The sequence below is a fragment of the Aythya fuligula genome, chromosome Z, assembly GCF_009819795.1.
Source record: "Aythya fuligula isolate bAytFul2 chromosome Z, bAytFul2.pri, whole genome shotgun sequence".
Classification (NCBI taxonomy): domain Eukaryota; kingdom Metazoa; phylum Chordata; class Aves; order Anseriformes; family Anatidae; genus Aythya; species Aythya fuligula.
In genome coordinates this window covers 674,481-818,120 of record NC_045593.1, presented here as the reverse complement: position 1 = coordinate 818,120, position 143,640 = coordinate 674,481, and the positions used below count along the sequence as shown (strand labels likewise).

At 43.6% G+C, this 143,640-nt stretch overlaps 2 protein-coding genes across 4 annotated transcripts; one reads left to right on the top strand and one right to left on the bottom strand.

The window, feature by feature from the left end:
* Window positions 1–28,325: 28,325 nt before the first annotated feature.
* Window positions 28,326–42,858, bottom strand: TXNL1 (thioredoxin like 1). The gene is made up of 8 exons (XM_032205854.1): window positions 42,723–42,858; window positions 41,653–41,749; window positions 40,499–40,672; window positions 37,572–37,694; window positions 37,135–37,204; window positions 36,426–36,598; window positions 35,182–35,286; window positions 28,326–28,581 (listed from the first exon to the last, which is right to left on the bottom strand). Exons 1-8 carry the CDS (start codon window positions 42,818–42,820, stop codon window positions 28,552–28,554), a joined length of 870 nt encoding a protein of 289 aa, XP_032061745.1. The 5' UTR covers window positions 42,821–42,858; the 3' UTR covers window positions 28,326–28,551.
* Window positions 42,859–44,037: 1,179 nt separating this feature from the next.
* WDR7 (WD repeat domain 7) lies at window positions 44,038–142,875 on the top strand. 3 transcript variants are annotated; one of them, XM_032205379.1, is made up of 28 exons: window positions 44,038–44,082; window positions 47,731–47,902; window positions 49,123–49,229; window positions 51,269–51,347; window positions 51,830–52,004; window positions 53,621–53,697; window positions 55,098–55,217; window positions 55,411–55,556; window positions 56,016–56,118; window positions 57,146–57,284; window positions 57,784–58,032; window positions 58,177–58,397; window positions 59,602–59,797; window positions 60,473–60,687; window positions 62,213–62,982; window positions 63,503–63,594; window positions 66,845–66,934; window positions 68,796–68,914; window positions 70,731–70,854; window positions 80,276–80,389; window positions 93,568–93,789; window positions 103,727–103,913; window positions 112,721–112,838; window positions 113,594–113,743; window positions 114,082–114,164; window positions 118,912–119,011; window positions 137,682–137,786; window positions 140,380–142,875. In XM_032205379.1, the coding sequence occupies exons 2-28, from the start codon at window positions 47,744–47,746 to the stop codon at window positions 140,581–140,583; spliced, it is 4,464 nt and encodes a 1,487-aa protein (XP_032061270.1). In that variant the 5' UTR covers window positions 44,038–44,082; window positions 47,731–47,743; the 3' UTR covers window positions 140,584–142,875. The 3 variants fall into 3 exon arrangements, with proteins under 3 accessions (XP_032061270.1, XP_032061269.1, XP_032061271.1); XM_032205378.1 differs by lacking the exon at window positions 44,038–44,082 and having other exon boundaries at window positions 51,839–52,004; XM_032205380.1 differs by lacking the exons at window positions 44,038–44,082; window positions 66,845–66,934.
* Window positions 142,876–143,640: the final 765 nt, after the last annotated feature.

Sequence of the window (143,640 nt, the reverse complement as noted above, 5' to 3'; positions counted from 1 at the left end):
TGCCTTTCCCCTCCAAACAGGAGAGAGAGCCCGTGTGGGAGGGAAGGGGCTTGTTCTACTCTGCGGGTGGCTTAGGGAGTGGGGTTCCTGGTTTTGGGGAGGATATCAACCTGCGTGGGTGTGCGTGGAGGGGGTCCATGAGGGCAGTGCCTCTCTCTTTGGCTTTGCAGAAGCAGAAGTGGCCACCCCACAGCCAAAAGGCTGGGGATGCGGGGATGGGGGGCACCAAGCCCTCCTGTTCTACACCGCACACCAATTTGGAAGCAAATATTTTGCCAACAACATCACCAAACCAAAAGCATTTTGCAAGCCTGAAACCTCCTGGCATGACCTGCCTGGGCGAGCGCTCCTTGCAGGCGTGGGGGGACTGGGGACACTGGAGGGGACTGGGGGGCACTGGGCTGGCTGCTGGGTGCTCTACCAAGGGCTCTGCCTCTTCGCTGTTCACTTCGAGCAGATATAGACACCGAGACCACGTCTCTGCATGGGCGTTGGGAGAGGTTGTCTTTCGACAGACAAAGAGAAGCAAAAAAGAAACGCAGGAAAAATCCAGTTACGTCTTGCCAAAGCAGCGAGGCAGGCCAGTTCTAGTGCTTTTTTTAGCCGTTTTGTGACTGAAGGAACTTCCAAGAAAAGAAAGAAGAAAAAAAAAAAAAAAGAAAAAAAAAAAGAAACAGCTTTCTGATTGAGATTATCAGTAAGTGAAAACGGCTTAAGGGCAAAGGGTGCAGCCTCCAAGGATTTTGAAAGGTTGGGGGGCAAGGTTTAAATATAAACCTAGATAACTCTAAAGATAAAAATAAAAAATTGGGAAGAAAAAAAAATTTAAAAAAAGGTTTAAAATGACAAAAATGCAGAGCGAGAAACCCTAACCAGCAGAGACGGTGCCCACCCTCCCGGGAGCCGGAGCTGGCCCCGCAGCCTCACCTGGGGCCGGGCGGGAGGCGGCCGCTCGCCCCCCAGGCACGCAGGGGAGGGAGCTTTGGCCCTCCGGGACTGGAATGAAATATATGACAGATGGTTCAAAAAAAAAAAAAAAGCAATTATCAAAGGGGAAGATTTTGGAACATATCCTTTGAAATAAAAATTTGTTTAGCATTTTTAGCAGCTGAAATAATTTTCAGAACATCTGATGAGAGATTTAAGTGCTTCATTTCCTCCTCTCACTCGCCAAGCCATCCGTTTGAAGATTGTCTGTGGCACATCTAGTTCTCTGTTTTATTGCTATTGGTATTTTTCATTGGATAATGGTAGAATTAGAGATCAATGGAGGAGAGGTATGAACCACAATATTCCTGGCCGTTTGAATGTGCGGATGCTTTTGAAATGCTCCGCGGCTTTGCAGAAGATGGAAGATGGAAGGAAAGTATTCTGTGATTCTTTAAATACAACTACATGAAAGTATGTCTTATTACAGCTCTCCTTTCTTCCCCACCTTCCTCTGTTCTTCCTCAGAAAAAAAAAAAAAAAAAAAGGAAAAGAAAAAGAAAAAATGGAGGGAAAAAAAAAAAAAAGACAGCAAAGGGAATTAGCTATCCACCTCATCCACCTTGTCCATTATCCTCAGTAATTGCTGGATCACTGGAAAAATTAATAAGATCGCATACCTAAAGGTGAGAGTGAGGAAGCACTCCTACATTACAGGCACAGAGTGCTGCTGCCCAGCAATGCAATTGCAATACAACTTCTCTTTGAGCTCTAGGAAGTGATCTTCACTAAAAGACTAGAGAAGAAAAACTTCATTATCTAAATACTAAGGATGGAGCAGTTAAAAATGTGCGATTTCTCTCTAGCTCGAGTGTGCTAATTTTCAGTTTCAAAATTTCCAGTCCTTTTCTTCCCGGCCTCCCGTTTGAGTCACAGCCACGCTGACACTGCTGTCTTCCCACCCCGGCACTTACCCAGCTGAATGCGAAGCCACACAAATTCCCCAGATCTGCTTGCAACTGCCACTCACGATGATTAATGGTTGGAGATCAGTGCAATAAGCGTCTTTGTGTTCACAAGATGGTTCTTAAGAAGAGTGGGAATTTTAGACTGAATGCTTGCTAGTTTTTAAGGACTAAGATGAAAAGAAGTGGGGCAAGTTTCTGTATGGCGCACTCGCCCAGCGCTGATTTTCAGCATTTTCTGAAATCGGGACTAATTGCTAAATTGTCCTGGTGTTTGAAAACTGCTCAGAAATATTCTGAGCTGCAAGGGGAATTTGGATTGCAAAGAGTGAACTGTGGAGGAGTGTGGCCTCAAATAGGCTCCGACAAAGCAGCTCCTGAGTCATCAGGAGGGGCTGCAGCCCACCCACATATTGACCCGCTGGCAGGGGTCAATCTGCCGCAGCACCTGGATTCACAGGGCAGGTAACAGCCAGGATATCCACAGCCAAGCCATAGCCTTGTGAGGGGATGCCCAGCTCTCCTGGGCAGCGAGCCCCTGCACTAAGGGCCAGCGGGATGTCGGTGGGGACATCGGTGACACTCCCTATTCACTGCCATGAGACTTGGAAAAGAGGATAACAAACTCACGACTTTGCAGGAATACCGTGAGGGAATCACGGAGCCTTGGTGAGCACGAGTGCCACATCTGTGCAACATGTTGCACAAACTGGGTCTTGTACCGAGGGGGCAGAGGTGCTGTGGGTGCTCAGCATCCTCAGGGCTGAGCGCAGCCAGTCCTGGTGGCATCGCTCGTGGTGACCCTCAGCAGGAACCACACCGAGGTGTCCCCTCTCCCAGCTACAGCACAGCAGGAGGAGTTTGTCCCCCATCATGAGAAAACCATCAGAAAAAGGGTGCTGCCACAAAAAAATAACCCCCTTTTTCCCCTCTGATTTCCATTAGCTGGTCAGCAGGAGCCCAGCATCTGTACAGCCCAGAAAAGTCAAAGTCCTGGCCACCGAGCTGCCTGCTATGATGCTGGAGCTGCCATGGGCCACCGTGTAGGTGCTGGGGATCCAGTGACTTTCTTGGGGAAAAACTCCATGGTTTCGGTGCGACTTCCCAGGTCTGGGACTTCTTTTTTTTTTTTCATTTTGTCAGGACTCTGATGTAGGCAAATCTGCGGCTTCCTGAGACTGAGATAAACTAAAATAAACATGATTTAATCAAGGAGACTCAGTCATGAAAGATGAGTGTGAAGGGGGGCCGTGCTTGGAAGTACACTAAATCTTTATGGATTTTGCTGTGTAGCTACGGGGGGACCAAAACATGCAGAGATGTGAATCACTCCAGAGGCATGAGGTTCTCATTTAAAGTTTTCATGCCTGTCATCTTTCCCTTTTAATTTTTCATTTTACTCTTTTTTTTTTTTCTTTTTTTTTTTTTTTCCCCTGCAATAAAGAGTGGAGTGACTGTCTTCATCTATTTCAATCATAGATTTTTCTGATTAGACCCCCAAGGAAAATGAAAAATGCATTGGGCATCTAAGTGTGACTCCCGCTCCTCCGAGCAGCGCCGCAGCTGCGTGCGTTCAGCGGGCGCTGCGGCAGAAAGCAGGGCAGCTGAGGGAAATGCTGGGTGGGAGCCTGCCAGTCCTTTGTGGGACTTTCCTGGGAAGCTTCAACACTCAGAATCGGGTTTCTTTTTAAGCTGGCAGTGCTGGTAAATGGAGGAAGGGAAGCGCGTTCCCTGAGCTGGCAGCAGGCCGTGCGTGCAGGCTGCACGCACCTCAGCACCAAGCCTGGCAGGAGCCTCGGGAGGGTGCTCATGGCCTGGGGTTCCCTGACAGCAGCTGCACTCCTCCAGAGCCCCCAGACACAGCAAACCTCACACAGAGAAACCTCGGTGTTTCCTGGGCTGTCTGCAGGGGATGGAGTGGGGCAACACCTCCCCGATGAGCTTTGGAGCCTTTTTTCTTACACACACCGCTGGTTCCTTCTCTACTTCCCTTGCGTATTTGGTATTGCGGGCATCAGGGAGGTGTCTGCTTCTAACCCAGAACAAATCCAGCCCGAATCTCACTCAGAAGGCTTCACCCCGACACATTTGGTATCCCCCAGTGGGGGCAGCCGGCATCCCAGACACAGGGGGATGCCATCAACAGCACGGGTGTGCAAGGAACGGGCGGTCCTCCCCATGCAGGAGGAAGGGTCCTGCTGGAAACTGGGCTGAAAGCTGTTCTCTGATGCTGGGCCTCTCACCAGCGCAGAGTACATTATGCTAAAAAAGTAGAACGGTCTGTGAAGAAAATTCATTGAGTTGAGCCAATATCAGTGATTTGGGATACGTGAATCCAAGGAGATGAAGCATGTTTAATGTAATTACACATCCACTTCTTGTGATGTACGACCATGTGAAGCATTACTAATCCCCAAACAGATACCTGCAGGGAGGACTATCAGGAACAGCTGTTTGGACAACAAGAAATGAACCACATGAACCCCCGCTTCTGCAGCCTTTCAGCAGAGACGCTCTGGAGTCAGAGCTTGTCCGGCAAGAGCAAGATTTACAAGGAATTAAACAGTGCTCCGTAAGAAAGTACATTAGTTTCTTATATAAATCACACTGCCAACTCATTTATTATTGTAATAACCTTCAGCATTTCCATTATTGGAGAGGACTTCTCCTGAAATGAAAAATGACTTTCCTAACTGAGCGCGGGGAGCTCGCCGTCATACTCGTTTTGGCTTCCTATCTCAGATGGCAAGAAAGGAAGACATAAACCCTTACGCCCAAAGAGTGCTATTGATTGCAAACTAATGCGTTGTGTGAGTTTATTGTGTGTTTGGGAATTGTTAATAAATAAGAGAGATAATAATGCGAGCAGTATCTCTCCTCCTGGCTTACTCAAGAAAGCTCCTACTCGGTAGCTGCCGCGGACGGTCGAGCTAGCAGCACGGTTGTTTGTTTACACACAGACCATTTAATTACAAGAACCTATGAGCTCTTTACCATCATATTACAGCACTTTAAAAACCTATATTTTATTTATACCTCGTTTCCAGTTTATTACACTTAGTATCAAATATTCACTTAAGTGAATAATTGGAATTACTTTTGTGATTTTTTTTTAGCACCGCAGATAGATGACGGAATTACCTGCAGCCGCTTCCCGCGTGCTAACAGGTGCCAGAAGGATTGACGGGGCTGCTGGAAGCGTTCCTGCCAGGCGTTTGTCAAAGCACGGAGCGAAACCTCTCTATCACTAATGGCTGGCAACAAACAAGTGGTTTTGCCCAACAACGTAGCAGTGCACACCCAGCTGAATGCCTGGGTCGAAGCACTGCCCTATTTTCTGGGACTTGACCCTCGGTGTGACTGCTGCCTCGTCCCGTGAGAGGCAGAGAAGAAGAGCAAAATATTTGTCTGTACATTTACCCACAAATGTACCAGGGCTACTGAGTGGCACTGTGGTACAGGAGGGCACAGGAGGCAGGCAGCAGGTTCTGCCCTGCACCATGAGCACGGTGAGGTGCGGTGATGCCGTCACCCAGCTATGTCATTCTGCTTCTGGATGCGTGCGCTAGACTTGCTTCGTATTCACAGCTGGCAAAAAGCAAGTCTTGCTGCTGGGCTGAAGTCTCCCGTGGGTGAAGGCACAGCCTTTTGATCATTGCTTGCATTATTAAAATGATTTTGGAGGATATGAACCAAAGAAATTGAGCTAGTGGCTCTCTGAAATAATGAAAGCCATGGAGCCGAGATGGCACATCGCTCATCCAGGATGGAGAACACTTCCCCATGGCTGGAAAGAGCTTCTGATGGCAGGACTTTCTGCAGGGATTCGTCAGTACCCAGGCCTGTTCCAAATGCAGCAGCACACTTGATCACCAGCATGAACCTGTGCCCCCAACTGGCCGTGCTACTGGCCCCTCCACCACAGCCAGGCAGCGGGAGGAAGCCACAGCGGGGCATGGGGCAGAGCCAGAGGGCAAAACCCGAGGGGCAAAAGCAAGGATTTGCTGCTCCCTGGGGCGCTGCCACCTCCTGGTGGGGCACACAGCCCTAACACTGTCACCGTGCCCACCTGAGGCTGCGCTCCATCACTGCCAATACACCATGGAAACTTGGTGTTGTGCTCTGCCCGGGCCCTGCGCACGGAGGCAATACCATTTTCCTGCTGGTATTGCCCGTGCGCACTCTAAGCGGCAGATATAGGTCAGGGAGCCATTAGACCGGATAGAAATCAGAACTGAGATTGGTTTTCAGGACAGTCTGATCAGTTCAGATGAAAACAAAATCTAGCCACGTTTGTATAAACAACTCAGATGTAATCATTTTTAAACTATTGGCCAATGTACATGCTGCCATGTGTGTCCTGCTTTCAGGAATTAATGTCTTTCACTCGTAAGCCACCTACTGCTGTTTACTTTATTAATGACATTCTGGTCATCTCTCCTGAGGGCAGTAAATGAAAGCTAAATTTGGCTCACTGTCTTCATTTCGATGATTTAGTCTATCAGGCGCTGACTTTTTATAAAGCTGCGCTAAATGTGGACAAATAGAAAGAGAATTATTGTTTATGGCTAATGAGCAGTCATGTGGCAGTGGCTCTGTTTCGCTGCAGAAATTAAGGGAATTTTCCACTGCCGTCCGTGGCTGAGGGCGCTCGGTCACGGCCGCCGGTGAGCGCCCCGCAGATGTTGCCCAGCACCCAGAGCCACCCATCGCGGCCACTCGGGGAGGCTGGATAGTTTCACTCGGAGCGAGAACGAACGAGTCTCCCTAAGAGAAACCAGATTGACATCAGCTACACGGGTCACCGCTGGAGTAGGCGTGATAATAGATTTCTTAAGCTATACATTTTCCCCGGTCCTTTAGATGTTCGATAACGCGTGGACCACCCAAGTTAATTTAATGCAAATGGAATTTAACAGATTCCTTCTGTGCGTCTTCTAAACATCTCAAGCTTCTTGCAGGGCATACGTCTAACAAGGAACAAGGGGTTTTGCTAGCTCAATACTTTACAGACAGGGTTGAAATATGCAGGAAAAGAGGGTTATTTACCCCAGGCCCCTCACAGGTCAGATTTTCCTAGCGGTGGGACCTTGCAGCCCCCTTCTCTCCACTGGTGGCACCAGCTTCCACCAGCTTTTTAGCATCAGCAAGCAGAAAACCCACACACTCGTTCAGATCATGCAGACAGCGCTTAGTGACACATTTCTGACTGCGGAGGATGTTTCTCAGCAGCATGAAATTCCAGCCAGTTCCAGACACACCAAAAAAGCGTTGATCGGAGCCCTCTACAGCCCAGCTGGGGGCTTGGCCACCGGCTCCTTCCAGCCTCCCACCGAGCCCCTGCCTTTTGCACATTCTTGAACCAGGTCTCTGCAGTTCAGATTTATAAATTGTGGCTCGATCCTTCCTTCCCCTCCCGACTTCTTCACCATGGCCACAGTGCTCCCGCAGCACAGCCGGCTGCTTGCTGCCGCAGGTGGCTCCTGTGGAGGTCTGGGCTGCAACCTTTGGGCTCTTTTGATGCTGCAAATGCTCTGGTTTTTAACATCGATACCCAGATCGTTTTGCAAAGGGTGTGCTGGTCCAGCTGCTTCGTCTTGTTTTCAGGCAGGTGTCGCATCGTGCCTGGAGTTGGGGAAGCACCCAGAAACCCCGTCCGCAAGCGGCAGCACGCAAACGGCAGCCACATTTCTGCTCTGCACAACAGAAACAAACTTGACTCACCAGACCAAACATTTCAGCTCAAATAATGATTCCCATTAAAGAAATGACAACCCTCCCTTATAATGCGTAGTGTATAAAGAAAGGCATTTATAGCACGGAAAACTAATTGGTTTAGGAATCAAATCTGAAAAATGCAACATCTTCATACAGCAGTGGGAGCGCAAACACTCCTATTTTAATGAGCTTCCTCTAAAGGAGGCTAATGTGTAATATTTCTCTGTATGAGTTTGCATTAGAAATCTGCTGAGATGGGAATACTCATTACCTGCTACTATCTGAGCTTTGCACAAAAATATTGGCTGCTCCTGAGTAACCTGACGTGATTATCAATGGTTTGGGGAAGGCAGCACGTGACCGAGGCCCGAAACAACCATCGCGACGTGCAGGTGTGCAGCGAAATTTCTGCAAAGATGCAACGACTTCTTGGAAATTATGCACGACGAATATTAAGCGAATCTGGGAAATTCAGTCCTGGTGGCTCCGATCGGATCAGCCCCATCTCTCCTAATGACTCTCATTTATCCTGTCACAATCACGTTTCTCTCATTATTTCTGTCCAGCTCGGGGTGCAGGCTGGGGCTGAGCCCCTCGGCTGGGCACCCAGGCTGGGGTAGGTGGGTGCCAGCACTCTGCCCTGCTGGTCCTGTGGCCACGGCGGATGGAATTGGAGCTTCCAGGTGCTCCAAGGGCTGCCGTGCTCTGTGCAGTGTGTGCGAGAGGCAGGACAGAGCACAAATTTACATGCGGGAACAGATTTCATTAGGGATCGTGCCTACAGGTTATTTGCTCTTATCTTTCCTTGTAGAAAACCCCGTGAAGCCAATTTAGACGGTGCTATGCTGACCTTTGAAAAGCATAACTGTAATGCTCCCTAAATTATATCTTTACAGCTGTATTCTATTATTGCAGCCATGTTCCAAGGTGACGGGATCCGGGAACTTGCAGCATTTCCCCCTGCCCGTGTTTCGCCAAGCACCAGCATCCCTCCTCTTGCTGGCTTGGAGTCACACCAGAGAAGGGTTTTTCCCTATTTGTGGGGTTTTATTTTATTTTTCTGTGGGGCTGCCAGGCCATTTGAGTAGCTCAGATTGGCAATGTCAGATGCCCTGCTGAGAAATGATCAGCTGATTTCTATGCCCAACAGCTCTTTTCAAGTTGATGAATTTTTGAATTCCATTTCTGAAGGCCAACTTCCCAGCCATAAAACCCGGTCACCCAGCGCATGCAAATGAAACAGTTTGAGGATGTGAGCACAAAGAGCCCCGCTCTAATTTAGACGTTCATTGCACACAGAAAACATGTTTAAAAAAAAGAGAAAGGAACCTTGAACATTTCTGATGGCCACTTAAGTGTCATTCATTGACAAATAGTCAAACAATAAGCGCAAGCTCCTGTTCTTTGGAGGCCGTCGACCAGGATGAGGAAAGCCTCAAAGCCTCAGCCAGGTAGGATTAATAACCTTTCATGGGGATCGCATGTATTTCTGCAAACAAAATTGCAAAACTTTTTCTCAGTTCTTCACCTTATCTTCAAAAGCTGTAGCCAGAACCATTAATGAACACGCTCCCATGCTTATTAGAGTTTTGTTGTTTGTTTGCGTTCAGCTAAAATAAATCTGAAGAAAGGCTTGCCAGATGCTTTTTTAAAGACAGTGGTAGAAAGAAAAAAAAAAAAAAAAACACGTCGGCATGGGTGTTTTGGAAAGAATTTTATTTGCATTCTTCAGTTTATTTTTGTTTCTGGCTTGCTTTTGCAAATTTTTGAAGCCATGGAGAAATCTGACTTCTATGGGGCTGGTTCTCCAGCAGGCAACAGGTTGCTGGGAGGTGCGGGACACTTCGGGCTCCCCGTTTCACCACGAGAGCTATTAACAAACCATAAAAATGGTGCGTTTGTAAAAATGCTCGATCTGCCAGAGGTGCCAGGAGGTGGCCCAAGGAGCCGCTCATTTCGGGGGCTGCCCCTGTGCCCCCTCCTCCCCCAGCCCGGGGAGACGTGCTGGCAGATGCAGCGCTCGGAGGGCTCTCGGAAAGGTCAGGAGCATACATTAAGCCTGCCTCCTGGCACCTCGGCATCTGCCGGGGTCTGCTGCGGCAGGTAACCTCGGGCAAAACGGACCCGCAGCGCCCGGGGACAGACGGCAGCGCCCGCCTCGTGGGCAGGGGGAAGCCTGCGCGGTCCTGGGTGGGTGCTGGGAGAGTTGGGACAGCGCTGACAGCACCCGGGGGCTGGATATTGGGCTCCATCCAGCTGCGGTGGGGCTGACGGGGAGAGGAAACCAACGCAGGGCGAGAACAGGCTGCGTGCGGAGGGGCACGATGGCAGCCTTGGAAGAGGAAAGCGTTCATTTAGTGATACGTGGGAGCCCCAGATGCTGCCGCCAGCCCTCACTGTGCGGCCTCGCTGAATCCACTCAGGTTGCACGGGTTAAGGGAGAGCAGAATTTGGCCAGTGGCTGAAGGAGATAAGCCATATGTCTACGCGCTCCTGAAGGTGGAACAGAAATAATTACGTGATGCTCCAGCTGATAAGAAACCTAATACATTAGCACCAGAAACGACGGTTTTTCACAATATTTATGCTTTCAATAAAACGCGACGCGAGGAAACGGATATTACATTGAAGTTTTTGTTCCGTAGAGGGGAACACAAAGAAATGGCCATCGCAGCATCCGCCAGCTCCTGGGAGGCGGCACCGGGATGGGGACGGGGCCACCACCCGAAACCCGGCCTGTGGTGGGCGACCTGGGAGCAGGACGAGGACGTGAGCCCCAGTGCCGTGTGGGGTCCCCATCTCCCTTCCCGACCACACGAGCCCCCCAAGCTTCCCACAACGAGTGGCCGTGGGCCGAGGGGGCCGTGGCAAGGCCAGGCCATGGGCCCCGGGGGCTGCTGGTGCTCGGGGCGCCGCGCCAGCCGTCGCCAGCTCTACGTGTTTGCATTCCTTCTGCTTAATATTTCTGTAATCTTCTCTGGCATCATACACTAGTAATTTTTCTCCTCCTACTTCACACTTTTGATAAGCCTTCTGGTCCCACAGCAGATGCATTGTGAATCTTCTCCTTCTAAGTATCTTGCATATGTTTCATTAAAAGTGTTTGTTTCTTCGATCAGCTTGAAGTTCTGATGGGGAAAAAAAAAAAATAACTTTTAGGACTTGGCTTGGCAGCACGCGGCCCCAAGACGATTAGTGGCGCCTGGGCACGGGCGGTCCCTCGGGGTCCCTGTGTCACCAAGCCGCCCGCCCGTCCCCCCGCCAGGCTACGGCGTGCTCGGGCACCCAAGACAGAAATTGTCCCCCCGATTATCTCAGGCAAGGTGCAACATAAAGGCAGGAGAGGGTGAGGACGCTCTCCCGAGCACCCCGCAGCAGAGGGAGGCCAGGTGCCCACGATTTTGGCAGCACCCCGTGGCTTGCAGGGTGCCCCACGCTCCCGCTGGGCTGGGGGGGCCGTCACGGCGCTCCGGGCACCGCGCAGCGCCAGCGAAATCCCCGGCTGGATTACCCGTTCAGCGCACGCATTTTGATGGAGTCACTCCTAACACAGCTGCCATTCATAAAATACCTAAGCCTGTACTTTTATTCCTGTTGGAAAACATATTTAGCTGCAGTTCCTACAAGTGTGCGGCTGTTAAAAATAACAGAGTATCCTGCAAGCCCTAACACATATGGTATTTTAACTTCTACTCAATCAAGAGAGACTACCCTGAATTATCTATCGCTTTTAGAAAAGCAGCTTTTCACCTTATTTCAGTCCACGCGAGCCTCGGCAGAGGCAGCTCCACGCCTCTGTAAGCAGCCATGCAAGCAAGCGGTTATCTCTGGAAAGGGTGGCAGCCAGGCAAGGACCCTAGATGCTGGGACCCCTGGGATCCAGGACCCCAGGACCCCACACTGTCCCTGAGCCACCCCAGAGCCATATGATGCCCTCCCTCGCACTCCCGTGCTCCGCTCCCTCCCCAGCAGCCCGTGGCTGCCCCAAAATTTGACTCCCGCCAGCCCTCACCTGGGCTGGCAGGCAGCGAGGCGTCAGGAGGAGGCGGCTGTGCCCTTGGCAGTCCATCACCGCGGCTGCGGCGGGGAGGAACAGCTGCTCCGTGCTGCTCACGCTGTCCTGGAGGCCGCCGAGCAATTTGGGCGTGATGGATGGGCTCTGAGCTGAGTCCCGAGCCCTGCCGCGAAGCCAGACCCCCCCACGGCCCGTCCCGGAGCAGACCCCACAGCGGATAGCACGGGATGCCCTGAAACAGGAGAGGAGCGCCTGTGCTCTGGGGCTTTTCCCCTCGCTGAACCCATTTGGCATCAGCCTCATCCAGAGCTGCCCCAGCCCTGTCCCAGCAGCGCTGAGCATCCCTGGCGTGATGCTGCTGGCGTTTGTCTGGACACAGCACAGAAACCCCACTACGTACCTGCCTCACTTGCATTAGGAAGGCCCAAAGCTTAAATTTAACAGCTTCAGTGTTCCACTCACACTAACCCAGTCACACCCCTGGCCATGAGACACAATCCTCTACAGAAGCAAGGCCTTCGTTTGGGTAGCACTTTGCTGCCATCCTTGTTTTTTGGCTGCCTCGTTCCCCAGGTGGTGCAGCCCCAGGTGCAGTGTGCGGGGTCAGGGCTGCCCCCACAGCAGCCCCGTTCCCCCCGGCCACCCATCTGTGTGCCCAAGTGGTGCTGCCACCAAACGGGAACCCCAAATAGCCCCGGAGAAGGCAGGGGAGAGCAGTTTGTGGTGTGGCGACCAGCTCAGAGAGAGCCCTTCTTGTCGTTGAAAGTCATCTTGCCCCCAACTGTCTGCAAGTTTTGCCTTCAATTTTTCTGATGTCTTTCGTGAAAAATGATGTTTTCTTACCCATCACAGAAGATATTTTCCCCGGCAGGTATGCTGTCGAACATGTTGCATTCACAACATGACACAAAGTCTAAAAAATCACAGAGAGACTAATTACTGGAGGAAAATTACACCAAAAGACCAATTTCCTCATGATGGAACTGACAGCCCTGCGCCCGGCTCCCCAGCCGCTCCGGGCAGCTGGCCTGCAGGATCTGTTACACCCTGCTGCACGGCACGGCACGGCACGGCACGGCACGGCACGGCACAGCCAGGAAGCACCACGGTGCAGGAGCTGGGCCCCCAGCCCCAGGAGCTGTGGCTTTGCTCCCTCGCCCCCCTCTGCACAGTTTGCTTCATTTTCCTTTCCTTTTGCTGCCTTTTGCTTTTTTAAGGCCAGCGATGGCAAAGGAATGGGGGAACGCATGCAAGCACCTGTCCCACTTCTCTCTTCCTGCAGCACTGTAGGGTCCTGCTCGTCCTGTCCCCAAACTCCGTGGTTCCCAGCAGGCCAAACCCGTTCACATATCGGTGGTTGAGGGAAGTGTTAGGATTTGAGATGGCATAAAACTGGCATAAAACTAGCCAGGGGCTCGCTACACAGCTCTTCTAAATCAACCTAAAAGAAATAAACACTCCAGACAAAACCTACCATACCTCTTTTCTTTCTGCATTCCATGTTTCTTATCAGAAAGTAATGCTAACTCTTATGCAGAAACGCAATTAAATTAATGCTGTAATAGTTTCAAATACAGTCAAATAATCCCTCAACTGGAAGAGTTTATGTAAGATGCAAAATGCCCCAAAGATCATTTCTATGAAAGCTGAGATATGCCTGATGAATTAGTTCATAATATTTACCTAGATTGTGTACAATAAATGTAATGTAAATCATTTATATCCATATACTTCTAATTTAGTCGCAATCAGAAAATAATGCAATATGAATTCACATAAAAACAATTCTGTACAGGAAAATTAAAATGGTTGAGCATATTGTTTTATATGAAATATTGAGCTATGTAATCATATTTCTTAAATGCTTTAAGCAGACTTCAGCAGGAAAACCATATTGGTTCCCTTTGGAGCTCCTTTATATGTGTATAAAAGCTTTAATTTCATACGGTCATAAATGGGTAGAATTTGACGAAAATGCTGTCAACATTTTTCTCCCTTTTCCATCAACATTAGAATGCAATAAACAGATATTTGGAAACGCATGGCACCTCAAGCTTTGTTTCCTGAATGTTAAGTTATTCAGAGGCTATTTTCACTCATTTATTAAATGTAATTATTAAAAGCTATTGAAGATCCCCCCCACCTCCACAAAAATAATAATAATAATAACAGCAAGGTGCCTGCTGTGCTGCTGCAGCCTAGGTTTTGAAGCTGCACGTGCACACGGGCTTTGCTTTTGCGCTCACCTAGTCACGGAGAGCTGAACTAGAAGCTTCCTACACAACACCGAGCCTGGGAATGAGAGCAAAGCCCAAGGACTTGGTGCCTGGGGCTTGGTGGGTTTGTTAAAAAAGCTTTTCTGTGGGATCTGAGCTCGCTGGGCGCAGCACGGAGGTGTTTTGGGGGACAGCGACCTCCCGCACGGCACCCAGGGGCCCCGGGCTGCCACCCGCCGCCGTGTGCCTCAGAGCTGACCCCAGGTGCAAGAGCTTTGGAAAATCTGGGGCCTTGAAGGTATTCTGAGGGAATTCAGGGGCATTTGGGGAGTTCAGGGACAGGGGCAGCTGCTGCCGTGCTTGTAACCAGAATCACTGATGGCCTGATGCCAAGTGGGGAGACTGCAGGGGGGACCTTGGGGTCCCCAGGCACCCAGTGCCAGTGCCCCCGTGTTCACTGCAGCAGCTTCTGCAGTGGGTGTGCAAGGCAAAGCAGGGAGACAACTGAAGGCTCCGGGCAGATTTTCCTGCGTTCCTGGTAATGTGGTGCTTTAGGGGGGGAGAAGGGAGCTGGTGTCATTGTTACAGCGTGCGCCGTGTGCCAAGCTGCCAGGATACTGCCAAAGATAACTGAGTCTTTAAGATGTCTATTAAAAGCTGCTGGTATGATGCAAAAGAACTGGCCCTGCGCAGAGGTAGAAAGTAATTATGCAATTATTATGTAAAATATGCACGCTTACTTTCAAGGAATGATGCATGGCCTGAAAATGACATCTCGATTTCTTCCCGTGCTGGAGTACACTGGAGATGTCTCACTTTCCAGGCTCTCCAGAGCTGGGGCTGGCTTTTTCCACAGAAAACCAGAGCCAGGAGGACTTGTCAGAGGAAACAAAATGAAAATTCTTAGAGAGATCAAATAAATTTTTAATCAACCTGGGTGTCTGTGTGAAGTGCATGCAGCTGATCCAAAATGTGTGCACGTGCACACATACGAAAGATGAACTTAAAAAATAGCAGCTCCGTATTTAAAGAATAATAAAATAAAATAAAATAAAATAAAATAAAATAAAATAAAATAAAATAAAATAAAATAAAATAAAATAAAATAAAATAAAATAAAATAAAATAAAATAAAATAAAATAAAATAAAATAAAATAAAGCATTGTGACTGATGCAGTGAGGGAACCTCTTGCCATTTACCCCTCTCCATGACATCGCTGACCCCTCACGTCCAGGCCATGAAGGATTCCCAGGCACTGCACCCAACCCAGACCGGTCCGTGGCACAACACACTGGAAATACCCACTGAGCCTTCACTGGGAGCTTCCCAAGGCACTGCTCCTTATTTTAGGCTGCAAGTAACTTATTGCTGGAGAGTGACGGATGTAGTTCAGCACACTGCACTAACTGGGGTTGCACAGACAAATGCACATAAAATAAAAGCGTGAATGAAGTGTGTTTCACGGGGGTGATAGCACAGATTATTTACAGGTGCAAGCAAGGTCTAACTCTTCAGAGAAACCACTGATAAAATACCTATTTTAGATCTCCAAATAGATCTTGCTAGCCCTGAAAATAGTCCACAATTGTATCCCACAGTTATGAATCCCCATTTTTCTTTGATTTAGCACCATTCCCTTCAGGAAAAAATTCCCCACGTTAAAGCACTTTGGAAAATATTCCACACATGTGCCCACATAATTATTTTTCCCCTCTCCGGTCCCTCCTCATTCATCCGCTCAGCTTTCCTCACCTCACAGGGTTATGTGCTTTCCTCTTTCAAGTATCCCTTTGAAATCGATTTGACCAAAAAGCCGACAGCGTTTAAGCACATAATGAGGGAAGGGTTGGCGAGGGAGCGCTGGTGGAGATAGCTGCCCAGGTCACAGCACGCAGGGTGCTGTGCACAAGGCAGGCAGAGACACCTCAGAGCACTGCGAGCAGGGCAGGACACGAGGAGTTTTGGTGTCCCGAGGAGTTTTGGTGTCCCACGGTTGCACAGGGGTGGCCATGGTCTACTCAGCCCCTTCAGCCCCCATCGCACCCGCACGTTGTAAACTACCCCTTTTAAAGAACACCCTTATTTGTTTTCCCTCCCTTGCAGACCACTTTTTAGTCTCTAGGCTGCCTTTTTTGCTAGGTCATGCACCACTTCTCAGCCCTAGGTTATTGGGCCATGAGTGGGACTGTGCTGCACTCATTTTTGACCTTTTCTGGCTCAAAAAACAGCCAGAGAAGTTGGACTTCCATAAACATCAGCTCTGCACAACCCATGGCTGGGCTTACTTGATACCTGTGTCACCATGCAGAGCTTTGGACTTATGAAGATATAAAGAAAAAAAAAAGACACAGCAAAAGTTAAAAAATGAGAACGCATAAATTAATATTTTATGAAAGTTCACTTCAGGAAAAAAAAAAAAAAAAAAAGCATTTTCCCAGTGACTGGCATACTTATTATCTCTCTGTTTCATTGCCTGAGAGCATGGAGTGGAGAGGCAGTGCTCTTGGTGAGTAAAATACATGTTACAAAGGTTAGGAAAAGTCACTGAGCAATTGTTATTGTCTAATTTTTTGTCAAGATGCTGAAAGTTGAAAATTTCACCTCGTGCTAATAATACAGTATTAGTTACACATGACTGCTTTGCTGGAGTTAAACCAACATGACTCCTGCTCGCTCAGAATGAAATGTCTCTGGCGGACGGCTATTTAGGAGACAAAAGCCTTCATAATTTGCAATATAGGTCAGGGCTTCGTATGACAGGAGCCTTAACACAGACCAAGCACAATTTCAAACTCTGAGCATTTGCAGAACATGCCATGGGAATACCTGCGGTGAGTGGAAAACTGAGGGAATTTGGGGGCTGTAGGAGTGGCTCCCAAAGAATTCCTGCTTGCAAGCAAACTGCATCCAAGCAGCAGACTGATTTTACGGCGTGCAGATACTCATCAGGCACAGCCCAGCACAGCTCAGCTGGCCCCAGGTCAGTTGTTTTGATAATCTGGGGGTTCACGAGTGAAAATCCACTGCTGAGAGCTGCCCTCGTTGGCACTGCTTTGGGGGGAGAGGGCCCTGGGCTGGGTGCTGCATCTCTGCCCCATGCACGCTGACTCCAGCCACCGCCTGCTTTCACCCCGCTCACCAGCCACCAGAGTTTGCATCCGGCACAACTTTAAAAACACATTTGCTCATCATTAGCCCCGCTATTCCACGTGGAATCCCATGAGTTACAGCTGCTGCTGCAAAATTAAGATGTACGCAGGGAAATCACTCACAAAGCCCGTATCTGTTGCATCTGGAAGTTCTGGAGTGTTGATTAGTTAAAGATGCAATTAGGAGATAGCCTTAAAGGCGAAAACTCCAAGCGGCGACTTTTGCTAAGGCTTCTCCTGTTGGTGTTATCACACAAAACGTCAAATGCTGTGAGTCCAAACAGGAAATTTATCTTAAAGAAAGAGGTTTCGAGACTTACGCTGAAGATATGACTTCTTCAGAACATTTCTTCACCAATTAGATAATAATGAAATACAAATTAATTATTCTCACAAAGCATTTCACTTAGGCAAAAGCACGCATTTTTGAGGAATGTTAACATCTCGTTCATTAATTACACAGCTTGGAAGCACGCAGTTTGGTCTCATTTTTACACTATTGCTTCTAGACTCTATACATTAGCTCTGATCTCAAAAGAAAGCACTCATTTCCACCAGCAACATGTCAGTAATGCAAATAACATGTTGGCAAAGCTAGGCCAATGGGGACTGAAAACTGGAAATCCAATCTGAGCACTGCGAGGTGATCCAGAGCCAGCAGCCGTAGCGGGAACAGATCTGCTAATTCACCGGCACAGGAAAGCCCTGAATCAAGTGTGCAGCCTCCAGGGTCGGGGGGCTGCTGACATGCTCCAAGTTAAGCTCATGTTTAAATTCTTCCTTGGAAAATCCTGAAGTCGTAACGTCAGTCTCTGCTGCTAAGTAGAGTTCCTCAGGTTGTCAAAAGCCTCTTTGATCTTCCTGGGGGCTGATTTCGCCATTCCAGGTCAACCAAACATGCTAAATAATTGATTTTTAATTTTTATTTTATTTTTTAATAAACAACAAAACAGAAAGGCATTTTTTTTTATTTTTTTTTTCCAGGAGTGTTTGCTGAGTGGGGTTTGGTAACCACATAACCATGGTCCATCCTGTGCCTGTCTTCAAAGCACCAACCCAAGACACAACATATAGGCAAGGGGCAGGCAACATGACCACATAATAATTAAGAGCATCCACAAAATTTAATTTTTTGTCTGGAGAGGAATTCCTCCTTTGCAAAATTTTGCTTTGTGCCCAATCAGAAAAATCCAAATGCTAAGAACATTTATGCCATGGAAACTCTGATTTCAGTTTGAAAATAGCAAACTGACCTTATGGAGATGAAACACTTTGACAACTATACATTATCTCAAACATTACCAATAAAATGCAACCCCAAAAGCAATTGTAAAGTGAATTTTGCATTGTTTGTGAATCCTTTTGAAATTCTTCAATTGGAAATTTCGTGAAAACTGCAATGTTCCTATAAACCATTTCAGTTTCAACAAAAGAATATTTTCCAATGAAAAAAATGTTCAAATGATTTCTTTTCTGCCAGCTTTAACTGTTCTCACTTGTTGAAGAAAGCTCTGGGAATTTCTAGGGGATAATTGTTTTAACCATTCAGCCTCACGACTCGTTATCATGAGTTCTTCATCTAGAGGAAAATCTCTGTTAACATGAGGAGTCACCGGGAACTCTCAGGTGCTTCGAGCTTTGGAAAAATCAAGCTGTTTGATTGAATTTCTGAATATAGCTTTTTTGTTCTGCCTCCTATTCTGAAAGCAGAATTATATTAAATTATATCCTATGGTAATTGATTGTTTACGAATGATATTGGAAGCGGATTGACTATCTAAAGCATGACATTTGAAGTCACATCTCTAGTTCATTCCAAAGTAACGAAGAATTGCTCTACCCCGACATATTTACGGCACCAAACGGAGGAGTCGCTTATGTGCCGGGTGATTGTCACTGCTCTTCCCCATGTCCCATGTCCCATGTCCCATGTCCCATGTCCTATGTTTGCGCCGCCTGGTTACACTTCTTCTTCAGCTGTGTCGCAGGCCAGGGGGCAGGGGCAGCTTTGTTCTGGGCCAAAAGTAGCTGAACTCAACCAACATAGCCCTGGAAGGCAAGGACAGGGTTTCTGATGGCACTGAACAGCTTGAATCGAGCCTGGTAGTGGTGGAGTCACCATCCCTGGAGGTCTTTAAAAGACGTTTATATGTAGAGCTTAGGGATATGGTTTAGTGGGGACTGCTAGCGTTAGGTCAGAGGTTGGACTCGATGATCTTGAGGTCTCTTCCAACCTAGAAAAATTCTTTGATTCTGTGATTCTGTGATTCTGTGCTGTAAGAATAACAGAGGCATTTTGGACCACCATGGGCTCACGCCATGGGTCTCCTGCCTTGCAAAACGAGCCCCTGCTCCCCATTTCCACCCTGCTCTGCTCCCATCCTGCCCCATGCCCCCCCTGCCCTGTGTCCCCCCTGCCCCGTGCCCGCTCTGGGTGCCCCGGCAGCAGGCGGCGCCTGGGCGGGCACGCAGGCTCGATCGCAGCGCCCGGCACGCACGTGGATGTGACGAGTTTGATGAAGTGCTAGATTAGGGCTTTTAAAATAATTGTGATAAATGATAGCATCTGCATGCACTAATTTCCCTCAAGATGTGTTAGATTAATTTTATGAAATTAACGTCCAGAATAGCAAACATTAGCCATTTGTGTGACCAAGGCTTGGAATCAGTTTGAGCTCTCTCAGCTTTGCATGTGCTTTCGAGCATTTTAAACACAGGGAACAGCACAGATTTCAGGGGGAAGAGAGGAAGGAGCCTGACCCCGGCCTTCTGAATCAGGAAGTTCATGGAAACCGGCTGCGTGGGCTCGCCAGTGTCCATCAGAGCTGACCTGAGCATCTCACCGAGGTGCCCAGACCTGAGCCGAGTCCTGACATCGGCTGGGTCAGTGCCACAGCAAGGGCTGGCATGGCTTGCACCCGGCTCCTACCCACCATGCCACAGAAACATGTGAAACAGAGCCCAGGGCTTGGCATTAGTGTTTTATAACGTTATTCTGGTGTCCTAGCACACTTCATGTTGTATGCCATGGTGCTCGTGCTGTGGGGTGAGGCAGCTTTATTCAGCCCTGAGTCCCGCTAGCAGTCCTCGGAGCCGCACGGGCCTGACCCGTGCTGTCCAACACCATGTGTGTGACTTATTCCCAGCAAAGACACAGCTGAAGGGGATGGCACGCTCTCAGGTCACTTTTCTGTTAACAGCCTGCGGGGAATGACGATTTTCACTGTCCAGAGAGGTGCGAGTGCCGCCGTGCCCTGCTCCTCCTCTCCCTCAGGGGCCGCAGCAGATCCCCGCCGCCACCCCGCTGGCGGGGGTGTCTGAACGCGCTCCGTCTCCTCATCTGGCTCACCGAGCTCCGTCGCAAGGAACGAAATGTCTGTGAGATACGAGCATCTGGAAGAAAAATGCTGAGCTGAAACCCAGCCCAGAGGAAATGGAAGTTGGAAGAAATATGGTAACACTTAGCAGAGCAAGCCAAGACCATGACTCTCTCCTCCACTGAGGGAATCCGCGCTGCCGCTGCCAAGAGCGGGGCACCACGGCCGGCCCTGCTGCTGGGCCTGGCCTGCCCGCTGCTGGGGAGCCCCAACCGGGCTGTGCCGGGAGCCCAGAGCCCACCGGACCCCTGCCGAGCCACTGGCATGGCCGGAGCGGGGCTGTCGGGCAGCTCACGGGGTGTCCGAGGGCTCCCTGTGGTCCTGTCTCCAGACCCCACAGGATCCCTGCAGGGGCTGTTGAGCAGGCACCAGCAGGGCTTTCTGCTACGCCCATGGAAAACCGGAGAGCCTTCCAGCAGGAGGGAAAATAAGTTTTTGTTTGGTTTGGTTTGTTTCAGTGAAGAATGCAAAATTAAGCCTTTTGTGCCCCTGCACCAGCACTGTGCTGTGAGAGCCGTGCTGCCGGCTTTACGGGCCCACTTGGTGCCACTCGGTGCCCTCCAGCGAGTTTCTTTACCACCAAGCTTACACGACACCTCAGGAACCACGGAGAAAGGAAACACAGAGGAAAGAGTGAAAAAAAAAAATAATCAGAAAAGACACATTCACACGGCGAGACATAAATCCACCTCAGCTGTGCCTGCGACAGCACCCTTACCTCTGGAGGAACAGCGCTGCAGCAGGGAGGAGGCACGCAGCCCTCTCCCTTTCACTGCGAAGGGAAACCAGCTGGGAAGAATAACTTCGGTTTCAAAACATTTGTGTTTTCTTCCCCGACTGTTTTATGTACTTCATTGTGCATCTGAAGATGAAACAGATCTGAACCACCAGCGTTCAAAGATAACACTAACTCTGCTTATCAGTGTCTGATAGCAATTACCAGTGCAGGCAGTGCATTGGGTGCATTCGGTTTTATTTATAATTCTATCTTTTTTCTGTGACTTGGCCATAGTATTTTATATATATAAATGTATGCACTCAGAGATATGTATTTATTTAGATGTGTACACACACATTACTCTCACACCTATGTGAGCACATTATTGAAACTGCACCACGACTGCTGTCAGCTCTTGCTTCAGCTCCTGGTTGTGATCCGAGGCCCTGACCCTACCAAAACCGTACCTGCGTGGCCCTAGCAGCTGCAGGTCGTAGTTTCAGCAGAGCTCTGTGCCGAGGAGCGTTTGCCAGTTAGGGTTGTGTTTTATCTGCTGCATCAGCACTGCGCAATACTCTGCTCTGAGCAAACTAGTGCACATGGACCAAAGTAATTTTCAGTTTGCTAATTGTGAGGAAAAGCAAACTGACTTGTGGCAGAAGAACTTGGGAACTTGGGCTTGGGAATGGAAAGCAGCAGTAAAAATCTGGGTGTGCTGAGTTTGAGGCTTTTTTGGCTGGCTGCAGCTCAGAACACACCACGTAGGTGCCACCACAACCCCGCTGAATGCGCTGTGTCTGGAAGCCCCTGCCAGGGGATCAGAGCTGGGTAACAGCTCGTGGTAACAGCAAGAACGTGGTGCAGCAAGCTGCTGGAACGGGATCCAGCCAGGGCCTGGTGGCAAAATTGGTGTGTAGTTTCATAATATGAAAGGCCAGTTTGCACAAAGCGCCAGTGCAGCCTCTGCCAGTGTCCATTTGCCTCACGGCCCTGCCAGGAGGCACTGTTTTTCCCCCCACACCCTCCCCAGCAGCAGACAACGTCCGTGTGGCCAGCCTAAATCCACTCGGGCAGTTACAGATCCGAGTCAGAAAAAACAATTAGACAATCTGTCAGAGCGCCTAATAGAGACGCACAGTTCAGTTACCTCTGAAATTCATTGGAATTAATTGGAAATAACAAAGACATGCAGGATCGTACACGTTCACCTTTTACCCTGACACACCACTTCCTCTCTCTTTCAGTTCTCTGAGGGGAAAGGAAATTTCCTGGGTAAAACGTCGCTGCTAAGTGCAGCTGAGAGGAAGCAGCATGGTAGCAGAGCCAGAGCTATCCAGCCCCAACACCCGCACTGGCTTTGCAGGGCGGCGTTTCCCAAGGCTTCAGTAGAGGCACCTCGGCCAGCCTGCACCTCCCACCGCTTTTACACCAGCACGGAAAGCGTCTCTGCAATTCCCCCATCCTAAAACTCGGTCCTTTTTCTGTCAGAACAGCAATGTCAGCTCCTTCTGTACGCTGAGAGCATTGGCAATATTCGAAATGAAAAATAACACCGCCCAGGTGTAGAAGGTTGTTGATGCCATCAGCTCGGTGCCTGGTGTACGCCATCCATTCCGCTCCCATTAGCAGCTAGATCTCAGCATACATTTACGAGCATTTTGATTCTGTCTCTGCATTGGTTTCAATTAGGAGCTTTTCTGCATGTGATACACCAAGGGAAAAACAACACTTAGAGTTAGAACTTAGGTACTCCCGGAGACAAATATGATTAATGGGATAATCTTGTAGATTACAATAGTTAGAGGCAGTTCCTGCCATTTCCCACTCTCCAAGGACTGGTTCTACTCACATCCAATACAAACAGCTGCAGATTCCTCAGTACCATTAGTATCCAGTGTAGGACTGTGTCTGACATTTTAAAACTCCTATAATATGCATCTTCTATAATTGTCTATTGTCTAGACCGAGTTTTACAAATTTAATCTTAAACAGTGTTATTTCTTGATTGAGGGGGTTTTTGTGGAGCTAGTTGTGTGTGTGCTTGCCTCTGCAAAAACACAGCCGTGCACACACCCACAGCAGGTAATACCCTTCAGTTAATCACACCCTAATTAAACAATGATCAGGTCTTATTGAATAACCTTGTTGTTGCTGAGAAGAGGTGTATCTGGTCGATAAGAGAAGCAATGGCTCCTGATTTTCATCTGAATTCCTGTTCAAGCAGAAGGCTTCAAACACTCAGCAGGGGGCACCTTCTAAACTTTGGGGGCAAGTTTCTTAAAAAGTACAACCAGACACCCCAGGAAGGATTAATTGGGATAGCTTCAGTTGGCTTAAAACTTAGGTTTCTAACAAATTAAATACAGACAAAAACCTCTACAGAAAATTAAATACAATTAAATACAGAAAAACCTCTGTGTAAACACCAGCATACAGGTTATCGGCACCAGGCTTTGCAGTCAGCAGCAAAGCAGCACACACTGGTTTCAGAGGTTTGCTTCCCATCACAACCAGCACTGTGTGGGCAAGTTCTGTGCGGTGGGTTTGGGAAACCACCACGGGAGGTGGGGAAAAGACAGAAACGAGTGTGAAACGCAACACAAGAAGAGGCAAATTGCACAGCAGATTTCACACTTGCAAAGTTTTGGGACACACACGAGTCAGATTGCATACTTTAAGGTACCTTAATTAATTGAACTGGTCACTAAACCTTCACAATGGTGCTGTTACACCTGGAAATGGGAAGCGAGCCAGGCACAGGATGCTCAGCTGGCCTCCCAGCCCCTGCTGGCCCCTGCTTTGCACAGAAGCACAGAGTATGTAATTTTTCTTTCTGAGTGCTAATTTTGAGTCTTTTCAACTTTTTTTTTTTTTGTTCTGTATTTGATCAGCTTGCATAAATTACTTATTGCTGTTTACTGTAGCTTGCTTTTAATTATATGTGCAAGGAGAATCTTCATCTGGAGCTAGGCAAGGGACACGCTGTCCCCTGGAAGCACCCACCTGCCCGTTTCTGCCCCTCTAATCAGGGCAATTTTAGCTTCTTGGGACACCAAAGGAGGAGCAGGAGAGGTTGGGGCTTTCTTGATTTCCATGCAGCTAACCCAGTTCCCCTGCCAACGCTGGGGGAGTCGCTGTTTAAGATTTCACCTGAGGTTGCTCATCTGCACATCGTTTTCTGGTGCTCACCCTCACTTGATTTGCGATTGATATACATATATATATTTTTTATTTTTCCTCTGTTGTGTTACAGGACAAACGTGACAGGGTTGCCTGCACCGAGGGGAGGCCGCTGCAGCCCTTCTCCATCAGGGGGGAGCAGGAGCCCTTCCCTGCGGGCCCGGCACAGGGCAGAGGGGCTCCGACCCCCCCTCGCCCCTCACGGCCCCGGGACCCGCAGCAACAGGCGGCCGGGCACAGCCACCGAGCGACGGCCCCGCGCCACATGGCCGGGCAGCGGGCGGCCCCTGCTGGGCACAAGGGGAAGGGAAGGGAAAGGAATGGAAAGGGAAAGGGAAGGGAAGGGCCCGAGCTGCTCGCTCCGGCCAGGAGAGGCCGAGACCGGGCAGGAGGGGGCGGCCGCCGGCACCCGGACACGGGGCGGCCACGCCGAGACACGAGGGAGACAGGGGGTGGGGGGAGAGGAGACCGCGGGCAGGGGGAAAGGGGGGTCGAGCAGGGGAAAAAAAGGAAAAGGGGAAAAAAAAAGGAAAGGGGGAAAAAAAGGAGAAGGGAAAAAAGGAAAGGGAAAAAAAGGAAAAGGAGACAAAAGAAAAAGGAGAAAAAAGAAAAAGAAAAAAAAGGAAAAGGAAAAAAAGGGAAAATAAAAAAAAAAGGAAAAGGGGAAAAAAGGAAAAGGGGAAAAAAGGAAAAGGGGAAAAAAGGAAAAGGGGAAAAAAGGAAAAGGGGAAAAAAGGAAAAGGGGAAAAAAGGAAAAGGGGAAAAAGGAAAAGGGGAAAAAGGAAAAGGGGAAAAAGGGAAAAGGGGAAAAAGGGAAAAGGGGAAAAGGAAAAGGGGGAAAAGGAAAAGGGGGAAAAGGAAAAGGGGGAAAAGGAAAAGGGGAAAAAAAGAGAAAAAAAAAAAGAAAAGGAGAAAAAAGAAAAAGTAAAAAAAAAAATGAAAAAGGAGAAAAAAGGAAAAGGAAAAAAAAAAAAAAGGAAAAGAAAAAAAAGGAAAAGAAGAAAAAAAAAAAAAGAAAATTAAGGTAATATCAGAAGCAAGTGAGACAGGAATATAGCTAAAGCAAGTTGGCTCTGTTTTATTAAATAAATAAATAAGTAAAAGAGCAGCTGAAGCAGGCCCGCCACCTGCGCAGGCTCAGAGCAGCTCCCCAGCAGGGGTTGTAAAGCTGGCCCTGGCAGCGCTGACCGGTGGGTCAGAGCTAAGCCTGAGGTCATCGCTGATAAAAGCATCCAGATAAAAAAGCTGCAGAAGAAAAGTAAACAAGGACAAAGCGGGGAGGCCTCTGGGCTGCCTGGTGTCAGGGCACTCCAGCAGGATCCTCCTTCAGGCAGCCCAAACCAGAGCCAGCTGTACCCATGGAGCAGGGCGGCGTGCAGAAAGCAGACCTGAAACAGCAGACAGGAGCCTCTGCAGTTTTATTTCTTTATTAATCCCAGCAATACCCTCACATTCCTCCTCACCACATCGAGGGGACACAAAGTCGTGTCTCCTATTGCCTAGAAAACGTTACAAGAGCCTTCAACTAAACGTGAACATGAGAGGAGAGAAGCAACACTTCCCTCAGCACGACGTTGCGCGGGGATCAGGCAGATTAACGATGTACCTCCTTGACCACAAGCACTTCTGAAAGGCTTTAGCTTCTCACCATTATTACTTTTTATGCTTTCCCCGTTAATTTAGAAGCCAAATGATACTGAGAGGTTAGTCTTTTAATAACTTGAACTCTTATCAGAAGTAGAAACATTGAGGCCTATAAACGTGAGCATAAACAGCTTCCCTAGTGCTGTGCTTGCTCTCTCTAGCAGCCTTCAGATCAAGTCCGGCAGCTTTCTGGTAATGCGTGCTCATTAATCTCAACACACAAGTATAATAAAGGATAAGACAAGACAAGCCTACATCAAAGGCTCCCAGTGTACAGTATCTGCTGGCAATTCAGCCCCCCCAGCGATGCTCCAAGCCCTGCTGAGGAGCTCCAGCCCCGTATCCCGGCCACAACCCCCCCTCAGGAAGCTCTCAGCCAGTTGACCTGTAGGACCTTACCTGTTGGTCCTTACCTGTAGGGTCTTTTGGTGCTCAGCACAGCTACAGCTGAATGAGCTGCCCGGGACCAGCTTCCCAGCCCTGGAGGAAGCAGGGGAAGGTCCCACCTAAAGCATTTTTAACAGCTGCACTAGGACTTCTGCTGTAAAATACACACCCACCCACAAATCTTTACCAAAGTCAGTATTTCAGTGGAAGTTCACCAGATCAGGCTTTGCTAGAAGCATCGACCGAGGGCTGGGCTGGCTGTAGGGGGCCAAGGAGACCGGCGTGCTGCAAAGCTACACCACAGATCACTCATCCATCAAAGCGATGAAGGTTTGTGCACACACCACCTACCTCGGTAAGATTTGGAGCAATACAGCAGCTTGTTTCACCCCCCCACCCCAAAGGAACACAGTCTTAAGGTACAGGAAGCAGCAGCAGAGGGAGCCAACTTAACCTAAAGACAGGGAACAGTGGCAATCCCTCCCTCAGGTTAGCTACAGATTCCTATTAATTAGTACCACCTTTGCATGATTTGAAGAGCAAACACTATGGGTTCCCTTGCTCCTGATTCAAGCTCCTTTTGCAGCATCCTGCCCCCTCTTCCAGTAAGTGAAACACTGAACAGTTACCTCTGAACATTTATTTCATCTATTTACATGGTATCATTGTGGAAGGAATGCACCATGCAACCACCGAAATCACAGAAGAGTCGCATAAACAATAGAAATTGGACTAATCTCTTACAAAGATGAGAATCACTAGGTTATCAAATCTCTCAGGTATAAATATTATGAGGTAAGCAATACTTAAGATGAGGCACTTAAACAATAACCCAAAAGGTAATTAGTGTACAAAACTATAAACAGGAACAGTTACTCATATTGCCCTCAATTATATTTTTAAATGATTTTATACTCTATGTACAGTGTGTTACATGCCTTACATCCTCCACTAAAGCAAAACATTACGGAAGTATGAAAGAAACCAAGTCATCGTCACATGCTGTTAAATATAATGCAGGTAGCTGAGGATCCTGGACTACGTAGCAATATAGATTTTAAAAAAAAAAAAGTGCCTCACAAGGAATGTTTTTCTATACAATCCCAATTTTCTGTTCGGAGAAAATATCTATGCTAACAGAAAGTTAACTTGGTATTAACATATAAATCTCCCAAGCCAGAAAAGAACCACCCTACTGTGTTCAAGGAAGGAATGCCAATTAGGACAGGATTTAAGCTTTAGTGGGATTTATGGTAATTAGAAATGTAACAAATTTAACTTTACAAAGAAATTAATTATGCCAATTAAAACACTTAGCATGTTTGACTGGGAATTTATACAGTATTATATGTATACGGTGCTGATCAATGCCCGATTTATTAAAATTACTTAAGGCCTGCTTCCAAGAAAATGTACTAAAGTGGTACAGGAATTCCAATTAAGATGCAAAATTGATATTTGCAATAAACATTTCCTTATCAAGACCCAGAGACGGGAAAAATGCCCAATAAAAGCAATAAGAAATTCATGTTCAGGTGGGGTGCACAAGTGTTTTTATCCCTGTAACTGCACAGCTTGTGAGAGTCTGCCTGTGAAACAAGGTCGGTATTTTCTAATATTAAAAAATAAAACAAAACAACAATTTCAAAACACTCGAGAATTCTGTGCCAAACAGCTTGTACCAGCATGCCATTTGTGACAAATCTGCGAGTTTTGATCCTATGCTTGTTTGAGGCGGGGAGGGAAATGGAAGTTTTCAAAATGGGTGAAGTTATTCCTGTCTGAGAAATACCTGCATTTGGTGCAAACAGGGATCCAAAGTCCCTTCAGTCTTGTAACAGATAGCTCTGGATTTTTCTTTTTAGATAGCTGTGAACAAGCCATCTATGTTTTACTTATATTTAACATTTTGAACTCTCTAAACAAGTGTAAGCTACATTATGTCTTCTGTTTCTAAAGATAAGCCAGTCCAGTTTTTAGGTTTAAAATGGAACAAAGGAAGAGCCACAGTTACCAGAATGACAAAATTAAACTTGGCAAAAGTAATGAATTTTATTTACAAATACATGTATGAGGATTACAACAGAAACACACTAGTGAAACTCCATCTCAACAAAAGCAATGATTTATTGGTAATGGCATTAAATGAAACAGATTGACAGTCTCTGGCTATGGTCAAGCAATTATCCAGGAGTAGTAGATAAAAGTGAAGATCTCGTTTGATTGCAATAAGGCTTTCCAGTGTCTCGCATCCTAGTGGCTCTCTCCTTTTTTGCCAACTACCTGATAAGAGAAAACAACAGAAAGAAACAATTAGCATTTAACCAAAGACATGTCCCCATTTTTTTTTTAAATTAGCATCAAAATAAATGCAACATTTTCAACTAAATTAGTGCATTTAAGCATGCGTTGTAGCACTTGCAGAAGCTATGGATCCCTCTAAAGAACTAAGAGGGACGCAAGACACAAGAAACTTATCTTTAGTATTAATACAAATAGCAAAACACCAGTCTCACTTGAGAAGAGTTAGAAGACAGTAACTGCAACATTAAACCACGTTTAACAATGTTATATACCAAGCATTCAACCTTAATATGCTATATAAAGTAATACAGCAAAAAGAGAACCACTGGGTGTTCCCATGATAAGTTTGTTCATTTCCCTTGGTGTGCACTTCACTGAGAACATTTACCTTATAATGCAGTTCAAACCTGAGGAGAAATCTGGATGTCATCTGATTTTCAGTCTGTCAAAACATTATTCCTTACCAGGGCAACTTCTACTCTCCAATTCTGCAAACTCCACCAGGAATCAGAGTCATCTCAGTACTTCTCATTTCAGAAAAGATTACCGCTGCCACCAGACTTTGGCAGCCAACAGCAAGTGCAAGACCAGCACTCTACATACTGCCATGCAAGCTTACAGGTCGCACAGTTCATAACAGAAGGGTGTTCAGTCCCCTTCGTTAAAATAACTGAATGCAAGATCCAGAGAGCAGAAAACAATGTGATTCTGGGCACTTTTCTGAAAAGATTCAGATTAGTTCCAGTGCTCTTGCAGACCCTAGAAAACACCCATTTATAAGTCAAACAAAATTAAAAGATAATAAATCTTAAAAAGTTTGGGCTTAACAACTGCAAGAGAGCATGGGCAAGGCAACAATCCCCAACTCGTTTCCATCTAACCAAAGCAGCACTTACAGACCTGACATAGTTTTGTCAGGATGAGCATTTTGAGGATCTCCATTAATGGAATATAGAATTTCCAATTACTAACACTGAAAACCAAGGAGTTAAAACCTTTTCTGTACTCTGACTCATATAGCAAATATGTTAATGATTAATTACCTCTGCAGTCAGGTGACAATACACCACATGGGATTCAATAGAGAAATACAGAGCTGTGGGACATGACCCATGGCAAACCAAAACCAATATACCCACAGCTCTGAACTGGAGAATTCTCATGGACTCATGGAAATTCTCTCTGATCCTGCCCCTCCACTTCTTGGAGGAAGATTTTTTTGGGGGGAGGTAAACTATTCTTTTGGTGAGCTGAGTTGTAACCATCACAAGGTAGCTGAGATCTACAAAAAGCCCTTTTAAAGGCCCCTTTCATCTCCAAGGAACCTTTGACCAGGAACATATCACCAAGCTGTAAATTCAACTTAATGATTAAGGAAAATTCCACTTGACAACATGAGGAAAAAAAAAGGAAAGAAAAAAAATCAGAAAACCAGTCACTAACATTAAGATCCAATTAATCAAGTTAAAAAAAAGTTAAACTGGTCATGAAGCAGTATTTATTCTTTGTGTTTCCAAGACAAACTGTGTTTAGACACAGATTAAGCAAAGAAGAAAAAAAGAGAGAAAAAGAAAAAATGCAGTTGAAAGATTAAAGATTAGATGTTAGCAAGTGTGTAACTCCAACGAAAAATATTGCTGTACCAGTCTGAAGTTGAAATTGACAACTCGCCCATGTGTATTATCTGTGAAAATTAATCATGCTGATATGGAGATTTTGTCATCACAGCTCAAAGAAACCCATCTTCTGACCACCCCACTCTACCTTCCCAAGAAGAAAAAGGACATAGGAACTTAAATCAAGCAATCACCATTATTCTTTTATCCATAACGGATCCATTTCCCTTCCATTGATAGAAGGAGTGGCCATCTAGTGCACTTTAAGATACTGCTTACAGCCTGAAATTCCCATGTAATAAGAGAACGTTTTGAAGGAGGCTTTTCTGATACCGTTTTTGTAACCACAGCCTGACAGCAACAAAAAAAACATCCTCTATGGCTCATTACAAACAGTACAACGGGAAACTATCACTGAGCCTTGCGGAGCAGAAGTGGGCATTTTTGTGTGCGTGGTTTTGTTTTCAGTTCATAAAGAAGAGGTCAGACAACTGATGTGTTGCTGTTGGAGTACCCTGATGAGGCCACCTTTGTACAAACACTCACCAGCTCCTGTGTCTGCCTTCAGGAGGTTCCCTAGAGCCAAGTGGGGGACAGTAACGGGTACTTGGCAGCCCCTGCTGGCTTGCACACTACTTAATGAAGGGTCACACCAAAGAACAATAGATTGTACTAAGATTAAAAAGCCAAGTCTTGCTACAGCATTTCACAAACTACATTTCAAACAGCTTTCACAAAATGCAATACAGGCTGAAGAATGAGTTACAGAAAAAAAAAATTAAAAGTATCACATGTTATGCTTTAAAAATGTCAAGTTTGGGATAAAAAGAACAGAAACTTTGAAAGACTGAAAGAGAAGTGCTTAAAATAAGATTTGGATGGAGGAAAAAAAGAAAAAGATGAGTTGATGCGTCAGAAGGTAGAGAAGGCTGTTCCTGATTGCAGAAGGCGCAGAGATGGCTCTTGCATCAGTGCTGAGATTGTGGAAAGGGTGAAAGAGATGCTAGATGAGCAGAGGGAGCAAGGAAGGGAGTAGTGCCACACCACATCAATCTTATTATTACTTTTTAATTTCTTCTGCATTTTTAGTTCTTTAGAAATGGGAAGTTAAGCTGAAAAACAAACAAACAAAATGTTACAAGGAAAACAGCAGCAACAGAGAGCAAATAAGTAGTTCCAGAACGCCTTGGTTCAGGAGGGGGCCAAAAAAAATCCCACCACCTGTCCACATTCCCCAGCCTCAAAACTGAGGAGCAATCTTTTATTTCTTAGTACCAGAAGTGAACAAGAACTATATTGACATTAAGTTGCACCATCTTAAAAAAAGAGTTTACAAGTTCACCACCTGATTCACACGAATCTACCTAAGACTAAGCCATCAATCACGAGTTACAAAAGCACAGCACCTACACCTTTACCCAACACTTCAGCTGTCTGTCCCATGAATTAGCTTGACTGAGAAGCAAATTTGGAAGCAAGCTTCACACGTAAGCTACTACATCTCAAATGAAATCTCAAATCAAGTCTCTACCACAGTAGCTTGCATAGCTTAAATGAAGCCTTAAATCAGACCACATGTGGCCAAGAGCAGCAGTAATTCTAGTGTTAAGGACAGTTCTTTTAACAAAGGCATACCTTTAAGGCATGCTTTTCAAAAACTACTTCTCAATGTTAGATGTGCATGGGAAGGGGATATTTACCACAAATCTTTTGCTGTTTGGGCGCCCTTAATTTAAGCAGGGCAACGAATCTCAGCTCTCTCCCCTCTCTTCCCTGTGCTTAACCCAGTTAAGATCTACATTTTTTCCCCCCTTATGTTCCCCTTTCCTGTCACGCCAGACTTCCCTCCTCCCCAGAGGTTAAAAGGAGCAGGATACACACAATATACCACAGCAAGTTGGAAATACCTTTTTTATAATCCAACTTTATTCACCAAATGCTAACTACACGTATGTCAAAACTAACTTAAGGCCGAGATCCCTACTGAAGGGCCTGCTTAACTTCACCTGCTTCGTACTCCTCGGCACTGCTTCTCAGAGTAGGTGAGCTGCAGGTTTGCATTTGGCAGTGTAAGTTCTGGAAACAATACCTCATTTATATTAAACACAAACTATCTTGCTGATCAAGAAGAGGTGATTTTTCCTGCAGCCCTGCTGGTGTTAGCAGAGCACCGCAAGCAAACACAAGTTTTCCTTGGCTGTCTGAAGGACAGGGGTGCTTCAGTTATGCATCTTAATAACTGTGTGCCGAGCAACGAGCTGCTACAGCTGAGCATTCATCCACATCCCACCGCAACTGGGTATCAAAATACATCTGCCTGATCCTCTGCAGAAGTCATTGAAACCAGTGTTTTGTTTTAGATTTTGAAATTGAACACATCTACAATCATCTGAGCAGCAACGTGATGAATCATAAAACCCCTAACTGGAATCACACTCATGCCTGCTTTTTAATTGCAGCCCTTCAGATAACATTTTACTAATTCTTACAAACGCTTCTCAGAAATATAGGGAAAAAAGCATTCCCCCATCTCATTAATCATGCTGCAATACTACTTCTATCATGAAGAGAAATATCAACAGAACAGGCAGGCTGAGAGAAGGAAGTCAGATAGTTGAGAGCAGTGAGGAGTAGGGTGGGTAACTACTGAAGGAGATGAAAAGAAAAATAAGGTTTCCCAGTTAATCTACATGCCTGAATATAATTAATGCCCAACACTATATTAAGGTTTCATAGCTGACAGGATCAGTGGAAGAGAGGAAACAAAAGTTAGAATTCCTAAGAGCTCTGTAACTCTGACAGACTACACATCCCATTTAGCATGATAAAATATTTTAACAGCCTAATATTAAAACTACATGTTCAGGAAGCAAAATAGGACTGAGAGGATTAGCTACCTCACAAGCTAACAAAGCAAGCTCTTCTACTCATGGTAGTTCTGACCAGCTCCTTAACGTCCTGATGTTACCAGGGATCAGTACCACACCTGTAAGGTGTGAGGTAGATCCACCTCTTATGGGTTTGTGCTCCCCTCCCCTTCCAGTTAAACATAAGTCACAAATCACATTCCCTGAGAGTGCAAACATTCACCGGTGAACTTCAATGAAAACAAAATTTTAACTAACACAGTATTTGCCAGGCTATATAGCAGCTTCCAAGCACCTACACTGCATCTAGAGCAGAGAGAGACTGACAAATCCCCTCTAAGTACAGTGCACAGAGGAGACCCACACTACTTTAAACTTCTTTATGGGGTTGGGCGTGTACTTAGAATCATAAACCAGCCCAGGCTGGAAGGGACCTCGTGAGATCACCAGCTTCAAGCCTTCACGGGAAAAGCGTGCTTAGATGAAATTATCTAGCACCTTGTCCAATTGCATCTTCAAAACCTCCAGTACGGGGGTTTCCACCACACCCCTGGAACAGTTGTTCCAGGGATTAATTGGTCTCACTTTAAAAAAAAAATCTTGTATCAAGACAAAACCTCTCCCAGAGCAGCTTGTATCCTCAATGTATCATCAGTTACCAAAAAAAAACAAAATACTATCTGAACATTCAGATGGTCAGGTTTAAAGAGTGCATTTGTTTGAAAACAAACTCTCAGTACTTTAGAAAGCAAAACTAATTTACAGAGTTTACAGAGAAATGAAACTGAGACTATTATCAGATACCGAAAATATCAGTGTTGAGTGCTATCCTATCCTCTTCCCCAAAATACCAGAGAAGTAAGGCAGATAACTCATGTTATATTAAATAGTAATGACAATTCATTGCAGGTAGTGTCCTATTATCGTAAGTAGTTGGAAAAAAAAAAAAGCTGTACAAAAAACCCTCAACCATGTAAGCAGATTTTAAATAAAGCAACCTATTTCTAGTATTGGATGAACCAGAAGTGCTCCATTAGAAACATCTCAATTAGGTATCCAGTTAATTTTAGTATATTAGAGCATCTTTTTCAATGACTTTACATTTCAGTGAAAGACAGCAGAACCTGTTAACTGATTAACTTTATTATTTGCAAAGTTATTAAGTTTTAAATGTAAAAGTTAAGATCATTTTTAACATAAAAACTCAAAGTATACGAAGTACGACAACCATTAGCATTTTTAGCCTTCTTGAGTTATAGGCAGTTTGTATAATAAATTCCGTGGTGCTTTCAATGTTATTGGTCACCTGGACAGAAGTCCGTAGGAAGGGTTACAACAGCAAATGTCTTCCTAAACAAGCTAAGTTTTAAAGCAGTTTACTTTAAAAAGATATTAAATTTTGAAGAAAAAACGTAAGTAGCTTTAAGGTTTCAATACTTTCAAACCCATTTCACATTCTCAAAAAAAAAATCAAACCAATTGAGAATGCCTTATTGCTCAGCACTCGTGGGTCTAAAGTCACACTGTAACAAGTTGTTCACTTCTTCCTTTAGTTTTAAAAAGAGCAGGTATGTTTAATGTAATGGCCACTTTGTGACCAAAATCTTTTTTGGATCTGAATTTTACATAACATTGCCCACTGGATAAAATCTACGAAGTCCTTCACCAAAGCAGAAGTCCAATCAGTCACAAGGAGACTCCATTTCATACACAGGCTTGCTTCTCTACTTCCTGAACACCATCAGAATGCAAGTTTCTAAATCAAGGTATAAAACTCACAGCTGTTAAGAAACACTGCCTATAGCACACGTAATTTGAAAGTCCCTTGTGTTTTAAATAGTTGGTGTATACATTCTTACCCATATTTGTGTTGTGGGTTTTTTTTTGGTTGTTGTTTGCTTTTACAGAGCTGATGAACAAGAATTTATAGGTAGAACCAAAGATCAGCATCTGTAAGATAAATCTACGTTTTGTTTGGGAGGCCAAATCTACCTTAAGTCGTGGAATTATAACAACAACCAAGTGCATTTGTTCAGTCAACCTGTTTTTGAGAACATTCAGAACATTCATAAGTGCTTTTAAGAAAGAAGACTCACTCGCTTGAAGTCATTCATATTTGTTGCTTGGACTGGAGTTCCAATAAACGTGAAGTATGTAATTCTTGTTGTCTCTTCATCACCATGATTGGATTGGACAAACAACTAAAAAAAATCCCAAGAGACAAGAGCTAAGGTAAACAGTCCATCCCTGAATTAATACATAAAATGTTAGCCTCCCAAGATTTTTGAACCACCCCAGTAAATGCTTTTTCCCATTATAAAGGCCTTGTTACCCTCTAGAGAGGCTACTGTCCTCTTATTTCAAATGATGACTATATAAAATGCTATTATTTTCCCAGCAGTTTGTTTAAAAACCCATGGAGCTTGGATATTTCTTGCTTCCTCTTCCAATCTGAGACCACACTCAGCAACTGAAATGCACTGCAATATTCAATCAACTATGAGACCATAACTTGCAAACATAGAACTCAGACCATGAAAAGCATTTCCTTGGAACAGAATTCAGGGGTTACGTTAGATGAGCAGTTCAATGCAATATTGCAGGAAATGGGGCTAATGCAGACCCAGGGTAATAATGTCAAGAAGAATGCAATTCCAGCATCAGCTTTGTCATGGTGGATATTGCACTAAAACCCATATTTAAAATGGGAGAGGAAGAACTGCACCTGCATTTAAGAGTCACAAAAAGCTTACGTGGAATTCGTGGAAAGTCTCTTATAGCAAGAGGGTTAGAGAGCTCATTAAAAGACAAAGGTGATTTGATTACAGCATTTAAGAACACTTAAGAGGACCGGGTATTGGGTTTTAAGTATCAAGCACTTCACTTGATACTTACAAGTCTGTCATTTTTGCAATCAGGCTACTGATAAACTGGATTTCTTACCTTCTAAACTCCCCAAACAAAGACAAGATGCCTTTCAAGAAGGTGTGTTAGTAATGGAATTAGGTGATCTTCATGGTCCCTTCCATTCTAACTCCCCTGCCATGGGCAGGGACAACTCCCACTAGAAGGTTTTTCTTTCTAATATCAAAATCTTCCCTTTTTTCAATCTCTCATGAAGAGATGAAAATGAACCTCATCACACATATGAAGTCAGAGACATCACATGCATACAGCCTTGCCTGACCTTAAATTTCAGAAATCCTTTGAGCATTAACCTATAGTATGCAATCAGTGGAGAGCAACTAAGAACACCTGCGGTCAAATCAACAAACATCACAGTGCTTGAGAAGTCTAAGTTCTCAGGCTGCACAAAGCTCAGAGCAGAAGCTTTACTTACAGTTACACTGTTAACATTCTGAAATTTAACATAGCGAAGCTGGATAATGCCATCTTCTTTAATATCATCTGGTGTTAGCTCCAGGGCTTGAGTTGGTTCACTTCTCTCTGCCTCTTCAAAATCCATAGATCGAGGAAGGTTGATAAAGATTTTTATATACTTTGGACCTTGTCCTGTGTTAAGATATGGAATTGGGATTCAGTTCCTTATACATGTTCTCAAAATGCTACCAAAAAAGCCCTTGCTTATCACAGCATCTAGGTACAGCTCAAGTTGCACTACTTTCCTACATTTCAGTGACAGAATTCCATACGAGAAATCCAATGAAATGTCTAAAAATAATTGGGTTTGGGTGATGTCATACCTGAGTATTTTCTGTAATTGTATAACATAAATCAATTAGCATAAAAATTAAAATATGCCGTTCACTAGCTCTTACGTTTAATTCTTGAATAGAATGTCGGTTCTCCTTACAGCATGTCAAATACAGTCAATATTTATATTTGTGTCATACCAATGCACAACAACAGCATAATATTACTGTGAGATCAATCTGTTATGTTATTTATTTACACCAAATTTACTGAAGCTGCTATGGGAGTCACAGAAGGCAAGAGGTTCTAGGGACAAGCATCATTTTTTGAAATTTAAGCTAAACACAGGTAAAGCTTTGATTCTAAGGATATGATTAAACAGACATTTCACTCACCATTATCTGGCCCCTGAAGTTTCATAGAATAAAGTTTGACCGGTTGACTAAAAGCTACAGTAATAAGCAGCTGTGGAGGAGAAAGTTGTTGTTAAATACTGTTTTCTTCATCCTTCTAAACAAACATAGCACAACAATTAACTAGAAGTCTGAGCTTGTAACTTAAAACCAAGTATTTACATTCTCTATATTCCACACTTGCACTAGTCTGCCACTAGTCATCAGTAAATGTCAGTCTGCTTGGAGTTTCCCCCACAAATGGATAGAAAACAAAATGCTACAATGATCTCTGTATACCAATTTTGCTTCCATCCACCTACCGTATCCCACTCTTCCTTATACCACTATAGTGATATCAAGCAATCAAGATCTTTAAAAAATGCTTAAAGACCAGGCATCACTGAAAGCATCTCACTTAAGAAAAATATTTACTGTACCTGCTCATCGCAGTCTGATTCCAAATAGGTAGAGTCTTTACGTAAACAATTATCAAATCCATGCTCATCGCTTTCATTAAGACATTCACAGCCGGCTTTATTGATAAATGGCATTAAATCCATCTGAAAGGAAAGAGAAAAGCATTACTGAGCGCATTAAATCTGCCGTGAACTTATCTGAGATTAGCAGACGCTGGAATGAATGAAATTCCCCATTCAACACATTAAGAAACAGAACACAGAAAACCTCAGGGCTTTTTTTTTTTTTTAAACAAAAAAGATAAAATTAAAAATGCTGTAGTACTCAGATGTATCCCATTCAGAATTCAGTGTTTTCCCACTCAAAGTACCACCCCCCAGCACACAAGTTTACCATATTGAGAATAAGCTATTGGGCACAAGGAGAATTTTTCAGATACATTTTTGATTAACTTCACCTGGCTACAAATACACTGACCTTAGACCGGAGCTATGATTAAGCTAGCAGATAAAACAGAAATGGCTTTCCCATCCAAAATAGTTCTCCCTTCTGCATAAACTAAACTAACCTAAGTGCAACTGAAGCACAGTAAGCCACTTTTTAAATATATATATAAAAATCAAGTATTTTGTTACCTTAAGGCCTGAAGACACAGTATCAACATCTCATACCACAACAGTACGAATTTGAGATCACAATCAGCACACAGTCAGAGAAAACTGCAGACAAAACCTATAGGAACTTTTGGCATGGCAACCTGAAATACCTTTCTTAGAGACATATGAGGTCCCAAAGAGTAACATACACTCGTGAAAAAAATGACTGCGTGTTACTAGGCAGGCTTTAGCTTCATGATATAAACGAAATTCGAGCACAGGCTGCTGAGAGAACACAAATCACTGCTGGCCACTTCTCCTAACTATGCTAGTCCAAACAAAATAAACAAATAATGCACCTGCCTGCCCTTCCCCTTCCAGGCCCCCTCTGCCTGCCTGCAACATCCAAACAAAGACCCAGCCTGCATCCTCCATGCTCAGCAGACACAAGGTAAGAAAGGAGGCATGCAGCTGTGCAAGAGAAGGATGCATTCCTGGAGCAGCTGGCAGTCCTGTTTGGGTCAACTATATTCTAAAACTGCATTCCAGCCTACTGCTAATAAGTCGAACAGAATTCCTGCTTGGCTCATATAGTCCTGAATGCACTCAGGGTCTTACCCCCATGAAGTAAGATCTCCTAACAAGATTAACTTTTAATAGAAGGTGCCATCTCCATCTCAAAACAAATATAACTTTGGAGATGCACGCTAACCTCACATATTTGCTCTTGCTACTTGAATGATTTTCAGTGTGTCTTGGGCTGCAATCTAACAAGCTGAACCTTTGTCCTGTGACATTCCAGTACCTCTACGCAGGATTTCACAGTAATTATAGATGTGAGTGTTCACATATAAAATGAAGTGCCATGCATACTGTGCAACAGCTAACAAGTAGCTGAACTGCTAGAAATTCAAGTGACCTGTGCCCTTGAAGTTTCTTAAATGAGAAACATTTAGCTGGATTTGCAACCTCCTCACATGCCTGATAGGATATGGCTAGCTATGAATTTCAAATAGTTACCCTCCAAAGAAACCTGGCTTTGCATTTGACATCATTTTGACTTCTACAGATACTCATCACAGCTAAGTTTAGCGTATTTTGAGCATATTAGATTTGCTAATGCAAAGTAATGTGCACGCTACAGCAGTAGCACATAACTAAGTCACATGTCACAGTTCAGCGCAGTGGTGTATTGTATTTCACCTAACTGGGTTCATACTCCTGGCAGAACAATAGACAACCTCGTTTAAGGAGTAACCCTACACCAAGGATTGCTTGGAGAACACCACCTAAGATGACAGCTCTAGGAAAGTGTTTTGTCACATTAGAGTTCTCATTTACATGTGTTTGGTAGTACAGCTGTCAGATCGGCTTGTGATTTGAAACACAATTGCTTAAGGTAACAGGAAAACACGCCGAACACGGTGGAAATAATTTCCTGAGAGCATCGAGTATTTCTAAGGGGGTGGTTCTGTTATTGAGCGATTTTGATTTTTCTAGAAGACACATACAAATCACGCAGTGATAAAATCAAAAATACAGATTTTTAAATTATTAGGAAAATAAGTTTCTCCTTGTGTTATTTAAATGTCAGGTTTAAAAAACTATTTAGGTTAAGAATATATATTTACAAGTGTTGACTTTTCTCTTTTAACTTGTGATTTACTTAGTTTACATTATCCATGAAAGCTGATCAGTGATTACTGCAGTTGTACTTGGTACCCCTACAGAAGCAAAATGGTATTCATTAAGCATTAAAAGGAAAGTTCCTCCAGCAAAGGGTTTTAGTTTGTTTTTTAAAGAGATAAGAAAGAAGACTTAAGAAATGGAGGTGCACGAGGAAGAAAAAAGAAAAGGCAATCCATAAACAACAAATCCACCTAGCAACACATGAATAACAGTATTTCTTAAGGACCAGCTAGAGTAATTCTTCAAAGTTTTTGACAGCTATGTCTAATGATGTATTTTTTCCACGGAAGACTTTACACTTGGAAAAGCGTTTTGGGAAAACAGATTGTGATGTCAGAGAAGGGGTAAGAAAAAGAACACACAGTTGTAGTAAAGTCTTCATAAAACGTGAAATTCATTATTTTAATCACTAAGGGCTATGCTTAGAGATTTTTCTTGAAACATTTTCCAATTCTGTGACATGCACATATTTAGTAAGTACAGTTAATTTTTTGAATTTTGTCTGAAAAAGGAAACCCAGATGGGTGATCTTTCTAAAGCTACGGGAAGCCTGTAGTTTTGCCTGAAGTAGCATTGTTTGACAAGAATATGTTTAGAAAGGAACACATTTTCAACAGGTTCAAGTTGTGCAAGCGTTAGAAAGAGACTTAAGAGATGCATACATATCCTTTTGGAATATCTGTATCTTCATTGTTTCCAGGATCATTCTCCAGGTGCTGCTTAATTTTTTCTTCTAAACCTACAGCATCTGCTCCTTGATATTGGTCGATTCGCACTTTGTTTCGAAAAAACAGAAACGTCGGTGTTGCTGATATATTATTGGTAGCAGCTGTTCCCTAGAATGCATAAATTAGTTACAAGTGTTATCTAACAGACCATTACCAATATCAGACAGAAGTGTTGTTTTCACCTAGATGACAACATACACAACATATTGATCAAGATACATTAGCCCCCCCAAAATCACAAACAGTATTTGCTATTTTACAAACATCTCCAACTTGAACAACCATTTCAAATTCATTTAAGTTCTTCAGATCCTCCTAATCCCTCATACATTTGGGTGGTTATTGAATAGATTTCATGTTGTCAGTAGATTTGTTGGTATGCTATGAAAGTCATACTATTTGCTTGCTCTCGAAGGCAGAAGCCTGCTTCATTTACCCCTTCACAAGCATTCTTTACACTTGTATTTCTTCCCTTTCCCAAGACATTTTCATGCACACCCTGGAAGTTGCCACTCTAGAAGATGATTTCTACCTGTATGTATGTTATGCACCCATAGCAGCTTCCCCAAAGCTTTCCATAATTAAGTGTAATTTGCAAAGCATTGATATGTCTTCATTCATCTGTCCCACTTTCATTTGCAGCAACCCAAGAAATTTCCTTTCAACACACCCTTGTTAGTTTTTGTTAACGACCCTTAAGTCAATCAACAGCTCATCACCCATTTCTTATATTCCTCATTTTATTCAGTAATTATTGCAGAAGTTGTTTGGAAAGACTTGCTCTTCCTAATTCATACTGGTGTTCTCTCATTTTAAACTGTATTATTTAAGTAGCACAGGCAGCAGAAACTGTTAAACCACTTGTACAACACTTGAATGAAAGGTAACAAAGTGGCAGTTGCAAGAATACATTTTGAAATAAAAGTATGGTTCATTCACTTTTCTGTGCATAAGTTACTTGTTATTTACCAAACACAAGAATGGATACTCTTACTATACCATTTGAACAGCTTTCCTTAAAGTTTCTCATTTACTCTACTTAATCTTCTTTTTCTCTCGCTAAAGAAAAAGAGTTGTTGAATACCAACCTGGCACTGATGCACATCCACTTCCAAAAAAGTTGCCTGGGGATATTTGTTACTCAGCGCATTGAATGCTGGGGCTATCCTTAAACAAGGGCCACATCTGTAAAAACAAAAAAATCAATGATTATTGTTTTGCTTTGTTTTTAAGATACCTGCCCCACGCAGACTTAGCGCATTCACGTTCTTACTACATCCTTGGTTCACGTTAAAATAACCTTCCTACCTGGCTGACAGATGGCGAACAATCCTGGTGATACAATTAAGAATGACATTTAGAAACACATCACGAAGTGTTAATTCCCACTTCCTCAGACAGTTTCAATGTCACATGATTAGCTGCACCTATTAATTAAAATGAACTTCATATTTTCCATCTAATCTGTTTAGCTCCAGCACCTTTTGCTGCAGAGTAAAATACTCTGAAGTAAAGGGACTTTTGTGGGCGCAAAGACTTAACTGCTTCTCCTGATGCAGTGAAACATGCTCTTAATAGAAAGTTAGTACTAGCGATTCCTGTTACCAGCTGTGAAGAATGTCTTCAGTGAAGTCTGTGTGGGACTTGAAATATTTGACAGTAACAGTATATTAAACCCTTAGCAGGAATCACAGGATTGTTACCGTGATAAACTTCATTGACTGTAACTGCAGCCAGTTATCACCAACGTAGCTCTATGGGCTTGGCTGAAAACACATATTTGTTAATGATAATACATTTGTTAACGATAATACATACACGAAACGCACAAGCACAGCTACCCTGACAAAGCAATGTTCTTACAGCACGCGAAGCTGTGGAAGGAGCAATTAAAAAGCAAAGCAGGGGAAGACTCCCACAGCAGCGTATCAACATATATCCGAAGCAGAGCCCCGCGGTGTCGGTGTGACTCTGCAGACACACGCGGGGCGCTGAGGCAGCACTGACGGGACCGGTGTCGCGCTGAGGGCCGCCCCGTGAGGCGCCGCGGGGCCGTGAGGAGGCCGCGGGGCGCCGGCAGCGCGGAGCGGGCGGGCTCGCCAGGCGGCCGGTGAGCCGGGCAGCCTCCTTCCCTCCCCCCCGGCCGCCCCGCACTCACCCCCGCATGGTGAACTTGACGACGGCGAGGCGGGAGCCGGCGGCGCTGAGCTCGGGCTGGAACTCGGCGTCGTTGCCGATCGCCTTCACGCCCCCCATGGCGGGCGGCGGCCCCGGACCGCGATCTGCAGCGTCACGGCGCGCCCGGCATGCACCGCGCGCACCGCGCACGCGCGGCACGCCCCGTCCCAGCCCGGCCCGCCGGGAGGGGCCGCCGCCATTTTAGCTTGGGGCAGGCGCGAAGCGGGGGCGGCCATCTTGGTTTGGGGCAGAGCTGAGGGAGCCCAGTGCCCCAGACGGGTTATACAGCGCCGGGGGCACATACACAGCCCTCCGCCCCGAGGGGCTGCACCCATGGGTGCCAGCACCTGTGGGACCCACCCGCCAGCATGTGTGGAGCAGGAGGGCACCACAACCCACTGCTCCCCATCCTCATGGTTGTGCCTGGTGCGCTCATCCTGCTGCTGGGCACTTACACACGTTGTAACCCCCTGTCAGCTACCTACACACGTTGAGATCCACCTAAGCTGTCTCATTCATGTGTGTTGGTGAAAAAAAAGTCACGTTTAAAGTCACAAAATAAACACATTCACCATTTTCATTAGTCCCTTAAGAAAGCTTAGTACTATCTGTTACTCAAAGTGCATTCCTGAGCCTTTTACAATAGCTAGAGTAAACCAATCACATATTTTTTCTTGTTTTCTGGTTTAATGTTGTGATATAATGTGGCATGACTTTAACCAACACTGCCCTCAGGAATGTATTATTACCGGACACCTGGGGAACCGTCACTCTCCCAGCTGAAAATAATTCCTGCTGTGAGCAGGCCGCTGCTCCAGACCCGGCCCCGCTTGCCAGGCGGATGTGATTTTCATATCTCTATGGAGATAGATCGGTGATCTCAGTATTACTTTTCCAATTAAAATATGCAGTATTAGGGTTTGTTCAAATGTTTATATGCCACAGTTGATCTGAAATTGGTTACTAACTCAGCAGCACTCAGAACTCAGAGCTGCTTTGCCTTTACCCATCGGTTACAGGGATCCGGGGGCGTGGAACATCCCGACCCCACGTCCCCAAACACCACACAGGGAAACAATTTGCGAGCTGATTTCACTCTTTTCATTCCTTCTGGATAAAAATAAGCGTTCTCTCTTATTTCAGCCGCAGAGATAACCGTTTATTTGTTCATTATCGGTGCCAGCCGGCCCGGCCGTGCCGAGGGGCGGCGCCGCGCGGTGCCCGCCCCCCCCCGCCCTGTGTCCTGCCGTCAGGCGCCGCTTTGCGACAGCCGCGCCGGGCCGGGCCCGCTCCCCCCGCGGCGCCGGGCAGGGGAGAGGAGAGGAGGGCAGGGAGGGCAGGTGAGTGGGGGAGCCGGCACCGCTCCGCCATGTGAGGTGCTTTAAAGCCCCTTTCCTAGCCCTTCTGCCCGGCCGGGCGGCTCCGTGTGCGTCCCGCTGGGTTTGGCTGTGAGCTGGGGGCATGGGGGGGTCTGGCGGTGATAATATTTTAGTTGGGGTTCCTGCGGTGCGCCCCAGAGGGGCAGCGGGGGGCACAGGGGGGGCGGGAGGGGGGCGGGCGCCTGCCGCACTGCGGGCGGCACCGGGGTGACACGGGCCCGTCACCCCCCTCAGCACCTCGCCACCGAGGTGCCCCTTGGCAGCTGCCTTATTTCTTTCTAATCTTGAAGTGGGCACGGTTAATGATCACAGCGAATGCACCTGACGGCTTAATTAGCCGGCCGCTGTCCTGCCTTGTGTGTTTGTTCGTGTGTGCATGCGTGTCTTTGAGCATGGATAAACCTCAGGCGTCGCTCCCCAGGTTTAATGTTTGGTGCTTGCCCCATGCGAGCTGGAATAATAATGGTTTGTTAGGTGTCAAACTTGACAAACTCAGCAGGCAGATCTTTTTACAGTATTTTGTGTCATCCAACATTTCTTGGACCAAAAAAGAGGGAGTCATTTACTGGAAAAGTATTAGCCTTTAAACAGTGCTCTGAGACTTGTCTGATGGCTTCGCAAAGAGGAAATTGTGCTCTGAGCAGCGTGGTGGCCTCCGTGATGACACAGATGACCGGCCGGGAGGATGAGGAAGAGCAGTGGGCGAGGAAGAGCAGTGGGCGAGGAAGAGCAGTGGGTGTTACCTCGGCTGGAGCCAGCCTCTGACACTGAGTCCCGAGGAGTTCCCGTGCGCTCTGCTGGGCAGACAGCGAAGCGAAACGAAAGCCTCCTTGGGGAGGAGAGGTTGATAACCAGAGGTTGTGCACTGCGGGGACAGGACGCCGTCCTGGGCAGCTGCTGGCCCATCTTGTGCAGGGCTTGGGAGCACGGCACCTCCCGAGGGGCCTTCCACCCTCAGTGCGCTGTGGGCTTGTTGGATTGCTGCTAGGTTAAGAGAGCAGAAATACTTGCATTTGATCCCCTTATAGTGAGTCCCAACTAATTCCCAAAGCTGCTGAGCACTCCTGACAGACCTGAAACAAGCGAGATTTTAACTAGCACCTGTCACTGACCCTTTGTGTTTAATAACAGAACGGTTTGTTTATTTACTTAGAAGTGTGAATGTGTAAATATTTGGTTCCAACAGGGAAACATTTCTGTAACTGGGTAAAGCACTGGATTTTCCTCTCCCCACCTCAGCATCCTTTTTATATATATATATACATATAATATTAGGCGTAAAAATCGCTGTTCACTTGAAAATATGCAACCCATTTCGAAGGTTTGTGCTGATGTCATGGATGGCAGCCAGCCCTGTGCTCGCTGGTGACAAATCTGAAAAAGAACAGAATTCAAATTGCGCTGAAAATACAGGAAAATGACATTAACACGTGGTAAACATCGATAGGGAAAGGAATGATTAATTCTTACCCTTTCTCATTGCTTTGTTTGAACGTCAGCACGGGTGGGTTTATTTAAAAGCAGATGTTCATTTGTGCCGAGGCTGGGCGCGGGTGACAGGTCGCTCACCAGCTGTACAGCTTCCTACCATTAAATTACTTCTGTTTGGGTGTTGCTTGTTCTGTAAAACCCTTATCATGGACGCTCTCTCTTAGTTCTGGAGTCTTAGGAGGTTCAGCGACAGCTCTGGCTTCTCAGGGCTGAAAGTTGTGGGAAAGCTTGCAGAAGGTGCAAGTAAAATGAAGTTTCAGAAGCAGCTTGCGTGCGGATGGAGGGAGGGTTGGGGGGTTTTCTGCCTGTCTTTTGGGGTCACGTAGAAGGATAAAAGTAGATGCCAAGGCTGGACAGGCAGAAACGCCAACCAGTTTGGAGAACACTGGGGTTGGTTTCCCAGCGTGAATTGTGGCACAAAGCAATAACCTGAGTTAAGTAATAATTGCTTGCTTCCCATATCCCCACATCTCTGTATTTATTGTGTCTTTGGCAGAGGTAGTTTGAAAGTGAAGCCAGGTTAACTCACAGAGGATTTTATGGGCATGCACGATAACACGAGATCGTTCTGGTTTTGTATGGTTGGGGACCTCGCTGCGTGCTTTGGGACCGTCTGTCAATGGGCACGGTGCTTATTCGCTGCTGTAGGTTGTCATCACTGATGTAAAAAAAAAAAAGATGCATCGATTGTTGACAGACGTAAGCGAGGCTGGGTTTTTGCCGGGCTGTGTTTGGCGTTGGGTGATGCCAGAGAGCTGCTCGTCTGCCTGGTCCGAGCCCTGCAGCCGTAGAAATGAGCCCCTGGTGCTTCCTGAAAATGAAGTTCCTGTTGAAGGCTTTGCGATACCATAGTAAAAAACTGGAAGGAAAGAGGTAGCTTTGCTTTCTGCTCTTTCTCCCCAAGGGGTTGGTGTTAAATGCTCTGAGAATTATTTTTCCTCTCTTCTCTACAAGTTTGGAAATGTGGGTATGTGTAAGCCTGTAAAAAGTGTCCTGCTGGTAATGTTTGCAGTGCTTGCTCTCGTGTTTGTCTGCATGGAAAGGATAAAATCTGTTAGGTGACTTCTTCATTGCTTGCTACTTTTGACTGTTACGTGATGTTAGGCAGCCGTGCACCTTTCAGTAAGGGCGCTGTACCCTTTGCATCTTTCAGGATTATTGTACGGTTCCATATTGTCAGCACCCAGGCTGGGAACAATTGATTCAGCATTGCATAACAATTAACACTGTGCTTACGGGCGGCTTTTACAACTACTAATTTCAAGGTAGCTTCCAGTGTGCCATAATAGAGAGTGGGCTTGATTGGTGGTCTGTAGTTATATTTATTTATTAATTAATGGCTCTTAAGTAGCTTTTAATACCCGTAGTGCGATTGGATGCAGCGTACAAGTACGTGATGCTTTTTCCATGGGCATTACCAGGTTCCATTCCTCTGGCTGCAGGGATTGGTTGCACTTGAAATGCAGGCAGCATTTGTCGAAATTAGTGTAAAACTATGTTCTTGAAGAAATTTCAACTTGATGCTTACGTAGATGAGATGCAGCATTAGTTTGTGTTGGACTCCACATTCTTGAAATAGGTCTTGTGCATGCCTGATGCCTGGGTCCTACCAATGATGAGTGAAGGTAACTTTAATCCCACCAGTTTCATTCATTAAATTCGTGCCAGGCTCTTCTGACAGAGGAGCAGGTTTGGAAAGTGCACGGTGAGCCAGAGGAAGCTGCAGAGCCTATTTTTGACAACAGGTCCTTGGGTTTGCAAATGAGGAGCTCTGCTGGTCAGGCCCACGATGGGTGCTGCAGCCTCAGGACTTGAGGCATGCGCTACTTCAAAATGTTGTAAAAAGGGTGATTTGGGGCAAAACTATTCACGTACGTTGGGAAATGCTGAAATGTTGAAAAGTATCTTTGGCAAGTATCTTCTTTTGTAAGAAAGCAAACTAGTGAGGTGTAACGGCAGCCCATTCCCCTGGGTTTTTCAAGTTTTGGTATGTTATTCCATCCCTACGTGAAGGTGAGCACCTTCCCCAGGGAGGGAAGAGATAACTGGGTGCCAGGTGAAGAGGGGGCGTACCTGCTGCTAAGTGCTATTGATCATTTTGATTGATTGACTTGGCAGGTGTGAGAGCAAAATGGCAGGGAACAGCCTGGTGCTGCCCATTGTGCTGTGGGGGCGGAAGGCTCCCACCCACTGCATATCAACGCTGCTGCTAATGGATGACGTCTCCATGATCGTCACGGGCTGCCACGATGGACAGATATGTCTCTGGGACCTCTCTCTGGATTTAGAGGTAAGCCTCTGCATAATTTTTAATTTTCCATGTGCTTTAAGTGTGTATCTTTGTTCCCAAAATGATTTTGTCTTCAGTATTACAGGGCAGTATCCATTCTGCTCTTCAGCTCTTGTTATACTCCATTCATTTTTCCTTTCTTCCTCCCTTCATAAGATGAGGCCTGGATGTGACATCATGCCCCCAGTAGTGAATATTTCAGGTCAGAAAGAGGCATTTTTGCTCTCATACTCCATTGCTGCTCCTGCAGTAACTTTTAAAAATAATTATCTCCCCTTTTCTGGAGCTACTCTAAACTTACCATTGCTTTCAAGTGTAGCTGCTTCACATTGTGTTGTAGAAACTGATTTCAGAGACCAGAGAGCTGTACTTAGAGAGCTCTTTAAGGCTATTTTGAATAAAAGAACTGCTGATTTCCTTGAAAACGGAATGAGGAAAAAACGCTCGTAGCAGAGATAAAGATTGATTGTTTATTGATTGATGATTGATTGATAGTTATACACAGAACTATGGTATCATGGCAGTGGCTGCTCTGGAGTTGAAATCTGCAAGTGTCTCTTTTGAATAGAATTCAGTAAATTGCCCCAGTACAGGAGTATGAAAATCCTAGAATGCATTAGAGAAGTAACTATTTCTCATAAAAATACAGCATGCTTCAGGCAGAAGTTAGGTTGGATACCTAACAATCTCAATATCTGAGTTACCCCCAGAAAATATCTTTACGTCTAATGTATTAAAAAAAAACAAACAACAGGAGAAGGCAAAAATTTCTTTCTAGGATGGACAAAGGACTTTTTTTTTCATTTTTCATCTGTGAATGGACTGTATATAAACTTATTTATGAATGTAGAGGGTTGTGAAGTTGCTTGACTGGGGGGGAGAAACACTTTTTGCAGTACAGCACCGTTTTTTCTTTTGACTCAGGCCAAAGTCCGTCTGTGATCTAAAATTGTTGCTGGCCTGAGTTCTATGCAAAGTGCATTTTTTCACAAATCGACATTGCAGTGCTAGGTAGAAACTGTCTTTTCACATAATATAACAGCACTCTATGCAAACTTGAGATGATGTCCACAGCTGTGCTAATAAAATGTGTTTGTATGTTAACATGTTTATATAATGTAAAAGAGAAATCTGGCATATGTGCATTCAAGTTAAGTAAAGTGCCTTTGTTATTTCGCAGTAACTATGTGGTACCTCACGTTTTATTTCCCTGATTCTAGATTAATCCCCGAGCTCTGCTGTTTGGTCACACAGCCTCAGTTACGTGTTTATCGAAGGCCTCTGCTTCCAGTGAAAAGCAGTACGTAGTGAGCGCGTCGGAGAGCGGGTGAGTTTTCGGGGCATTTATTACCGTGTGGGGCTGTTAAATAATGGAGGCTGAGGGTAGGGGAGAGCTCGGGTTGCTTCCACCTACTTCTTTGCATTCTAACCTCTTTATCAAGCAGTTCTGCTGCAGCTGGATGCTGTTGCTTGTACGTCTGCAGTGGTTTCCACACCTGCTCCTGAGCTTTTCCCCAGGTGGCTGAGCAGCGAGCACTGTGGAAGCTCCCTGCTTGTTCCCACAGCTCCTCAAGGCCAGGCAGCTCCTTATCAAAGCTGGCCGGGAGCCTGGGCAGCCGAATCCCCGCAAGCAGGGAGGATGCAGGCACTGTACCCTTGTGTATCTGCAGTCGTGTTCTGGCTGACCGTGTGCCAGCCCAGGCCTAGGCGCCAGCAAGCAGTGTCTAGGAAGCAGGCCATGGTTTTGTTCCTCTTACAGAGTGACTCTTTTTTTCTTGCCATAATTTGAGCCTAGTTTAGGTTCAGGCAGCTGAAGTAATTAGTCTTGTCAGCAGGAGTCTAGAACAGCTTTTGAGTTTCTAAGAAGAGTGTGAGCACTTCAGTTCCAAATGAGTAGCCGTCCTCTGTGGGCTTGCATTGAATAGGATGGGATCATCTTTCACTTGTCTTAGTGCAAAGCATCTCATTACTGCTGATTTTAGCATCTTCTTGAGCCTTACCAGCACAGGGTAATACTACACACACGTTATTCCTTCTTAAACCAGTATAAACTTGAGCACTTAGATTTGGTGTGCATGTATAATTTTCTATTTTCTTTAGAAGTATGCCCTTGTGCTTTGCTTTTTCAACATTTGCTTTGAAAAGCTCAATTTTCTAATTCAGCTGTCTTTAATTAGGCAAAATATCTGACCTGAAAGTATTTCCAGAGATAATCCTTACAGGGCATGTATCTGTTACTGAGAGTTGCTGTTTCATTCATGTGTGGAACTTAGGGTTTGAATGGCAGACTGCTGGTATGCAAAACCAGCTATAAAAGGAAAAAGAAGTGTTGGAGTCTGTTCTTGTATTTGCTTTGTTTTTAAGGGCTGGTTACCAGAAGGTAAGGTTAATTTGATCAACTGTGGCTGAGTAAGAAATTTCTTAGCCTCTGCCTATATAAATGCAGTTGGAGAGATAGAAGTCAGTTGGTATCCAAACAAACCCAATAAGTTTATTTGACAAAGTCAGGGAACGATGTATTTAAACAACCTTTTAACCTGGACTTTGTGAACAGAGTGTCTCAAAACCTAGTGTTTCTGCCTTGCAGTGATTTCAGTACCAAGTAGTCTTTTCATTTTGGTTTTAAAACCAAAAAAGTTTTCGATGTTTAATGATACATCCAAAGCAAAGGGGAAAAAAGATGAGGCAGCAGCTGACAGATTCTGTTTTGATTAAATTTTAATCTAAAACTTTGAAAGTGAAAATATTGGGGGAAAGTACAGTAAAAAGTGGGAAATGGTTCCTTACCCCTCTGAAATCTGAATTCATTCATAGCGGTATCTGTAATATTTTCTTATAAGGCAAGTCAGGAAAATATCTACTGATAGTATTTATAATTGGTTGTTCCGTGACCTCATGAAGAGTACCAGGTGATGCTGCCAGCTCCGGCGAGCCTGGAACCTCTGAAAAACCACCAGCGTTCACTGCCATGTGATGAAGTTCTGTTTTTCTGTAATATGCTTTTCTTCCTTGCTGATGTGGAAAAGGCAAGCTAATCTTTGGACACCTTAGGGGATGCAGCAGATGTATTTAATTATTTGAAATAGTGGGGAGAGAAATGAGAAATTCTCAGTTAAATGCTTGCATTTACTTAATATATTGATTGCTTATGATGTATTTTTTCATTTTGCTCATTTCCCTTTGTTTTTAACAGGCTGTGTAGTTTCAACTAGAATCAACTCAAGTAGATTTTGAGTTTCCTTTACCTAAATACAACTCACATAATCAACAATAAATGTTTCAGATTCTCCCAGTGTAAATAATTTTTTACTCCTTGGAAGACTGAAATGTTTTGGATGTGGCTGTAATTTGTCTTTTGTGTTTTAGGGAGATGTGTCTGTGGGATGTGAATGATGGGAGATGCATAGAGTTTACGAAGCTGGCCTGCACACACACTGGCATACAGGTTGGTGCTCTGGGTATGCTTCAGAGCTCCTGCTCTCTGTTGTGCAGCAGGGATAACTACAGATCAGTTATTAAAACGAGGTGTGGAAAGTTATGCAGTATCATCAAATGCCCTAGAGCTGGACATAAGTGCTTTAATTCAGCTTTTGGGGGAAAAAATAATTAGATATCCTGGAAAGAATGGAGGAATAGGGTAAAACAGAAGTACTGCTGGGGGAGGTGGGAGAAGGAGGATGACCTCAGCAGGCAGGGCTGTTACAGGCTCCTGTCTGCCTCCAGAGCTGGCAGAGCCGTCCAAGGGTTGCCTCAGGCAGATAACAGCAGCTGGGGGCCTCAGCAAAAGCTCTGCTCATCAGAGCCCAGGAGCAATTTTTAATATATAGCCAGTAGAATGTATCTCTGGAATTCCAGTCTCGATTAAAAACGAAGCAGTCGATGTCTGACATGGAGTGTAACTTCTGTGCTGTGTTAATACCCGTTTAGTTCTATCAGTTCACAGTCGGGACTCAGCGCGAAGGGAGACTGTTATGCCACGGCCATTATCCAGAAATTCTTGTTGTGGATGCTACCAGCCTTGAAGTTCTTTATTCTTTGGTATCAAAGATATCTCCCGACTGGATCAGCTCCATGACTATCATTAAATCCAATCGAACACAAGGTAAATATTTTTGTTGCTTTTATTACGGCTTTACCTCCCTGTAAGGTAATATTATTTTCAACTTCTCAAAAAAGCAATGCATACATAGTTATATCTAGTCCCTGAAAGTGTGCAGGGAGGAGACTCGTTGTGGTTTTGGTATCCTTTCTATTCCTGTTTTAGCCAGAGCTAAAACTCCCACGGGATACATTTTAGTGCTTTCTCACGAGTAAAACCTAAAATGAGCAGCCGGGTAGTGAAACTGGCTACAACAGGTTCCAGGCTCACCTGGTAAGTAATTCAGTTCTGTTATCTTCAGTGTCTGCGTGTGCTGAAATCCGAAGGACAAGGAGCATTCCTACAGGAAGAGGCCTTTTTCTTCTGGAATAAAAGCACATTCCGCTAGAGTGATAACTTGTTTTCTCTTTGAGAATTGAAAAAGGGTTTTGGAGAACGCTGTGATAGCAAGAGCCTGGAAACTGGCACGAGGCTAAAGGAAGAGGTGCAAGCACTCTAGATGCTAAGGCTGTCATTTGCATTACTAATGTGATGTGTGGCATACATCGAGATCATTTGGCACGCCGGGAATTGTGATTTTGACAAGATATATACATACCGCGAATATTCCTTGTGATTAGTAGCTTGACGAGAAGTGCTGTCATAACATTTTCAAAGCTATTATTGCAGGAGATGTGTTTAGGAAAAGTGCTGATTACAGTACACAATAAAAAAAAAACGAAGACTGCAGAGAGAGGAACTTGTAAAAGTAATGCCAGGCAATTTAGTGTAGAAGTATGTGGGCAGACAGAATGTATAGCAGTGGATTAGCTAATGTGGTTTGAAGCAGTACCTGTCCACACATCTGTTTCGCTGGTAGTTTGTGCTCAGATGCCAGGCTTTAAATTTTTGGCAGCTGTGGAGATGTGCCTCATTCAGCTGCTTCTGTTGGTGAAGCTGTTGATTTCTGAGAGTTTGAGGAACACTAAGAAAGAAGATTGTGAAGGAAAGAGACTTACCTTCAATTAGGGCTGACAGCAGTTGTGAACTGTTCCCAAAGGGCTGCTGTGGGAACGCTGAATTGCTGTCTCCACAACATCTGAGTTGCTGGAACAATGGGAAGCGACCTCTGGTTTTAAGTTCCCTGCTACTGCATTTAATTTCACTCTGTGTTTTGTAATCATTTTAATCGTGTTTGTGTTTTTGTAATCAAGAAGTTATCCCTTGGCCTGGGGATTTTTGTCCTTCAGCAGAATTGCCTGGGAAAAACAGGAATTTCTAGAAAGTGCCTAGCAATAGGCGTGGGTTGTGTGTGGGGGGGTTGATTTGTGTTGAGGGGGGTTGGTGTGCGTGGTTAATGAATGGAATGGATTCATTTTTCAGAGACACTGCTGGGGAACCCCCAGGCAAGCTGCTTGCGCAGCGTACAGCTAGCATACATTTCCCATTAAGCTTCAGCAGCTTCACAGGCTGGCGTGGGCAAACAGCTAGGCGTAAGCAAGAGGCTTTCCTCCTGCAAGAGAAGCATCTTGCTTTTGGAGACAGTGATGAGACAACCCCTCGTCTCAGACATACTCAGATATGCAAAAGTGTGTACCAAAATGAAGACATTCTTGTCAGCCTATTTTTTTTCTCCCCAGAGGATACTGTTGTAGCAGTTTCGGTGACTGGCATCCTGAAAGTATGGATAATAACCTCTGAAGTGAGTCGCATGCAGGTGAGCAAAGGCTTCTGAATTAGTGACATTTCCCAAAAATCTTAAAGGACGTACCACCCTCAACTGTTAACTCCCAGATTTTTTTTCGTTAAGTCCTGCTCTGATGAAGAGAGAACATCTGTTAATCCTTTTTCCTGGTCTTCCAGCTACCTGGAATACTATGGGCTTTGTTAAAAACAAAGCACTACCAACAGAAATCCTAATGCAGATGATGTTCTTTGTTTGATACCTACAGAACTTATTTCAAAATAAACGCAGCAATTAATTTCTACAATTCTGTTTTTTATTCTTACCGTTCAATGGTTTGTGTTAATAATATGCAAATATTTTGGTCTATTCAGTTTTAGTTTTTCTTCTTTGAAAGTCCTGTTCTTTCCTGAAATTGTCTTGTACAGTGAAGAACAGGAAAGTAAGAAACTCGTAGCTAAACAGGAGCACGGTCTGTTTGGGGTGGTGGGAGCCCTGCAAGAATGAAATGTGAGCTGAATGTGCTTAGTTTCAGCTGGCTGTCCAGAAGAAAGGTAATCCACCGAGAGTGACGGTGCTAAATAGGCACCACTAATCTGTCCAGCTGGGGAATTTGTTAGACTTAAGTGACAAAAGAGGATGCCACGTGCTCTTGCAGATCTCCTTATGAGGAATAATAGAATAAGAAATGTGACAGGGGTTTGGTTTTTCCATAGAAGTTGGCCATCTGGCACCTTAAGAAATCACAGTTCCTTTTCCATCACGTTTTCTGTCGTGTTCTAAGGTCAGTTTGAGCAAGGAAAAAAAAATCAGCTGGGCGTTTCCTTGTTACCTGATTTCCATACACGTTTGCCTGGGTAGAGACTGCCAGTTTCAGGTGCTGGGTGCGTTTTCATCCGGACAGGCTATCAGAAACTGCCCTCAACATAACCAAAAGTTACGCTGTCATGTGCACTGAGGGTGGTCAATGCCCAGCAGCGATGGGGTAGCCCCTCTGATGCCCTAGCTCAGCAAAGGGTGCAGGGCTGGAGGGGTGAGGTCCAGTGCTGCCTGCTGGTGCTAGGTGGGATCTCAGGAAAGTGTGGTCAGCGGTGGCTGAACCTTCACCTCTAACCCAGTCTGTGGCTGCGGACATGAGGGACATGAGCTTGTTGACATGAGGAAGGAAACAGCCTTGTGTGCTCAGCAGTTCAGCTCTCTGCCTGCTGCTCAGTACTCACACCCGATGGGGCTGTGCACATGTGCTCTCCAAATAAAACTTACAGCCTCCTGGTGGTGTCATTTTTGGCTGTTTCTACAAGCCAGTTTCTCATCATTTCTTTAGCTCTCTTCTGAACAGATACGTTACTCTCATATCTGTGACAGTCTGCAGGCTTTTTAAATAAAATGGAGATAATTTAATGTAATTACTTTGCCTGTTTATTTTTTTTCAGGATACCACACCGATATTTGAAGAGGAGTCAAAACCTATTTATTGTCAGAACTGTCAAAGCATCTCTTTCTGCTCATTTACCCAGCGGTCGTTGTTGGTGGTGTGCTCCAAGTACTGGAGGGTAAGGAAAGCTGAACAAACGCTCGCTTATTCTCACCGTAGCACCTCGTGTAATTAAATTGCCAGTAAGACATTCAGATCAAGATGTCCTAAATCCTTTCAATATGTGTGTGTGGAAACTGCAATTAGCTGCTGCCTGGGCATTTTAATCTGCAATTGGTTGATGACTGATAGACTTTTCTGTTTCTTTTCAGGTTTTTGATGCTGGAGATTATTCCCTTTTATGCTCGCTCCCTAGTGAAAATGAACAGACCTGGACTGGTGGCGACTTTGTGTCGGCTGATAAAGTCATTGTGTGGACAGAAGATGGACAAAGTTTCATATATAAATTACCACCCAGGTACTCAATGAAATGCTCTGATTCCTTATTTTTTTTTTTAAGATTAAAGCATGAGACATTTTGAATGGTTTGAATGGTTTTCTTTTTACATCTTTTAGTTTGTGATATGCAAACATTTCTTTGTTCTGGGTGGAGATGCAGTTTTATCATATAGAGCCTCCAGTATTCTCACATAAGTCAGACAAGAAATACTTTCTGACCTCCATGTGCCATCACAGCACAAAGAAGCACGCAGATCTACGTGGTGGTCTGTTGGAGGAATACTTGAGTTTGGTGTGGTTTGGTCCTGAAGCCAAATGTTTTGAACTTGGAAACTCTGAACTCTGAAAATGCAGTGTTTAAGGGCTTGGATACTGTTTTTGCTTAAGAATCTAGCATATTATTTAGTTAGCTATTGATAGAGTGATCACTGTAGTCATACAATACATTTTATTCCTTTTTTTTTGTCCTTAAACCCAGCTGTCTACCAGCTAGTGATTCGTTTCGCAGTGATGTGGGGAAAGCTGTAGAAAATCTAAATCCTCCTTTATTATACAGCGTATTGGACAGAGCAGATAAACAGGTAAAAACACGTTTCTTTGGGGTTTTCATTTATGGTCAGTATTTCTCCTTGAGAGAGTTTAAATATGCATACTTCATGACATTTTCTTCTCTTTCTAAGTAGACCTTCAGAATGTCCTCTTTAGCTGGAGAACATAGACGTTTGGAAGAAAAACAGATGTAATTTCCCTGCTATTTTGTTTCTTTGTTTTGGTTCTTGTTGGTTTTCAAATAAATGCAGAGATTAGTCTATGGTCAAGTGAATCTTCAGTTCTTGTAAGCTAACAGTTTATCATTCATCAGTGCTGGAGCAGAAGTCAAGTCGTGATGTGCATGATGATTAGGCAGTCACTGAGCAAGGGCTTTGAGAGTCACAACTTTGAGTTTGCAAGCTTAGATTTTTGCAAAGTAAAGAAAAGCCAATTCTGGCTAAAATGCTCATTTAACTATACTTGTTTTTATGTTATTTATGAACTGTATCTGCTATAAACTAATACATTTTGTGACTGTTGTGCGATGCACCTAGTCATGTGTACTACTAGGTTTAAATAGTTGTCTCATTTACAAATGCTGTTAATGTAAGACTATTGTATGGATCCCTTTTTAATCGCAACCATTTAATCTGTTGCCAAATTTGGGCATTTAAACATGTATAGATTTGATCTAGTGTGTTATTTGTTAACATTATAACATCCTTTTCTCTTATGGCCACATTCCTTATCAAGCAGTGTATCTCCAGCTTATCGTTACAGTTGAAATGTTAACAATTTTAGAATATGCATATATATAGAGATGTATATAAAACATATATATGCATATTTTTCCCCTAAAACTGTTACTTTTTCATAATTAACCACAGTGTCTTCTAATTCGTATGGCTGTATTTATTCTTCCTTCTATAAAAAAAAAGATAAAGCATAGAATAGCCGTCTTTTGTTCTACTTTCAAAATGTACAGCAGTTTATGTGGGAAAAATAAATATTCAGATTCGTGCATGGTTTGCATATGTCTGAAGTTGTTCTAATTTATTTTATTTTATTTTTTACCAGTTACTTATATGTCCCCCAGTTACTCGATTCTTCTGCAGACGTAGGGAGTTGTCCTATAAGCTGCTAATCCAAGGAGACTCTTCAGGAAGACTGTCTATTTGGAGTATGCCTGAAAATCTTGAACAAGATAGTGCAGAAGGTATTACAGTTATGTCTTCTTGCTAGGTCTTTTTATGGATATCTCTATTTTGTTACAGCTTTTGTTGCTGGATAAAGCACTGCTGCTTTTCCTATAAATCCAGGAAGCTTTTTTTGGTGTACTTTTTTTCTTTTCATTGCTTCTCTTAAGAGTTGCAGTTACTTAAGATTTTGATCACATATTAAAAAGTTAAATTTACTCTGAACACTTTTCAGGTATTAAGTTTTAATGGCCTTTTTTTCCAAACACCAGCAATGGTCATTGTTGCCTGCCTACATAACTTCCTTTTGTTGCTTAAATCATATACTTTTCCAGTTCTCTCCCATGTATTGTTTCTGTGTGTTGCTGCAGCTTCCCTCAGGTCAGTGAATCGATCTCCAATATTTTTTACATGGTGTTGTAGCACAGTGTATTTTAACTTTGAAATCTTCCAAGAAAAGCATTCCTATTTTGGTCCATGAATAGTTTTCTTTTTTCTTTTTCCTTTTTTTCTAAACAGGACTGCAAACAACAACTTCAATATCCCTGCAGGAAGCTTTTGATAAACTTACGCCTCGCCCAGCTGGGATTATAGACCAACTAAGCTTAATACCCAACTTCAATGAACCACTTAAAGTTACGGCCAGTGTGTATATCCCAGCACATGGGCGTTTGGTCTGCGGTCGGGAGGACGGAAGCATTGTTATTGTGCCAGCGACACAAACTGCTATAGTTCAGCTTTTGCAAGGAGAGCATATGCTTCGGAGAGGTATGCTAATAAGCTTTTGAAAAGCACAGCTGGATTGCAGTGTGTGCGATCTAATTTATTAATTGTTCTATCAAAAATTAATTATTTTTTTTCTCTTTTTCATCCTTCCCCACCCCGTACCCTCGACCTTTCCCAATTCCTCAGGCTGGCCACCTCACCGGACTCTCAGAGGCCATCGAAACAAAATTACATGCTTACTGTATCCTCATCAGGTTTCTTCTCGTTATGATCAAAGGTATTTGATCTCAGGTGGTGTGGATTTCTCAGTCATCATGTGGGATATATTTTCTGGAGAGATGAAACATATCTTCTGTGTGCATGGTGGAGAAATTACACAGCTTCTAGTTCCACCAGAAAACTGTAGTGTAAGTTTTAACTAATATGTACTGATAACTTGTCTTACACTTCCCATGAAAGCTATGGCAGCTGTTCCCCACCAGTTGGCCCATAAGCCCATAGGTTTTGAATGTGTTGTTTTTGTTTTTGTTTTTTTTTTTGTTTGTTTTTTGATAAATTGAATGAACAGAAATAATTTAATGTGTAATATGACACAAGTTTATTTGAGAACCATGGGTTCTCCTTTTTTGCTCAACACAGTTTCCTTGCCTTTTGTTTCCTTTTTTTTCCCTTCCCTTGTTCCCTTTTTCTTTAACGTTCTGCTTTTTTTTTTTTTTATCCTCATTTTCATATTTCTTTTTCCTGAGCCTGTTTCCTGTACCTCTGCACTGCTTAGCTCTGCTGAGACACTAACCTTCCTTGGATGTCACCTTTGAAAACATCTGTGACTTAGCATGTTAATCTAAACCATGTGTAGATGTGAAATTTTTAATTTAAACTGAAGTATTAGCATATAATCCAAGTCTAAGGAGAGCCAGAAGAAAATGTAAAGCTATGAAACCTATTTGAAGAGTAGTTCTTTGAATAACTTCACCTGTAGCAGTGTTTCTATTAGTGTATGTGCAGGGACATGCCTATTCTGGATTATAAATCAAAATGCCTCTAGTCTCTTTTTTCTTTTACTAAGAAATATGCATCAGTATTAGCTAAAATATTTTGGCCTTTAGCATTAAAAAAAAAATAAAAGTGACAGGGTTGAGAGTAAATAGTCTGTATTTTATTGGCTGGTGAAGTATTATTTTTATGATTCTTTTGAACCCTACACAATTACTTCAGATTTTAAACATTTGAAAAACATGTTGGTAGAAAATAGTTTCCTTTTTCTGGAAAGGTTGAGAAATTTCTGGCCATGACCATGAAGTGACATTATTGGTTCAGTGCATAACATTTTGCCGAGGTAACGATATTGCGTGGTTATGCTCAGAAGGCAGGATGTTCTCGTACCTGTTTGCTCTTTTTGACCTGCAGGTAGTTGGATTCAAGAGAATTTCTGCAAATGAAATCTGTTCCCAGTGATAACAGCAAGTTTTGCCATAGATCTATGTGCCTGCGTTTGCTTATAAAATAGGTTGTTGATCATTATACTTCAGCCAGTGAAGAAGAGATTTTTAAAACTGTCTACCTTACCTGCCTTATGAATAATCTTTATCTATTTATTTTTTCATTTTTAAGGCAAGAGTCCAGCACTGCGTTTGCTCTGTTGCCAGCGATCACTCGGTAGGTCTTCTGAGTCTGCGGGAGAAAAAATGCATCATGCTGGCATCCCGTCACCTCTTCCCTATTCAAGTAATAAAATGGAGGCCTTCTGATGACTACCTGGTAGTGGGATGTTCAGATGGCTCTGTGTACGTCTGGCAAATGGATACTGGTAAGTTTTAGTTCAGACATTGTTTGATCAAAATTTTTAATAATACTCAGTAATCTGGGCAAGGTGCATCTGAGACTCATTAATTTTTTTCACACATTTTTATTTAGAAATCTAGCTCTCCCCATGTTCCCCAAATTTGTAGATCAAATACTAAAACATTTATTTAGAATAACTCACTTGTTTTTGGAGGAGTATAGCTTCCTTTGGCTTTTTCTCCCTCCATATCTTTCCTACTTACCTTTACAGAGAACAGTTAAGATGTTAGCTGCACGTGTAGCGTCCTCTTAGTTTATTAGCATTCATGCTTCCTCAGCAGTTTTCTTGAAAGCTTGGAGTAGAAATGCAGCACCTTATATCTCCAATAGTTTCTTCATCTGCAAAGTAAAGAATAATCCTAAGTTTTATTGTCTGTCTGGTTTGTGTTTCCCTTCCTTTTGTTTTTAAAGGGGCTAATGCTCTGTTTAGAAGACAGTAAGAATGAGCCCTAAGACTTCAGTCTCATGGAAACTCAGGAAAAATCCATTCCTTTGGAAATTAGATTTCTAAAAATAGCTGTTAAAGCTTTACCCATTGCATCCTGAGGTGTAAATTATTTTTGCATGTTGTTGTACTTAAAATGTTCTGCACGTTCTGAATTGTTCCTGCTTAAACTAATGCTTTCCAAAACGTTTGAAGGTGCACTGGACAGGTGTGTGATGGGAATAACAGCAGTAGAAATCCTGAATGCCTGTGATGAGGCAGTTCCAGCAGCTGTGGACTCCCTCAGTCATCCCGCTGTCAACCTGAAGCAGGCCATGACTCGGCGGAGCCTGGCTGCTCTGAAAAACGTGGCACATCAAAAACTGCAGACTCTTGCCACTAACCTGCTAGCTTCTGAGGCATCCGACAAAGTAAGTTCTGCTCTAGCTTGTCTGTTTCTAATGCAGTATCCAAGCAATTTATTTTCGTATGTCATTCAGTAAAATATAGCAAGTCTTCGTCACTGTAACTGAAAGGATCTTATCCAAACCACCCTGAAATTTTAATAGGAAGGCATAAACTAACTTTAGGTGTCCTTGGGTAAGCCCTGGAAGACAAGGAGCACAAACTGAAATGGGAAATTTCAGTCTGAACATAAGAAGACTTCTCTTTACTGCAAGGGCAGCAGAGCACTGGAACTGGCTGCATGGGGTGAGGCTCTGGAGTGTCCGTCCTTGGAGGTGCTGAAAGCTGGCCTGGGCACGGTCCTGTTTTTGCAAAGGGTTGGAGCACTTCAGCCTCAGCTGTTCCATGGTTCTGTGAACCTGCTGGTCACCTCTTATAACTGTAATGCTTCTTTTGCATTTCCTATAGAGATGTGGCTTGCAAAAGACATTAAAATATCTTTCTTTAAACCTGTTACTGCCATTCTGAGATTGCAAATATATTGATCAACATTAAAAACAAAACAAAACGTGACATTTTCTATGTCAGTATGTGCTTAATGCATTAATACCAAGATGTCTGTTAAGAACAAACAATTTTTATGTTCAGGTGTGTACGTTGGTACTTCTCTGAAGGAAGATTTTTTGTATTGCATGTGAGAGGGTGATTGAGGTATTGAGAGAGAGAAGAAAGAATATCCTGACAATAAAGAAATAGTTTCATGTTCTCAGATTGCTGTCATATCTAGGTTTTTATTATCTCAACTTTATTTATGCTAGGGATTAAAATCTGTAGATATGAGACTGGTGTTAAGTTTCATTTGTGACCGCATTAAATCCTTTAGCAGGGGTAATTTTTGCCCAGTCACTAAGAGAAAACAATTACGCATGCAGAAGCAAACCCAAGAAGCTAAAGGTTGATGAAGAAGTAATCATATTATGAAAAATGTGTGCTGAAAGAACTGCTTGTGTTTGCAAACACGAGCTTGTGTGTGTTTATTTGCTTGTTTCTTTCTTTTGTTTTTCTCTTGATAAATGCAGGCTTCTGATGTTCTGGCAGTCTGGCTTCTGACCAGCAGAGAGCAGCAGAGATCTGCTTCGAGCTCTTTTTTTTTTTTTTTTTTTTTTTTTTTAAACCTTCCTGCATCCTATTCTGTTTGGAAAAGAGTGGTCCCTTGCACAGGATATTCTTTGGAACGCTGTCACCTTGTTTTTCTGAGTATCTGAGTGCCCAGGCTTGTGCACCAGTATTCATACCGAATCCTCCAAGTGTCAGTGTTACAGCATTAACGTATATTAGGTCTGCAATACTTGATCACAGCTCTGAAATTCCCGATCTTATGAGAATGTCAGTGAAGCATCTTAGAATGATTTTCATGTTTCGTACCCTGCGAGTTTTCAAACTTTGTTCACACAGAGCTTCCTCAATTTGTGAATTAAATCCAAGAGAAGTATAAAGACGGTTATCCAGTTAAAATTTTGAAATACCTTTTATTTTCTTTTATTTTTGTAGGGGAACTTACCTAAATATTCGCATAACTCCCTGATGGTTCAAGCTATAAAGACTAACTTAACAGATCCAGATATACACGTGCTCTTCTTCGATGTGGAGGCCCTGATTATTCAGCTGCTGACCGAAGAGGCCTCGAGACCCAACAGCGCACTCATTTCTCCGGAGAATTTGCAGAAGGCATCTGGTGGTTCTGACAAAGGAGGCTCCTTTTTGACTGGCAAACGAGCGGCCGTCCTTTTCCAGCAGGTCAAGGAGACGATCAAAGAGAATATCAAAGAGCATCTCCTCGACGACGAGGATGAGGATGAAGAATCGATAAGGCAGAGAAGAGAAGATGGTGACCCGGAATATCGCTCTAGCAAATCTAAACCATTAACTTTATTAGAGTACAATCTAACCATGGATACAGCAAAGCTTTTTATGTCGTGTCTTCATGCCTGGGGCTTGAATTCTGTTCTAGATGAGCTTTGCCTTGATCGCCTGGGGATGCTTAAGCCGCACTGTTCCGTGTCCTTTGGCCTCCTGTCCAGAGGTGGCCACATGTCTCTGATGCTCCCCGGTTACAACCAGTCTGTAGGTAAACCATCCTACGAGGGCGTGGAGCTGGGAAGGAAGATGTCCATTACAGAAGGACTGGGAAAGGGGACGTACGGAGTGTCGCGTGCAGTCACCACTCAGCACCTCCTGTCTGTCATCTCGCTGGCAAACACGCTGATGAGCATGACGAATGCAACTTTCATTGGAGACCACATGAAGAAAGGCCCGACCAGGTAGGGAGAGCACTCCCTTTAACTCACAGCAACTTGCTTTCAGAGTCTCTACTTTGATACAGTGCTTTATTTTGCCAGCCTTTTGGTATTATGGCAGCCTTTGGTTCCCAGATGATCAGAGTGCATTTCTTCTTGTCATGACTAAAGCATTTTTTGTGCCAAAGTAACTTTATTGCTTTTAATTGAGTTATATAACTTACAAACTTAATCTGATGTGGAGTTAGAGTAACGTTTGTGCCAGTAGGAATGAGAGGCCAGTTTTGTCCTCTTTGAGTTTTAGTTTTAAATAGATTAAAGAGTAGGTCAAATTCTGAACAGATCAAAACATACAGACAAACTTTTAATCACCAAGGAGTAAGCTAGGACCTGTAAATGAGATGCATCATGCTTTACAGGATTGTCTTTCAAAGTTTGTTTAGTCAAACTGTCTTAGCAAATAATCCTCCCCTCCCTCTTTTTTTTTTTTTTTTTTCTCCTCCCTTGTCTTCCTTCCTCTCCCCTTCATGCATGTTATGTTTAGGCCGCCTCGGCCTGGCACTCCAGAGATGACAAAAGTGAAGGCACCTCCTTCGATGGCAGCAAGTCACGCAGCTCAAGGACAAATTAAGCAAGGTAAAAATGACTTTTCTTCGAAACAATTTGATATGTCATTTCAGCTCCTGACACTGAAGTTCTCACCTTACTCTCATGTGATTAACCATACTGCTAGCTTCTACATGGGAGGAAGAAGGTTGATGTATGATGTTGAAGGGTCCTTTAGTAGTCTGCATTTTCTCTTTCATAAGTACAGTGGCTAGGTTTAAGACGTAGAAGAACATGTGATATGGAAAGACGGCTCACACCCGATGAGAATTGAATTTTGCACTGGAGCAGAGCAGTGAGCAGAGCTTCCTCCAGGTGGTGGGAGCACACAGAAGCTGTCCTGCGAGGGATGGAGGAGGAGGAGGCAGCTCCTCCCTGCTTGCTCTCTAAATTACAGAGCTGCTGTTCCATGCAGCAAATGAGTCTGCCAAAAATCAAGTTCGATGTGTGTAACATCACGGTGGGGCCACTTTTGTCTTAGTGCCCAGCTCAGGAGCAGGTGCCCGTTTGAAAGAGCAGTGTGGCAGCTGGGGAAGCCAGAGCTCCCCACACCACCTCCTGCAGGCTGGGCAGGGGGCACGAAGCCTGCACCAGCGGGCAGGGTTGGTGGGTGGGGGGCACGTCCGAGTGTGAGCTTGGTCGTGTGTGCCTCCTGCCTGATGAAACAAAGAGGGAACGTGTACATCACTGCTCTTATCACCACTCCTCAGAGGTTTTCTGGGTGTAAGGCTGGAATATGTGCATATAGATAGAATGTAGGGCAGAAGAGCAGTGTTTTGTGTTTTATTTTTCACTAATTTATAAAGAAAATATCTTTCGGACTCATTTGAAACTTTCTTCCTTAATTAAAAATAAATAAATAAAAATAAACCCTTAACTGTTATAGCTAACTATTAAAACTTTGTCTTTTCAAGCTACATGAATACGGAGAAACTTACACTTTGTGAAATGGTTGCATTTTGCAGAATACAAATGCTCTTTCATTGTGATATTTTATGGATATTTATCTTTAATATTTTGAATATCCTTCACGTACATCCTTACTTATATCTTTAAACCATGGAAGTGCTCTTGTGCTAGAAAGCTGGTAAGCACAACAGGTAACTTCATCCATCAACTCTGTGACTTTCATCATTCACATCCAAAAAGGAGGAAAATTTGTATCCCAGGAGGAAACATCAGCAACACGTGTGTGTATTCTTTTGCTAATTTATTTTTGGTGATCTGTGTTTGGAAAGGGGAAGTCAGTTTCAGGAGTGATGAACATAGAGCTTTTCTTTTCACGATCAAATTTGCTGCATAAATAGAGAAGCAACAGTCAATAACAAAAAGTAGAAATAAGAATAAAATTCACGTAGAGCTGTTTCAACATGTGGACTTTTTTCCCCAGCTGCTTGCTTTTTCTTTGAAAGATCTGTATTTGAGAGGTCAGGATTTACTGAAGATGGTGTCAGTATGGCAAATTCAATGCCAGACAAACTATTTCGCACAGAGGATCTGTTTTTTGTTTTTAAGGTACAGTTACACTGGGGTTATCCTTTCCCAAGTGAAAATTATGCAATTTTTCTTAGAACTAGCTTTGCTGATCATGGTGATCAGTTACCAATAGGGAATGAAAAACAATTGATAAAATTAAATTCTCTGCATCGTCAAAAATATAGAAAAATACTCTTGTTCCTAAAATTTTATTTTCGTGGGTTTTTTTTTGTTGGTTTGTTTTGTTTTTCCTATGTTTGGTGGCATGTCTTGCATGCTCCTGGGGAGAGCTGAGTTTTTGTTTGAATGGCACCCTTAGGTCATAAGTTTACCTTTGCCTCCCGCTGTGTGCTACCTACAGCATCTCACCACTCATAAATTACGAGTGCTTATTCTTAAAAAATCAATTAGTACAGATACAATTAATGCGTGTTATGACATGCTAGATCTCCATCTCTTTGACCTGTATTTGTCCCGAGATCAGCAGCGCTCCGTGCTCCGCAGCTCTGGGGCCAGCTGCTTCCATCGCAGTGATTGTTATAATTACTGACACTTGCAGGGGGAGGATGACAACGGCAAAAGAGGTCAGAAAGGAAAACTTCAAAGGCTTGAGTTTTGTTTTAAGAAAGCAACAACAAAAAGCAGCGGTGTGCTTTTCCTTACGCCGACTAGCTGCTTTCATGCAGCTACAGAAGTCCCTTTTGTCGCGCGCTGGTGGCGGTGTCCCCGTGCACGTGCCATCGGGCTGCGTTCGTGTGGAAGGGACGGACAAAGTAGCTTGGATGCAGATGTCCCGCAGCGACAAAAGAAGTTCACTGCATGAAAAGCAAACAGCCCATTCAGGAGACAATGCTTAATATGTTCAGGAGCCTGAACCCATTGTCGTTCTGCAACGGAATAAAAGTGGGGGATTAATTTGCAGATGCTTGTGCATGACATATGGTAATTTCTCTATAGGAAGGAAGTGTCAGAGAGTGACCTGTAAATCCCCGCCTCGACCTCTGGTTGTGGCATGTGTATGCCATAAGGTCTGCGCAGCTTTTCATGTGATAATGTTAAGTAATGAGCATTAGTGGAAGTCTAATGTTTAGAACTGCTTTTAAATTGCGTTTGCACCGAGAAATTACGCAGCTCACAACATGAATACGTCACAGCTCTGGCTTTGAGGACGTGCTTGACCTGTGCTCTTTTGTGTTTGCTTCCCTGTAGTCTTACGCAGCGTGGTTTATATGCTGCTGCTTTATGTTCGTAGTCCTTTCTTTTGTTCAGGTTTAAACTTCTCTGAATGGACACGTTTCAAATGGAACTACATTCAAACTAGCCAGCAGTGATACATCCTATGGCATTTTAGTAGAACAGGTGGGACAGCCCAGGTTTAAAAGGGGCTATTTTGAAATTATTTTTTTTAATCTGTAGTCCAAATTCCAAATCTATCTAGAGATGGGGAAAAACAAGAACAAAAGTGAAACTCCTGGTTTTAGACTCCTAGTCAACCGTTATGCCAAACCAAATCCCAGCTTTCTAAGGACATACTTGGATTTATTTTTTTTTTTACTTACAGGTACTTTCTTTTCAAAACACACAAGTTTATGTTAGTGTATCTGTGTTTCTCTGCGGTTGCATGTCTTCCTCTCACTGACATTGCACTTCTTGTACAGCCTAGAGAGTTTTTTTAAGTTGAGTATTATCACCGTTTCCTCCAGTTTTGTTTGTCATTCTTCAGTGATACTAATCTGTTTTCCAGAAGCTGCTATCCTCACTCTCCTATTTTTTTCTCTTTCTTTCTTCTTCTTTCCTCTGCAAGTTGCTCCTGCTGTTTCTGCTAGCACTGAAGCTGGTCACTCTGGCTCTGACACTGCTCCTACTTTACATACCTGTTTCTTAGTAAATGAAGGTATTCTTTCCTCATTTTTTCTATCTATTTGTCTTTTGCTTTCAACTAATGTCCTTTATCATTGTTACGACACGACTTCAGTTTGGTCTGTGTAGATACTTTTCTTTGTGAGATACAGAGGCAGTGGGTTTATTTCCATGTTCTTTGCCATTAATGCTGGCAGAGGGTGAGGAGATCTGGTTTGTCTGTCCTGGGCTTCCTTTCTGTTCAGTTCTCAACCGCTGTATCAAAGGTTGCATTTCAGATCTTGTTTTGCTGTTGCCTTTGGAGGAAAAAGCCTAAGACCCTTTTTAAGTAGGGAAAATAGAAATGCCTTTTCCCACTGCTGAGGTATGAATGAAAGAAGCTGCACTCCGTGTGGTTTGTATTCTGTTTGGGTGACATTTCCCATCTCCCTTGTGGACGTAGCTGCTGCTGCTTGGTGCAAAGGTTCAGCCCTGTCTGGAGCCTTGAAGGGTCCCTTCTGGTACGAGCACCTGGCACTTGTCTGCTTTGGGGACGAGCGAGCAACAGCATTTTGTAGTTCACGTTGCAAACTAAAAGGCTGAAAAAATGTCACGGTCCTTTTAAAAGGAAAGAGAAACAAAATCATTGCAAGTCACTTACATTTTGGTTTATGAAAACAGAAACGATTTAGTTAAACTACTTGGGGTTTGCGTTTGTTGGTCTGTTTCTTCTAATAAACGTTTATCTACATCGTGAAGAATGCCTTCCTGACCCAAAGATTGGTACAAAAAGCAAACAAACAATCAGAAAACAGAAACCAAACAGAAACCAACCCCTTGTATCACTGCTTAAGCCTTTGTTTTAATGCCTTTTATTGCCAAGCCATAAATTTGTGCTTTCACGCAGGAGTTTCAAGTATGAAATGATTTCTTGTAGCGTCATGAAGAGCTTTATTCGTTAAAACATTTAGGTTTTTATGTTCGCAATTGCTGACAAATTAAAAATATAGATCTATGTGCTTGCCTGAAGTACTTCTCAGGTTTATCAAGTCAATGTAGAGCAGAATGCTACGAGATTTCTTTGTGTAAAGTACATCACAAGCATTTTTATGATCCGTGTCATTTGAGCTTGATATGCTCACCCGTACATTTTATAACTACGTAATGTCACAGCTTTATAGTAGGAGTGTACTTGAAGTAAGCTCGTTCAAGTAAGGTTTAGATGGGAAGATGAGGAGGGCAGACAAACGCGTGCTTTTATGCGTTTGCATACCTTTTAAAATGGGCCAGAAAAGTCTATAATCTTTCAAATGGTAACTCATGCGCGTAGTGTTTTGTAACTGGATTATATAACTGAATTAAAGTTGCATGTAGGACGTTGTGTAAAATAATGGCAATTATTGTTTGAACAGATCACTTAAATTAGTCTTGTGCTCAGCGCTCATGCTGAGAGCATTTTGTGTGCAGTGTGTGTGTTGGGCATACTCTGAAGGTTGCAAGCTGACAATCCAAGCCTGTGACCGGGCAGTGATACTCCTCTGAAGTCTTTTTGCGAGGGGATGGGAAGAAAGAGGGATATTTGTCTCAAACCAGTCCCAATTAAGCACAATCTCCTGATGGCATGGAGCTCTGAGCAGCTCTTGGGCGCACAGTCGGTCCCGGAGGAGCTCCTCGTGTCCCCGCCTGGCGCAGGGGGCACGTGCGGTGCCTGGGGGTCCGGCTGCAGAAGGGAGAAATCTCTCATTCTGCTGCAAAATTGGTTCTTTTTATTTGTTTCCCTTCTTTCTCCCACCTTCTCCTGAAGACTTAACGTGTACCAGGCCAGTGGCCGATGTGAATTTACTTTCTTGCATTTTATACGTGGTGTCTGCCTGGTGTTACTGCCTTCACCTCGCCGTCCCGCTGTGTCTTCCCAGGGTGGAGCCAGCTGGCCGCTATGCACTGCGTGATGCTCCCCGACCTGCTGGGGCTGGACAAGTTCCGACCTCCTCTCCTGGAGATGCTGGCCCGCCGCTGGCAGGACCGCTGCCTGGAGGTGACTTCTCTAGTTTGGGGCTGGGGATAGCTGCTCTTCCTGCCTCTAGTCAGTGCTCAGTTCTGAAAGTCCAAACTTGTGCGTGCTCAAATATCAGTCCACCTTTTAAAATCTTACTTTCGAGGGGCTTGGTTGGCCCAGGCAGGTCCCAGCACCCTGCTGCTGCCACTGCCCTGCTGACAGCAGGGACCTGTGAGTACCCTGCTGGCCACTGGGCGTCATCCTGCTGCTGCTGGAAAGGGCAGGGTGGCCAGATTTATGGGAGTAGAGGTTTACAGAGCAGAGATTTATGAGAGTAAACCACCAGAAAACCCACTGGAAAGGCTCAGTCACCCAGCACCAGGAGCTCCGTGCGCTGCCAGGGGCACCTGGGGAGGAAGGAGTGGGGGATTTGCTAGGAAGAGCAGCAGAAACGACCCATATCTTGCAAACAAAATTAAGTATTTGAACCTTTAGTTACTTTTTTATTTATGCAAACAGAATGTAGCTGTGCACAACTCTTACGTGTTGTTGTCTTTTATTAAGCACATTTCTCCTCGATATAAAAAGTTACCGATTCCTTTCAACACAAGATCCTGGAGTTGTTTATTGCAGATTCAGGAGCACAGTTTTCCAGCTAACCTGTCAAAATGGTGAAAAAGCGATCGTCTATGTTTTTGTAGCTTCTGTGTGGCATATGGTAGAAACACGTGCTGTACAAATTTTTTTTAAAAGAAATTACTGGATTAAAAATTTCTAGGATTCCATTATGAATCTCGTTGGGATCAAAAAACTATTTTTTTTTTCCAAGAGACTGCTGAGTTGCCTTATTTTTGGAGCGTGTATACAGTAGTAAGTAAGTGGTTTGTCACCCAACTATTTGATAAATGACTAGCGGGCCTTAACGCTACACCTATGCTGTTCTGGCAAAAATTTTGTTGACTGTGCAGCTTTCAAAGAAGGAAAGGAGGAACGGAGCTGGATTAGGGGCTGTAGGTCTTCAGCAGCCATGTGACTGAATTGGGAATATGGTTTCTGCTACCTGGGTGCCTGTTCTTTTACTAGGTAGGGTGTACTTTGAGATGGTTTCCCAAGAGGTAATTAGTTTGAAGCTAATTAGAATTTGAAGCCCAGTTACTGGATAGCCTCAGGTGTCAAGTTAGCGTATTGCTATTCCCTGCTTGCCCACAGTTTTCTGTTTTACCTTGATCAAGTCACTTAACTTCCTTGTGTTTAAAAGCCTTTAGACCAGAAAGTCAGGTATTTATAAATGCAGTGAAATCCTCAGGTAGAACACATGAGATTTTGATGGGGGACAAATTGTACATGACAGTATTTTGTATTTCTTGGTGTAAAAAGCTGGAATTTTAATTTTAGAAAACTTTTTTTTATATTTATTCACCTGTGGTTTCGTTGTTCAGTCTTCCATGCTACACAGAAGATATGTGTATCCCATTTGAAAAACTGGTTTTAAGTGATTTTTATCTTCTATATTCCAACATCCACCCATGATATTTAGAAAAAATACTGATTCATTGTGTACCTTGGAATTCTGGTGGACATTTTTGGAAATGTTTTAGAGAAGGGTGAGCACAAATTCCTCCTAGAAACCTAGAATTTTGGTGGTTATTTTGCTTCTGTATTTAAGTAGGAGTGGGGAAAAATGTGGGTTTTCTGGAAGCTTAGTTCAGTTTTCTATTCTATATGTGTTGTGTTTGTTTGTTTTTTTTTTTTTCTTTAAGTGATGTTTTTTGTTGTTCTGGCTAAATTATACTGAAAGCATCTTGATAAATATTTGATGTTTGAGTTTGTGTGATTTTTCCGGTTGGTTTTATAGGTAAGAGAAGCTGCCCAGGCCTTATTGTTAGCAGAACTGAGAAGAATCGAGCAGGCAGGTCGGAAAGAGACAATTGATGCGTGGGCTCCGTATTTGCCACAGTACATTGACAGTGTTATATCACGTAAGTAACCCTGTCTTTAATCTGAAAACAAGTGGTTGCTAGATAAAGGCAAAAAAAAAAAAAAAAAAAAAAAAAAGGAATTTCATAAACAAATTGATGAACGCTACTACAAAAAATGCATTTGGGCTATATATAACAGTTTCGGGAAATTTTCAAAGTGATTTCACAATCGTGAAATTGCTCAACGATCCCTAGTGATGATCAGGTAACTAGAACATTTCAGGACGTGTCACTGGGAATGGAGTGCCCTCTGCAAAGGCAATCCATGCTGCTGAGGGGCTAGGCTGCAGCTCGTAGGTTTCAGGGAAGAAATCTGCTATGAAAAGGGCTGAAAAAATTACAAGGTACTGGTGGTAAAACACAGACTGTTTTTTTTTTTTTTTTTTTTTCAAGGAGTCTATAATAAAATCATAGAAATGGCTATAAAGGGATCCTTTGGTATCCCCAAAGTATCGAAGGATGCTGAAAGGAGCTAATGCAGGAAATGTCCATCAGCATCTGCTTGGCGTCTGACGTGCCTCCAGCCCAGCTGGGTGTTCAGAAACATTGATTACCAAGCGCTGCAAGGAGACATCGGGTAGAGATGGTAGAACAGTTATCGAGGATTCATTAGGCAGTAATTTATGGTGATGGTTAATCAGGTGAGCATGAGATTACAGTGCTTCCTTTGGTACTGAAACATAGAGAACTTCATAAAAGTCTAAAACTGAAAGTTAATGGGCTTTAAGAAGCTCAAGCTGGTTTTGCAAAGTGTGTGTAGTGCGCAGAAGCAACAGAGATGTGTCTTGCAATGATCTGCCAAGATGTCTTAAATCGTCCCAGAAGTATATCAATAATGAGAGCTGTTCCTTTTTCATCTCTCTTGCAATTTGTAAAAATGCAAGAGAATTTAAAATGAAATTTGTTAATTTTAAAAAACAGCCATTTCATGCAGGCCTCTGCATTTTCTTTTTTTGGTAACTGGCTGTTCCCGCTAACCTTCTGACTTAGTGTAGATTATATATGCTATTACCTATTCTTTCGGATCATTACTTCAATTACTTCAATTATTTAATGTGGTTTTAAGAGAAAAGAGAGTTTTTCATAGCAATTGTTTTCTAACATCTTCATGTCCTCGTTTCTTTTTCTAATTAGTTGATTGGGTGTTACCTGAACAAATCAAATGCATTAAAGTAATACAAATTAAAAATCTTAAAACTGTCAGGTGAAACAGTTTGTAGTTTTGTGTGATTATGGACCTAACTGGGTTTCTCTTAAAAATCAGCCGATCCCTTTTGATGAAATGCTGTCCATTAAAGCATTGCACTTGTAAGTGGAATGAGACAGGGAATTTCTCTTAAATACTTTGCTTGCAACCTGTGAAAATCGCTTGCATTTCTGAATGATTGGCCTTATTTGGAACAGTTGGTTGATGGGCAGTGAAGGGTTTTAATGGAATTTAGCATTATCAAGGGCACATAAGTCTTCTGTGTGCCTTGAGCCACTACATGCAAATATGTATTTACCAAAACATTAGGCTTCTGACTGTGCACGTATGTCTCGAGTTAATACTGTGATATGCAATATAATCTTCCTTCTCAAAATAAAATCAATCGTTACTGACCACTGTTTAAACTGCTATGTTTTTCTCCAGAACTGCTATTTTCATTTTATTTGTTGATAATAAAGCAGAGATCGTCCAGGCTCTAAGAATCTATTCTTGGAAGATGCGTCAGCGTCATAAGATACTCCCTTCAGTTATCTGCCTAGGAACTTGCCTTTATAGAACAATGACACAATATAAAGATACAAAGAGATATAAACACACCCGCCATACATAACAAAGCAGTAAAAAATTATAGTTTAATGGATGAGAATGTTTGCTTTTAAGTAGTAGGCATTCATTTTTCTGAAGATGTGATTCTTTCTCCGCTGAAGAATGTTGTTTCTATTCAGGGAAGGATCTCTATTAAATACCAATTGATTTTTGAGAGATGTGTAATAATCTTATTAAATCTAAATTGAATGCATAAATTACATGGAACACACTGTTTTCAGGTGATGTTCAGAATTTGCTGGTGAGGCTAAGCTGTTGTTAATTACAGCCTTTAGCCATGTAGCGGTTGCCTTATTACAGGGATGTTGTTGCGCAGTTAGGCGTGCAGCCAGGCAGCGAGTAAGAAGTGTTGTATGGACATGCCAGAGAGCCTCGATCCCTGCTGCCAGATATTTGTGCCATTCGGTACGTTAGGGTTTATTTTCTAATTGATCCTTTTCTGAGGTCAGTTGTACTCAGTTCATAGAATACAGCTCTAGTTGCCCTTCAGTCTTGGGGGTAGCTGCTATAGCAACTGTTGATGATTTCTCATTTCTTTCCTCTGGGGTAATGCTGAGCGACCTTGTTGGGTGCAAGGTTATGGGCATGACTGTGTTGTTGAAGTGTATGGAAACTACTTCGAAATGCCTGCTTGCTTAGCCAGCGGACTGGTTCCAAAAAAGGACCTTCTGTTTAAGGTACTTGAAAACAACTGGTAATTCATACTAATTCCAATCCTCGTGCCATTTCTGGTACTCCTCCTTACTTAAACACTTCCATTTGAAAGTGTGAGAAGAGTGTGCAGCCCTATTTTGCATGTGCATCAGCTGGGAGCGTAATACTTTGTTCTGCCTCTCGTGCCTGTGTTCAGGCCACAGGTAAGGCATTTGATTTTGTGTAGCTGTTTAATAGCTAGGGGCTGACTGGTTTAAAAAAACTCCAGTGTTTTGTATGTATTCAGTTCAAGTATGCATACAGCAGTACTTGGGATTTTACTAATTACTAAATTAGGATAAGCTTATCTATCAGAACCAACAAGAAGGTTTTAAAGCAGGGAAAAAATAGAGAAATCAGCCGAGGAGTATGGCTGAATGAAAGACTTGAATGTAAATGTTCAATATTGTTAAAGCACTGATATTGAAAAGCTGTAAAACAGATGATGAGTAGCAAATTGGAATTCATTTATTTTATATTAGCAGTGTTGAAAACTATGTAACTTGAACCAAGTTTGTGCTTCTCCTGAATGGCAGGGCAGAGATGGCATTTAATAGTGTTATTGTCTGCGAGAGCATACACAAAGATGCTGACATCCTGAAGAGGAATAATAATTGTGGTATCAGAAAGGAGAAATGAAATAATTAAGGAACTAAAAAGCTTGCTCTTGCGGGTAGCGAGTGAAGTATACAGATGTGTCCTTAGTTCTAATATAGGACTTGCTAAAAGAGAATACGTTTTTAAAAAAGGTCTGGGGAGGACTTGAAGGGGATAAAAATAATTTAAATGGCCAAAATGGTTGCAGTGGATTTCTGAAAAGCATAGTTTTATGCTAGAAAGGCAAGCAGTAGAAATATGATAGATCAAGAAATACCACTTTGTTTCTTTCATCATCCTCTTCTCCCTAACTCCCCTCTTAATAAAGGAGCATAAAATATTATCAGCATATTTGAGCCTAGCACATCTCACTGCTTTACAATAATTCTTATATTCATTTTATTTTTACATTCTAATATTGCTTTTTTTTTGGACATGGCAGGTTCCTTTTTAATTGAAACAAATGCTAATTACTAATAGAAGCTTGCTGCTGATATGATACTTAGTCATCTGCGCTTAATTGACTCTTGAATGTCTCCAGTGTGTGGTACTAGCAAACAGAGATGAAATCTTTTCCCCATTTGTATATTCAGCGCACAGATCCAATAACAGTTTGGAACATGACCTTACTCAGCAAGATCAAGCCAACTCTCGTGTCTCCCAGCTTTTTGATGAAATGTGTTTGGGAACTTGAAAGGCAAATTTGCACTGGATTATCTTTAAATAATCTTTTAACTAATGCAAGAGAGAGTATTGTGAACAATAGAGGTTCAGATTGTAGAACTTTTGTTCCAGTCACACTGCCAGCTACTTCAACGAAAAAGTACGTGCTCGGCTGGTTTTATTCCTATACCTGCTTTTGCATTTTGATGAACACAGAAAAATGGGAGCTGCTACCCCAGTGCATATTGAATATGGCATCTTAGGAAACAGTTTATTCAAAATTAATGTTTCTTTAATACAGTGTTTGTTGTTTTTTTTGTTTGTTTGTTTTTTTTGCAATGTATAGTAATGTTTGCTGAAACAATAACTAAGGCTTCATAATCAGTAACATATTTGTAATTCTTTTCTTATGTTCTCAAGGCTTCATTTTTCTATCCCTGCTCAGTAGTTACACAATAAAAATGCAAGGTTTTTTTTCTAACGCTGTGTTTTTAATCAGTTTGCATAGATTTATGCATGCAATTTGTATCTGATGTTCGCTAACAACCTGATGATCAGCTGAAAGTCTTAGGATCGAGTATGATTAAGGTCTCTGTACCTCTGTTGTGATTTTATTCTGCAGTTTTTCATCTCACAGGTGTATTACTCTAAGAAGACTTCTTCTTGTTTTGCTTTACATCTGTCAGATTGTCTCATTTTCCATTAGTTTTTATAAGTTTGTTTACCAGTTAATACTTTAACAGCTCTACCCTGTACAATAATTGATTCTTCTTAAAATGCTACATTTTTTTTTATCCTCTAAATCACTTGTTTGATATGAATAGTCTTTAAAATGACATAGGAGACTTGATGGAGTAATAACATGTTCCTGTAGATCTATTACAGTCATTATAGCGCTGGAAAGTGCATTTAGTAGTTCTAAAGCTTTTTCACTTTTAAGCTCCGCCAGAATATGTTAATTTGAAGACTCTGCCGCATCCTATGTTGCCTTCTGCAGCAGTGTTTGAATCATTTAAATACATGCTGAGGCATGGCAGAGGATGGAGGGGGTCTTAGTCGTGCTCCTGTATCCATGTTAAAGGCAATAATTGCATCTGTAATGAAGATTTGGGGGAGTAGCTGACTATACAATTTCATGAAGTCTTCTTGTGGAAAAAAAGAAATTGCCTATTTCCCAAAAGAAATTGCCTATTTTTCACGAAAATAAGCCTTGTACTAGTAAGGTGGTGACACAGAAGACTCTGTGCATGGTGTCCTCTATTCATATTTCTTCTTTCCCAGCTCCATCTTGGGTTGAAACATGACATTGGTGGTCTAAACGTACGCAGATATCTCACAGTCAGTGCAAGCATACAAATACAAATTAGAGAAGAGAAAGTTGGTTTTGTGGGGAACGGGACAGGACAGGACACTGAAGCAAGCAAGCCTTAAAATCTGTTATTTCCTGCTGCATCTAGTTATTTATTCATTTGGCAGTGGTGAACCATCAGATGAGGAATGGGAAGTCTTGGATTAGAGATCAGTATCTACTGATCTTTGACCACTGCCTGTTAAACATATTGCAAACAGTGAGGATGCCCTGCTGAATGTCAAATAACACCTCAGGTTTGTATACACGTTGACACCAAACACAGAGCTGAAACCTGCAAGTGGTAGAGTTGTGGGAGTCACTGGGGGATGCTGTTTGTACACAGGCGACTGCAGCAGGCTGTGGTGCACCCACTTAGACGATATCCGTGACCTGTTTTACTTTTTAATTCTCTCTTTTTTGAGAGTGTTAACTTAACACCTGGCATGATTAGCATGTTTGGCAAGTAATTAATTCAGAATTTTTATCCATCTGTAGCGTACTACAAATTGTAATTAAATAATTTGGGTACTGAGATTGTGAGTGAGCAAGAAGCTGCTAAGGTGGCAGGAAGGAAATGTGCTGAATGCCTGTTTAAAGGAAAGACAAGGAAAGTCAAGACCTGGAAATAGGCCTGGTCTGTAAGTGCCACCTGTGTGTTTCCTGCTCGTTTTGTGTTGTTCTCATTCTGTGGTTTCTTCACACAGGGTTGTAGGTCCCTCTTAACAGGGAGATCGGTCAGCCTTTGGGAAAAAAAAATACTCATTGTAGAAATAAAACGGGGAAAGGCATGTCAGACAGCATACACTTATTATTTACTGCATACTCCAGCTGTTGGGGTGAGTCTCAATACAAATCTATAATCCAGAGGTGCTGTGTTTGATTTGGGCCTTTGCACCCAAAATTGGCACGTCAGCTCATCAACCCCAAATCCGATGTTAACAGATGTGTAGGCAGTGCCAAGAATTACAAGTATTGGAGGTGGTTTAGCCGTGGGTGTTTTCCAGGCTCCCACACGAACAGCTCAGCGTCCGAAGCCTTGTTCATGCTCTGTCTGCTGAGGCTGTCCTGCAGCCGTAAAGGTTTGCCGTGGCCTCGCCTGCTCCTTTTCCCAGTGTGAGCTTCTTTCTCATTAGTCCATGGAGGTTTTGCACGAGGAAGGTTTCCAGGTAGAGCTCAAAAGGGGAAAATTTCATCCTCCTTTACTTTTACTAACGTTAAGAGTAAGGACTGTCTTCCACGTACAATGGGTTCTGCAAAGGGACTGTTTAAGGGATTTCTTTGCTGAGCATCCTGGTCGTGCTTTGCTCTTTGTTTTTGTGGAGCCCACTGTAACACACCAAGCACCGAAGCAGCCATTTCATGGGCTTCATGCACTGGAGCCCCCGAAATCTTCTGGCAGCGGGGAGACGGATGGATTTTTAACTATGTGATGGTGCTGCAGATAGGAAAATGGTTGCTGTGTCTTTAATGGAAAGCAAAAGGTTATCTTGCCGTGGCCTTTGTGTGCCTGCGCTGATGTGGTGGAGGCAGCAGACAGGCGGTGTGTGCGGAGGGGCCGGCAGCGGGCCGGGATCGATGGGAGCGGTGTGAAGGGAATTAATGCGAGGCAGGCAGGCTGTCTGTCAGCGGGGCTGCGGGGCAGCGCTGGGCACTCGCTGCAGAAATCCGTTTTCAATAAATCCCGTCTAGAAATTAAGTATAGACGCTCGTGTAGCTTCCCGTATTGCTACAGCCCCGCTCACCCAGGTAGGTGCTTGTAGCAAACGGGTGTTCCTTGGAAAGGGGAAATCCTAAATAACGCAGCGGCGTGAAATTAGAGAGAAAAATTTCTTTAAACTGCTCCAAATAATAATCCATGTTATCCCTGGAAAACAAAACAAACATGGGAAGTCTATAAGAACAAATACTGCGTCCGTTTTTATTAGTATATTTCTGGTAGATATATATCTCTGTTAGGAATTTTTATTTAAAGCCAGATTAATTGAGTAAAACTTAATTAAACTTCCATTGATTTAAGTGGGAGTTCTCGTTGAGTAAGGATACTTTGATGGGGCCCCAAAGACTTGGCTATTTATACATCTGGATGGTCATTCTACTCGCGCAGGGTTTGACTTAACGGAGCACAAAGAATTAAATGCAGTGGATTTGCACTGCAACGTTTCGCTATATTAAATGAGCGGTTTTATGATGCTGTAGGAAAGAGTTGGGCGTTTCTAAATGGTGTAAGTTTCTAACATGAGTGAATCTTGCCTAATTTTCCAGCGTTTCCCAGTATGTCAATTGGCGTATTTTTAATACCTTCCATTTTTATGACCTTTTTACTTCTAAAACCTGTTTCTAAGACAATTTTGGTAATTTTTGGTGAATTATGTAGAAGGCATTTGTGTCCAAGAAGACGTGTTCCTTCTTACTAGATTTTCTTTGAAAGGAAGCAATAATTTATTGCCTGTTTAATCTTTGCAACTGTTATTTTTCTCCCCTTTTGTTTTCATCCGTTCATTGTTTTTTGGGGAGTGTTTACTTAATCAGAACGATTGTGCTTAACGTTTTATTTTAATGGTATATAATTGTAATAGACTTCTAACTTTTCATATGCTGAGCCTGGAACCAACTCAAGCAGAAGCACTTCTTCCCTTCCACTGTATTGTCACTAGTCTGGCTAAGCACTCTGGCAGGATGTAGCACATCTAATAGTAAAGTTCAGCCTCTCTTCAGTAACTCAGGGACAGAAAGCAGTGAAAGAAGTGATGTAGTAACTCAAAAAATCAAAGGCTTTGAGTTTTGACCCAGCCTAAACTTACCTTTTAGGGACAGCTGGACCCTTGGCTCCTACTGACTGGAGTATTTAAGCACAGAAAATGCACCCTCTGAGATGAAAGCTCATCAGTGGAGGCGTCACACTGCAGTTTTCAAAAGGCATGGCAACTCTGTACCCTTCTCTGTGTGTGGAAGGAAATCAAAGAATTTTAGACTATGGAGGTGATATTTAGGAAGCAGCTGTATGCTTGCCGTGGCTGCGGAGATTACTGGCTCCTCGTGCCAGCTTCTTACTGATGCTGGTAAGGACCACGCTGGGTGATGCCCAGGAGCTGTAACAGCTGCAGTGTGCATTAAACTCCGTTTTTAAAGGTGTCCCGAGTAAGGTTCATGTGCAATTTGTAATTGCATGTGGTCTCTGCGCAGTCCTGCCAGCATGCTTAATGAAGTGCGAGGCTATTGATTGGCAGCGCGTCCCAGCCTGGCTTTACAGTTGTTGTCGCTGCTTTTATGTGCGTCGACATAATGAGAAGGACGGCTGGAAAGTTACTAAAAGGTACTGGTTTCTCCATAAAGAGGTAATGTCAGAATAAAAGTTGGAACAGGAATTGCTGTTCATCTTCCCAAAGGCAAAGTCATCTCCTGAGACTTCACCTCTTGCTGAAGTTTGGTTGGTGCTGACAAAGGGCCGTGGTCCTTTTTTAAATGGGGACTTAATGCCTCTGTAGCTGGCAAACCTAACGCCACAATCAGCAGAGCAGCAATCTCTTCATAGAATAAGATTTTTGATAGTGTAGGCTGACAGAAAGGGTGTCGCGGGAGGAAAGCAATCTTATCAGGGCTTCTTGTCAGGCTGCTCTTTGCGCTTTCCTAAAGCTCTTTGGGAAGACTATTTGTGAGGCTGTACTTTTTCACCCCTAGCAAAACGCTTCTTTTGATAATGCCTTGATTGAATCGTGGTAAGGGCTGTAAGGGACTAATTAAAGATTATAGCCAGGCAGCCTACAAAGCAGCGAGTTCGAGCTTGAACCACGTGCTGCTGGTACATGGCACGATTTGGTGTCTGTAATGTAGTTTCCAGCAGCAATTAAGTGCTGCATCACAGCCAAAATGATGTGGAAGGACTCAAACGAGTGAGCGTAGTCTGCAGGTGGTGTGGAAGCAGCCCTGCGGCGAGAGATGAGCATCAAGGGGAGAGGGAAGAGGAGTCCTGCTGGAACTCCTCCCTTATTTGGCAAAGTATCTTGGGTTTTTGGCGAAAGATTTCAGTGTGTCTGTGTGTCTGATATTTTTAATTGTGCTAGAAGATGCTGTAAAAAGAAGAAAAGAGGAGAGATTTACCTTGTGGAAAAGGCTTTTAAGGGGTAGGTTTGTGAAAACTGCACAGAGCGCTAAGGGAAGGCAGAACCTGGTTGCCCTTTGCTTTACCTACGTTTCATAGCATTACCTTGAGTCAGCAGGTAATGTTTTTGTTTTTTCCTAATGGAAGGGTGTTATCTACCCCAATCACTGACTTCTGTGGCTGTTTGCTGTTATTTTTTCAGCTGGAGTAACCACGGAAGCCATTCAAACCGCTACGGCAAGCCCAGATGCGTTGGGAACAGAGGCAAAAGTTCAAGAAGAGGAGCATGATCTGGTTGATGACGACATCACAGCAGGTGAGCACGGCCACGATGAATATTTTTTGACATACTAGATACCGTGCAGAAGGGATGCAACGCTTTGTGCAATTTTTCCTTACTTTTCATGAGAAAATGGAGTACATGCTATTAGAAATGCAATGAAGTTATTCAAAAGGAAAAAATGCAGAGCTCTAGGCAAAAACAAAATACCTGCTTAACTGTAGCTACTGTAGTATTAACGTGTTGCTACTGCAAAATGTTCTCTGTATTTCAGTGTACTTGGGGGTTTTTAGTCTGCTTGCAACTGACACATTTAGCTTGTTCCTGCAGAATAAAGGTTGGTTCTTCACAGTTATCCCTCAAACGATTTACCTTGGTGAAAAATCTGATGCAAGGGTGCTACCACCATAGTCTGCTTCATCGAACTGAGGTTTTCAGCACCAAAGCGTTGTTAGTTTGTCACGCGTGGTTCAGTTCTAGAACTACCAATACAGCTTTTGCCATTGTTGGAGTTCATTATAACCCGGCAGATAGAGTTGCGAGCTGTGATCCCTCAGGGCATATTCCGAAATGACAGACCACACGAAAATATGCATTTAATTATAAGCGGGTTATCTTTTGATTTGGTTTTTCACGCTTATTTATGCGGTGCCATAAGGAAAATATCTGTGTGCTCAATATCAATCTCCTCAGCATCTGAATGACTCCAGCACGTATTTTAGCATAGCATACTGCAGATTATAGAGCACAAAAGCTATCTTTTTTGACTGAGCTTTTTATAGATTTTTGTGAAAGTCTGAAAGAAAACTATTTATTTCTATTGACCAGAAGACAGTTAGTATGACAGATCGAGTTTTGGGTCAAGTCTCTGGTTGAAGGTGACTGAGACAAGATTCCTGCTGGTGGAAGAACAAACTGCTTGGAACAGAGAGTATTAACACGAGCTATTTGTAAAAAGCTAACAGGAAATAGTCAAAGGGGAGGGAGAATGCTGGGGGTGCCTTAAGTGGCTGGGGGAAGGTGCAGGATTCATCAGGAAACAACAGGGAATAGAGGCTGAAAAAAATGGAAATAAAAAAATGGGGGAAAAAAAAAAGAAAAAATAGAAATTAATGAATAGGCTCCAGGTAGGCTGGAACACAGATCTTCCCAGGACATCCATTACATCAGTGTTTCTTTCAGAAACATAGCAGGAAAGAGAATGCAAGCAGGATGCTTTAATGGAGTAACTTCCAAGTGATGTGCATTTTCTTCCTACGCTCTAGACTCTTTAAGTTCTGAGCTTTTCAGAAAGCTGTCTACTATGTTGCTTGAATCTGGAGCTAGTAACTGTTTCTTTACAGAGAAAATACTATTGTTAAAAGGAATCGAGCTTTAAAAGCTATATCCCAAGATGAAATTTTAGTCAACAATTGAATACAACTGTTAGTGTTTGAAGAATATTTAAAAAAAAAAAAAAAGTTATAATTCAGATAATTTAAGCTTCACTTAGTTATCTTAAAATATGATGCAGCTTCTCTCTGTAGTGGTCCTCTTAAGGCTAATATTTATTGATTTGACTGCACAGAGTAATACTAGTGTGCAGTGGTCAACAGGATTTTTTTTTCAGTTCGAACTGGGATTTACCAAATGCCTTCGTTTGCCCAAAATCATTTTTTAAAAGGCTCGTTTTCACATCAGTACTTATATATTATACTGATATATTCTGATAATTCTAGCAGCTGCGGTGGTGTGCATGCAGACAGTTATATAGCAAATAAAAGCTGGGTTTTATACTGATAACGTTCATCAGCTTGAAAGTTTAATCTTTCAAATCTTTTCCTTCAATATTTCTAAATCTATTTTCTTGTGTAACGATTAGTACTTTTAGCAATAATTATCCGCTAACTTGTGAAATCGGAAGCAAGAAATATTGCTGGATTAAGCCATATTCTGAAGTGAAAACGGCTCTCAAATCAGCAACAATATTTGTCTGTATTATCTTAATGATTCAGCAATGAATCACTGTGATTTTTTGATTTATCTTTTATCTGAACGCACCATCACTGCTGTTGAAATGCAGCAGTACATGCAGTGTATTTGCAGAAATTTCCAGCGTTTTCCCATATTTCTAGTAACACTTATTTTACCCCCAAAATCTAGATATTCTGATGTTCGTGGCATCTAACTACTTTAAGTATTTTTAATTTCTAGGTGAAGCATTATTTTTCGCTATAGAGTATGACAATTTTTTAATTTGAAGGCGTCCACTGTAATGAAAGAAAAATATTTCACCTGCTTTTTTTTTGTTTTGCTGTTGTTGTTTTTTCTTATTGTTACTTTTATTGCTGTATTGAGTTTCTGGGCTGCTCTGGTGGTTTCTCTGCCTTCTCTCCCCTCCTGTTGGACTGGACGTGGAAGCAGCAGCGCCAGGTGCCGCCGCCCAGTGCTTCCCTCCCCTCAGCAGCCAGGCTTCCACTGCAAATTTGGTGTGAAGTGGAGGTGCACAACAAATGCAACCATCTGCCATCCCCAGCAAACAAGCCAGTGGCCCACTGTTCAGCACAATGAGGGTGCCAAAAGAGTCAGTCTCCGGATAAAGTTCCTGCTGGGCTGCTTTTAAGTAGGTTAGACCAAACCTGAGCACCTTCTACAAACCCTGTCACATACGTTTTTGCATCTCCAAAGCCCACCACAGAGAGATCAAAGAAGCTTTTAATTTGTGTTTAATAACTCACTGGAAACCCATCCACCATATCCTGCGCTGACTATTGTGTAAAACACCAGAAAAATTAGATTTTATCAGCTAAAACAAACCTCGTCCCTTTCAGATGCTAATTAAGAAAATAGAGAAAACACACACGCATCTCCCTCATTTGATCTTTTCTGTTGCAAATAAAATGTGCAGATAGGAGTTAGTTAACATGTGGGTGCTAATTTTTAATGGAGTTTTTGTGTGTACGAACAGGAATTTTGAAGCACCTTGAGAAACGTGCTTGATGGATAATTGGAGAAAAAGTTAATCAAGAATCTAGTTCCCTCCGGTTTGTCATTAGATGCCTACAAGAAAGCATGAAACTGTAGGTAAAATACTCTTTAAAAGAGCACTTTATTTAATTGTAGGGAAGGTAGCTCATGGAGAAGCAGAGGGTTTTTCAGCAGAGCTGCACGTCTTTGAAAAGACGTGGGCATCTGCCACTGAAGCAGATGTCACCAGTAAACGCCACTGGGAAATCTGTTCCCTGCGAGGGGGCTACGGGCTGGACATCTGTCGGAATGGCAGATGTCAGAGCTGGGGCAGCGCTGCGTCTGCTCCCTGAGTGCTAGCCCAGGAGAACTGCTCCGTTCGGGCTTTCGGGGCTGGTTCCTCGTTGTTGGAAGAAGCGTGCAGCAGGGTATTTAGAAAGATAACTTCATTTAATTGGGAATACTTCTTGGTGTCTGTCTTTATCTGATGCACAACTTTACGCTAAGCATCACACAGTGTAACTAACTAGCATCAGTCCTTGTGCATCTTTTTTTTTTTTTTTTTTTTTTTTGTGAAATCGGGAAGCATTCAGCATCACCGTGTGCATTATACATCAGCACTTCGTAAAAATCAATCTGGGGCTCGTCTGAAATCTTTTGTCTGTTCCGGTGGCAGATGTCTTCTTCCAGCTCTGTGCAGTCTCCCTTTGTGCTGTCGTTACTTCGGAAAACATTATTAACTTGGGGAAAGTTAGCTCTCAGTGTCTTAGTCAAACATTTATACCTTCATTGTGTTCTTCTGACTGCTCATCTTCTCTCAGTGGTGGTAGGTAGAAATGCTTCAACTTGATGCTTTCGCTAATTTAAGTAAAGATTTAGGAGAGATTGTTACAGTCAAAAGAAAAAAATATTTAGAATAATCTGTTCAGACGTAGAAATGGGGTTTTAAGGAGGCAGAGGTCACAAAAGCAAGCATTGTGCTGACACCCAGCGATGAGCAGGTCAGGCTCAGGCTTCCCTTGATCCACCTGGGGAAGTTTCAGCCTGGTTGCACGTGTGGAGCATTACAGTGCTGGCAAGGTTTAGCTGTCTTGGGGCAAGCTAGTTACAATCGTGGACCAGATGCTTCAAGAAGCTGTTTTGGTGTTAAGGTGTGTAGTGTCCATCGCTCCTAGCAGCGTTTACCCGTGTAAATGAACCGCGTGCCTGTGGAGGACTGCTCCTGGGAGTGCAGCCTTCAGGACCCTAGGAATCAGGAATTTCCCCGTGGGCATTACTGTCCAAGAAGCTTGTGCTGGTTACTATATGAGTCATTTATTTGATGACCAAGATACCGTTAAATAGAGTATGCTACTGCTTGAACGTTTCCCTTAGTCGTGGAAGCCGGTTCTGGCTGGGATTTGGAAAGCCTGGTGGTGTTTGAATTTAAGTTCACTGGGCTGTGTATCCTGATGTCACTGCCTACAGTTCTGTGCAACAAGTACGTTGGTTTTGGTCTGTAATCCTGTAAGCTAACTGCAGAATTTATGTATGAGAGGTCGTGTGAGAGAGAGGTCATGAAGACCTCCAGGGACGGGGACCCTGGGCAGCCTGTGCAACACCTCACAACCCTTCCAGTAAAGAAATTTCTCCTAATACCCAGCATAAACCTCCCCTGGTGCAACTCAAGGCCATTTCCCTTTGTCTTATCGCTTGGTGCTTGGGAGAAGAGCCTGATCCCCACCTCTCTACAGCCTCCTTTAAGGTAACTGTACAGTACGGTAAGGTCTCCCCTGAGCCTTCTCCCCAAACTGAACAAGCCCAGCTCCCTCAGCTGCTCCCCTTAAGACTTGTTCTCCAGACCCTTCACAGCTTCGTTGCCCTTCCAGAGGCCCCCACGTCATCACTTTAAAACGCACTTGCTCTGTGTACTGCTGATGTGATTTTAATGCTGTATCGCCTCCTCTGACCTATTTTCCTCCTCGAAATAACAGGGTTTGTCTCAGCTCTAAGTAATAATGGTGGAGTTTAAAACAAAACAACAAAAAAAAAAAAAAAAAAAAAAAAGAGAGAAAATAATTCTCTGGGCTATCACAGAAGTAGCTACAGGCATCCAGTAGCACAGCAACCTACCCGCTGGGCAGAGTGCTGGCCAGCAAACATCACCTGTAAGTCTGCGTGGTGTGCCGGGGTGGGATCCCACACGTCCCCACAAATCCCCTCTCCTTCACCTTCCTGCCCCAGGACGGCTTTGTCTGCTCACCTGGATGGGGTGAGTGCCCGTTGCCTCTCCCTTGCCCATCTTTCTTGCACATGGATGCCCTGGCTCTCTCCCCAAAAAACCCTCCAGGCCCCTCTCATTTCTTCATGCTCGCTCCTCTCCACCAGCCATGCACGAGTGGCAGTGTTTTTAGGAGCTTTTAAGTTCAGAAGACCCGTTCCTGCTGGTGCTGTCTGATCTCCTTTTATTCCAAACAAAACGATTTTTCATGAAGGTGGAGACCTGAAACCTATAGCAGGTTTTTTGGAACATTTTTATAGTTGCTGTTCTTAAAGCATTTTTACGCGCTTCTTCTGGACAGATAATTGTTCAAACTAGTAATTCAAAATCTATGTAGCATATGAAAAACCTGACAAATTTTAAAAAACAAACAAAGCCTAAATGTCGTAACAATCACTTGTTGTATTGGAAATGGCTTGTTTTCACATTACAGCTCCCCAAACCAGAGCTATCTGAAATTGTTCAGAAATAAAGCGTAACGTAAGCCATGCTGAATTTTGCTGAGATCACTGTTTCAGTAGTACTTTGTATATTCAAAAGCTTTAATTTCACCTGCTTAAGCAAGAGAGAAAAAGAGTGGAGTTCCTACTTTTCGTTCTTTTACCAGTCTGTGCACTTGGATAAATAAATAGATGATCTAAGATTCAATAGGCCAATTGCAGCATATAATAGCTATTCAGAGGCAATTAAACTGCCTTTTTTCATGCCGGCATGCGAGCGTGCCCTTTCCCAACCTTCAACTTGATTTGTGGTGATTCAAAATTAACTTAAAAGTCTTGTTTGCTGACAGCTTAAAGCTTAATTGACTGAAAGCCAAATAGAGCGCGTTGTGCGCTCAGCCCTCGCGCGCGCCGCCAGGCAGCAGCCGGGGCCGTGCACGCGGGCTCGTGCCTGCTGCGGGGGGCACGGGGCTGCTGGGGGCTGCTGGGGGCTGCTGGGGGTCTGCTGGTTGTCCTGGCCTGCTGTGCAGGTAGGAATGGGAAGAGGAGAGCGATGCCTTCCTGCTCGCACTGATGGCAACGCATCCAAAGGTGAATTCTGTGGTTCCAAGCACCAGTGTGATGGAGCATTGCTCTAACCACCCTGCTGACAAACGCAACGAATAAGGAGTAAAATGGGCATCACCCATAGGGGCAGAGGCGGATCTGAAAGGTGGCTGGGTGCCTTTAGCATCGTAGCAAGAACCACCTGGTGGGCAGGGGGTGTACGGTCCAGATACAGCCCTGAAAAGTGCGTCCTCAGCCCATCTGTGTTATCTTGGGGGCAGAATGCACGGCGAATTGCAGCCGCTATCCCAGCCCTAACCCTCTTATGCTGCCAAAAGCCTTCCATTCCCTTCATATTTATGTATCTATAATAGTTTCTGTAGAGAAAAGGCTTGTTTTAGTTTGGGAGTGGTGATGCCCACCACGACTCGTTGTTCCTCTGCCATGCTTACTGGGGCAGGTTTGCTGCCCTCACAGCCGAACATCGTCCCCAACATGGGGACTGATGCCAAGCATCACAGGAGGGGCCTCCAAAAATAAACACAACGGTGTTTTTTTGTGGTTCAGAGTGATCGGCAAGTATGCATTCGATACATCTTCAGGATGTATTAAATCATTTCAAATTAAATAATGTCCTTAAGCACTGGGAGGGTGTTTTGATCTGTCAAAATCAGAAAGATCTTAAAAGCAAAGTACCTGAAATTGCCAGAGGTGATATAAGTGCATCAGGAAAACATAATGGCTTACGTGCTTTCTCCTGTAAATTCTGAAAGTTCTGTTCACATGAAAGTCAAATTTTAGTGCGTGAAAGATAAAGAACATGGATTCTGATATTGCTCTATTTCTTATTGATTTCTTGGCAAATCATGGCTATCTAATTTTTTCTGCTTTCCTATTGATTTCCAATGGGAACAACATCTTTTTCATAAAGCATCAGGAAAAGTTGCCATTCAGTTCCAAAATGGCCATGATGTAAAATAGTTTTATGTTCCTTTCAATAAAATCATCATCGCGCTTCAGCACATGAAGCCCGGATCTCTATCGGCTTTATTGAAGCTTTACCTATGGCCAGGCTGATCTGAAATTCAGGAATGGATTTCCTTAATTGACTCTCATTAACAGCTTCTTGAAATTTTTTTTTTTTTTTTTTTGGGGGGAGGGATAATTTCCACCAGACCGATGGGCTCGTACAAAATGTGCTGTTCTGCATAAGGGCAGTGCTTTGTGCAGCCACCCCTCAGTCCCTTGCAGTTCAGCAGGATTCTCTTCTGTGCTCTGCCCTTCCTTTTCTCGCTGAATATTTCACCGTGCTGCAGCTGCAGGAGCACAAAATGGGTGAGGATGCCTCTCCTCGCACGGCTAAGAGCAGAGGAAAAGAGTCAAAGACAAAATGGATTCTCTGCTCTTCAGAGGGGGGAGTACAGGACACGGCTCGCTCAGTGTCAGCAGCTCTTATTGAAAGCACAGAGTTCAAGCATCAAAACTTTCCTTCTTACTAGCGACATTAAAGTCATCCTGATCAAAATCTTGAGAAGGTATCGCGGGCATTTAACTGCTTTTATTTCTGACTCGTTTATTTAGATAGCAGCGCAGAGGGATACGGATTTCTGGAAAGCGCAGCACAAATCTGCATTTAAAACTGGAAGTAATGAGGTCAGGGTCCAATTAATACTTCATAACTTACATTGGTGGGTTTCGGCTGTGAGATGAAACAACCCAGCGTTGCTCTGGTAAATTTATTCCCGAGTTATTAAATACTTCAGGCTATGTGGCGTTCAGTGGAATTAAATTAGTTGGAGATAATGATTGTTTGTTGAGCTTGTTGCTGAAAACACATGCACGCCGAAGAGTTGGGCTAATTGGTTTCCTTGCTTTTTGAAAGGAAATAAAACATCTTCAGCATGCAGCTCCCAAAGCACTGATGAGAAAAGGAAAGGTAAATGCTGGGAGATAATAGCTTAACTCGATGCCTGTATAGCCAAAAAATGCACTTTTGAATTGTTTTCTTTGCTGTCAGATGGTAAGTTTTGGTTTTTGGTTTTGTGAGTCCAGTTAGAAAGGGCCTGACTACAGCAACTCCAGTAGTTGCTGTTAAACTGGGAACAAACTGATTTAATTTCCTATAGCCTTGCTTTAAAGTGATAACCGGCACTCCAGTCAATGTTTCCTACAGCAAAAAAAAGAAGAGAGACCAAAGAAAACTGTATAGCTGTATGAAAGTAATTAATAAATACCGTATATCACTAACCTTAATGTGAATGCACGAAGCACGCTGGCACTTGGGCGATGCTGTTCGGCTTTTCCAAGGTACGAAACATTTTGGGTAAATTCAAAGGGTATGAGTAAATAGAAAAATGACCATCTTGCACCATCTTGCACGCTTTCCTTTTGGTTTCTTGCAAGATAAGGTCGAGTAAATTAAACGCTCATCTGTGCAATTTGTCGGGCAGGCTTTGGGCGTGCAATAGGCTTACCCGCCGTGGGTAGTGGTGTAAGAGTTGGGTTTTTTGGCGACGCTGGTGTTTGCAGGTGTGCTGGACAAGGGAGAGCATTGTTCAGGTGCGCTGTAAGCACCCCCAAGTGCTAATGAGCAGGCGGCACCGCGCTGGTGCTTAGCGGACACCGAACAAATTCAGGCGTTGAGCTTTTTAGGAAGAATGAATGATGGCTAATGATTATTTAATGACAGATCTCTGGACTGAAAGGCACTTAGCACTCAAAGTGTACTGCAAAGCCTATTTCTCAAAGCTTCCGACAGGTTTATTTGGTCTCACCTTGAGTAGAGCAGTGCTGTATTGATTTCATTGGGGTGGATTTAAACACACTATTGGCTTAAAATAGCACCACCTATGCAGAAGAAAATCAGCGCCTTAACCCTTACGGCTGCCAGCAGCTGCTGGGGAGTGTTTGGGTTGTAGGCTAAGAGATTCCTGGCAGGTTTGCTTATTCTAAATGCTGTCATTTTTAATTAACATATACGTTGCAAATTTTCAACGTTTGTTATCCATACAGGCCGTGTGGATAAAGCCCAGGGATTTACAAGGGGGCTCTGACCCCAGGATACCTGACCAGAGGTGGGCAGTGGAGTCAGAGCCCTGGGATTTTACATCAGATCTTAAATGAAAGACTGAAAAAAAAAGTCATTTTTAATTCAAATTTCGTAAACCTTTTTTTCTTTTGGGTGGCTGCAAGTCTCTTCTTAAAAATAAAGAAAATTTCTATGCTTACCTAATCAAGGTTATGTACTATGAGAGGTTTTATCATTCTGTTCTCCTTCTTTCTCGGGTGCTGCAGCTGGCTAGCTGCATCAAACCATGTTACTGGCACCACAAAGGGAATATGTTATCAAAAAGCAAACCTGAGTAATGTCCTGGCTTTAATAATACAAAGCTATGTGACTTTACCGATATTCAATTATTAAGCTTGTCTGTTGGAAGATGCCCCCTGAAATATTAGAAAAATGAAGTTTAAACACTCCCGGTTTTTAGGGTAGTGACAATGCCCCCTTATTTCAAATATTTTCCTGCAGACGTGAGAAGAAAATGCCAAGACAGGCGTTATCAGCTAAATCAGCACAGCCTGCCAGTGGGGGGGACCCCTTTTGGGGAGGGGAATCTTAAAAAAGAAAAAGGGAAAAGTGATTCAGGAGCAATTCAAGAGCTTTCTGAGTAAGCTACTGTGGGAATCCATGTTTGGTTCCCCATCGCATGTATTTCCTGGAATAGTATTGGGAAGACAGCGCAATGACGATTAGCAAAGCGCTCAATAACCCTAGGAGACAAGCACCTGGAGGCAGCAATCACAGCCAGCCTCGTTACCTTGCCCCTGCCTTGCGCCCTGCCTTGCGCTGAACTGGCACGGATCGACTGCCACGGTGGCGGTCACGTTGCAGATACCTGTAATTGTAAGGCAGGGGAACAAAGGGGAGTCCCGCAAGGTGAGGGTTTTGTCCGCACTCGGGTACGTTCCATAAATACCTTGAGGATCGTGGAATGGCTTCGGGTGGCAAGAGGTAAGGGGCACGGCGTTAGGAAGGTGAAAAATCATGTAAAAATACTGCTAATAAATATGGATTATTGTAGCTCTGGAAGGCTCTTCTGTAATGGTCTGTTACGGAGCAGCTCTCCGCAGCTCCCGTGCAGACAGCGGGACCGGCACAGCACCCGCTGGCACCCAGCTCCCGCAGATCCGCCCTCGGCCCTCATTCAGACCCATTGATCCCCATTCCGCTTAGATCCGAGGAACTTAATTTGTCTTCTAATCCTTTTATTGTAAGCCAGGGTAAAATTAATTTCACCCAGGAACTGTGCAAAGCCAATTAGCGTGATCTTCGGAGTTATTTGGTAAAGTGCTCCAAACTGTTAAATTTCCCCTGACCTCGTGGCTGCACTCTCTGACTGCTTTTTCCATGAGGCAATCAATAGCTCGCCGCCTCTTCAACAATTTAAACTTCGGAAACGCCTTACCTGGATTTTAAACCCTTTAGCAAGATGCTTTGTGCTCTCTCCCTCTGAGCAGGTGGGGAGGTTTAAGCCTCAAAACCCAGCACGTTTTGAAATGTTCAACGTGGTCGTTTCACCTGGAGGAGACCCGGAGAAGCAAACCCACGCTAGGTTTCTCTATTTTTGCTATTTTTACAACCAAAATGTCGAGCGTTTTTGTCCTCTCGCCAGCGTAGCCTCTGTTTTCCACACAGAGCTATTTGGGGTTATTAATTTTCTCCCTGTGATAGGGTGATCAACCGTCCTGTCAAGAAAATGGATCTCTGTGTCACCCGTTAGCATGATTAAATGGAGGCACGTCGCGGGGAGAAAATACCAAATTTTCATGAGACAAATGAAAGTGTAGAAAGGACTACTTTTACAGACATTATTTCATTTGAAAATCTCCCCAATGGCTGTCAGTTTATTTGTAGGAAATCGTTGCAATTAATTGTACGCTTCCGCTAGTCATTCAGGGAAAAAAAAAGTAAAAAATATTTGTGGGATTTTCCTTTTATTTTAAATTTCCTTTGGAGGTTTCGGGGAGGGATGTTGTTGGGAGGGGACTGTGTTGGTTTTTTGTTTGTTGGTTTGGCTTTGGTTTTAGTTTTTTTTTGTTGTTGTTTTGAGGTAGCAAATGCTACCCTGCAGCAGCGAGCAGGGTAAAGAGCATCCTATGCCAATGAAACACTTGAGGACTGTTTCACAGCTAATTTTGGCTCATATTTGTTGTTGGCTTAGCAGAGTTACCTTGCAGCAGCTGCCCCCACCTTTGTGGTTTGAAGAGGACGCGGGGAAGCTGCGTCGAAGCAGGCCCAGCATTTGCAGGATGCCACGGGGATGTCCCGCAGGGTTAATGTCCTCCTGCCACGACCCAAGGCGAGGGCAGGGGAGTGCCCCCGTGCTTTAATTTCCTCCTGGAAGCAGCACATGTGCTCGCTCTTCCCTTCTTCCCCGCCTCGGAGCCGTGGCCGTGGCGGCAGCGCCGGGGTCAGCGCCGTGCCTATTGATCAGCATCCCGCGGTCCTGCTCCAGCATCTGCTCCGCTGCCCGCGCCGCCGCAGCACGGCCCCGCAGAAATCCATAACCGGAGCTGTGCTCATCCAAGCAGGGCCAGAAACTAAATGAAACGGTCTGAAACCATCTTGGATCAGGAGCTCGCACTGATTCGTCTTGCTGCGAGGCGTCACGGCGGGCACCTGGGCATCGCTGGGGGCACCGTGTCCGCAGGTGGCCGCCCGGAGAGGTGGCTGCCGAACAATTAGAACTGTTACACCTCGCGCTTCGTCTCCTGCGGCCCCTTTTCATCCTCCTTCCTCTGAAGGCAGTTGCTATTGATTTATTTTTTTTCCTTTTTTCCCCCTCTCCCTCCCATTGTTAAGCTTTCCGTTGTTTCCCAGCTCCCCTTTGGCTGGCACGTTGCTGCCGCGGTGCCTGAACGGGGATGCCCTTCCCGTGCTGCTTCCCAAATGTGGCCAGTTCTTCTCGTACGTCGTGTGTCGTGTCCTACCCAGCCGTGTGAACGTGGTTTGCACAGGCAGACACACTAATTCGCCCTTCGTTAATCTACAAGCCCGCCAAGTCGCGCTCCGTGCCGGGCGCTGCCTTCTGACTCCTCAGCAAAGATTGAACAGCCGAGCGCTGCAAGGAGGATTAAGACTTCATTATTTTCGGAGCGTATATGGTGAGGCATTTCTGGGATAGCGTGAATTAGTAATCAGCTGAAAGGGAACTCCACTTGTCAGACGAAAGGAATAATGCACTGCAATCCAGCGCATTGCTCCCAAGATTTTGTTTCTTTATTCAGAAAAAAAAAAAAACCTTCATCTAGCTATTCTAATACAGCCTTGACATTTTTAATTTCACTAACAATGTAGAATGTATAGTTTTAAATAGTATACGTTTTATGAGGTTTTTCCACCATTTAGGAGAAAGAACATTCATTAAAATACAAAACGCAACATTCAGTGTACAAAAATACTACTTCAGTTTAATGGCATATACTGGTACATTAAAATCCAGTAAGCATTGGAATATGATGGTGTACCCTAGCACAAAAAGGATGCTTTTTTGTAATAGAAGTGTATTTAAAAAATCCATCCCATAAAGCAAATAAAAAGATTGCCAGTCTCCAAAATTCAACGTTAACAAGAAGCAAACCACATAGCACCTCTCACAAAGGCAGGTAGACAGAATTCCCTGTGTTTTGTTTCATTTTGTTCTCCAGAGGAACAAATAAAGCTCTCTGAAATGTTTTTGTTGTTCTTTTTTCAGTGAGATGTTGGTGGTTTTTGAAGGGTGGCTGGCTTTGAGGCTGGCCATCGCAAACGCTGGCATTTAGACTTCTATGATGTAGGTTTTGGGAAGTAAAATGGCATCATCTCTAGAGGCTGCAAAGCCTGGGAAGGGAAGTAGCAGTCCTGAAGGCGTGCTTTAAGTTAAATGGAAACCTCTTTTCTTTTCTCTGGGAAGCACGATGTTGGGAGTGTGAAGAGCAGCCCTGCTATTTATTTTCCTCATCCTTGCTGCTTTTCATTGTAGGTTGCCTGTCCGGTCTCCCGCAGATGAAGAAAATCTCGACCTCTTACGAAGAGCGCAGGAAGCAAGCTACTGCCATCGTCCTGCTGGGGGTGATCGGGGCGGAATTTGGAGCTGAAATTGAGCCCCCCAAACTCCTGACTCGGCCACGTAGCTCTAGTCAAATTCCCGAGGGATTTGGTTTAACCAGCGGCGGATCAAATTATTCCCTGGCGAGGCATACGTGTGAGTATCCTGGGTGCGCCTTTCCCTTCTTCTGGTGTTTTGAGGAGAGGGTGGCTCGTTATAACTTAATCATATGTTTCAGTACGAACCAAGTCATTAAAAATCCCCTTTCAGAGGACAAAATAGAGTAAAAATTTTGAACACACAAATAAGCAGAGTCACAATAAGAGGTGGCTAAGAAATGGGTGCGGGTACAGGGAGCAGAGGTGTGCTGGAGGGGGCAGCGAGTGCATTCCCTCTTCTGCTGGCTGATCCTCGTGGTCAGCACTTGGTAGCTCCTGGTTGTAGTGGAGCTGTTCCTTCTGGAACTGAGCGCTGGCTCACACACCACACGTACTTTTGGGAAGTGGATCAACAGGCATCAATGGGAAAACAAAAACAGCCTTGGCGAGGCCAAAAAAAAAAAAAAGGAGAGGGGAAGGGGGGCAAGATGTCTGGTTTAAAAGTCAGAAACTGATGAATTTAATGGAAAATGCTATATAAAATGTTACCTTCTGGTCCTGTGTGAAATGTAGTCCTGCAGTGCTACTGTAATTATCCTCGCAACAAGCGGTAAGCATGATCTTATGCTATTAGGTGGTTACATATCCGTGTGTTGGCTATTTCATGTTAGCATCGCAAAATCTAATGGCAGCAGCTGCAGCTTCGGTGCCATGGATTCCTGCAAGTATTTTGGCGAGGTTCCCAAGTCTTCTGGTGTGTTTTTGTTGTATGTGGAGCCTGGCAAAAGTCCCTTCTGTTATCTCTGTGAGATCTCACTGCAGCACTACAGGCTCATTGTCAGTATTGCTTGAAGAAAAGTCAGCTGTGTGCTTAGCTATGAAATAATCCCAGGGCAGAGGATTCCTCCTCCTGCCCTGGTGCAGTCCTCACCTGATGCCCAAGTGAAAAACACAAATTATAGAAAATGAGCGTGTTGTCTGAGCTCAGAGCTATTCACAACTTCTTTCTCCCAGTGTTTTTGTTTATCTATTTGCTTGCTAGTTTTGTCACATTAGGCTTAGCAGCGCTGTAAGCTCCAGCTTTGAACTCCTATTAATCATCATCTCAGAAACCCTGCACGACTGGCTGGCTGACTGGTAGGCTGAAATTCAGTCTTTAACGCAGGTGAAGCTTGACAGGCTAAAATACTGTAAATTTAGATCCAGGCCATGAAGTAATATCTGAAATGGATGGAAAGCCAGAAGAAGATCAGAACATTGTTGCCTGTGACGGTTTGGATTGTGAAAGGCGAGCACTCTGCTGTTTGCTACGGAGACCCCCTTCACATCCAAGCCAAGTACTCCAGGCTGAGGGTATCACTCACATCTTCCCTGTAGGAGAATTCTTTGCACAAGAGAGTTGTTGCAACCCCGAAGAAGTAAAGATTAATTTGAGGAAAAAATACAGGACATGATGGGCTATACTTCTGGCTGATGATAGCGTTGTCCATAAACTTGATGATCTCCATCCCATTTTACATGCAACCCTTACTGTTATAGTGCTCGAGGAGCTTCAACTGGAAAATTCGTGAGGTCTCCTGTGGGCCTGACTCCCAGCCCACCTGCACAAGGGCCTCTCAGAAGGGGACGCAGGAGGCAAAGGCTTAAGGAAAAGGGAGGTGTCGCTTATCAGATAATGCTGTTCTCAGGATGGGTTTTATTTTTAAGCATACTGCTTAAAAATCCTTTCTAGTCCTTACTCCGTGTATGTAACAGTGCAGAAGGAATTATAACACTGAGCGGTTGTTCAAAAATTAAACGTTTCTTGGAACAAATAAAAGCAAAGCTACACGCATGCACTAGGACTTGCAGTTATTTGTTGATTTGCCTTATTATGACTTTAAGGCACCACCGATTCAGATGATTCCCCTCCTCTGCTGTGGGCTGACTTCATTAAGATGTGGTCATCCTTCAGTCTGTTTCGTTATCACGTACTGAAACCGAGCGGGCCATCCGAAGCTATCAGAGAAATGGCACGTGGCCTAAAAGCACCCTAATTTCTATTTCTAAAGAACTTACCAAAATGAATTACTTCTTCATTTACACCGATAACGCGTGCACGTTTTTTGCAGCCTAAGTTGCAGACGTTGTGATTTCCTCTATTTCGGAAAATAATAATTGTGACGATGCCTTTTTGAGGGAGCGGAACTCTGAAATCCATACAGTGACCTTGCCTGACATCCCGCATTAATCTCTGCTGACCTTACAAGTAGTTCATGAGATATTTAATTATAAAATGCCACCCAAAGAATTTCTCATTACAGATGCACCGCATTGCACTTAAACTGCAGCTAATGCTGTGTTTATAAAGTTAATGGGCTGATAAATCTGAATGACTCCTCTGTCCTGAATATGAAAATCCTTGATTCTGTGGTTAATGCGGTGTATTTTTCAAAGCATCTGCCGTCAGTGTAGTTATTAATGATAAGCATTTTGCCCTTTAACTCAGTCAGTGTCATATGTGACAGCACGTTCACGGCGTTGAGTTATTTATATTGTTTTTTGCAGGCTGTGTGTTCACGCTGCCTTCCTTCCAAAGCGAATTTTCAGGTTTCTGTGCTATAATCCACGGCAGTCTCTCCAGTTTTACTAATTTCCTTAATCCGGAGCCAGCCAGCAGTTAGGTTCCTAGCTCAGCCTCGTGAAACCATTTTTTATTTTTTAATTATCTTCTCCCCAGTTCCTGGCAGCTGACTTTCCGCCTGTTAGGCGGGAGAAGCAAGTGGAAATTCTTGATGGAAATAGAAATACGCGTCTCTATAATTGTACAGGGCCACGCTATCTGTTGTAAGGGTGGTTTTTTGTTGTAGGGCCATGTTGGTAAAACTTTACATGTTTGAGCAGAAACCTTTACACTGTTTAGCTGTGTCTCTGGAAGCTTTCAGCCAAACAATGAAGCCATTTGCCTAGCGTGAAGAAAAGATTTTTATTTTTCAAGTAAGTGCAGTTTTGCTTCCCACTGCGAGGCAGATACAGGAATGACTGGAGTTCTGAATATAAAATCCTGCGGTGTGATGCAGTTTTAAAATGCTTAATACATTCATACCACATATCTTGGGGGTACTTCTCCCTCGCTGTGTGAGAACTTCAGTCCCAGAGCAGTTCTCTCCTTGGGCTGGAGCGTGCAGAGGACACATATGTTGCCTCCAAAGCTCTGTTGTACAGAGTTTTGCTGATACGTTTGCAAGCTCGGAATTTTGCATTCTGTTGGAGGCTGTGCAGCCCTCGGTAGTAATCAGAAATCCTCTGCCCACACCTCTGTGCTTCGCTGTGGGGGCTTCATCCCCGCCAGCCTGTCCCTCCTCATCTCATGCCTCTCAACTCTCCGCACGCTGCTTGAATGGAAAGAGCTAGAGATTTACTGCATAAAAACTACAAAATGGGAAAGATTTTGTGCCTTATCAAGGAAGCAAATAGCAGTTTTCTTCTTTGGCAGGCTAGCTGGTGGTGCCACCGCTTCTTCAGATGGCCAGGTAATTCCCCCCGTAAGCTCGTCTTCTCGGTTCTCTGAAGCATTCAGGTGTTGGACATGAAGGTTAGTGTTAGTTATGTTTAATTAGACAGAATTTGATTGGAAAACGCCTTCTAAAATGACTTCATCGCTTACAAGAAGAGTAAAAGCCTTAAGTTTAGTTCGAAGAACCACGTGGCAACTGCTACACGAGCTCTGTAACTCCACGTTGCAGGGCAGGGGGTTGAAATCTCTGGGGTGTCACGGTGTCCTGCTGGGCATCTCCTCGTGCCCCTGGGGGGGACGTGGCTCCCAGCAGACCCGTGGTGAGGCCACGTCGCTCCCCAGCGGCTCTTTGCCTGTGGCAGAGCGGGCGGCAGCAATTAGCGCAGACGAGCGGCCGCTCAGGATCGTCCCTCGCAGCAGCAATAAATCAGCTGAGCACCTGAACAGCAGCCTTTCAGGGCAAATTAACCAAAGTGGCTCAGTGACTTAATTTAAGAACAAACCCAACAACAACAAGAGAAAGCCCACAACGTGGTGATTAAAGCAAATCACTGATTTTTTTGCTCGTTGTGAGCGATTGCTACCAGCGCGTGCCATGTTGCTGGCTGTGTTTTTATGTCATTTATTCAGGAGGATGCTCAGGTCTGCACGATCCCGTGGTTGGTGGCACTGTGCTGATCCTTTTGGATCTGTGTTTCAATCAACACGCTCTGAAATTCATTACAGATCCAAGGTGTGCTGTGGTTTGCTTTTGTTTTCCCTCAGGTTGTTGTGATTAGATCAGTGGCTCGAGCAAAATTTTGTCCCTGAAGGGAAAAAAAAAAAATGGAAAAATGGTGGTTTATAAAAATCTATACCTTAGCCTTAGAGATAATATTTAGAAAAAATAGTCAATCCGTATGGCAGAAAACAGTCAATCTTTGTGGCAGATATTATGCCCTCATTTAAATCTGTTGGTGTTTCTTTGTTATTGACTTGAACAACAAAATCCAATCTGAAAAATTAAATTTTCCTTTTTACCCAAATCCTGTAAGGGACGAATGATCCGAATTCAGTATTTTTAATCAGAGGTTTCTTTTTGCATGCGTAAAGGATGCAGAAAGCCCCTGGCTGCAGCCCCTGTCTCGCGGGGGGAGCCCCAAAGCTTTGCAGTTCTGGTTTTGCTGTGTTTTTTTTGTGGCTGATACCTGCTTTTAAATTGTGGTTACGTTCAGAGATGGTCTTTGGCACAGCAGATTTGTTCTGAAATATTGCAGTGGGCTTTCCCAACCAGCAAACAATAACATGCACGTTCGGTTACGTTATCTCCACGCAGTTTTACCAAGTTAAAATCTGTGTGCTTTGTACATCAGGTGGGAAAACCAAAGTCACACGAGCCTTTTGCTGTTCGGTGTCTGTATTAAGTAGTGCCCGCATGTTGTCAATCAATAGTGTGAATGCTTAAAAAGAGCACTTCAAAATAACTTTATGAACTGTTGCTTAATAAGCTGTGACGAGTCAATAAATCAGCCTGTGCTTGCCCTTGTAACGAGTGAGATGAAGGGAAACTCAGAAACTAATTTAATTCATCATACAAATTAACATTATTCCTTCATTAGGCTTGCAGATGCCAAGCCAAGCATCCTTGCTTTAAAAGCAAAGGAGAATTTGGAGTTTCAGCCTCTCACAGAGCTGTGTGCCAGAGTGATCCCAAGCCTAGCAGGGCTGGGGGCATCCCACCATCAGTGTCCCACGGTCAGCGTCCCACCTTACAACACCCACGGGTATAACACATCGCTGCAGGTAGGGTATGTGCATATAGAGGGCACCGGTGGTGCAGTTGGGGTCCCCAACTCGTACAGGCTGTGGCATGGACATCACTTACTTCACTGGCATCGTGCATCTTCCACCGGTGTGTTCAGATTGAAATAAATAGCGTTTATTTCTAATGGTGTTATGCAGTCAACAGGAATGAAAATAACAAGCTTCACGCACGGTTATCAGCCAAGTCATGGTGGCTTTCTCCTTCCTGCTAGATTATAAACAAATGTTGGATTAAAACGATAGTTCACTCTTTCTAGAGCACCGAAATATAATTTCGTAGTTAGAGGAAGAAAGCATTTAAGCCAGCATAGTTGGGTTCTCTCCATAAATTGAAACAAGTCTGATCTAAAACTCATTTACTGTCTTGGAACAGAATTGATCTTGCTTTCACATTTGATTCCCCCACTGCAGATTTTGAGAGGAAGAAAAATGGCATTGTTAGGTCAGTTTAACTAGGCCATAGTTAGACAGAAAGGACCGGGAAACCGGCTATTACAAACATTTTTCTTCTTTTTGCCTTTGTCTTCCTTCCTAAGGATTTATGTAAAATCTTGGAGGGTTTTAATACAACTTCGGGGCAGTGTTCGTGTGGCCCCACTTACACGAATTCCTCACGGTCTGTTCACGTGCTGTAAAAGGCAGCACAGAGCAGCCTGTTTAATAGAAATGCTGTGAATTTACTACACCTAGAAATGGTGGTTCTGACCTATTAAACCTCGAAATTTTCAGAATTTACATAGATAATTAAAGCAGAAGAAATATTCCCATTACGATTCAATAATATTTCTGATGTTTTTAGGTCTTCAGAGTGAATGATACTTACTTTTGGATCAGATAAATGACTGAGGAACAAAAAAAAAACACATAATTTTTTCTTTTATTGTAGTGAAAAAGATCTTAACTGTCCAATAAAGCACCAAGGTGTATACGTGCTGCAGAAACAGCATTCAGCAAGGAAACATTTAATTCTCAAAATCCTGAGAGGTGGTTATAAATTTCCAGGCAAATTTTGCTTCCTCTGGATCGCTGACCAAGGGCAGGAGGCCGGCTTGGGCATATTATATTTTAAATTATATTATATTTTATTTTAAAGGCCCATTTTTGCTAATTCCAAGTTTTGCTCTATTATCAGATAATGTGAGCCTCAACCAACGATTCGAATCTCCTGACACAAGACGCAAGGATTGCCCTTCTGTAGTTGTCTTTCAAAACCGTGTGAGCTCCTGAGCAGATATGATAGAGGGGGCTGTACCTGAGCCCTCGGAAGAGCGAAGCCCGAAGTATGACAAGTGTGAGCTGGCCAGCGAGCCACGGGAGTGTTAATTGTTTCCTTTCCCTCTGAAAGGGCTCGGGCTGAGCGAGCTGGGAGCTATTGATTTACTGTACAGTAAATGTCCTATTGTTCTCTGCCTGTCAGCCTGGCAGGTGGGTGCAGCTTGGGCCTTAACTGCAAAATTTGACTTCGTCGGGAATATTGAGGATTAATTTTGAGCCCTTGCACGGCGCCTGAACCAGCACGGGGCGAGCAGGAAAGCAGTCCTCGTGCGAGCGGGAGCTGCAGATAGAAATCTCGCAGGTATCTTGTCTCATCTCCGGTACAAAATGGCTGCAGCACCAGGCAGGCTTTTTTAAACTCTCTCTCTTCTACGTGGGCATCCTCTTGGCAGCGTGGTGTAAAATGAGAGCTGTGCCCAGCATAGCTGCACGTCTGCAGATGGGAATTGGTGCAGGGTTGTAGTGGCATCGTTCGGTCTGACCTGTAAGAGTTGGGGATGGTTTCCCTCCAGTCTCTTTGTTTTTCTCCTTTCATACAGCAGCAATACAAATGGAATTGTAAATTATTTTTTTTCCTCTGAATAAAATGCAGTCTGCATTATTGACATGCACGGGAGCTGCCTAGCTTCTTAATAAGCTGTAAACCATGCTTGTGAAAAGAGATTTTAAAAAAACAACACCAAATATTCATGTCAGTTCTGAAATTGCCGTAGAAGCTGGGGCCGTTGCACCTGTTGCAAGGACAGAACGTAAATGATTTGAAGAGATCGTCAGCAAAAAGAAAGTCTCTTCTAGCATAAATTCAGTCGAGAAAATGAAATGCATCAGAATTACATTTAAGGCAAAAAAAGATGCTGGAAATGAGCTCTGTAAAAATTAGGAAATTTGATGCTAAATGTGATCAAAACATTTATTTATTTATTTATTTATTTTAAGTTTTCATAATTTTAACTTCAGAAATAATCTTCAAATGGTGCAACTAGCTATATTTTAATTTAGGCCAGAAAACATTCTCTGGTTTACACCTGTCCGAAAGATGGCACAAGCTACGCGATAGAAGTTCCCTGCTCTAGGAGTAGGAAGGGACCGAGGGATATGGATGTTTAACCCAGGTACCCAAACTTGTTTCTCTCTTTCTGCTGGCATTTCACACAGGTGTATGTCAAACCAGGGAGAAAACCTCATCCAGAGAAGGTGACAATTTCTTAATTTCTTGTAGAAAAACTGTGTCCACCGAGAGGGGAAGAGAAGGAAGACTGAAGAATTAGTTAGAGCCATGATTCTTCACTTTCATTTTTTTTTTTATGTAAAATCAGAAAAGATTCAAAACAGGTTAAGCCATATTTTCGGAGTCCATCATTTTTATTTAGTTGGAACTAGATCTTGTGGCAGATTATGAGAATGGGAATCAGAGTTATCAGTGTCTTGTTCGTGCCTGCGCTATTGATTTTCCTGAGCAAATTATTTAATTTTTTTTAAATCTATCTGCAAAATGAGGATAACAATGCTGACGGATGTAATATGTTTAAAGCTCTTGAGATCCAGCAAGGAAAGGCATGTTAGAAATTCAAACGGGTGCGTGCATTCAGAACGACTGGGTAGGCTTCAGCGTTCAGGTCACGTTTCCATTAACAAAAATGGCATAGGCAGGTAAGACTCAACCCTTTATTTTTGTGTTTGGGTAAATGGAAAAGTGGACAGACTCCGAAGGACAGCACTGCTTTCTGGAGGAGATAGCTCCATGTGTGCTGCCTTACGGGAGGGATGCTCCCAGTGAGGACACGTGGGAGGAGATCCAGAGCATGGGCAGATCTGCTTTCCGTAGCCTACATTTTGAAAGCACTTAGTAATTAGGTCCACAACGTCATCCCCTGATAGCTGGGGGAGCTCCAGTCTGGTTCTGGTCCCCATGCGGACCTCCAGTCGCTCCCTGGTGCCCCCCAGCACGTCCCCACTCTGCCCCAGGCAGGGGCTGGTCCCACACTGGTGGCAGCGCTGGTGGCAGCGGTGGTGGCAGTGGTGGTGTCCCCTGCCTCGGGTGGGCAGCAGAGGGGCCCCGCGAGGAGCCCCCATCAGCAGGGCCTTTCCCGGGCTAATTACCTCTTTACTGCGCTGACTCTAATGTGACATGTTTATTGCCTTAACTAACAACTCATTAGCTTAGTTGATGTTTTTGTCAATATTAATTCGTTCATTTAAGCCGAGTCAAAGCTTAAACAAAGATGTCCAGGCTGAGAAACGGGCAGCAGAATGACTTTTGTTTAGTTCATCTTTTTCCTTAGCTCAATTTACACCAGGTAGGTGTCAGCAGGAGCGGCGCTGGGAGCATCCCTGCGAGCAAGGCCGGCGTATTTCATCGCAGCAACGTCTGAGTAGTCACGCTTTTTAATAAGATTCTTGTATTTGAGACATAAAATTCACACAAATTAAAGCTTCGTGGCCTGCCACGCTCCTTAAGAAGAAACTTCCAGTTGGTTTGTTACTCACACAGCACGGCTCGGTGTGAATTTATGAGTGCAGCCTGTCTGCCGCCGGCTCCCCTGGAAGCCTAAAATGACAGGCGGCGTATTTAATAAAACAAGAAACTCGCGGAAGACGGTTCTGAAAACTCAAGAAAAACCTGTTAAAATCAATAGGTTATCTTTACTGCAATAGCCAGCTAAATGAATGTTATTAAGAGGTAACAAATAATTATGGAGAGATAATGATAAATTACCTTTATCTGGGAGCGTTGCTGTAGTGTTCCCTTGCATTTATATATAAGCAATTACTTTTATTTTAATGAAAAACTAATCTATCGGATGAAATTATACAGCACGCTTGCTGAGTTGGCAGAACCTGGAGGAGAATTTGGATTTGTTGGCCTAGTTTGGGGCGTCGTTTCTCTCGCCTTCTCTCTCGGCTGTATTTCTCTCTAAAAAAAAAAAAAAAAAAAAAAAAGATACTGCGGGAGGAAGGGTGAGTTAATCAAGATGGAAACCAGGAATGTGGTGCAATCGTAGAAAAAGGGATGGGCTCATTTCACTCCACTGCCTAAATAAAGCATCACCCATGCATCTAACGCTGAGGAGCTTTCCGTAGGAAGTGTGTTTGGCCAGGGAGGAAAATCCCTGCTGTAAAATCGGCTCTCTGCTTCCCAGAGCGCCCGTGCCTGGGAGCTGGTGCTGCCCGGGCCGCTGAGTGGGGGTCAAGAATGAAGAGTAAATTATCAAATATTATAATATTGAAGCATTTCAATCATGCTTTCAATTTGAATTAAAAAGAAATCTCAGTTTTGTTGCTGTCTAGCCGTCAGATTGTCCGCACCTCACAGGAGCGCGTGGAGGGAAGCTAGCCGCGGCAAGCAGTCCAACACAGCAGAGCCAGGCCAATTCCCCAGCTCCCTCTCACTGTGCCCGTTCTCTCCCGTTCTGCTGGGCAGGCAAGGCGCTGACGTTCCTGCTGCTGCAGCCGCCGAGCCCCAAGCTGCCCGCGCACAGCACCATCCGCAGAACTGCCATCGACCTGATCGGCCGCGGCTTTACCGTCTGGGAGCCCTACATGGACGTCTCCGCCGTGCTCATGGGTCTGCTGGAGCTCTGCGCCGACGCCGAGAAGCAGCTCGCTAAGTAGGTACCTCCTTAATTCACTTCCCAAACCCGTGCGCCGTGCTGACTGGCAGATCCTGCTTCTAGAGTCGGTTCAAGTACAAGTAGCTGGAGGTGTTTGGTAGGCGTTCCTTGGGCCACAGGGCACGAATCCTCCGGTCACATCAGCAGTAACTTCGAGAAAACAAGTGAGTGAAGGCACATCCATATCTAAAATATGTTTGTCCATTTTTTTAATATATTTTTACCCTTTTCTAACCATCAAAGTAACCTTTTCAGAAGGTATTTTGCACCAGCGTGTCTCAACACATGGATTTTTGTCCCATGGCTTCATGAGCCATCCTATCCGAATATGAACTGGTTTGGAAAGCACACTGTGGGAGAGGAGGTTGGGTGGTCAGTAACACGCTGTTAATGGCATCAAGGCAACTTGCAGATTTAAGGACTGCTAACAAATCACGAACTCAATAGACCACAGCCTGTCTCTTGGGCCAGAGGACAACTTATTCAAGTGTCCCAAATAAAGATTTATGTAGAACGCTGTCTCATATGTGTTCTGGTCTCCTCGAAATAAATCCTTTCAGTTCAGTATTTGTAGCTGGGTCTGTAAAGGAAGGGGGGTGTGAATTTCATCGTGACGTCTGACACTTCAGCCTAAAACACATGGTAAAGATGTGATGCTGTTCAGATGATGTTTCCTGTGCATGGAACTCGAGGTGCACATATGTTCAGTAACTTAAAAATAGCTGTAACTGCAAAAACTTCAGCTCTGTCTGTGCAGCACCGGAATAATGTGTCTGTAAGGCTCATCAGCTGGATCTGCTCCCTAAATGTTTAAAAAAAATGTATTAGACATAATATGATAGGCTGGTGAATTAGAGTGAAATAAGAATCAGCTCTCTAAATTTGAGGATAGGATTGTGATTTTTCCTGCCCTGTTTAATGTGTGTTAAATCACAGAAAATTATTGCCTTTACTTGTAGGGTGGCAAACAGATTTCCATTGTCTCAGGGCCAAGCAAATAAAACTCGCAATGCCAGAGCTACCGCAGTTAAAGGACTCACTTCAGTCTTCCATGAGTGGTATGGTGTAGTAATTGTTCTAAAATTAGTACGGGATTTGAAAGATCATCTTCACTTCAGGGCTGCCCCGCGGACAGTTTGCCACCTGCCGGGGTGTGCGTCCAGCTCCCTGCCCTTGTAGCGTGCAGCGTGTCGCCGGTCGAGGCAAACCGTGCAGCTCTTTTTCCTATTGTTATTTTCAGTTCAGGTCTTCTGCTCGCTTCATTTATCACAGACGAGACTCTGCACTTGCTGGTGCCATATCCTATCAATCACAGCATCGGATAATTATGGCTAAATGCCTAGGTGAAGTCATTAAGATGACTTGCATAATAAAGGTAGCGTCTTACACATTTTCTATTAAGATCATGGACTTTTAGTGTTTGTTTTTTAATGTATGTGACTTTACATGAGTTGAGTAGCATTTCTGTTGAATATCCTCAGACTTTATGAGGGATAAACTGGGGGACCAGATTCTCACACAAATAGTCTTTGCTCGCACTGTTAATCTGATTAATGGCAGCAGAGCTATTTGCACAGTAAAGGGTTTTGCAGTATAGTCTTTATTTTTATTATTGTTTGCTGTAAAATCGACCGTCTTCTTTGAAGAAGAATAAATCTGAATAAATTTTTATTTAGTTCTTATCAAAACAGCAAACCACGCAGGTATGCAAAAGGGAAGGCTCTGATTTGTCTGGAGAGATAGAGTGAAAAGAAAGTAAGCAGCAACCACGGCAGGCTGTTTACATGAAGCTAAAGGATGCTGCTATGCTTTATGGGCTTTCAAAGCTGTTTCAGGCTTTCTGCTTTTAATGTAAAACCTTGAAAAATATTAGTGGGTGTACATTAGCGCTGTTGAGACAAAACTCTCATTTGTCAGTACGGTTATTGCACAGGAATGAATTAATCCCTAGCTACAGCACAGAAAACGTAGCTCCTGCTCTAGGTGGAGCATTGCCCTCAGCAGATCCAAACTTCCTATTTATTTGGTTGTTGGTATGAATTAAATCATAGTATCAGACTTCGGCAGGCATCTATTTGGAAAATAACTCTTACTAAAAATATTTAAATAATCTAATGAATAATTTTCATCACGCAGAATAAGAAATCATTAACGGTTTTTCCAACAGAAACTTAAAATATTTTTGCTTCTTAAGTTTGTATTCTTTGACTGCGGTAATTTCATAACTCCAATGTCTAAAAATTCGAGTTCTGGATTTTGCCTGATGGGATGTTTCCCTGCAGGACACAAAGCCAACTCTTCAGCTTTGCGAATCGTGGTGCTGCTGTTGATCTCAGCACAGCTTTCCCAGTTTGCTCCCATTGCAAATCTTTGTGTCTGGCACCCCGAGCGTTGTGTGAATACTCGCTTTTATTTATTTTTTTAACATATTTCATGTTTAATTTTTATTTTATGTAGCTTATTCTACATAACATTTTAATTAGTGGTATTCCTTAAGCGTTAATTAGTAAACCACTCATTAGTTAATAAACCACTCATTAATGGGGAAGCAATTTCATTCCTGTAGGAAGACTTCATGGCTGCACTGTAAAATTTTATTTGCAAGGTTTTTGCTCAGGAAGAAAAAAAAATCTTTTGTCTAAAATTGCAGAGGTCATCGTAATTGATTATTTAGGTATTAATTTTACCGTATTGCCTTTCTCAAAACGTGGAGGTTCCTTTTTCGGTCGGTGCTTTGCCTTGTGGCACTGCTGCTCTCTGTCGAGCTGCTGGATCCATCCTGAAGCGTGGGGGAGAAGGAATCGTACGTCAGGGGGAAGGAAACGTCTGCTTTCAGCTGCAGTAGGCCTCCCAGCACTCAGGGAATATCGACAGGGACGGGTAATTGTGTGGGCAGCGTAAGGAGGGTACTCGGTTATCATCCAGATATTCTTCTTTACAGCATTGCTGGAGTAAAATTGGTTTTGGTACTAAAAATATTCTGAACAATTATGTGTCTCTTCCGAGCCTATTGTTTGGTAAATCACAGCAAATGCTGTTCTGTGGCGAAACTGGTGTGTCCTTGTGATTAGAAGCACCTGAACACCTCACAGTAATGTTCATAAATAAAACTAGAAAGGCACGTTTTTAGATAATTTTGCTTTTGTCAAGGTGTTTTTTGCTGGTAGTAATACCTTCAAACAGCACGAGCACTTGTAGAAGCCCTGCCATTAACCTTGGTATTGAGAACGTAGCTCTGAGAACCGCTGTGCTAGGAACTGGATCTTATGAATGAGGTTATTAATGGTTATTAGCGAAGGCACGTGTGTTTTACGTGCTGTGTGCAGTGAAGGGCTGCCAGGTTTGTCTCAACACCACGTGTGTGTCCTGACATCGTGCGTGGACGTGCTGGTTCCTGGCTTTCTGTTTGTGTTGCAGCAGGTCCAGTATTAGCGATTCTTCATAACGGTGTGCATTTCCTCGGGCTCTAAGGAATGAGCGATCGCTGTGTGTTGGGGGGTTAATGGAGAAATATGTACAAACTGGGTGGAGGTTGTTATTTGTCTGGACCTCGATTATTTCTCGTAGCCTGACAGAGCAGCCCAGGCGCTTCACCTTCCCGAAGCAGCTCGTGCGCCCCATTGTATTTAAATGTGGGCTCGCACAAACCCAGGGAATACAGTTCTTCAGCAAGTAATTTTCATCCCGCTATTACATCCTTAGCTGTCATAAAGATTAGTACGGCTCTCTGTACCCAGAGCACTGAATAAATGAATGTATCAGCATGTAGCCTTGAGGAGCCCGATGCAATTTTCATCATGATAAATTGCATAATAAGCGAGAAAGTGTTTGCTTATTAATCCATAACAAGATTTAGATTGAAAATGGCCTGTTACCTTCCTGACAGATACAGTACTGACTGCAGACAGGCTGAGATGGAAAGAAACAGAGCAGCAACGTGTGCAGGGGGTTAAGTGTGCATCTTACCCTCGCGGTGCCCTGCTGAGCTGCCCCTTTTTGTGCCTGATTTACCGTGTACACAATAACAGAGCACAGCTGCCTGGCTTCTCTCCCCGATGTTAAGAACGTTTTATGAAAGAGCTTTTATGTCAAGCTTGTGCTTTAAGAAGGAAAAAAAAAAAACACTTCACGTTTATTGACCAAAAAAAGCGCTGTTTTCTTTTTTTCCCGACTGAATTAAATAAATATCTGAGCTGAAATCCCAAACTCTGATATTTATAACTCCTCCGCTCTCCCAGTTCATCCCAGTCCCCAAAGGCCGTAGCGTGCTAGCCAGCCGTGCCGAGTGAAGCTGCTCAGGCATGAGGATTAAGAGTATTTTTCTAGCATTTATTAGGCTTTGATTTCGTGGCGTGGCTGACTGTAGGGAGCGGTGCTGCCTGCGATTTCTGCTCTCTGAATTACAAGCTAGACTGTGATACAGATTGTGACACCATCTACCAGAGTTAACAAATTACCTTTTACTTGATCCGTATGTTTATATGTAAACGTGTACTAAAATTTGGGCTAAATATTGTTAGTTTTGTTTGTGTTTAGTGGAAACCTTTAGTTTTACGTTCACGTGAATTGCACCTGTGCAAACGTGTGCTCTGTAGTAGGGACATCCCTCATTTTTCAAGTACAATGGAACAACTTTAGATTATAAGGTAAACAATTGCAGAAATTGGGGTTTTAAAAGGAGAAATGAGAGCTGGTGCTTGGTCCTGAAGGTGATGAGGCAAGCTAGCGTGTGCTGCAGCGACTGCAAAGTGTTAAGCGAGGAGGAGGAGGAGGAAGCTGAGTTGCAAGCTTCATGCTGGGGAGGAAGTTTGGGTCCTTCCCCTTTGTTCAGCCATCGCTTCAATGCACACGTCAAGAAATGTAGAGGTCTGATGGCCAGATTTCGTGTTCAGCACCATCAACACTTTTTCCTTCCCCATTTTTCCTAGAGGTTACCTGCAGCTCTCCTGACCTACCTGGTTCATTTTCACTGGTTTCTAGGATCAGCTTTTAAACGCACCCTCCTTATTTCTGTAGGTGGTAAAGTACACGTCTAAAGTAGGTTTAAAATAACTTATTTCAGACAGGTACGTTGTAGAGATTCCACTCAATTTCTTAACAACCGAAAATGGTTTTGTACATTTTAAGAGCACCAGTTTCTATCTAAATGCTTATCCTGATTTATTTACTCTTTCAGCTGCACAATTGTGAATAAGATTACGTGATTCTGCAAACGATTGGAGTAACAAAATGCTTGAAAACATGCCTGCTAGTAAGAATCAGCATCTGTAAGAAAGCTGATGAAAAAGACAAATGAAGAACTACACAGAGTCTTTGGACCCCAGTTTCTTACTTCTGAGGTTAATCTGTCACAAATTATAATTACTACAGAATTATTTATTACTATTACTGTCACGAAAATGACTACAAAAAATAGTAATTCCCCTGGCCCTGTAGGGTCACGAGCAGTGGGATTCGTCCTCCTACACGTCAGCCAACAGGCACCGGTCAGAGGCATAAAGAGGTGTTGGAGGCAGGGCTCCTGCTGTTGGGTGCAGGTGGAATATTGTCTCTGGTGTCAGCCACGTGCGCTACAGGACGGGCTGCAACCATTTTGTCTGTCACGCTCGCAAAAATCATCCCTCAAATGTCTGCTGAGGGCTGCGGTGGGAGGCGGGGGGCGGCAGGGCCAGCACGTGTTGGTGCAGGGCCCTCCTGACACCCCTGGACACAAGGACATAAGTCTGGGCGTGAGGGGCAGCCTGCCCTCCGTACGTTGGGTTTGCATCTGCCCCTGTTTTGTTGGGGCTTGGTGCAGGGTGCCCGCTGCCTCCTGAAAGGGGCCGTGGGGAGCAGCTGGCGGCCCGGGAGGGGGCTAATCTCTGCCCACATACTGCCACTGCTGAGCCATGCTAATGAATTCACAACAAGCCTGTTGCTTTGCAGGGAAGTGCACGCTTTACCAAGCACCCTGCAAGGAAAAGCGCTGCTGGCACAAACGGGAAGCCTTCTTACAGAAAAAAAGGGCCGAGACATTGAAGTTGTGATTGCTTGCGGAAGATAATGAGTCTGGGCTGAAAGGCTGACTGTGATACCTGCTTCCTGCTTCATCGCTTCTATCTGGAAAATCCTTACGTGACTTTTTTAAGTCACATTCAAATACGCTTTTACAAATAAAAAGGCTGTAGGGACATCTTTATGGTATTGATGCAGAGACTTTCATTTTCAAAAGCTGTAGTTTTGATCTATATACATGGGAATAATAATATCTATACAATATACACGGGAAAGGAAATAATAATAAACTTCGGTTTGTATTTTTTTGAATTCGGGTCTATAATGGTAATCTGTACCTCGTCTTGTTGTTGCTCCAGAAGAATGGTTCATTTGGCAGAGAACACTTCAACCATGCTGAAATTCTTTGTTGCGAAACATTTAACTTGTAAGCATCCAGGAAAAAAGCTCTCATAACATTATTTTTAAGGACACTTAAAAATTTTAAAAGGAAAAAAAAAAAAAAAAGAAGAAAGAAAGGAGCAATTAAAAAGATAAGTAACTTAACTGCTCAGTTACAACACTGCCTAAATTCTCTTCTAAACCATAAGTGGACTTTGCAGTGAGCTATTTATTTGACTTTGTAAACTTCTGCTGCTCTTAAAAAAAAAATAAAAATCAGTAGAAGAGCTCCGGGGAAGAGAAACCCTTCAAATAGTGCCCGAGGTGACATTTTCAGTGCATCTGATGAAATGACATGCCACGCTTACTTTCTCTTACCCACGTTTTTACATGTGGTCTTGGGGGAGTGCTCGGAAATAAAACCTTTGTGCTTTCCATCCTGGCTCTGAAAATGCAGATTTCCTTCAGTCTCGCTTCCAGATAACGTTATGCTGTAGACTTTACCTTTTTTCGTGGAATAAAGCTATCTTGTGTTGTCAATGTGCACTTAAATGCCATAGTTTAACAAAAAAGTTTCGGTTTTATTAATACTTAGCATTCATAAGTATTTGTAATACAAACAGCTGAGGTGTAGAAATTCCTTTAAAACTCGAAGCCAGTTTGTTTTGGCACTGCTCACTTGGGTGTGTTCTCATCCCGTGCAACATGGGAGCACCTCAGCTTCATCCCTGACCTTCAGAAACAGGGAGCACTGATGGCTGAGCACGGCAGCATGCAGAAAAAGGCTTCATTTTCACAGAAAAACGAGCAAAAGAAATAGCAGAGAGAGAGTTTCAGTGCGTTCTTAAAAATAATTTGTCATGATTTAGCAAAACCTCTGGGGAACTGCACTGTACTCACGTGGCTGACTAGTACCAGGAGGGAGCAAAAGAAAATAACATTTCTTTTGTCTTTATTTAAGAAGCAAAACAAAACCCTAGTGCTGCTTCTTGGTGAAAGCGTGGTCATAGCAGCAGAATATATGTTACAGAAAACTTGAAAATGTTTTAGAGCTGGCAAATTGGCTTGTGTCTCCCTTTCCTTTCTGCAGTAGACCTGTTGGAGAGTCTCCTCTGTAGGAAGGGCTACGTGTTCAGACTAAACACAACACCGGTTCCCAGATGCTTCTTCCCCTTCTGTAAAAGCCCAATTCCAAAAACATGGTCTTCCCTCTAGCTCTTTTCTGCCATTTCTTCCTCCCACACTGCTGCTGGTTTCTGTTGGGGAGTTGTTCTCTCTTGGTGCACCAAAGCCAGCAGGTGAATACTGCTTTGCCACCAGGGTCTTCTCCCATAATCATTAACCATCATTAAAAAGGTTTCTTCAAGTGTTGTTGAATTTTGTAGTGCAGTTCTTAGCTGGATCAGGTACACCTTTATGTAGTGGTTTGGTTTCCTAAAGGCACAGAGCTGTGAGCCCAAAGAGGTACCTTTGGGGTGGTTTATGGACTGTGGGTGTGAGTGCAGGAAGGATTGGTAGAGTTGCTGGATAATGTCCAATTAGACTAACAAACACCCAGGCTGCTGTGGCATAGGGAATGGTGATAGTTAAAGAAATGTTAAGAAATTAAGCTTTCAGACCAAAATTGGCTGTGTATCTTTTTTTGTCAGGTAACACACTGTCACAATTACCAAATACTGGATTTTACTTTTGCTTAATGTAGTTACAAGTTACTTACTGTTATTTTATTGTTTCTTACGTTTATCTTCTCACAGCAAGTACAAACGCTGTGTATGGAAAATTCAGATACCACTTAATCCCTTAGTGTTATTTGAAGGCTTGCGGTAAAAACCCAAGTGTTAGAAATGCTAAAGAGCATGAGAATAATTTCATAGTAAGTAGGAAGTACAGGGTACGAGGCTGTCTGTCATCTCTTCATGCTTCTGTAACTGAGTCATGCGCTGAATAAAATCACACTGAATAGATTCAGTGGCTTTAGGTCTTCAGGAAGCTTCTCGCTTTAATCTCCTGTAACCAGCGCTTAGCTGAATTAAGTAGAATTACTATAAACGGGATATTTTTCACCCTGCATTTAAGATTTTGTAAAGGAGTAAAACGTAAATTCTTTGGGAGACATTCTTCATTTGCCTTGTCCTCGCTTCTGTGATACGTATTCAGCACATACAGATAATTTGTTAACAAGGCCTTTTTAACACTTTGGACAGATGCACATACTGTTTTCAATCTTCATGGTTAATTATTCGATTTTGTATTTGATGATAGAACACCCTGACTCCTAATCACCGCTCATTGTTGGGAGTCCATTATATTCTAACTGTTTGAGTGCTCCCGTTGACCTTGAACCGACATTATAAGCTGTTTCTAATCTTTTCACTCTATATTTCTAATGCTCCTTTTCTTTCTCCCCTCTTTGTCTGGTGCCCGTTTAGCATCACAATGGGGCTGCCCCTCAGCCCGGCGGCCGACTCTGCCCGCTCGGCGCGACACGCTCTCTCGCTCATCGCCACGGCCAGACCACCCGCCTTCATCACCACCATCGCCAAGGAGGTGAGCTGGGCCCTCGCAGCAGTCCTTCTGCGAAACAGAAGCAAGCCCGTGTCCTGCCCTTCCTCCCCAAAAGGGAAAATGAGCGAGCGAAGTGTTTGTGTCCCCGCGGATTGCTCTTTCCAGTCACCCGTAATTAACGAGCGGTTTCGTGCTGAACTCAAGCCGTTGAGCCGTGCCTGGCTTGATTTGTTGTGTCCTGACGAACTGGTTATACAAACTTCAGATAGCGATGTGTAAAATCCCGCTTTCTTTTGGCTGTGCAAACCCCACCCAATTAAGTATTATTTCATACTGGGTGGACATTTAGCCGTGCAGTCTGGGGGTGAGGAGTGGGGACAGTGCTGTGAGGTTAGTGTAGGTTGGGCGCTGTCTTTGAGAGCCATTTGAGTAAACCCAAGTGCTTGGAGCTTTCACTTGGCCAAAAAAAGGCCTGTTATAAAGCAGACGTTTAATGCCCAAAGCAATATGCAGCAATATGTGAAAATTACATAATCGGGACCCAAGCATTTGCTCATCTTGACCTCACATTTTACAAGATTGAGAATTAAAAAGGTAGACCTGTGTTTAAAAACTGCTATAAGGAAAACTAACCTTTAGCTCTACCCATAACGGGGTATGGGAAATAATCCGTGTGTCTCAAAGGGAAGCAAAATGTTCTGCATGGTATGGGCTCTCAAAGTAGCATGCATATAACAGTAAGCAGAGATGGAGAATATACAGCAAGGCACGTTTGCATAAACCCTGCTCTTTGCTAGGTGCACAGACACACCGCCCTGGCTGCAAACACGCAGTCTCAGCAGAATATCCACACCACCACACTTGCTCGGGCTAAAGGAGAGATCTTACGAGTCATTGAAATACTTATTGAGAAGATGCCTACCGACGTCGTGGACCTTCTGGTGGAGGTAAGGCTGTGCTGCCTTATGTCTTTGAGGTTTCGATGCAGCAGTACTGGCCTGGACTAGCATTATAGAGTTTCATTCTGTGTGTTTGGTAAGCTTACATTTACCAAAAATTAGTCTTCTAATAATTGTTTTTTGGTGCTCCAAAGGGTTCAAGTTGCCAGTACCATTGCTGTGGTAAACACTATTATGTGCAAGCCAGTTCTGGTTTCTTTTATCCCAATCATACTTTAAATTAGATATCAAAGCTGCAGTCAGGCACAGAAATGTTTTATTTTTGTCTGTCAGAAGGTTTATTATGAAATATGTAATATCAAATAACATTAACTTGTGTTTCCGAGGTTATGGACATCATCATGTACTGCCTTGAAGGATCTTTAGTTAAGAAGAAAGGTCTTCAGGAATGCTTTCCAGCCATCTGCAGGTACGCTCTTCCCTCAAGAGTACAGTGAAGAAAATTATAAGATAAATTTCTTACTTGGAGTGAAACAGTCTTTTGTGTGATATTTGCCCCTTAAAGCAGCAAATGTGAAGAGTGGTCACCTGTAAGCCTTTACAGGCTTTTAATTTACATTCACATCTGACAGATGTGGACCAGAAAAGCGTTAACAACTCTTTAAAGTTCAAGTATTTTAAAAGTACAGAAAGATGAAAACATTGTGCAGTCTCTTGAAAATTTGTGTCCTGCTGCCCCTTCCTACATCCTGGCTGCTCCACTGGAACAGCTGCACAATCTGACCAGGTTAATTGTACAGATTTCTGTCAAAGGGTGTATAAATATCTTTGTTGCCGTTGTTGCAAAAATGATAATAACATTCTTGAGTAATAAGTTAGATTCACGTGTGCTTGAATGAGCTAGTTGACATCATCATGCAGGCTGCGGGGAAAAATATAAAAGGGGCAGGGGGATGTGACTAACATGGTGAGAGCAGAAAATAAGGATCTGGCTAGGAGTATCTGGGGGTCTAGTGGTGGTGGGTTGTTTCCAGATACCCCGTACAGCTGGCGGGCACTGTGTTGGCTTCCATAAACACCTTTCAGCCAGCTGCTGTCTGTTAGTACGCTGCCACCAGGCCAGGAGCAGCCAGTTTGAGGTAGGTGGCAGAAGGTTTCCAGGTGTGCTGAAGACACACACTGGCCACACAGGCACTGCTGTCCTAGAGACCCCAGCACCATGGGGGCTCCTGGTCCCTGGAGGTCTGGGTGCTGGGCGTCTCTCCCACTGGCAGCACTGGACGACGTGCAGTTTGGGAGCAGGAACAGAAGCTGAAACAAGCTGAAAACAACACGTGGTAATTGCAGAAGTCACAGGGGAGGAGAAGGGTGGTGGTGGTGGTCCCCTGTGGTCGCATGTCCGCGTGGTCAGAGGGTGCCAACAGGCACAAGGGGCTCCCACTGACCCTGGCAGGGAGCTGAGCACAGGCAGGCGATCTTGTAGGCAGCTCCTGCTTTACTCCACAACTGGTACTCCTAATAGTAAAATGGGATTTAAGACATGTGAACATTTACAGCATCCTTAGACTATGATAAATATCCCAGTCACACTATTAAACTAGTACAGCCGATAAATTAAAACATTCATCTCTCAACCATTACATTTTAATTTAATAAGCTATTAAAATATTGAATAGTTTCAAGAAAAGAGCTATTATCCTGTTGACAGATAAGATACTGATAGAGGTAGTCTTCTTTCTTCCTGATCCTTTAAAAGGCTTAATTTAACATATAAATGCAAGGGCAAGTGGAATTAACGCAAAAAATCTCCCTGTTTCTGTTGTACTTTTATAGTTATAAGTTATCTTAAAATTTTCTTAAATGACGAGTAATATTTCCTGTTACATGTAGTTATAGCCACAGTAAAAATGATCCAGCACCCCCCTGATGTGATCATTCAGCCCAATGGAGATTTTCGTAAGATTTCAGCAAATCGTTGGATGTCTGGAGAGCCTCCAAGTGGAAGCATTTCAACATAATCCTACCATTAATTCTTTTAATATCCTACTGCTCCTTTTGCTGCACGGCATTGCGTGCACACCTGTTGTGACTAAACCATTCAGGTGTCTGACTCGTTTCACTAGGTGTGCAGGTCCTTTTTTCTCGTGGCCTTTAATAAGGCATTTCCACAGCGTTGTGCCATGACACTTGCTTGGTGCCTGTGCTGCACCCTTGAAGTGACGTCCCTGCTTTTAGTGGAACGGTAAAAGCCACAGCTGTGAGCAGCGGTGTGCTGGGTTAAAGCCCCAGATTATCTTTCCTCTCCTTTATTCATCTTCTTTCTTTTGCTGTTGCACAAATGGAGCAGTCGTGCTGCTAATTGCATGACTCAGTCCCGATGGGTTGTGATGAAGTAAATCCGTCACCGTGCAGCATTTTTTATTGCATATGGTTATGGTTTTCCCATAAGTGGTATTTTTTTATAGAGGATTGTCCTGCCTTTTAGCATCCTCTGTGCAAACTCATTTCTTATCAAAATAAGCTCTGCCCTCACAGAGCTGCTTGGGACAGACGTCAGGCTGGTGCTCAGGCCCGCACAGGAGCACCTTCAGGTTTGTTCCTCTCCAGCCCTCCTGCTGCTGCACGGCCCGTGTTGCTGCCATCAGTGTTAGTAGTGACATTGCAGCGTGGCTGTCCACGGGCACGAGTGGGAGAGGCTGGTGAGGGAGACAAAGTCAGCAAGGCAGGCAGGACCACGCTTGTCTTTATCCTCGTACACACTGGTTTCATTTGGAAAATGCGGGGAGAAGGATGCAAGCTCCAGCTCGTCCTTTAATTTGGAGGATTAGCTGGTACAAGCGATCGCAGCGCTGTTAATTTGGTTCCAGCAGGATTCCCCCCGCGTTAAATTGAGCTGTCTTTTGGCTGACTGAAGTTTCTCTGAAGAGCAGTAATGGAGCAGCACTCAGAGCAGGCTTTCCATTAAGATGCCAATGATGGATATGGAGGCACCAGCTAGGCTTGCAGAAATGACTCCGTAGTGTAGTCTAAATATATGCTGGCATATCATTCTCTATTGAACTCTACCATACAGAGGTTTAGAAAGGGAGGCAAAGGATTAAAATGTTTAAATCTAGGGGTGCTTGCAACAATACTGAGCTAACTAAATGAGAAAGAGCGGGGCTAAAGAGCTGACAACGGAACGTCAGTCTAAGGAGGAGGGGGTTTATATAAAATTAAGCTCAAAAATGTCTATTTCCTGGAAGCTTTTTTTTCCACAAATCCTCTGTTGTTACGGAGACTGATGGATCCTTCTCAAAGAGAAATCCTGACTCAGCTCTCTGTCTAAAGGGGCATTTAAATGCAGCAGGGAGAGAAATGCTGCGTGCTCCCACATCACAGCCGGTGTCTGCCGGGGGAGACCAGCCGACTGTGCCCACTCAGAAATGTAATAAAGGGGACATAAAACATCTCATGTAGAAACTTGGTTGTATTCTGTTTTACTCATGATGACAAGACGTGTGTATTTCTATGTAAGGTTGAAATAGCCTTACAAGTAGCCCCCTCCCCGTTCACCTGAGGCACCACGTTAACTGTGTCGGTGACTGCAGTTTGGCATGAAATGGTGAAAAATGGGAAAGCTGTCCCATGCTATTCACTGTTTAGGACATGCTATAGACCCTGTGGGTACCTGTTTGCCCACAGCATTAGCCTTTTTCTCCCCTATTTTTCATGACTGGCTCTTGCCTTTCCTGTTCCCTAGCTGCTTACCAACAGCTTTTGATTTTTTTTCTAAGCACTCTTCCTTTTTTTTTTTTTCTTAATAATAAATAAGAAGATCTTGCTGCTGTTACCATTAAGTAACAAACAAATAAGGTGTGTTGCTGCCCTGCCCACACGCTCTGTGACTGTGCAGGACATCATCCCTTGCCTACACGGGTTTTGTCTTTGCCTTGCCCTCCCGAGCTGGTGCTGCTCGCTGAGCTGCCAGCTCTTTCACAGCAGGCTCCTTCCCTTTGATCTGCCTCGAAGCCCAGCCACCGAGGTGCAGGCAGGGAGGTGCAAGGGGGATGCTCCTGGAGCTCGGGAGCAAAGCTGGAAGCTGCAGGCCTGGGACCAGGGGTGTCTGCGGGGCCGGTGGTCCTCAGGATGCGGGAGGACAGGGGTGCAGAAGTGCCTCTGAGCTAGGTCGCCTTGCCCCTTCTCTTGCACAAAAACGAATGATTTTCATTTCCTTGTGTTTGTTTGTTTGTTAACACGGTGTTTGGTGCTGTTTGCCTTCCCGAATCCATCCCGCGCTGCAGAAACAAGTGTAGCAGCCCTGTAAGAGCAGTTGCTATGGCACTCTGGGAATCCCTACGAACAAGGAGATGGATCATTGCGAGATTTGCTGTCTGAAGCCATAAATGTGGTCAGCAGCATATTTTTACAGACCGATTCTAGCAAGCTCGGGCAGCTTTTGCTGTAGTAAAATTTAACTGAAAAATTAGAATTAAAATTTAAGTGGAAATGCAGGTGACACTTTTCACAGGTCTGTTCTTCCTTTGAGAAGACAGGCATATATATTCTCAAATGTTTCAACTGGAAATAAGGATTCTGATTCTCTTGTGTTTCAGGATTGCAAAATCCAAGGAATTTCTCTATTTTTTGTGCCCAGATTGATAGCATACACTCACATCAAACTTTAAGGACTCTCACATGCTTCTCAGCTCCCTTTCACCTGAATATTGTTGTATTAGAGATAGTTTGATGACTTGTCCTTTTTTTTTTTTCTTTTTTTCTTTTAAATTTACATATTTTTCCCTTTGCTTCCTTGAACCTTTCTCACTTGATTTTCAAAGAAAAATGCTCTGAAATCGTTCAGGGTGTTGTGATTGTCTCACGTAACCCTTTGGCATCCAGCATTATTGTGGTGTGGAGCTGTAAACAACGCTTGCACGTGGATATTCAAGGAACTGGTGATTATTGCATAGATTATTCCCACACTCAACAGAATTGCTGTAACGCTGTTTAGTAAAAATAAAAAAATAAATCCGATAGGATTCTGCAGTAATGAGCCAAACACCAGTTGGGTTTGTTTGCTAAATGCCACATATGAAAACTGGCAGCTGATGGATTTTGAAATCAAATCTCTGTTCCAGCACTAATGTTAATTACCCAATGGCATTGCAAATTAATTTGAACATCATGCAGGCAGGTCAGATCTCACCTGTTACTTGTTATAATGTTCAATTCAGGTTCTACATGGTCAGCTATTACGAGCGGAGTCACAGAATAGCAGTTGGAGCTCGCCATGGTTCAGTGGCCCTCTACGACATCCGGACTGGGAAATGTCAGGTAAATAAATCATTGTGACTTCCTCCCCATAAAGTGTGGAAGTTATTGAAAGGAAAGAGCAGCAAGCTCTGCATCAGTTGACATGCTGAGCTGCTGGAACATTATGGATAATGCTAAGGGGATCAATAGTTTAATGAAGGACTCAAAGTATATAGAGCCCTACTGTCTTCATTCACTGGAACTGAATGGGTGCCACAGATGGGTTAATAATGAAAGCCTAAAGTTAGGTGATACCCTTGCTCTGAAAGAAATGAAAAATCTGATTTGAAAAGTTAAGCTTTATAGAAGCATGCTTATCTACAATAGAAGTCCCAAAGAAAATCTACTGGTTATTTCTTCCTAAAACTCCTCTCTGTGAAATGGCACGGTGCTTCCATCCGAGGTATTTGCACTTCTCTGATATTAAATAAGATACGTGTTCTCTTACCCCTCACCTAGGAGAGGATATGCGTGAGGATAACATTGAAATGAGCGCTTTGCTTGAATTTGCGTGGAATTACAAATGTTGAAGTAACAAAGCATTTTCAGAAAAGTTAATTGGTAGGACCCTTTATTATTCCTCGTGCTATGTGATCCACTCTTTTTCCTCATTGAATTTCAGTAGTCATGTAAAACTTGGATAAAATACCTGTATTTTGAATCTGCCTTATTAGTTGGTTTTGTCATTGTTGGCTGTTTTTTAGTGTTTTGGGGAGAGTTTTTGTTCAGTTGGTTTGAGGATTTTTTAAATGCAAATGTAATTGTTGGGTGCAAATATGTTTTTTTGTTTCTAAACTTGGACTAAAAGGACTAGTCCTTAGTCCTTCTAAAATGTGCATTATAGACAAGGTAGCATAGATTTCTTTCTGCTAAATCTGCAGTGTCACTTAGCACTTTGCTGGCAGAACTGTGTGCCAGCAAAGGTACACATGGCTGGTTCATTTTCTGTTCTGAAATTTTGATTATTTCCCAAAACTAGTAGCTAACAACGTTGTACGTTTTGGTATTTTTTGTTTAGACAGCTGTCTGTGGAAGCTGAGCTGGCCAAATTTATTTCATAATAGCTATATAATGCAGGCAAAGAGTATCAGTGGACTGTTCTATCTTGTTTTAGATCATTGTTTGGATCATGATTTATTAATTTAACTACAAAATTACTCCACAAGAACTGCTTTATATTGATATATCAGATGTCACTGAGCATTTTTGCTGCCTTGCAGTCCTGTCATCAGCACCTGGCCAAGATTATGGCTTGCTGCACACAGCTCTCTGCGTTCCCGTTTCCAAATATACATGTTGCATTACTTTTTCTCCCAGCTATTCACCAAGCAGCATGACAAAGCAGTTAGTTGCTGAACATCTCCTGCTGGCCATTAAGAGACACCGACCACAATTCCTTTCTGTGTGCATCATTGCACCGAAAATTGAGAGTGCAAAGTCCAGATAAGTCTGCGAAGTCTTGGCATCTCAAGCTAACAGCTAATTCCTGATCCTGCTGGAGAGGAGGGGGAAAAAAAGCACAACCATCCACATCCTCACATCTCTCTGTTTTCAGAGCACCAGGAGATTGGTGACAAAGCCCATTCTTCCATTTAGCATCAGTACTTAACCAGTGCTACCGGCCTTGCATTTTTAACTTTGTCTCATTCATACTTCATCTACTGAACTGGCTCCAAGGTGAACAGAGGTGTTTGATAGCATGTGGAGTAATTAGGAACGTTCTTTCTTGGCAGTGTGAATTCCAGATAGCTCTGTAAAGCGTTTTGCACAACCTGGCAGTCTACAGGAGTTTTGCAGAAGACCAGAGTTCTTTTAAACTGGATTCTGTGTAATGACCACCAGCTCTCGTGAAGGTGATTGTCTTGATGGTTGCAACACTTTTATCTGATTTAGTGTCACTTCCGTGTTAGTTGGCGTTCTTTTGTGTTTGGTTCCCGGAACTAACTCCAGATTTCTGCCAGTAAATTGTCTGAATAATTCACTGCCTTAATTTGATGTGTTAGTGAATATTCACAGTACTTGTTTTCTTACTTTCTTAGTAAGCTACCATGTAAGGTGTGGAGGGCAGAAGAGGGTATGAAAGGAAAATTTGAACAGGATTCTTTGCAGATTTTATTATTCATAAGATCAGAGAAATCTGTTGAGGGCCACATATATTATTAGGGGGCAACGCCATCTATTGGATACAGATTTCTTATTCCAAACCCAATCATTTAAGTTATTTCTCACAGTTACAGATTTCAGGCTGCTCAGAAGACATGAGATAAATTTAGGATTGTGTAGAAGATAATGTTGCAAAAAGCTCAACAATCTTTTGTTTTTACAAAAAGTTAAGCTTTTCAAAGTGCTTATCAAAATATTTTAATTGCTTAGGTATGCTTAAATTGAGCATGACTTAGAACAGTTATGTGGGAAGTGCCTTTTGGAATCAGGGTCCTGCTGTAAGGCAGAGCAAGAAGTCAGTCAGTCCACCCCGCTGTCTATCTTAAGGTCATTTTTTTTTTCTGTTTATAATGTTTATTGAAAGACTGTAATTACCAGAAGTTACGGGATTTTTTTTAAAGGCTTAATATTTGCTATTTATTTAAAAAAAAAAAAAAAAGTCTTTGAATTTTCTTTTTCTGAAGCTGTAAAAATAATTTTGTATTTAGTAAATATGTTAGCGTTTTGAAAGTAAAAGTTTTAAACAGATATGAGAGTTGCATTAGCTACCCTCATGGTAATTCACATGTAACCCATTTTTAATCAGGGATACGAAGAGGTGGGAGCAGCTCACTTTTCCCCTGACTTGCACTCATCATTAAAGGTGTACGTTAAGTGAGCTTGGAGCCGAGATAAGCACAAGGGGAGAACAAGATGCAGGCATTGCAGGTGGGACCTCCTGGGGACGCGAAGGTGTGCTCCTGCTGCAGCAGGTAGGAAGGGCTGGAGCAAACTGGCCTTCCTGGCACCCAGTGCTCCGAGTGAAAGTCGGTTCCAGAATACCGACGGGTTAAAATATCAAGGGTTAGAAATCTGTTCTTCTATTCCCACCCCAGTGTAGGTACGGTTACTTAAGCCTCTGTACCAACATTGACCTTTAGTTTAAATAACCATTTCCTCTCCTTGGGTTTTGCTCTCCGGTATGTGCAGGCAGCCTTTGTTCTGTAAGGGGAGAAGAGCAGAGGGCTTTAAAACTCCATCACCAGAATGTTCTCTCCATTTTTCTTCATCATCCTTAGGCAAAATATTCATTTTTTGTTTATTCCAGTCTTACTGCTTAGCTTCCCCAAATCTTTCTTTCTCACCTTTGTGGAAGCACACACATGCAGAGCTTCTACAAGCCTTCCATGTGAATGTTTTTCAAAACAACACCCCACGTTATGTCTCACGCTTCTGGCACGTGCCTGGTATGCCTGTGTGTGAAGAGGAGCTTCCCCTTCTTTTTAGTTCCTTTACTTATTCCTAGTACGTTTTGCCACGTTTTGTTTTCAAGTCCCAGAGGTAACTCCTCTCAGCTCAGGGCGTAGATCTCGGGTGGCCCTAACACCCGGGGCTCAGGAACCTGCGGGTGGAAGAAGTGAATCTTTGAGCTCCCCGTAGCACCGAAGCCGACCTAAAACACCGCTCATTGCCTTCTGCAGCAGTTCCAGCAGGCACCAGCAGCAGTGAGTGCTGCAGAGCGTTCAGCAGTCACAGCTCGCTGTCAATGAGAGGATTTCAGTTGCAGCCCCAAGCCTGGCTCACGCCGGGAGGCCTGCAGGCGGTCTGCTTCCTCCTCAGCCGAGGGCATGCGGCTGATGCCTGGCCTCACCAAACCCACTGCTGGGGTTGTTGCCAGCAGCATTGTCAGCATTTCCCCCATCTCCATGCTGTTGTGTCGTAGTGCTCCATGCCTGGTGCTCTCACAGGGCCTGGTCCTGGGGTGCTGCCTCAGCCCCTCATCCCCGGCAGCGTCGGGAAAGCTCTGGGAGAGCAGCAGCAGGACCAGGCAACACTGCTGACACCTACACAGCAGTGAATCCGGTACATCACAGCATATAAACGCATCCTAACTCCAGCACAGCGCTGAGATCCGCTCCCCACAGGTCTCCTGATCTCGCTGGGGGATCTCTCGCGGCCGCGGAGCTGCAGGGGCTGAGGCGGGCGCCGTGCCGGGAAGCCCCTCGGCCAGCGGGGCCGCGGCACGCGTCTGCTCGCCCCCGCCTGCTGCTGATGTCCACACTGAATAATTCATGAAAATATAATCCGATAACTTACTGCTGCGCATACTGAAATAGTTACGGTGATGAAAATAAGGCTGAAGTGGTTGTTTCTTCGTTTCAGCCAGCCACGCTAAAAATAATAATCATCGTTGCTTTTAAATCCGGTTGATGGCAAGATCCAAGGAGTGTGGCTTTTTTGTATCACTGTCACAGAATTAACACAGTTTACGCTTTGTAGAAAATTTCATAGTAATTATCATCAGCAGAACAAACTGCTGTCCCAAATATGTGCCCTGCTAAATTTTATTTTTTACACTATAGGTGAAATAGGGCAGGAATTTTTATCATCTTCTTGAAGAAAAAAGGCAGGCTTTTTAGCTGTAATAATGGAAAACAGAAGCATTTCATGTTTTGTTTTGTTGTTGTTTTTTTTTTTCCTTCCAGCATGTTTTTATTTTGTTTTCAAGAAAGATGGTTGTACATACCGACTGAGAAATTACATCTAATGATTAATAGAATGATGGATGTCAAGAATCACCTTTTTGAACAAATAATAAATCAACATTTATATATGATACTTTTTTTTTCCCGAGAAATTTACAATATTAGTATCACTTATTTAACAAAGTGTCAATTATTAATACTACCAGTAAAATGTTGCCTCAAAGCCAGTTATCTGCATTTCAGTATTTTGCGTTTGGTTTGCAACATTGTTATTGCAGATACGGATGCCTCTATTAACGTGTGATTTCTGCTTAATAATTTAAAAGATACATTATTAATTATCATACTTCAATTTTTTAAACTGTTCTACGTTAAACTCTCATGTTCCAGTATCTATCTTATTCATTTCAGGAGGCTTGGATTTTAGTTTATTGCTAAGGCGTTGAATTGAAATGAAAATTGCAGGCACGTTTTGTTGTATCGTGAGCTTTCCAAATACGTATTTTTCGGTATCTATTTTTTTCTATAATTTAATATAGAGATTGGTCTCTCTCTCTCCCTCTCTCATTAAATTATTTATTAAACATTTTCTGAGCATTACTGTATATTCCCAACGCCTGACGTTAGGGCAACACGAAGTTTGCATTAATTTGGTTTTTAGGGTGCCTCGCTGCCCTAGCAGCAGCTCGTTGTGGGGAGCGGGGCCGGGCAGTGTCCTTCCCATGGCTGTATTGATTTGCCCTTCAGCTGTTTGCAGTGCATAGAGAACCCAGGGCCTTGTTGTTGATTATCTACACAATGTCTCGGTGAACATTATTGACCCATTGCCGCTTACTGCCTATGGCTCTTGATTTTTCACACCGTCTCCATGACACTCATAATAAAACATACTATCTTATTGCTACCCAACTCTGGAAGCCAACTGCTCTACCCTTAGAACAACAGCTGCCGCTCTAGAGAGCGTTTTATTTTATGTGGGGCGAAGAGTTGTGGCGATTTTAGGATTGTCTTTGTGCTCTGCTTCGAGGGGGACCCGTGTGTGGTGGCTGAGCTCCATTCTGCCAGGCGGCCGTTTGCTCACAGAAAAAGCAGCTCGTTTGTTCCTGCATCTGGCATTGCACATCTCAGAGACAGGTTACGTGAGGCTGTATCAAAACTGCTCTTAATATGTTTGAATAATCAAAAAAAAAAATGCCGGGAGGGTTTAAAAATATATATTATTATGAAAAGTGAGATGATACAAAATGTCAGGATTGCTTTTGAAATTTAAAATGCTGACATTAAATTCCAAACTAATTATGACAAATAGATATATCAATCAGTTCAGCGTTTTAGCTAGTAAGTTACCAGATTTTTCCAAATTCATTAAATTTTTTTTTACTCTAAAATGGCTGTATCTTGGAGGAGATTATGGGGGTAAACACTTTGTAGCAGTGTCATCTGTTACAATAATATTATTTTACTTCAGATTATTGCTAATTGCCATTATGAGGGGATGTCTTTAATTTTGCATAAATAAAACTACTGAGCAATAAAGTATTAAAATGCACTGGGATCTCTGCTTTAAGTTTAAATTATTTAAAACAGCTAAACTTTGGCATATTTTCAGAAAGAAATGTAGTCAGTTTTTACTGTTGAATCCATTCAGCATTTTCCCTAGCTGGAGAATTAGTGGGTTTGTGATGAGAATATTTTTAAATCCTTCAAAAATGCTTTTTTTCTGAGATAGATGATAGGATGTAAAGGATCTGGAGCAGGACCGAAGTTTTTCTGTCTTGCAGTGTGATGAGCTGCCTTCTGGGGGATGCAGAGCACCCTCGGCACCTAGGGGAGACCCAGCTTCCTTGTAAGAGCAGGTATTTTATTTTTTTTTAATAGTGCCTAGTACCACATCCATCAGCGTGGCATCAGCGGTCTCCAGAGCTGCATTTAGTATTTCAGCGTGTATTCATCACCAGCGATGTCTCTCTCAGGAAAGCGAGGTTGGAAGTGGAGGGAGCTGAGTGACGGATGGCTTCTGGGGTGGGAAGGGGGCGAAGCCTGGAGGGGTCCCTGCCACCACCAGGCCTGGCCTCCTGCATGAGGCAGTGCTTCTCAGAAGTCTCTCCCCGGGAGGGTTTTGACTTCTGTAATCAAATGTGAATTTCAGTAAGCTAGCTGGATACTACCTCTTTTGTATAAAACTGCGTTGTTGACAGTGATTATACTATATAAATATTTCAGTAGTATCAATTTCGTATGAAACATTCCTCTCCTTGGGGAGGTTTACATCAAGCAGGTAAGCTTTGTAGTTAATATTACAGCTAATAACACGAGCTTTGCCCTGCTCTGCAACATCCATGTTGTTCTATCACTTGGTAGCAGCCTACTACTTGTAGTAGCTTGCTAACAGCCTTCCTACTGGGGCCAAGTGCAGGATGAGCTACGATGCAGTGCAGGCAGACGGGCCAGGTGCTTCTGGTGCAAGCGAAGAGGACAAAAACCCTTCCCACTGCTGAGGAGCTCTAAACCTCCCTGAGCAGAGCATGAAGACACACAATCACAGGGTGGTTTGGGTTGAGGTGCTGGACGTGTCCCATGGGACTTGCAACAGTGGCCTGGAGATCTATGACCAATTTTTCAGAAGTAATACTGAACGGTATTGCCAGTTCTCACAACATTTGTTGAAGTTTTGTGAAGGCTTTCAAAGTATTTACTTATGCAGCTGTCTAATCAAAATGCCAGACAGCTTTTGCGCTACTTGCTCAGTCTGACCATTAGCAAGCTTCCACAGTTTTCCTAAATGCATTCAGCAGCCAAAAGAGCTGATCAAGGGCTTTTGTTTGCTTTTTGTAGTTGTTTGTGTGTGTGTGTTAAGGTAGTGACTCGAAACACACCAGCAATTTTGTGCTTACAAGGGGTTTGTCTGGTGCAGCTTCTATTTCCATACCCTATCTAAACACTGTTCTGGCTGAGAAAATTTGAAATTGTCATTCTTGAAATTCACATTCTGCTTGCTCATGCGAATTTTGACAAATTTCCTCAAATTTCTATTTCTAGAGAACCCATAGCTATTTAGCTATTTCCCATAGCTAAAAGGGGAAATAATTGGCTGAAATCAACTCTACGTTTTTCACAAGGAGGTTATATTCAGGTTGGAGATTACTCAAGCTGTTCTGAAAACTGAAAATCCCAAACAGAAACTGTTTACAGCCTTATTCTTGGCCTTAATTCTGTTTTGGAAAAAAAAATCATAAAAAAGGGATGAATAAAAATAACAATTCTAAAAGAAAGGCTGCTAAGTAATTAGGCTAATGTAGGTATATTGTGTTTTTTGTTTTTGTTTTTGTTTTTGTTTTTTCCTTTAATTGTATAATCTCATCCCAGATTTATTCTGGATAATAGGGAGCTACCTACATTTAAATAGGCAAATATTTGCTGGAAATGATTCTGTTGTTTCTGCGGTTCTGTTCATTGTTATGCAGAGATTGTCCTTTTTAGGCTGACCTTTTATTTGTACAGCTTTAAGACCGAGCGTGGTTCTTGGTTGTTGGAGCACAAGGGTGTGTTTATAACAATCCATGAAACACGGTCGCTGTAGCTCTTTGTCTGCTGACTTGCTCAGTAACAAAAAGATGGTGTGAAGTTGCTATCCACGGAAAGCAGGCTGTTTCAGGGGTTGTTTTTTTTGAACAGTCAAAGCTCTTTAAGTGTATGCAGAGCTTCCTTTAACTGAGTCATAGTTATCAGGTATTGCAAAGGTTAAGCTTTATCAGCTGCACAAAAAAAAAGGTTGAGGTTTCATCAAAAACTTCCATCCTCACAACCTGTCGACCACAATTTGATGATGATTATTGATTATTTCACAGCCTTTCACTCACTCTGGCACTGCGGCCAGCCTTGATATACAGATAGGGCTTCAGTCCAGCTAAAATAAGACTCCATCTTGATAATGGACTGAGATGAGATACTGTTATTTGATAAAGATAATTGATGTTTCACAGTGAATTGGAAAACAGTTCTGAGTGCGCCAGATCTGTGGCTGCTCCATCTGCAAATGTGGCCATTGTTTACAAAACATAGCAAAAGCCATACAGGCAGAGCACTCGGTGACAGCGGGACTGCACAAAACGCAGCATTTTAGGGTGGGTGGCAGTTTCCAGCCAAAAATAAAACACTTCAACGAAGAAGCCCAATTTGTAATCTTGCAGTCAGGATGAAGGTTTTTGGACATGTATGTAGCCTACTTCTGATGAGACAGCCTGGAAATCTTGTTCCTTCTGCTTGGGATGTGCTTGGTAATTTATTTCAGGTGAATTAATATCATAAAGTGTTTTTTTTTAATATATATACGTGACATTTGAATTAGGCAAAATGCTACATGAAGAAGATGACATTTGTCAAGGGAGAATAAGGCATAGTATACGTCTAGATTTCTTCATTCTCCTCGAGTTTTAGCTCCCTAATTTAGGACATAATGCATGCTTATGGCCTTCCAGAGATGCCTTTGTTGACTGCACATTCTCAGCCTCTGGTTTTGAATTGATTAAGGTATCACTCGTTGCAAGTTCTGTTCACCAAGTTCTTTTAGTCCTATTATAACCTTTGTAACCTCTAATTAAGCAATAGGAGATGGCAGGGAGTGGGGTTATCATGAGATAATGACACCCCAAGTGTGTTATGTGGCACAAGGTTCATCTGTGTGCTGCTAATCCTCTGGGGGAGTGATTATCTAATGATAAACATACCACATTGCAGCTCATTGATACCGCGCCACTGTGCTCATGCCACTGTCGTCCTGACTGAATTACACTTCCCATTCCAAACGTCATTTTTTTCCATTGATTTTACAAACTGACAATTTTGAGGGTTTCTGAAGTGACTTACATACTGTGCAAAGTCATGACCCTGGAGTCATACTTTTTTTTTTAATATATTTATGAAGAATATGAGAAAAAAGCATGGTATTTTTGGTAGACTAAGAGCGGTCTCTGCAGGTTGGGTGCAATTAAAACCAAAGTTATCATCAGCATGCAACTGCAGTTCAACTTTTTCTTTCTTTAGAAGTGCATTACTATAGAAAAGAATGATGCTGTGTTCCTTTTTTCCCCCAAACTGAACACTAAATCAGTGGTAACAGACTGCAGAGATACATTTCAAGTAACTAGATTTTAGAATACGTGATTGTTATTGACTTTGGAATGATGGGAAAATATGAATGTCTGAAAGTTGCTTAATAATATTTTGCTCCTTGGAGTCTCTATCGCTTTTTCAGAGCCAAAGCAGACTTAGAGTCACTGTTCATTAATTACAATCCTGATAACTCATATAAGTATTAACTCACCTGCATTCTTACTTTGGAGGCTGTTTTTTTTTTTCCTTCTTATGCGGGTAAGCAGCAGGCATTTCATCTAGTTTGTGTAAGGTACCTGCCTCAGAAGGATTCGTGCTGTCACTCATGAGACTTCTGAGAACGTTTCTGCCCTTGACTGTAGGTGGCATCCAGAAACTTGGGGTCAGTGTAATTATCTCCGTTTAAGTTGCCAGGAAAATTCTTGCTGGGTCACAGAGACCAGTCCAAAATCGCCCAGTTAATTCATACCAACAAGCTATTTGGTGGTATTTCATTTCATTTAAAAACCTAAGTATTAGAGTGTTGGGTGGAGAGGACAGGCTGTGACAGTGGTTTTCGTTGTGCACTCTTCTTTCTGGCGTTGGGAAGCACAGGAATGCAGAGGGAGCACATTTCCAGCTGGTCTATTGCTGTGGTGATGGCTGTGTATTTTGATGTGTGATTTCTGAAAACTTTGCTACCATAAAGAAACCTTCTGTTTCGGTGACACCTTCGTTCCCGGTCCGGACACCGGCTGGTGCTTGTGGCCAGCTCTGTGTTAGCTGCGAACAGAGAGTGGTTTGGGAAAAGACATGCAGGGAAAAGCACACAGTACGGGCAAGAAAACTGTAAACTGGTCTATTTCCATCGATTAAATCTTGCTTTCCCTTATAAATATTTACAATTGTATTTATAGAGATACTTGTAATTAATCATCACAGGCTGGTGTTGAAGTGAGCCCTGCTTCGTGCAACCCAGCTGCAGACCTGCAGCAGAGCCATAAAGGGCTGGCCACAAAAACAAGCAGCTCGTGTCGCTGGACGATCTCATTCTCTAGGTTTCCCTTCCCTGTCCAGCCAGGCAGCCCTCTGCAAGCACTCCAGCTGTGCCCCCGCGGGGCTGAGCCCTGGGCAGGGGTCCCTGCAGCATCACATCGCAGCCCTGGCAGCTCTGCAGGGATGCAGATGGGAGCTTGTGTGCGTGAGAGCCGTGTCTCTTACAGCAGGAGGTTAAAGGGAAGCCTGACTTCTGCTTGGGTTTATTTCAAAGCAAAATGTTTCTAAACATCAGCTCGAATCGATGCTGTTTGGTCTGGGTGCTCCGTTTGGCTCACTGCAGAATTAAAGCCGTGCCTTCGACAGGCAGAGCAGTAATTGGATTGTGCATAATATTGTTTTATTTCGGTACCTAGATGCCTTTGCAATTTTTTAATTCTTATACGAGGCAGAAAATTGTTTAATATTATATTTGGAATGAATAGTTGCTGATGCCTAATGGCTTGCTTTAGTTAAGTTTGCTGGGTAAATAAAAGGCAGCGCTCTGGATTGCAGTGTTTTATAGGAGAGAAGGAGGGAGAGCCATCCTGCAGCCTGAACGCGTGCGTGCATTCACTGACACTGTCACGCTGACGAGTTCAGATGAGCCCGGAAAACTTGTTAGTAGGAACACGCATTCTCAAATTGCAGATAAAAGATAATTACCGAGCATAGCCTTTTAATTTTGCAGGCCAAAACCTTTTTCTCAGTGGAGGCAGGAAGGGGAGGGAGTGGAAGCCGTCAGGCCGCGCAGCAGATCGCGTTGTGCTGGAATAGGCACGTCGCACGTGTGCACCTAGTGCCGTGTACCTGGGCTCTGAAAACACACCCGTGTGGCCTGGCACGGCCACGAGCAGCCACGGCAGTGTGCGAGGGGGACTGGGAGTGCTCGACGACGCCTGGCTTAGTTTATAATCGGACTCACAAAAGCCGTGGCGAGGTTCACAAGGGAAAATCCATAGTAATGTAATACCAGGTAGTAATAAGTGCGCTGCTGGCAAGTGGGGCAGAAATTTAAGGGGACATGCTTCAACTACAGCGGGACTTAAACGTACTTAACATTTTCACGTCCTCGTTGGTACAGCTGGCTTGTTCGAATGCAAGCCCTGCTCTTTTGTTCCTCTTACATTTTATTTCCAGCGTCAGGGAGCATTGCAGGGGAAGGAAACCGTCATGCTATCCTCTGTGTTACAGACACGTTTTCCCCACAGGCTGCAGCAGTTTTACCCTGAGCTGATCTTTCTAAACCCGCCTAATAGAGTTGAGGGATTTTACTCATTTTCATTATGACAGGAGACGGTCTTAGCCTATTAACAGCAAATCCAGCTACCTGAGGGATGCAATAACAAAATAAACATATTTTTTTTTTCAAGTTTCTCAAATGGCTTTTAAAAACAGTGTTTAATTATGCTGGTGGTAATTTAGGGGTGTGTTTTATGAGAATAGACTGTGCTGATACTCTTCTGCATGGGAAGCTGGTGAGGGTTTATCCAAGGCATGAATTTACAGCACAGTAACTCCACTGCATTAACTCTCCGCGTGGACATTGTTGATCAGCACCAAGTTGCCTCTGTGCATCACAGATAAATCTGCTTTGCACATATAAATATATTCATTAAGCTACAAGTAAAAAATGCAAACGGAGAGGCCTCACATTACAGCCTGCTAAGTGCACCATAAATTCATGCCGTAACTCCACTCTAACTTTGTAGCTTTGTAGCCAGGCAAAGTAATGAGGCCTCAGGAATCACAGAATTTGCTTTTTAGGTCACGGCGATCAGCAATACTAATTTTTCAAGAGTCATTTTTGTGTCTTTCTGTACTCTTTTCTAGTTGGGTTGGAGAGTGATTTAAAGGAGCTTGCATATTCTGCCTTTGGAGGCATCTGGAGTTTACAAATACAGGAACATCCTGTTGGGAGAGGAAAGGCAGGGATAGACGTTAAGAGAGGACTGTAAATCCAAGAGCAGAAATCAGGAGAGCTTTCGAATAATCAAAGTTAGTAAAAATTAAATAAGAAATTGATTCAACACTAGCTTTTTGCTTAACTCTTATGCCTCAGCTGTTGGGTTCCAAAGTGGGGAGTCGACAATGTAATCAATTCCACTAAGGATTTTTTTTCCCTTTTTGAAGTGATACAATTCAGTCTACAAAAGTCAAATAGACTGGAAAAAGATATTAAATTTACCAACCATCCTCTGAGGCCACAAACCCCACGTTGAGTTTAGAGATTTGTTAAAACACTGAGTTAGTTGCATCTCTAGAAGCAGCAGCAGAAGGAAAGTATGCATAAAAATTTTACACCGAAATCTGTAAAGAAAATAAAGTTTATAAATTTATGTCTAATTTAGCTGTTCCATCCTACTCAGACATTAAAAGTCTAAAGGCTGAAGTCAGCCACAGCTCGGTCCCATCAGCAGCATCTTTTGTAAACAACACACGTGGTTGGAAGGTCTCATCCTAGCCTAGGATGTGAGCAAATTTTAATCTGTCCATCCTGGCCTAATGTGTTTTTGTTTTGTTTTTTTTTCTGCCTTTTGATTTTGCCTGACCACAACATTCGTGCTTGAAAACAAGCATAGCCCTTGTACTGCACTCAAAAGATAAAATAGGAAAATTGCAATTTGAGCATATTAGTACGTGTGTTTTAACAAAGTCTGCAGCCAGGACTTTGCAGCTAGTAGCAAGAGGGCAAAAAATGCTCAAAATGCATTAAATGGTCATGGTCAAACTGAGGTTTCCCTGTTTAGGGTTGCCTGTGACCAGCAAGTACATATTTAAACATGACTCACAGTAGATGTACGGAACTGTTTAATACCATGTTGCAAACACATTTTTTAACTGACCTCTTTCTCCAATCTAGACATGACCTTCCAAATTTCCACTTGTTTTGAGAATCTTGATTTTGACGCTTTTGACTCTGGAAGAAAATGAGAATGGTAAAGATGGAACGAAAGCAGCTTCCCAGAGCTCTGCGATAGGTTGCAATTTGCCCAGGAACTGATAAAGATCTGGAAACACAGTCAGAAAATTAGAGTGAGGAGCAGCAAGAATCAGAAGGCTGCTTTCAAAAATCCTGGTGCGAGTTCCTTTTTTCCTCAGACTCTGCATGGCAGAAGGCACTTCTGGAAGGATAATTAAGTCCCCAGACCCTAGCGTTTTGGCAGGATATGCTGATCTTGTTAGCTTTTCCTACTCCATTTGAGTTGCTGAACACTTTAAACAAAAGTCTCAGGTCACTCGGGAACTATGGATTTGTGTGCTCTGCGAGTACATTGAAGGCTGTGAAGTCAAAGGTTAAAAATATTGCAGCGCTCCAAATATGAATGTGATATCTAAGCAGTTCTCTGTAAAACTTCGGTGAGTGGAGCTGGAAGGGAAGAGGCACGCCCTAACCGAGCTGTTTAAGGACAAGCACTGCGGGCCGAGCCCCAAGTCCCATCGTTAGCAGGGCTCCAGAAGATATTTCAGCCCAGCGCTGCCTTAGCAAGGAGCACTGTGACTAGAACAAGTGGGGGATTTATGGGAACATCGTGCCTGCTCGAAAACCTAGTGACAGCTGCTCGAATAGGAAATGTGCAAAATCTGGCTCGCTGACACCACGTCTGGCGTGTCACCTACGGAGCACTAGGGGCTGGAGATGCTGCGTGCCCCAGCCGCTGCCCCTCCAGTAACAAACCCATTTATACAGCTGTTCGCTTCAGGGCTGTGAGTTGCATTTTGCACGTTGGTTAGGTGAAGTCCACGTAATAAATGGCAAATCTGTTCCATGCTGTGACTTTCTGGAAAGCATTCAGTATTTTTTCTCCATGAGAAGTGCTCTCTGGCACTGGGACATCAGCCCAAACTTCCTCGCATCTATTGAGCCTCAGCCTTGAGGGACTTGAGGTTTGAGATCTAAAACTTTACAGGGCTTCACAGCAGCGAGTATGTGCAAGTCAAGAGGCCTGGTATTTGGCCAGTATAATCTCTTTTCTTCTAGGTTCCTATCTATATTTTGTATTTTTTTACACAGACTGCTTGTAATTGATAATATACCTCTTTGAAGTAAGGATTTAAAATAATGTTTCATCTCACAAAATGCTATTAACCTGGAGAAAATATTAAGCACTTTCTTCTCCCGTTTTCATTGGTATTCTGAGCATAATCAGAATTCTTATGTAAATTATTTTCCTGGAAGTTACAGCATAAAGTTCAGCCGATGAGCTGTTGAAAGCTCTTTTACAAGAATAATCGCCATGGAGATAAAAATTTCAATAACAATGCTGAGTGATCTGACACATCCTCTTGCAAATGCTCTGAGATGCTACTGCATTGCCACCAACCTCTCGTGAAACCACCATGGCATTGGTTTCACAGTGTGCCCTGTGGGTTTTGATGGTGCCACATGAAACTCTCGAATTGAGAAGAACATTCCTGAAGTGAGAGCAGAAACCCGGTGTTTGCAGTTATCTGGGTGTTTGGGGAGGGGGCTGGATGGATCTGGGGGAGCTCCGTGCGTGTGCTGATCACAGTCACAGTTTCAGGGGATGCAAGGCTCGCTCTGGGCTCTTCTACAGAGCCGGTGAAATGGTCAGGCTGCACATTTTGGAACCGTTTCTCAACCATCCTGTAACACTCGGATGGGTGCAGCTGTCATCTAATTTTTTCTGGATTAAGTTCGGTCAAGAAAGAAGCTGCCTCATTTTCTGGTTGTCATTTGCCCAGGAAGTAAAAGCAAATTGTAATGAGGGAATCACAGCAGGAGAACCTCCTAACAAATGAGAAGCATATATTGACTGACAGCCGGCATGCCATTTCGGTGATAAATGTATTTTTATACACTGCTGTTCAAGGTCACTTTCTGCTCTCGTTGCATGCTGCCTGTCAGATCATGCCAGTCACATTTTCATATTGAGTAATAGTAATGGTTGATGCAAAATTCTATTAGTGTAAGATTAAAAATTAAGTTATATACGTTATTAAGTTAAACATTTTAATATATGTGCTTTGCCTTTATCTGGATGCTATTGAGAAGCCACTTGAAGGACAGGAAGAAAAATTAATTTGAAGATTTAAATATACTTTTTCTCAGTATAGTCCTGAAATTTTTACTGCAATTGCTATTATTACTTGAAAGAAGACGGAAATTTAATTATTAGAAATACTGGAATTATTTAATTTGATGCGATATGAGATAATTCTACTAGATTGCTTGGAAAGTTGGGTTCATGAAAGCCTTTGAAGGGGCATCATGAAAGAATTTATATGTGGTATGAGAAGAGAGATGGTATTTCACCTGTCTTTTCAGGTGAAGCTGTTTAGTTTTGCTAGCTGTGTTTTTATAAAATGTCCTCAGTGTGTACACACAGACTGTGATCTGGGAACATCTCATGTGCTTGGATTTTGACGGACGATTGAAAAAAATATATATGAAAGAAAGGTTTTATCGGGCACACTCTTGTTCCAGCTGAGCTTAGACCAAAGCTGGCAGGGTTTGGGAAACCAGCAGCTCAACGTGGGCTGTGTACAATGCAGTCCTTCTGAATTTATGTTGTGATTATACATGGAAAGAGAGAGTGGCGATGATCGCAAGGTGGAGAAAAATAAAAATAACCAGGGAAAGAAAAGAAAAATGCGACCTGGGCATAGCACAGTGCTGCCTTGCTGAGGTGCTGTTCATCTCCACTGTGTCTGAAACCAGGAGCAGATGCGGAGCTGTGATGGCTCCTTTGCTTTTACAGCAGTCTTCATAAGTATTTATTGGTGTGTACTCCCTGCCCAGCTCTGCCAGCTTTATCTTCATTTCCAAGAGCAGTATTTATTTCCCTGTGCAGCTTGGGCTCTGTGTGTGTTCCACGGGTCTTTGTACCCCATGTCAGCATTCAAATTCAAATTCCAATTTTTAATTTAAATGATACAAAAAAGCAAAACTCTTCTTTGCATGACACAGAGTTAGGCACATGATGCTAAAAATAAAAGGAGAGACTGATCTACCAGACCTACCTTTATCTATTGATAATATCTGTTCTAAACTTTCAGCACTGCCAGCAATTCATCTCTGAGCAGGGCAGCACTTACAGAGTCAGCTCCTTAATTTCAAGGAAGCACTCCTTGTGCAGAGGCTGTTTCCCACGCAAAAACTGGAAGCAATGCTTTCACACCATTCCCAGTTAAAGCTGGCGGATCGCTGTGAGGGTGGCGTTTGGCTGTGAGAGCCTCGGTTTGTTCCTCGGTTTGTTTGAGGGCAGCGCTGCTGGGGGGTGCAGCAGGCACGCCGCTTTCCCACTAAGTGATTTTGTGTTTGTTTCATTTTAGTTAAGGTACCCCCAGAGACCGGGGAGATAAATATCTAATAATAAATGTGGCGGAATATTGCTGTGTCTCTCTAGCGGTGTGTAAGTTACTTTATCAATTTAAAGTATGCATTTCGGTGTATTTATTAAAATCAAATCGCTGCAGTGATACAGTACTTATTTTTTATGTCACCTTTAACAGAATAATGCAGTCCAGCGTCGAGTTTGCTGAATATTGGGCTCGGAATGAGGCTGTCATAGCTCCAGTATATCATGTGGTGGAGGGCTGCGGCGGTGGCAGGTGCAGAAGTCAAATAGTCTCCCAGGAGCGTCCTCCCATTAAAAAACAATTGGTTGGGCAGCGGGAAACTACAAGCAGCTGCACTTTGTCCCACCCCGCCTGCCGGTCAAAATTGAGACCGTTTTCTAACCAATATTGTACAGATTTTTGCATACTTTTATAAAATATAATTACATCAGAGCAGGAAAACTGCGAAGTGTCGGTGCCATAGAAGTGGTGCTGCCGAAGCGCTGCTGTCCTAAGCCAAGTCTGAACTCCAAAGGGATGGGTGCAAGCAGAATATTTTGAATGAGCAGCAATAATTTGGTTTTGTTATGCTTATTCACTTGCCTAAGAAACAGAAGATGAGCGTTGCGAAGTACACATTTAGATAGCGCACTAAAAAATAAATCTTGGCTTGAAAGGATTAGCATCAATTATAGAGGCACTCGCTTTAAATAACAAAGCACGTTAATTCCCCTAAGGATTGTACTTATTGGAACACATTTTCAGTAGTAAAAAGAGCAACAAGTGTGCTAGTACTATTGATTTTCCACCTTTGTATTACCAAAACATTTTTTATTGACAAGTATTACTTGCTTGTTAAGTGCTGCACAGTTTGATGGGTCTAAAGGGTGGATCACCTAATTAATTGCCCTTTCAAATCTTCATCCTGCACTGTGGTGATTACATTAAAGACATGGGTCTGGGATTCCGTTTGACTTCACTCAACTTGTGTGTGATAAGCAGTAAATAAATATATTAACGGGTTATTAATATCAGCCTAGCTTTAGGAGCAGCGTGCCATCTCAGTAGGTCCAGGAGCTACTTCTAGTGTCCAGGAGCTGGCTGCAGGGGCCCTGCTTTTATTTTCACAGTCTAGTTTTTTGTCGATGAACGTTACAAAGTCTTTTTTCCACACACTTAAAGTCCTGCCAATGTGCAGCTGGCGCAGAGCCTCTTCGTGCAGAAGGAGCAGCCACTGCATATTCTACCAAGCAATAGTTTGCGCGCATGTCACTGGTGTTTTCTTCATGAGAATCCGGTAAAAAATGATATTTTCAAAGAGAAAACTTCATGTGTTACTGTGAGTTAAAAACAAAACAAAACAATGATAAAGAAAAAACACCAGAACCTGTGTGTAGCCCTGTACTGGCTGGCCCTGCACTCAGTACTCACTATCATACGTGTCATACGTGAGATTCAAGACCGAAGCTACAACGGTGGAACAGGAGGAAGAGGCACACTGTGTGCTTTTTTCTGACTGTAGAGGTCTTTCCAGAAGTTCAGCTGCTGTTGCCTTTTTTACTTGAAAGCCTGCTGAGCACGGCTGTGGCGCAGTAACAAACGCTCTCGGCTTCTGTTCTCTTCCCTCTCGCCAGACGATCCACGGTCACAAAGGGCCCATAACTGCAGTGGCGTTTGCTCCCGACGGCCGGTACCTCGCCACCTACTCCAACTCCGACAGCCACCTCTCCTTCTGGCAGGTAAGGACTGTCCCTGGGAGCCTGCAGGCATTTCCCATCCCCGTGTCCCCTGGCGGGCCAGTCACACTCTGCGTGCTCCCACACAGCCCAGGTACCCGCTGCACACCCAGGTTACAGCACACAGACCTCTTGCAGCACAAACTCTCCAGAAGCTTTCCCTTTCCCAATGTTTTGCCGTGCTGTCTAGCCACAGCTATCTATTTTTGCAGTGTGCAGGTCTTTTTCTGTTATTGTTTCTACTCGAACATCCCTTGCGGTTATCACCTGGTGAGGGAGGAGGCTTGTTTGCATACAGATCAGGATGTAACTTCAGGGCAATCAACGAGCAGCCTCAAATGTTGGGCTGCGTCCTATTTGATGTTTGAATCTGAAACTGCTGTAACAGTTCAGTTTCACACACCTAAAGCATCCACCTGATGAGATTTAGGGCCATGGAGGAGAGCCCCAACTAGTTCTCAGCAGGCCAGGCCAGGTGCTTCTGCTCCCATTCTCGGTCCCATCCCTATCAGTAGGCATTTTTCTTCTCTAATCTCATAAATTCCCATAGATGAAGACCTTCACGACATTTCTCCATTCTATTTTTTATTAAACACGATGCAGAGCTATTAAGGTGGCCACGGGTCCCGTTACTGCTCAGCAGCCACAGCTGCCGTGCCTGGAGCCCGCGTGCCGTGCTGTCGGGGAGCTGTGCTCCGCTGCACCGCGCGCTGTGGGGCTGCCTTCCGCTTCATAATAGGGCTGGAAACAGGAAAACTGGGGGAGAGACGATACAAAGAGGGGCTGAAATGGGAGATACTGAGGATCAGACCACCATTTTGTGAAGTATCTAGACAATTTATCTTTTTTTTTTTAACATCAGCAGTTCTTTTTGTCTGTGTGATCTCATGTCAGTAGGAGTATTTTTGTTAATCAGAGATAAATAAACACGTAGCTTGGTGGGACAGATTACCCCAGAAGAGGCCTTAACTGCTGCCTACATTCCCTAGATAGCATTTTTTTCTTCCTTCAAATGGCTTTAGACTTCAAAATGGATCTGAACAAGCAATTTGTGCAGACTATCAAAATAATGTAGTTTTGCAGTAATCAGACTATAAAGCAGAACTCAGTATACCCATAATTACCAGCGAGTCGTTAACGTAGTTCCCTCATTTTGATGCCATTCATTAGTTCTACAGGTGCCATAATAATTATTAAATTATTATCCCTCATTACATTGTGTGCTTTCTGAAATGGTAAATGAGAACAGCAAGAATCTTCACCCATCAGTTACATTTATTCAATTGAAGTGCTCAGGGAAAATCTGGAAAGCAATCAGACCAGATCTTGTAAAATTGGCAGGAAAAAAAAAAAATCAGGCACGCACGTGTTTTAAATTGTGAGCTGCCACATTCTTCCAGGTGTATAAACGCTCGCGTTAAAGTGGCTTTTACATAAAGAGTTAAATATACCTACACATTTAGTTTTAAAATGTGACCTCGTGCACTAGTGATTTTTTTCCCTTCTGTGTTCTATTTGGCACTATTATTAATGCAGGAAAATCAGTAACATTAGTCATCTTAAAAGGGTTATTACTCAAGATGATTTAAATTGTGAAAATGTCAGTGGTGCTTGCATGCTCCCTGCTAGAGATGCCATGATTTACACTCTCTGACACCATTCTGCTGCTGAGAAGAGCCAGGAAAAAGTAATGGCTTGTACTTTGTCCTGATCAGAATTCAGAGCGTGGTATCAGCAGTAACGCGCCTGCCCTGGCCCACTGCTGCGCGTGGCACAGCCCGGGGATGCAGCGAGGCGGTCCGTGGAAATCCTAGGATTGCTGTGCATAGGGACGGGAAGGCTTTCCAGAGGAGTGCTTTGGAAGGGGTAGTGGTTTCTGTGTCTTGGTGGGCTAGAGCAGCAAATCTCGTTTTTAAAACACGGATCTAGGCAGCATGCATCAGTAACTAGCCTGCTTTCCAGAGAGCACAATGCAGGGAACCTCTCCTGAATGGTTTGTTTTTCTTCCAGAAAATAATAAAACTCTTGATATTTAACATTTGCTTATTAACATTTCATGTTTCTCCTTAAATTTTGAAAAAAATCCTTCAATAACAAAGCCATACAAATAAAGTATAAGTGATACTTTTCACCATACTGAATACGCTATGCAATTTTCCTAGCTAGCTTATTGATTCCGATCTCACAATTCTATTTGAAAAAGAGACAGTCAAGGAGAATGCTAATAAAAAAAATTACATGGGAAAAGCAGGGAGATGAAGTGGTCACTGATTGCTAAACTTCACTGAGTCCCGTGCACAGGAGGGAAGTTTTAACAGGTTCGTGACTGTCACTGGTATTCCTTCTAGTCATATACAGTCACCTTTCTCTTGTTTTGGGGGGATGCAGGGGTGGGTAGCTGTAAAGATGTTGCTTGCTATACTGGGTGGTAGCCTCTCGGCTGCTCTCCCATCCAACAGCATTGCTTGGCCCTGCCTAATGAGCGCTAATTACGGCTGGTGTGGGTGGGCAGGGCAGGGCAGGGCGGTGGGCACCGGGCGGGTTCCCCGCTGCTGTTGGGGTGCCACGGGGGTGCCATCTCTGCTCATCTCTGCAGATGAACACGTCCCTGCTGGGCAGCATCGGCATGCTCAACTCGGCGCCGCAGCTGCGCTGCATCAAGACGTACCAGGTGCCGCCCGTGCAGCCGGCCTCCCCCGGCTCGCACAACGCGCTGCGGCTGGCCCGCCTCATCTGGACCTCCAACCGCAACGTCATCCTCATGGCTCACGACGGCAAGGAGCACCGCTTCATGGTCTAGGGGAAGCCGCCGCGCCACAAGTACATCGCTGTCCCCGACCTCCCTGTCCTTCTCCCTCTTCCTTCGTCTCTGTGCTCCACGCACCCAGCGCCCCTCAGCGCCCCACGGACCGGCCAGGCCGCGGTGGACACGGACAGGGACACGGGGTGGTTTCTCCCCGCGGCAGCGAGAGGATGGATGGCTTCTGGAGAGGTCCCGGCTGCCCGGAGCAGCAGCAGCAGGACACCTGGTCACGCTGAGGCCTGGCCAGCATCCCAAAACACGCCGGCGGACCCTCAGTGTTTACCAAAAAGGCTGTGTTTACATGGACTTTCTGCTAGTGACCACTGAATGATCGCTGGGTGACGCCCCTTAGAGCTGGCCTGTTGGTGAGAGCCTGATGGGCTCGGGACCGGGACCATGAAGGGACGGAGGTTGGAGTGCATCAGCAGTGCTGCTGTGCTCATCATTGCTTGCTGTAGCCTGGAAAAAGAGTAACAACCCACATGTAAATATTACAAAATGTCTCTAAGATAGAATAGCAAACTTGAACAGAGGAGTATTTATATATAACGGTGTTTTTTGCTACCAGTGAAGGTATTTATTTAAAAAAAAAGGAGAGAGAAAAAAAGCTTTTTCTTCCAAAAGCCGCTCCCATTTGTGCTGGGCCCTGCGCGGAAGGCAGGCTGTGTGTGCTGCACGGGCTGGCCTCGCCGAGAGACCGGGGGAAACAGCACAAATGTCACTGGTGGTTAGCGATTCCGGCACGAAAAATTGTGAAAAATGAATAAGTTATTTGAGTGGATGTATGGAAACAGTTTCCTCGGTAGGAATATTCCTATGTAACGTTAGCTGTGACTGTGTTTCCTTCTTACATATCTAATTTTATGAAATATTTAATCGTGTGAAAGTATGCTGGTTTATGCTCACAGTAAAGAAAAAAATCTATAAAATACTATTTTATTTAAACATATTGATGTATATGTTTGTATAGCTTTTTCTTTGCCATTTTTGTCTGAAAAGCTCACCGAACTAAGAAGGCTGTCTTTACATGGTAAAGTAAAAATGGTACTCATAGAATCCTCCCTTCCCCAAAAGGAATAAATTAATTTTTAAAACGGCTTCTAAATTTAAAAAGCATTGATTTTTTTTTTATTATTTTATTTTAGGTGGTCTGTGTAGTACACTGTATATGGAAGTGAGGTTTACAGTCCAGAAGCTACATATCTGTTTGCTGTTTAAAAATTTAAAAATGAAGACCATTAGGAATGTTTAACACAAACTGCCGTAAAATTTACTCTTTGTATCTGGCGGGAATGTAGAATTTAGTCGAGAACTCTGTCGTAGAATATCAGGGTCTTTTCGAAGTGAACTGATGCAAGGTGCATGTACATTGTGATTACAAAGCTGTAGATGTAACCTCAATGATTAAAGTACAAAAGAGCTGCCAGGCTCCCACCTGTGGGCTGCAGCACTGTACTGCTCGGTGTAGGGGTGTGAGGGAGGCGTTAGGGTGCACTGTAAGCATGCCCAGAGGTGCTCCAGGATCCGATGCCACCGTTAGGTTGGGGCAGATCTCACGACCTGTGCGTGTGTTTGCTTTCAGAAACAAACTGCGGCCGCGGTGGGAACAGCGGGCCGTAGCCCTCCGGTGATTCCCTTTGCGGTATAGTGAGCAAACATCTTGAATGATATATGCATTAAAGTGTTTGTTTTGGGGTAGAAGTGTAATGGGCTTTCTGAAGTGCGAGGCAGAGGCAGCCGTGTGCCTGCCAGCCCTGCACACCGAGCAGCAGGGGCGCTGACGGCGAGCGGTCCGCTGGTGGAGGAGCATCCTCGGCCCGCGGCGCCCGTCTTAGGGCACCGGGCTCGCTCTGGTCCTCGCCCAGCCCGCAGCCCCTGAGGGTCCTCTGCAGCCTGAACACAACTACGTGCCCAAACACACCCCCTGCGTCGGGGACTTCGTTAGCCCTAGTCCCCAACTTCTTCACAGCCCCCGTCTCTCAGCACCGCTGCAAAATCGGTATTGTCATTCCGGTGTAAGCTCTTAGTGCTCTATTGATTTGCTAGTGCTGTATTTGGACTTGTCCTTGTAAACGTGGAGACGTATGTGGCTTCATTGGCAGTTTACAAGCAAAAGATGACATGATGAGACACCTGTATGAAAATGTTGTAATGATGGAAGTCACCATCCATGGGAAATGATGGAAGTGTCTGCCTCCCGAGCAACTTCTGAATCCACTCCCCATCTGCTGTATGTATTGAACAACCTGGTGTAAATATGCTTGGGAAATAAAACTGAATTGTATTGAAGAGTGTTGTTGTCGTGGCATCAGCCTCATGGCACGCAGATAATTTCCTGCACCTGCTTTATGAGCCAGTAATCTGGAGTTTTTTCACCACACAAGAAATACATTTTTCATTTGAGGACCAGAAGTGGCATTCCGTCAGTCACGCAGGAGGCACTGAGAGCCCTCGGTACAAAAGGTGGAGGTAGGAAGGTGCCGGGAATAAAGTTCTCAATTCCCGACACAACGGAGCTAAAGCAAACAAAGGAATTGGAGTCTTCCAGAAATTCATCAACATCGGTGTTTACAAGGTGGTACTTCCTTGTATTCCGTTCAGATTCCTCCAAAGAAACTGATTAACACAAATTAAACACTGAGATTTCCTAGCGTGGAGTGCAGGGTTGCCAAGTGTATTTAATATGCATTTGGGTTAGAATTTACAATACACACTTTCTTCTTCTTTTTTTTTTTTTTTTTTTGGTCAGACATCACCGAACAGCCCTTCAGAACAAAGCAAGTAAAAAAAAAAAAAAAAGAAAAAAAAAAAAGAAAAAGAAAGAAACAAGAATTGGGTGAATCTTCAATTTTCACAGTGCACGAATGTGTTAAAATACCCGTGGCCCCGGGGTTTTCTTGCAGGTGAAATGCAGGCGGTAGCAGCTCTGTCGGGGATGCTGGCGCGGATCCGGCACGGAGGGGCACGGTGCTGGCGGGGGGCAAAGCCAGGCAGCGCTGGGCGAACTTTCACCTTTCCCCTCGCTGGCTGACAGCAGAGCTGAGTGGTGAAAAA

Coding starts and splice junctions, on each gene's coding strand:
- TXNL1 (XM_032205854.1), bottom strand. CDS start 42,820: ATGGGGGGCGTGAAGGCGATCGGCAACGACGCCGAGTTCCAGCCCGAG. Junction 41,750..42,722: donor GTCAAGTTCACCATGCGGGG/GTGAGTGCGGGG, acceptor TTGTTTTTACAG/ATGTGGCCCTTGTTTAAGGA. Junction 35,287..36,425: donor AGAATGTTAACAGTGTAACT/GTAAGTAAAGCT, acceptor GATTTTTTTTAG/TTGTTTGTCCAATCCAATCA.
- WDR7 (XM_032205379.1), top strand. CDS start 47,744: ATGGCAGGGAACAGCCTGGTGCTGCCCATTGTGCTGTGGGGGCGGAAG. Junction 55,218..55,410: donor TGTGCTCCAAGTACTGGAGG/GTAAGGAAAGCT, acceptor GTTTCTTTTCAG/GTTTTTGATGCTGGAGATTA. Junction 114,165..118,911: donor TGCTTTCCAGCCATCTGCAG/GTACGCTCTTCC, acceptor TGTTCAATTCAG/GTTCTACATGGTCAGCTATT.